The sequence below is a fragment of the Plectropomus leopardus genome, chromosome 6 (assembly GCF_026936395.1).
Source record: "Plectropomus leopardus strain MGB_pleo_1.0 chromosome 6, ASM2693639v1, whole genome shotgun sequence".
Classification (NCBI taxonomy): domain Eukaryota; kingdom Metazoa; phylum Chordata; class Actinopteri; order Perciformes; family Serranidae; genus Plectropomus; species Plectropomus leopardus.
Window position 1 is genome coordinate 9,707,415 of NC_142181.1, and position 125,369 is coordinate 9,832,783.

The following is a 125,369-nucleotide window of genomic DNA, read 5'->3' on the forward strand; positions in this document are numbered from 1 at the left end:
TGGGGGGCTGCTTAAGAGCCCTTTGACCCCATTGAAGAAAACACTTCCAGATGTTTTTGCTCTTTTTTTTTGTCCATCTCCTGAAGCGTCAGCATGTTGACACCGAAGGCACCAAACATCCATCAGAGACATTCAGTAGCACTGAGAAAACTGCTCACTACAACACTGTGAAATTGCCAAGACATTCAGGGAATGCAACAGCACAACAAATCAGCAGATCAAGAGTGGGGGATTTTTCTTTGCCTTTGGTCCCTCTATTGTAGCTCATTATGTCTGGACATAAAGTCTGGTTTGAATTGTGAAATTTCATTGGACAAGAGCTTGATCAGGTCACAAGTTTATTTACATCTCAGTTTGCTCCTAACAATGTCCCTTTGTTGAGTCTGGGTCGTGCACAGATGTGCTGAGCAGCAGCGCAAATGTGTCGACATGCAAACTGCATTATACATCACAGACCAGCTGGCTGACAAAAAAGACGTTCTGTACATGTGTCTACTTTTCTTCAGAGAAAACAGCACAACACAAGTTGACAAAACACAAGTTGTAGAAGCACCTTTAATGAAATTTCAAAGCTAGCAGAGGTGAAGAGACTTTTCTCAGAGCTGGAATCAATAGAGATCTTGATAGAAATGTTGACATTTCTGTTTGACACTGAAAAACAAACCCTGCAATGCCGTTTAATTGCAATATGCTGTTGACACTACGCTGACAGAAAGTTAATTTCCCATGAAAGTAAAGAAACAGACGCATTCAAATGCATCCACAGTGCACTGACAATGTGGACGCTTTGTGTTTGATCTCCTTGTGACATCTTGCTTTGGTGGAACTAATGCACAACACAGTCACAAGAGCGCAAGAGACCTTTTCAGGTGGATAAAGCCCAACAGACACTGGATCAATAGAGACCTTCAGTCATCTGACAACTACAAATAAAAAAAAAACTTTTTGGATGTTCATCATATCTGCACGTGCCTATGGTGTAATCACTACCAAAGAAACAGCAGTTCACATTTATACAAGTTTGAACAAGATAGATTTCTTGCCTCACCCGTTACTGAATAAAAGTGGCATCATTTACCTGTTTTTCTTGTTCCTCTTTTGTTTTCCAACAACAAAAAGAGAATTTTCAACAAAATTACTTTAATTTCACCAAAACTACTTAATTTGGGCTTGCTGCTTGTATTATGGCGGTGTGGAACATGTGAGCAAAGAAATCAAAAGGTAATCACTTGCGTCTCTGCAGTGGTCTGGCTCTGAGACGTAATTACTTCAAAGCAGGGGGAAGCTTTGAACTGTGTATAATTAATTCAGGCAAGCAGAACTAGGGTGTCTTTATTAAGTGCTCTATTCTTGCTTGAACAACTATCAAACAAATGTAATTTGACCTTCCCCGGATAGATCCTCTGGAGGATCAAGCTATCCAAGCAGCTATAATTCACTTTGCTTCAACAATGAGCCCATACTGCTCCGAACACTGCAAGGTTTTGCTTTTCACTCCCACAGGACGCTCAAACCAAAGAATGTGTTTTTACGAGCAAGTTTCTAAAGCATTTCTTTTGAATATAAAAGTATATAATTGTTTTTTTTTTTAACTTGAAAATAACCTGTTTATGGATTTCCAGAGGTGCTGAAGCAGATTTTTCACCTTACAACAGTAATACTGACATATTGATGCTCCGAATGCCCTCTGACTTGTCATGCTGCTATAGACACCAAGGCACTGTGTCAGCGTACTGCAGCTCAGCACAAAGGTTTTGTTTTTCAGACAAACAAAAGATCAGCTGAACTTGTCACAGGCCACAAAGATTTGCTTGTTTTTCTCAAGAGCCACTAAAGCTGTTGAAGTTTGTACCACTGTACTGTGCATTTGGTAAAATAACAATTACATTTAATAAAAATGCAACATATTAATTTAGGTTTTGCATAATTTTTTAAAAGTTTGATTCTGGATATTTGCAAAGGTCCACATATATGACTGAATGTATGAAGGAAAAAAGTTTCACGTAGTTTTCTTTGATAACTTGTGTCTAATTATCAGATATTCAGTTTAAGTGTCATTTGCTGCAAAACGTGGAATTCCATGCTCTTAATAGCCAAACACACGATTGAATTGCAACCTTTAATTTAAATTGATTTTTATTGAGATTATTTTGTAATGTGCCTACACAGAATAGCCAAAATTGTGAAAAAGTGAAAAAAGAAAACCCAATTTTTTAAAAATTCTGAGGAAAAAAAACAAAAACTACTGAGAAGTGATGTGTGCACATATGTACTCAATCCCTTTGCTGTGACATTCTTAAATACGACCCGGTGCTACCCAATATCTTTAGAAGTCAGGAAATTTCTTAAAAGATTTCCACCTGTGTGCACTCAAATAGTCACATGATCTAATATGCTCTTGACCCCCGGAGTCTGCAGAACCACCAAGCCGAGTCGCACCATGAGGACCAATGAGCTCTCCAAACATCAGGGATAAAGTTTTGAAGAAGTACAGATCGGGATTGGGTTCTAAAAAAAAATATCTGAAACTTTTAACATCCCACTGAGCACAACTATATCCGTTACTACAAACTAGGAAAAAATGTGGCACCACAAAGAGCCGCCCACAAAAACTCAAGGACGAAGGGAGGAGAGCATTAATCACAGAGACAACAAAGAGACCAAAGATAACCCAGACGGAGCTGGAGAGCTCCACAGCAGAGACTGGAGTATCTGTACATCGGACCACTTTGAACCATATACTCCACCGAGCTGGGCTTAATGGAGGAGTGGCCAGAAAGTTCATATGACCGGAGTACCATCCTCCATATGTTTGGGGAGTCCACCACAGGCCTTTTGGCAAACACCAAATGTGTTGTTATGTCTTTTGTGAGCAATGGCTTTTTTTCTGGCCATCAGTCCATAAAGCCCAGCTGAATTTAAAAAAAAATAATAATAATTTTTAATAAGTTTTGACTTTTTGTAGGCCCGGTACAAAAATGTCTACATAAATATCAATTTCAATTACAGGTTTGGGGAAAAAAATAGGGGGGAAAAGGCAAGGGGGGCAAATACTTTTCCAAACAAAGACAAGCAGGAAAAAAATCTGTTACACTATATATGTTTCACTATAGACTATATATATATATAAACATATTCATACTTTACTCTGCTTTTCAGATTAAATGATGATAGGTAAAAAAAAAAAAAGTCACAATCTGAAGGCAATGTTTGAATTGTTTCATTTAAACAAAAAACTTACTTATAAAAATGCAAAACCTCAAATCAGTCAAAACATAAAAAAGCTCACGGAGAGTCGATCTCTCTTTAGATTGGCCCATACATTTGAAAACAAAACTGTACCATGACTCAGCATGTGGAGGACCAGCTCATGTTCAGTAGTGCTACTCAGTGGGAGTTTTATAATGCTGATTCTGTGCAAACGGAGGTCTTTGTAAAGCCGAAGTTAGAACAGTTCCATCAGCTGTTTACACGTCTACCATCGACATCTGTTCCCCCGTTAGAAATTGAGGCCATGTTTTGTTTGGAAAGGACAATTGCTTGCTGCTGTATTCATATTGCAAAAATACCCCGACTTCCATCTTGAGCCAAAGTCGAGTTCAGATAGTTTTCATATGTTCATTTGTTTAACAGATGGTGGCGAATTCACCCATAATCTGACTGATGTGGGCTACACATCAAAATGCCCACGTGAATCTTACTCAGCCAGACTGTTGAAAATTATTTTTTATTTTTACACATCGATCTTAAATATGAGAGACAGCATGACTCGTCCACAGCATTTTTTATCTGATGTTTTCATGATTCTTGTAACTGTTTTTTTTTTAATTCCTTGTTTATTGTGTAGTTGTGTTGTCCCTGAGTTGTTTATGTCTCGTAGATGTTTTTTGTTCTCAGGTCTGTCTTGAAAAAAGAGATCTCAATCTCAATGAGACTGCCTGAATGAATTACGTTACAATTAAATAAATACATTTGTAAATGTCAGAAGATAATGGAACAGGATTCTGTTGCAAATGAAAGCAGAGCATTATTTACCATCATATCGCTGTTTTTATACTGTCATGTGATACAAACTATACCTTGTTTCTTTAAGGAGGTCTTGGAACAGCTTGAGGTTATCTGATTTGTATCTAAGGCATGTGACATAAGGAAGGTGACACAAAAGCACAACTGTGATTGACAGATAACAAATCCTGGCTCATGTTTCTCTCACTGACAACTGGCTTGTTTCTGCTTTGGTGCAGACTGATTCCTTACATAGAGTAAAAAAAAGAAGCATATTCATACAAAATGATAGTTGGACACGGTAACACCACGTGGGTTACTAATTTGCAGTTTGTTTTTTTGATATCTTCAATGACAAAATTGAATTTTTATGAGCATTCCTGATTCAATTTTTAAAAAACTAATATCTTGTACTGTGCTTATGAATAAACCACAATGAAAAGTACAAAAAATTACACTGGAATTCTGGCCCAATCCTTTGGGATATGTAAAATGTTATACTTTTTTTTTGTTTTAATTTTAAATAAATCTGGAAATATTTACCATGAGGTCTGTTAACCCACTTATTCTATTAAAAATTCTGTATAAAAACTCTGCCTGCACTTCTCCACAAAATGCCAATATTGCTACTCTTGTGTAATAAATGACTCAAACTGCAGCAAAACAATATCAAAAAACATAAGAAAAACTAATCCTGAAAGCCTGCTGCAGGCTCTGCTGTGCACCAAACGGATGATCTCTTTTAAATTATTGGTCACTTTTACGACACAGCTGTATCTGCCCCTGGGTGTCTCGTCTGGTCAGATTTACCTACTTATGGGGTCAACACAGAGCAGAGCCTGACTTTTCTGCACATTCCAGTATCTATGTAGGAGGAAAAAAAACACAGACTGCGCCTTTGCAGTGAAGCACTGGCTGCTTTACAAACCTTAGGGCTTCATTTTTTTCTATTCTATTCAGGGAAAGAGGAAGAATAACAGCAGGCAGACGACGGGACAAGAAGGCCGACAGTACACAGAAGGCATCAGAAAATAAACATACACCCAGAAGGACAATATTTGCCAAAATCAGCCCTAAGAACACTATAACCGCCACATTCATCAGCACTGCTCAGATTACAACACTATCCTGCACTCTGACATGTATGGAGCCTGCATGTCAGTTAATCAATTCTAGTTTTAAAAGATATGAATAAAAGTTGTTTTTAACAAATATTTTTTCCTTCATAAGTCCTGACGCACAATAATCAGTGTAGGAGTAGCAGGAGTCTTGCATCACCCTTCTCATATTGGTGGTCTGAGGAGGGAGTTCCCCAGAGGAAAAGGGATATATCCTGAGACTGCTGCCCTCTCCGTCATTCTCCACCATCTGGTTTCCATCAAGAGCTGCTGGGCTGGACTGTGTAAAGGTTTTCTCAAAGGATATCACCTTTTTTTTTTTTAACTTTCACTGCCTTTTTTTGTTGACCTCATTGAACTGTCCTCATCCTTGCTCTACTTTTTTTATCAACTCCAAAGTGCTACAGTGGTTAAACAGAAGCAGGAATAAGTAATATCAATGAATCCCCTAAAATTAAATAAATGTTTGGATAAATAAGAAATGGATGAAAACATTTTAGCCCCAGGGAGCTCATTCCAGTCTGATGACTGAACCGCACCCGCCTTGACTTTGCTGCAGGATGTTCAGAGGGACTGCAGGATCTTAATCTTCCGCTCAAAGGGCAGTGAACGCTCGACGTGGCTGTACTTTTAACATCAGTGAAGCCAGCACCGCTTCACCACCTAACTTGTAACCAATGGAGAGACATTAAAATTCAGGGTTTATGATCTTTTCATTTGGCTCCAGTTCAAATCCTCAGCGCTGCATTCTGAACGAGTTGAAAGAGTCGGATATGGTAATGACTTTTGACTGGGGCAGAAACAGGCAGAGGTGCCCGGCTGTGACTGGAATGAGATGGAGAAAAAGCGGGAGACCAACATGACCTCTAAAATCCACATGGGGCTGAAAGTGACTTAATATTTCATGTTTCTCACTTGCACTGCTCTATAAAAGCCAAAAGTTAAGTCAACACCAAAAGTTGCTCAATTTCTGCAAGCCACCAAAGAGCGAGAGCATTTCAGTAATGAATATCTAGAGACAAGAGACCGTCTTGTTCACTTCCCCAGAGAAGTGAAAACATATCCATGTGTAGGAGGCAAAGTGATCCTCTCACTGAAGTAAACATATGTAAGTGAAAGCTATAAATGTTACATCTGCTGTATTTTACTTTGAATGCTTCTTCTATCTTCGCAAACTGAATTTGCTTTTTCCCAGGCCACAAACTTGCATCTCTAAACATCATAAAAATCAAGGTAAAAGTTGCAGGAAAAGGATTGTCAACCATTTTCAGCACAGGACTGCAGACAGCCGAATCAGTGAAGCCTCCCTCAGTTTGTGCTGTCTGCCAAACACAATGAGCTCTGTTGTTGAAATGTTTCCTTTGTCATCTCCCTTCATTTTGCATTGCCCACTGCCAAACTTCAATTTCTATTCTAAGCACATGAACTCTAAAGTGGCAGACTGAAGTGAAAGTGTCATTTCCGACACATGCAAATGACATGATAATCCTAATTTGATTTTAAAAAAGGCTTGCGTAAAAGACATATTACTTTCAGATAAAGCATCACAGACTCTCAGAGCCAACACCGGTGATGAACACACAGGATTTGTGGAGCGGTGACGCAGCCCACACTAGGCAATACCTCGGAAATGAGCAAATGAGGTGACTGCTTCACTGCACTGTAATTACATCCACATGATTGGGCCTGTGGATTATGCTGCTTGGCTCAAGCTTCGCTGTTACCTAAACTTTAGAGAGAGATACTGACCATTCAAAACCTGATGGCTCACACAAATTCTTAACTTTCATAAACATCTCACCTGCACTTAATCATTTTGTCAGCGTAACTGGCTTCAGGTTGTAAAAGTATGCTGGAGGATGAAGATGCTGTGTGTAATGGCTCTTTATTAATGTAATTAATGCTTAGTTTGTTTGATGCAAGGTATGCTCAAGTCTAATATGGCCAGAGCTGAAAATTTTCCTCAGCATTTGCTGCACTAATGAATCAAACTCTGATCTTTTATTTATTTATTTATGTATTATCTAAACTCAGGGATTAATTGAAGCACTTGGTGGTGTAGAGACCTGCCATCTAGCAGTGGCATATTGTCATGATATTGCATATTTCTTGTGGATTACAATTTTTTTCTGCATCTCACTTTATTTGTCCCATAAGCGTCTCTTATTTTACAAGCCCTTCCCAGACTTAACATGTTGATAGGGGTGCTCTCTAGTGGTAAAGGTGGGGAACTACAGTTTCCTGGTAGGAAATGCCACACTAATACTGCAGTACACTGACTGTCACAGTGAGTAGATGTATATGTAACATTTCTTGGTATAGTTTTTGCAGAACTTTATATTGGAGTCTGGTGTGAAAGGGTTTATTGAATATTCCTGTGATTATATATAGTTTTGTTGGGTTGTATATAAACCTGGGAGAGTTGTTCATTTCCTACTTCTTTTTAAACATGTGATATTTAAGTTTACGTGGCTTTAGTATTTGTTATTGAGACTGATGTGTAGGCCACTTTTTGTTTGTTTTGTTTTTGTTCATTACAGATGCTGTAAGGCTTGTTTGCTTCTTATTGTGTTTTGTTTTTACATGTTCGAAATCAAGATTCATTCATCTACATCTCAAATTCTCATGCATTTTTCATACCTTTCCAAGTCAATAACCCCCTGCAATGTTACATAAGTGGACGGTTTGCAGGAAAGCTCCAAGAAATATTACAAATTATAAACCCCATGCCAAAATAGCCATCATCATCAGTCTGGCTGAAATGTGTAACACCTGGCTAATGCATTATATGTAACCACGCCAGCCTTTGAGTAGCAACAGTCCATCTGCTTTCAGGAGTAACTAAAGCCCCAAACCTTTGTTTTTCAGTTTAAAAGCAATACATTTCGGTATTTAGTAGTGTTGAGTGCAAAGAATTGCAATTCTAAATATTTGTAGTATTAGTACTTGTCATATTCGCAGTATCTGTATCAGGATCTTAAGGTATAAGTCGGCCACTCAGCTGGCTGTGGATGCCTCGGCTAATGATAGCTTGCCCGGTTTGTTTTTAGCCTGGCGGCTATGCTAGTCAGTCGCCAGCTTTTGACTTTTTCGTGAACGGTGGATTCTTACTGAGAAGTGATTGATAAAGTGATTGTGAATGAGTGACTGCAGAAATACCTTATTGCTCTGGACCTACTGTTGCGGCTGCTGGTTTGGCTGGGCTCGTCTAGCCGGTTCCTTTTACCACGGGTGAAGAGGAGGACGAGCTCTTCATGCGGCTCTCCACACTCGCCACTGCCCAGGCTAAACATATCTGCTGCTCCATATCCGCAGCGCTTGTTGCACCGGGCTCCGACACCACTCCGGTCCGAGTCGGTCCAAGCTGATGCCCCAGCGGCTCGGAGAGAGGGCGCATGGGTGACACTCGGAGCCACAGGTCCCGAGCCTGTTCTGCACCGGAGCCACGGACTATGGTGAAGGGCGGAAAGTTGCGCAGGAAACGCTCCCCTCGCCGCTCCGTGCCGGAGGCTGTTCACCTGGAGAACAAGTTCCATCCCCGGAGCACACCATCGATACCTTGGATGGGCCGGAACTGAGCGGCCCCAGTCCTCCGTGCCCTCAATTACACCGCGACCGGCTCCTTCAACGCCCAGGGAAACACGCCACCACTGCGGCTCGTTCCCACTCGAGAGTCAAGGGACCATCGGGACCTCCACGCTGCCCCTCTGACGGTGTGCGCCCTGGGTCGTTCGCCGAAGCAGCAGTTGAGGATAGTTTCAACAGCCCCGTGTTTGTTGTTAGGTCGTCCATGTTAAGATCAACAGGTGCCCAGTCAGCTGACACCCAGGTGCTCTCGTTAGGGACATAAACACATCCGCCCTACAGCTGCTACGTCATCACACGTCTGTCTCGACTGCCGTGATACACGTCGACTCCCGATGAAAGGAGAACTTAAGCTTAACATCACTTTCACATGATAACCTAGCCCTATAAATGAACTTGTTGACTGTATTAGTGACATCAGTCACTGGATGAACCAAAACTTTCTACAGCCTAGGAAAGATAAGACTGAGATCCTCGTGGTAGGGGCTAGAAATCAGAGACAGGAGATCTACTTCAAACTGATCTCACTGTCTCTGAAACCCAATGAGCAGGTTAGAAATTTAGACGTTATCTTGGATTCAGAACTAAATTTTACAAAGCACATAACAAGTGTAACCAGGACAAGATTTTACCACTTAAAAAACACAACAAAATAAAGTCAGATCCATCTTGTCTCAGTCAGATGAGGAAAAATTGGTTCATGCATCAATCTCCTCGAGGTTAGATTACTGTAATGCCCCTCTTGCTGGACTACCAAAATGCTGCAGCCATAGTGCTTACTTGAATAAGAAAAACCGAACACATTATGCCCATCCTCAGATAGCTTCAGCAGCTTCCCATAAAATCGACTTCAAAGTATTGGTCATTTTTTTCAAATTACTGAATGGCTTAGCTCATAAATACATCTGACCTGCTCACTGCTTAAACCCTCCAGAGCTCTCAGATCATCAGACACTGGCCTTCTAACTGTACCCATGATAACTAGTAAATCTGGTAAGGGTGCATTTAGTTATTATGGGCCTACTCTCTGGAAAAAACTCCTATATGACATAAAATGTAAAACTACTGTATTGTCTTTAAAAAGAAAACTTAGGACCCACCTGTTCTCTCAGGTCTATGGTTAGTTAGTGCCTTCATCTCTCTGTCTCTTATTCCTTCCATTTCTCTCTGTGTCTCTCTCTCTCTATATGTTTGGGTATACAATGTTGGCAGGTGGGTGGGAACTAAACAATCTGTATTCCTTTATTGATATTACTACTACTTTTTTCTTTTCTCTTTTTCTTTGTATCTGCATGTATATATGCATTTGCATCCTAATTAATTTTTTTTCATGCATATTTGTTGCAAATTGAGCCTACGTTGTATGAAATGTACTAGACAAATAAAGTTGACTTGTTAGAAATATGCATCGTGTATGAAGGTTGAAACCTGGCTATTGCTATTGGCTGATCCTGATGGCAAGAGACTGCTTTCATCAACAACTGACCCACCTGTCACCGCCCTGTTGCCAACTGACTACGCTGTGTGTGCGGGGGACAGGGAGGTGCTGTGGATCAAGAGGCAGCACGATTGACTGTGCGTCTCTTAGACCCCTGCCCACTTTTGAGACTCTTTTCACATTCCAAGGAGGAGGGAGTCAAAAACTGGGGGATTTAGTTACTTTTTATGATTATTTGCACAATCTGACTTTCCATAAAAACACATTCCTTGTGAGACAGTATAATTAGATTTTAGTTAAAATGTGTTCTATGTAAACAACCAAAGACCCCACTCATGCCTTTGTTGAAGTACTTTTTATTCAATACATCTAAAAGTTTTTGAAAATACTGACAAGAAAATTCACATATGTCACGTGTGTCAAAAATACATCAGTGCTATGATGACATTTGGTAAAAGCAGTATGTTTAAAAATCTGATTTGAGTTAGTGGATCTTTCAGACACAGTCCTGTTCCTGTCAAGTGTTAAACCTCCTGTTTGGCATACTCAAAATGCAAAAAAAGTCAGTGTGCAGTGAAAGTTTAACAACATTCAGAAGAACACCTTAAGTGCAATTTTGCATTATTGGAACTTTCTCAAAAGGTCACTAAATAGTAAACATTACGTTACCTTCAGCACTTGTACACCAACATCATGAATCTAGCTTTAAAATCTCTGCTTTTATATCAGTTACCAAAAATCTAAAGACAAAAACAGAAAATAATAAACTGCAAAGCTCTTTCTTGAAATGGTAATGTTAGTGAAACATTCTGTTGAATAATAAGCTCACAAATAGCCAAAATATTACTGACAAGAACCTTAACCTGCTAAGGATCCTGCTGTCAATAGTGGAACTTACAGTACAAATATAGAGATATAAATAAATAGCAAAAATCTAAGGAAATCATTTTCCAGCATTCTGTGTCTGACAGATTAGACTGCATGACCTACATGTGTCCAGCACTAATAAAAATAAACACTTTTCCTTAATTTTAACTTTAACAGGTTAAACCTACACATACCCATTTCCCTGTTCATACAATAAAGCCACATATATGTTCAAGCCATCGCTGACAGTTACAGATTTCTTCATCAGCAGTTGAGAATTGAGTTGGTCCTCATGATGCGAATGACCTTCCTTGAGGTGTAGCTGTACTCGTACTGCATATGTTCGTGGAAGAAATACAAGTATCCTGAAAGGCAACAGATAGAATAACAGTTAGGTAAAGCAGTGTAGTGGTAGTGCTTTAAACAAAATGTTAATTTTTTTGAAAATTAGATATTTGAGGCTTTATATTACCATAGTGATAACTAGCCGCGTCGATCTCGTCATCCATCCCAGGAAAATCCTCCTCAATGGATCGTGGGTATCCGCTATCCATGGTGCCTGTTGCCTCATCATAGCTGAAGGTGATACATAAAAGCAACATGTTAATCAAATACATGACAAAAATATTGTTTTCAGCTCCTGCGACCCTGCGTCCTCATATGAGGACATTACATTTTGGGGTTGCTGCACCGTATACTTGAACTTAAGGCTTACTTTAAGTTTAACTCAGACCTGTTGTCTTTGTTTGTGGACAATGCATGTGCCATTCAGCGCTAGCAAGAGCAGAATACACTAATCCATGTAGAAACAAGATGGCAGCTATCTCTACCATCAAATTTTATGGTTAAAACTTATGTAATTATGCTTAATAATGTTTGTATTTTTATTTGGCATATAAATTTGACCAATTTTAGTAATAGGGACAAGCAAGGACCCCATTAATCAGAAAGTACTTGTTGTCTTGCTTTTGCTTGGGGACATTGGGACTTTGTTTTTGTATTATCACAATATTTCATACAGGCCATTAAGCTGTGACAGACTCTGCCTACAGACAAAAGGGGCATTCCTTGCTTGAAAAAATGAGCAAGGAAACTTCATCAAGAGTTACAAAATGATGAAAACATAGGGCTTTTACATATGTAACATTATTTGCAATTTTGTCTTTGTTCAGGCATCGAAATGTACACTTTTGAACAGTTTTAGACTTGAACAGCAACCCCTAACCCCAAGAGGTACAAAACATTAAAGAAATGTTGCACTGTTTGTTATCTCATTTTTGCACAGTTTTCAGAATTAATGTGGAATGTTTTCAAATTAATAGGTACCAATAAAAGTAAACCCAAGTAAAATAAAAAACCCATATGCAGACAAATTAAAAATGCATACTAAACAAAAGCTCATGTCTTAGGAGGTTAAAGAATTTCAAACTTAATGGAGACGTGATACTCATCACATTACCTCCAATAGTCCTCATCAGTGAAAAGCAGAGTCTTCCCAGTGTCTCTGATGTACACAGCAGCATCTATTTTCCTTATCTTCTTAGGAAGTCCAAGTTTGTGTATGTACTTTGGATAACCATCCACAAGGTTATATCCATTCAAAGCCCACATTCGGATCCCTGTGGAAACAGAGCAGGATTTTGGTCAACAAATATTGTATCTATAGTGCTGAAGAAGCAAAAATTAATAAATAAATATCAGTATATCAGTAACTGAATATGTATAACCCACCGCTAAATATCATGACTACATCCTTCTCTGGGTTCTCATATGCTGCGTCCACCTTGTTAGGGATGGCCGGCCATGTTGACTTGATCAGTGTCTGCTCAGGCTCCGGCATTTGAGGATGCAGACGCCAGTAGAACCTGCGACAAAATACAGCTAATCAGCTCTTCCTCACACACACTTGTGGTTATGGTTTTATCAGACTGGTCAATGATGATCAAGATCTAGAGTTTATGAATTATTGATTTTGAATGCACCATCATTGTTCTCATGGTACCTGTCTTTGAAGATGATGGTTTCCCCTCTGAGCTCTGTGACGGCATCAAAACTTAACATGGGGTCACATTTGTTTGGTGCGTCAGGCTTTGGCTTCACTTTCCTTGGGTTTGGGTTTGGGCCTGTGATTGAACACCTGGTGTTAATGCATAGTTCACATAATATATCCGTACAAATATGCTACCATTTGAAAAAACAGCATTCAATTTTTGAATTTAAGTAGTTAGGTTTATGAGCACTTTTAAATCTAAAAACAGATCATGTATTTTCCCACCATAGAGAGCTTGAATGCCTTCAATGTCATCCTCAGCCAGCGGGTAGCCTGTAGTGTATGAGTAGACGGGGTACATGAGGGCACCCGGGTCTGCAGAATGGGACATGCCGAGGGCGTGGCCCAACTCATGGGCCGCCACTATAAACAGGTTGTAAGCTGTAAAGAAAAATGTCAGCATTAATCATTAGATACAGTTCAGTGAACTATACATGTATGTTGTACATCTGTGTATAACTCTTACCTGATGAGTCTTTGGTCCAGTGTTCATCCTCATCAAAGTGAGTGTCGCCTCCGATGCCTTGGCCGGGTGGGTAGGCATGAGCAAGCAATCCATTAGGCCCGTCAAAAGGATTGTAGTCTCCATGCTCTACAGAATAAAGGACACAGTCTTTAATATGTGGATCAGAAGGATTATAATTCTTTGCATATGATTACCCTTTCAGCAGTGGCAGTGCAACAACACTAACATCATGTATTTTTTTGTGTTTTTATATAGAGTATATCAGAATTACCTTTTGATCCAAAACTGATCATAATGTCAGCATTGCCCTGATGCAGCTTCTTAAAAGTCAGAGGGGTGACATCAGACCAAACATTGAGTGCGTTGCGGACAGCTCTGTCCACATCAGTCTTCTTTAGATCTGGTGTATAATTCAGTATCCTGAAACATTAGGGGATAGACGACAAGGAAAAAGAGTGAATAAACGTTACTGGTGTTCACTTTCTGAACTCATAGCAAAAATATAGTTTTTAATGCATACCTAAATGTGACCTCATTATTTTGCCATTTGAGGTTTCTAGGGAAGTGGTTGTACTCCCTGATGTCTGGGACGCCACATCTGGCCTGTTTCATCAGATCCAAAGTGTTGTCATCCAGATTTCCTGTCACCTTTAAGGGAGTGAGAAGAAAATTGCATTACATGAGTACGTGTTACCAAAGTAGACATTGTCAGTAACTTATTAGCAGAGTTAGTCCTCATCAAGGCTTTACCTCTTCTAAGTGGTTCAACAGAGGGCAATCCGTTCCTACTCTTAAATGGTAAACTTCGATTTTTCATGGTATATTTTGTTTTTATGTTATCTCTTATGCATTTGTGATATTTTTATTCATCAGCTCAGCAAGTCCCAAACAAAAGTTGTTGTAATGGCATTAAAGGTAAATCAGCTCAGACCTGTTCAACTTCTTTAACCGCCTTCCAAAAAATACAGTTTCAGTGTGAACCAAAATATTTTCTGCACGTCCAGCTTTGTGAGGAGTACCATTAAAACCAACAATGATTGTGTTTCAAAGTGAGTAACATGTTACACTAAAAATCTTAAACACACATCAGGGTCCATCACTTATGCCTTAAAGTTACATTTATGTTAAAGTTGAATTTCTCTTTCAGCTAAACTAAAAAATATCAATATACAAAAGCAAATGCCACTTTCCGAATCTGGTCACCTTGAGTTTGAAGAATTTTTGCATCTCCTTGATCTTGCTTTGAAAGGCAACTGACGACCTCTGTCGACCTTGGAGACCAGCTGGAAGGCCATAGAACCGACGGAGGTACTTCTGTTTGTTATAAGAGAAAAGAAGCTGAATGACAGTCATAATGGTATAAGAAAAAAGGTGTGGTTTACTCAACTCAAATAATATGTGGAGTCTTTTTTTTCACAGATTATGACAAAAAAGCCACAGCATACAAGACTAAACATTGTCTGAATTTTAGAGCTCAGATCTTACCTCTGCTAACAGCAAGTCGTCTTTGTCCTCTGAAGGCAGAGGCACAGCAAAGGAGTGAGCAGCCAGCGCCAGCAGCAACAGAGCTATCATTGTTGTTGTCTCTGCGATGTCCCAACCAGTCATTGGGGTCAAGATGCTCTGAAGGGTATTTATAGTGCTCTGGGTCCACTTTTTTTCAAAGGGCCCCAGTGATTCATGTAAAAGCACCTAGCCACTTCCTCCTTTGTAAGAATGTGCTTGTATCTGTAAAACTACACACACTGTGGTTTGACTGTACTCCTTTGAACTTACCTAAAATGCTTAGATAAAGCATTTCCCACATCCCAAACTGCCATGACTTAAAGAGTTTCTAATATATTAATTGAAAATGCCTGTGAGGCAAATGATGTGCTTCTAATTCCTTTGTTGAAAAAAAAAGGAAAAAAAAGGTATAACATGTCAGTCTTTTGATCTAGAAGACATGACCCTTTTGGTAAAACATACTCTGGGACTTAACATTAATAAGAATGTCACAATCTGGTATAATCTATAGGCCAATATTCTTTACAGTGCTCGCTATAATACAAAAAAAAGGGAAATTTGGGAAATATTTAATGCTGCTGCTGGTCTCATGATAGTCATTCCGTGTCTTGTTATTTTAGGTGAGGACGTTTTAGGACACGTGACTAAAAAAACGCCATCAAAATAGAAACAGAGATGATGAAAACATGACATTTAAATCTACATGTCCTTCATGACATTATGTTTTATACGACTAACGTGAGCTCTCTTGTTCTGACAAACTATGAAGTAAATGTTCTGCTTAGTGTTAGTTTGGTAATAATAAAAATCAGCTCTTCCTGATGTATGCGGTGTTTTCCAAAGCTGTCCATCAGTATGTGATTCAGAGTCACCATTACACAGAGCGTAAATGAGAAACTGATTATGCAAATGATCCTAGTTTTCTCAGAAATAGAGAACTGTAATCTGGAAGACATTTGATCACGGCATGAAAACCTTGGTGATTACAACAAACATGACCAACTGAATTCTGAATTATGACAACACACAGTTTACTTCTACAGAAGGTCAAAGATTGTGGTGCTCAAAGCGCAAAAGAACACTTCTCAAAAAATAAGCAGCAATGTCTCTTTTCAAAAGACACAACCTGGTTACTCAAGATAATCCACAGACCACAGACGTGAGCAGCAACCATATCAGGGTGCAGAGAGAAGTGTGCATCTACTCATGGACGAGAGGCTCCTGCTTATGACCGTGTGAGATGTAAACATTAATGGCGTCTTACTCAGGTGTTGGTGATGGTGATCTATGACAGACATCTCAAACACTGCAATTCCCACCAAAAATAATCTAGCTTGTTAAACAGTACCACAGGCAGGAGAAAAAGAAAATGCATTTTTGTTTTTAGGGTTAACTTTTCATTTAACGCTATCATCAGGTCCACTAATTTGGTTTATGACTAAATGCCTGCAAAACTAATAACACTATCATCAGCCTCTGCTGTACTTGGTGTCTTGAGCTTATTCAGAAATGTTAGCATGGTAACGTACTCATCTAAAATTGCGATATATATGAGCATAATACTTGCAAAACATCAGTATATGAGCAAAGCCATGAAAGCGTGTTAGCTTTCAGTAAGCATTTAGCCCAAAGTACTGCTGTGCCAACATGTACAGCGTGGCTGTAGACTTCGACTTGTAACACTGAAGGGTGAACACTGGGTTGGAAAAGAAAGGGAGGCGAACTTCACACTTAGATTAACTTCATCAGGAACAACAATGTTTCTTACAGAGATAAAAATACCGATTTAAAAGACAAGGTGTTGGTAAGTTTAGGTTGCACTTCAGTTTGGCATTGCTGATGTTCAAAATGATATTTGGCTATAAAAGACCTTGAGAAAAATGTTCCAGACACTGAGTATAGGGACCTGTAGGTCTCTTGAGTACAGGCAGGTAAAGACATGTTATATTTATTACTGTGTCTACACCATCTGTGTCTGTGTGACACAACTAGGGTATATAATTATTTGTTCCTGCCACAACAACGAAATACTTCAGCTTCTACATAGTTAAAAAATGTTGGTAAATAACCACTACAATTGTATACTTTAAAATAGTTAACACTTTCCTTAAGTAAATCGATCATATAATGTCGTTGCATTTTTTTTAGGTTCATATTTGGATACAAAGTCACTATAGTACTTCAAATTGTGCACTGACAACAATAAGGAGATGTTTTGACATTTTACAGAACAATTTGACGGTGTTGCAAATTGTAGTTATTATCAACATAGCCTACTTTTGGAAAATGTCTTGTAATGACAATGATGTGTTGGAGTAAAGTATAAAGCTGCTGCGCTGCCACAGAGAACCAAACCTCATGTATTGCATTAAGATGTACAAATTATAAACAGTTGGTGTCACTTGTCGTCATAAAGGAGCACGAAACAAACATCACGGAAAAAAGAATGCTCATCTGCACCTCATTAGCGATATCATGTGTAATGTGCAACTAACACTTAAGCATCCTGTGGAGACAAAAATTTTTTGGAATAACATCATTGTTTAGGCGGTGGTTAACGGAGTGCTCCTGACTCATGCCAGGGGAAGTTAGCAACTTGGGGGATTTTTGCTGTTATTTTAAAACGTCACAGACAAACACACACACACACACACACACAAAAATATGGAAACATACACACCACTGATCTGTCTTGTGGCCCACTGGCTGTACTCAAAGGATAAAAATTGTGTCCTATGACCCATATATTGTCCGGGCAGAAAGGGCAAAAAGTAGAGACTGTAAGTATATATATATAAATATACACACACACACACATATATATATATATATATATAAAGTGACAGGCTGTCTGTGATGGCCACTACTACAGTCTCCTCATGCCCAAATATGGTCACCTCTTGCTCCAAAACAACAAGATGGAGACAGCGAGGCTTTAAAATGGGAGTCCACAAACCAGAGGGAGACGTCACGGTGCTACATCTATTTTTTGTGCAGTCGTTGCTATATATATATATATATATATATATATATGTGTGTGTGTGTGTGTGTATAAATCACTCCTATTAAGTTATAATGCATGTTAAAAAAACATTTTTTGTACCAGGTTGTAAACCAACAGACTATGTAAAGATATTAATTTCTGCTGTAAAGTTTGCCATTTTAACATGCGGGTCCATGGGGATTTTATCTGTTTTGGAGCCAGCCTCAAGTGGCCATTGAAGGAACTGCAGTTTTTGGCACATCTGCATTGACTTCATTTTCCAGCTTTGGAGGTTGTCACTTTGTCTACGGCCATGCTGGCAGTCTGATAAGGCTGTAATGCTCTTTAGACAGCAGAAAATGAGATTGTCAGATATTGCATGAATAATTAAATGTTATAACTAGCAAGAAAAAACATTTCCAATACTATATGATATTTATTTTCTCTATGCAAAGCTTGAAATGCTCAGCTTTACTTTCCAGCCTTTCATCAACCTTTATTAGGTGCCTATACCTTCATCAAACTCTTCAGCACTTCACTGTTTGTCTCTCTCTTACTGTCTGCCAGACTGTAGTCTCTGCTACCTGTCAGTGGACTGTGCTTCAAGCCACTTCACCTGCATAATTATCTTGTTTGCTTGTTGTTACCTGCTTTCCCCTGACTGACCCTGTCTCCTGTTCCCTGCAGTTTGATCTGCTCACGTTTTGGTTCCTGTCTCCTGTCCTTCGTCTTGTCAGTCCCAGGCTCCAACTACCTGCCCAAGCAACCTCAGGTCTGCATTTCCTGTCAATGCACACCCTCACTCTATCATAAACAATATAGTATCATATTTAGTTGTTTATTGCTAACTCATATTGACATATAAAGTGTTACGGTAGCTGAAAACAGCTAATTTGATATGTTAGATGTTTATCGAAAGCTGCATGTTTTTGTCTTTATTTGCAGATATTGCAGAACTTGTTCCCTCGTCATGGTTGTTTGTATGTATTAACAACAGACAAACTGTTGTATGAAGAAAGCAGCCCATAACTCATGCCCATATCATAAGGTCAAGACTAGGCATTATAAAAATCCTCAATAGGGGCGCCCAGTGGCTCATCTGGTAGAGCGGGCGCCCCATGAACAGAGGCTGTGTCCTTGCTGCAGCGGCTGAAGTTTCAACTCCAGCCTGCAGCCCTTTGCTGCATGTCATCCCCTCTCGCTCCTTCCATCACACTAAAAATATCTTCAAAAAAGTCACTAATAAACATACCTGTGTATACACATACACACACCAGATGCACCAGATTAACTGCTATGTGACCTATAGTCATCTTTCTCCTCCCCTCTCATCTGGTACCTCATCATCCTACATCATCCCTTCTGTGACACAAAAGGAAGCCGTCAATGTCACAATATCTCATGCAATTCATGAGTTTTGGTCGCACAACTGTGTTACTTAGTGGTCATTGCCTTCATTCCCTTTTGAGACCCTCTGTGCTGCATCTCACGATAGATCAGCACTTTGGTAACATCCAACCCAAAGCCTTTTGGGTTTTATTGTTAACTACACTGCCTGGAACTGGTGTAAATAGACTGAACCACTACTTTTGCAACTTAGCGCTCATCATATGAGTAGAACCCACTGTGAATCATGAATTGATTCAATAAATCAACCACTTCCCTGTTGAGTCAGAGGAAAGATGATGTATGTGCTCCAATGGACGAGCATCACGAACAGTGATGACTTGTGTTCTCAAATGGAAATGGTTCTTTGACATAACATGTTGGTTGGTTTTAATTTCTGGTCTCATCAAGCAAATCAGTTATTAATTGTTTTATTTATTGTGAAGCGATCAGACCCTATTGACTTGCAGTATGTTAGTTACCTCTCACAATAGGGTGTACAACTACTGTCTCTTCATACATTCACACATTTTTCACACAGTTTTTACAGTATGTCCTTATCCATGCAAGGGTTAATGAATCAGTTGCCCCTCTCTAGAAAGTGAGTCATGAAATGGAAGTATCATTTACATTTTCCTGATGCTACAGTTGACCTTGAACAATATAAAGAAATGAAAAAAACAAACAAACCCTCATTTGTGGAGCCGTAATGGAGCGTGTCTCCTTTTGATCCACATACAAGATCACCATAAATGTGCAGTGTGCATTAAGTATGTATTTGGTGACTAACTGAATGTTTGTTGTGTGCCACTAGCTGGTGTTTCAAAAAATACCATAGTTTTTTCCAAGTGTGGAACGCTCCACCATAATGTCAGTTTTATTCAACTGTTTGTTGAGTCTGTCTGCAAAGACTGCCTGTTTTGTAACAATTAAATCCATGTCTCTCCTGAACCTATACGTAATGATGTTTGCTAACATGTTAGCCTTTATCATAACTGCAAATAGACTGTACAGTGTGACCCTCTGAGCATGTTCAGACCAGGTATTAAACTGCGTCCTATGTGATCTAATCACAAGTAGACTGGTGGTCTGTTCACACCTGGTGTCAGAAGACTACTCCACATGCATCAGCCTATATAAACACTTCAGTGCCAATTTATAAGTTTGCAGCCAGAGAGCGAATCCGCCCACTCTCACAGTAACAGGGCTGCATCAAATGGCAAATGATACCAAAAAATTGTTTATGTGTTTAACAACTGAGTAGAGCTTTTTCGGTGTTAGTGTGAGTTTTCCTCAACTACTTAACAGGTGCTGCTGCATTACCTTGCCCAGACTGGACAGATATTAAACTGACAGTAAGCTGGGAGGAGAGCAGCACCAGAGACCGTCATTAAGCACTTTGTCTGATGCAGGACACACTGCATACGTAAGCAGCGTGTGACAGCAACCTCGCAGAGCTGCTGTGTCTTGTTCGTTCTGGCAGCGTTGTTGCTGCAATATTGCTGCAGAGCTGTCTGCTGCTGTGAGTACTGTATTTCTTCCATTATAGGCACATATTCCACTCATTTACTTTGCTATCTGTGCATTAGCTCCTGCATTGACACCAACACAGTCCTGCAAATATTTCACAACAAAAAGCCCTGTGTCAATACCTGAAGGGAATCTGTCTACACAAACATTGTCAGGGGGCTTTTTATTTTGAAACGGAAACAAGAAAGGTTGAGTAAAACAGATATATTTTTATTTCCTCATGTTTGTGAAAAATTGAGACATTGAAACTGCAGTAAAAGGTGGTATAATGTCAATATAATTATCCAAACACCATTTTCACTGTCTATTACTGCTGACAACCGTGCATGTGACATGGAACAAAAATCTGTGAGCCTCTGTTTCTCTAGATGTGCCACAGCTGTGAAGCATCTGAGACATGCGCTGCTCACTCAGGCAGCGTGGCTGCTCTAATCTGTTAACATCAGTGCCGAAAAAACCCAACAGCTTCCGCGATGCTCATGCGCTGCTCACACAGTCAGTGTGTCCCGGGCATAACCTGTGCAACTACAGCAACAGAAAGTTTTGCATCAGGGAGTCAGCTAAGCAAAGAGGTCAGAGGTCCCTCAGTGTGGCTCAGGAGACATTTGCATACACACTACTGATAGATTGTAGCCAAATATGGCCCAGACCACCTCTGAATGTGGTCTGAGCGATAAAATCTCAAGAAGTATTGAGGACACAATATTTGCATTCACACCTTTACACACATGTAAACTTGTAGTGTGTGATGGGGTCGAATAAGTATCGAATAAGTATCGCCCACTCAAACCATAACAGCTTCACATTCTGTATTATCACACTTATTGGCCACAAACTGAGGAAACATGAGAGCCGTAATAACATTTTGGCAAGCAAAAGCATGGAAGACATCTTTAGGTCTCTTTGGACAAAAATGACATATAAATGAAATGCAGTATAATGGCAATGTGTCAGTGAGCCACAGTATGAATCAGCAACAGTTTACAGTAAATAGATGATTTAGATTACACAGATGCTAAAGACGTATCAGAAATGATACAGTACACTGTTGAAACTATAATTTAATCTTCACACATTGCAAGTCCAAAAATAAAACACCCCAAAAAGAGGCTTCAATCAAAATGCTGAGTAACTGTAATTGCTGAACAACCACTGAGATTCAAACCACAGTGACCACTACAGTGTAAGGTCAGACCACTCATCAAAATCAAGAAGCTACGTGCACTGAAGAGGTACCACAGGAGGGCACCAGAGACTCTAGCAGGGGGCCGTTATGGAATGGAAGGCCAGAGACCCATGCTCCTGCCCTGGATCCTGGTCTCCTGCATGTCTCTCATCACGTTTCAGTGTTACCACAACCTCATGCTGAAGTCAAATCATCATCAAAAGAGCCTGTAAAATATATATATTTTTATGTTTTCCCAAAACAAACCACAAATATCAGTATCATTACAACATAAATTGCTATCTAGCCGGTACAATGAGGTCCATGTACACTGACAAGTGTACTTATGTTACTGCTGTGAGTGTGAACAATTACATCCAACACGTTTTTAAAGAAACTATGAATATGATATTTAAAAACTGCAGATTGTTCCCTTGTCTATTCAAATTCACCATCAATATGATTTTTTTTAATTCAATTCATTTGCAGAGGCCTGTAGCAATGCTCTCATCCATTTACTTGAATATGACATTTTTTGGTACTTGTACTGAGGAGAGCCAAGGCGGTATATTTGGGCTTCAAAGGCACCATCATTTGTTTCAGTTATTAATCATTTCTTAGAGCGCCTTTATCCCATAGTGGACATGTCATTTTAAAGCAACTGTATATGTATATTTGCAATACGAATATTGCAGTGAAGTTTTAAATGACCACGATTAATAATAATAATAATAATATATTTTATCTATGGGCACCTTTCAGGACACTCAAGGTCATCTTGCTGATACAACAATAATAATACAGCAAAATATCAGGATATAAGTAAACAATATACAGTAAAAAGCTAAAAATGAGTAAAAGGTCAATAGCAATGGTCACACAGCATAGGCAAGTCTAAAGACCTGTGCTTAATCTACATTCAAGCTGTAGAAAGAAATCCCCAGTTTAGAAAACTAATATTTAACCTGTTATGTGCTCCGTCTTGATGTTCTCATCAAAGCCCTGGTGTCTCTGGTAGGCCTCAAAGTTGACTGAGGCATCGTCCTCTGATAGGCTGTGAGGAACCTGGCCATCACCAGGGCGACACACCTCAAAACGTATCCATCGGTAGCTAAATAAACAAAGTTAAAAAATACATTATGTGATTAGATTAAAAGATCATGTTATTACATTAAAATTTCAAAAAGCCATCACTTCATTGATAAATCTAAAACTATACTGAATGTAAGCTGGCTAAACCTCAGCAAGGAGAATATACGTATTAATGTGATTGAAATATATTAATTTGCACGCATTGTTTCATGTATAACAACATGTTACTTGCAGGGCGCTCTTTGATGTGGCGAGATTTTGCTGTTATTGAGCGCAGTGTATGATCTATAACAGCTATTCCTACAGCCTCTCTCGCAGATTTTGTCAGAGAATAGTTAGAATTCCTTCTTAGTGTAGAGCTAAAATGTGCATACTTTTCACAGTATCAGCCACCATGCTCATTAACAGCAAAATCTCAATATTTCTCAACTTCATCATGAAGCACAACTTCATCAAGTCCTGTAGATGAGACATAACATCATTCCTCATTTAGGAGTTTCACATTATAACATTAGGTTATGTTTAATGTTATTATGTGATACGAAATTATGTTATTACATGAAAAGTTACTTGTTATAGTACAAAAATATCTTGAAAAATGTGAAAAATGTCTTGTTATAACAAAAAATCCTCATTTTATTACATGATACTGATTTTTTTTCCTGGCCTGGCAAATCTATGCGTCCATAGAAAAGAAATCTCGAATCATATTTTTGAAGAATATTCTGCATGTAAAGTGCATGTAGTGTATTGACTTTACTTGCTACATTTGCGTGCTCCGGGACAACTCTGGATGAGATTCTGGATGGTGGGGTGTGAGAAGCCAAAGAAATCAGCTCCCGATGGCACAATTGGTGGCATGGACTTGGAACTAAGAAAAGGATTTTTGAAAGAGGTCATAATAATAATAATAATAATAATAATAATAATAATAATGATAATAATAATAATAATAATAACAATAATCATTAATATACTTGTGGTGACCTTTGTTACCTGACAGACGCGATGGCCTTCAGCAGATTTGAGTGGCATGTGAGTGCTGAGGAGGCCACGATGGCATTCTGAGGATCTTCTTCAGGCACAATCTCAAACTTGGGGGACAATATTGGATTGCATGTTTCAGTATGGTTTTTTGAAAACCATTTTCATTTTTACCATTTCAAATGAACACAACTTTAAAGTCCAGTGTGCAGGACTTGGCATCTAGAAGTGCGGCTGCAGAACTAAAACTGTTTCCTATGTAGAGCCAGAGTTTGGTTAGTCCTTTCTGGTCTACTGTGGAACAGCATGGCAGAATCTGTGGAAAAGGTCCTGTTCAGTATGTAGACATAAATGTCTCTAAGGTAACGCAAACACTATCCTTATTTTCAGAAGATTACAAATGAAAGAAAACATAGTGATGAATATTATATACAATTTCTGCCAATAGATGCCCCTAATCGTGGACACACTGGACCTTTAATCAAAAAGGTAGTAAACAGCAGTTTTATTAGGTTCCCGTTGGATCTACAGAGATAATTTTTTCCCTTTATTTAAATTCATTTTCTTTAAATTCATTTTGCCTATAAAAAAAGGGTCAAAAGAATGATGACGGACATTTGGCACACTCTACTTTAACTATTCTGTGTGTACCTGTGGACCTCCTCCTCCATCCTTGATTTGGCAGGTGTAGAGGCACTGCTGGTCGGGGTTTTTCATGCTGGCAAAGACTCGAGTGCTGCAGAAGCCCACCGGGTAGATGGCGCACTCATCATGGAACAACATCCTGTCTGTGATGATCTGGAGAGGAGTAAAAAGTTTGCATTTGGTCGTTAGTGCCAGCTTTTAAAAAGGCTTTCACTTTATCAACATTTTGTTGTGTAATAGACCTAATATTTATCTATTGAACAAGCATCTGATGGACAATTTAACTTGTCATAGCCAGAAAAGAGCATGTATGACTAGGTACTTAGGTTACTTTTTTGTATCCTACTGTACTATAAACAGGATTACTATACTATAAAGTGAGGCTGGAGTTGAGAGGCTTGCCGTGTTTTCACCATGGTGATAATGAAGTGAAAGAATATAAGTCAAATCAGTCACTTACCTCTCCCAGGCTGTAGACCGTTAAACCTCCCAGTACGATGGGAAAGACAGGACGACCAGATGAGTCCAGAGGGATGGGCTGAACCAGTTTGCGAGATCCATCTGCTAGTTTCCTCTTCTTAGATATCTTCTTTGGAACTGGAGAAACGTGAGACGATAAAACAACTGTCTTAAAAGTTGGATGTAAGCTTTTCAAATCACTTATATTTTCAATTTCATTTGCACTAATACGTCACCATGACACTCACGTTCCTCCTTCCCATTTTCCCTGCCTCGCTCTTTCCTTTCCTTCTTGGGTTTTTTAAGAGGTCCCTCTTCCCCTGCTGATACCACTGATGTCAGGTTATGGCCCCCAGACAGGCCTGAAGCTCCTGCAGGACCTGAGGTTAATGCTGCAGGCGGCACAGGAGGATGAGAGCTTGAGCTAGGTGTTGGCAGTATCTCCCCCTCTGACAAAGACTGGTACTGCAACAATGACTTCAGTAAAAACCTGAAAATGAATATGAATATAAATTGTTTATTTAATAATGGTGACATGACATGAATCCCATTTTTTTTCACAACAGCACATCTATTATGTACAAAAGTAAAAAAAAAAAAAAAAAACAGGATAAAGTGACATGAATAAGAAGGTCCGTTCTGAAAACAACATTCTTTTTAGATCATTATGGGAAGCATTTGGATAGCTGAAACACTCACCTCCGCTCCTCCTTTGCTCTTAAAAACTTCTCCTCTAAGTGAGCAACTTCATCACAGAGGGCTGCATTCTCCTTTGGGCAAAACACTGATAATTAAGAGCTGTGTATCCAAACTGGCTCTGAGAGTAACTTAAACTTGATAAAAAAATATCATTCCATACATGCATGACGTGACCGAAAACTTAAAATAGGACTAATCTTTGATTAAACATTTTACTCACAAATATCATGGAGCGGGCAGCTTTGCGTAGTCTAAGGTACTTGAGTCGGTACTTTTCGTTATGGTTTTTTCGTTGACCTCTCTTCATCTTGGTCCTATGCTCTGAGGAACTGGTTGGGGATGGGAAGGCAGGCGCTGAAGCACCTGAGCCAGAACTGGAGACGGTATTCTGCTGCGGAGACCCAAGGAAAGACTGTGCAGTGAAAGCCTGCAGGGCCTGCTGCCTCTCCTCATCAGTCTGTGAGGAAATAAAAGGGTGGAGGGAGACAGATCTATTAATGTGCACCACGAGTACCTGAGACTAATGCTTTAGCTGCTTTCAGGATGATGAATGAAAATACAGACTTCAATGCAAACAATAAAATAACACTGATGGAGCTCAGACATAAACTGCTATATGAAAAACATTAAAGTTACTGAAACAATCTGTGCACAAGATCTTCAAAAATAAAGAAACTTAAATGAAAAAAAATGTCTGCTGTACATTATCTCAGAACTCCTCCAGGAGGATTTCCATTTTAGATCAAATTTTACATTGAAACAGAGATCAAATTGTGCATTTGTCAAAACGAGTTGCCCAACATGGCTCCAAGATCCCGCTGCTGACTAATGTTTAACACAGGTCCGACACTGCTCAACTTCCAAGGTCAGCTTCTATGGTGCAACTACAGGTACTAAAGCAGCTGAAGTATTATAATGGCCGTAATGGTTCTGGGGAGTACTGTAACTAAAATTAGATATTAGGAGTTACTTTACTCTGTCTCTGCTTTAAAATTCTGCACTTACCTAAGAAAATAAATTATCCTGCATTGCACCAGATTATCAGACAGCATTGATTCCCCACTGCAAAGCACCGTATTTAGCCATACACTTTCAACATGAAAATATTTTGTCTATGTGATATAATTATGCTCGGCAGTGACATGTATCGAACCACAGTTCAGGACCAAGATCTTTTGTGAAAAGCAATGCCTCAGTATTTATCTATGACCAAGGTCAAATGCAATTTCAGTATCCCATAACATATTTGAGTTTTGTGTGAAATTGGCATTAGCGCCTACATAACTCACCAGCAGTGCAAAGACTCCGTTTCTGTTCTCAATCCTCTTGAATCTCCTGCTGCCTTTTTGTGTCTGAAACATAATGTGAGACTGAAGCCAATGCACTGGGCTGGAAAAGCCAAATTTGAATGCGAAAAGCCGGGGGTCAATTTAGATTCATTCCACCATTATTAGATACAGCAGGTTCAAGGCTTCTGCATCTAAGCACAGAGCATGTTTTGTTTTTAGTAACAGCGCAGAAATCTCTGCCTCTTCTAAAAGTTGTGAAATGAGGCCAACAAAGCAGGATGGAAAAACATGGAGAAGGAAAAAAACAGCAACAGAAATAGAGATGATGCATGTACTGTATCAGCTGAACTAACGCAAATGTTAAATGACGGTGCAAGTTATTATACTCAACAGCAGAGGCTGCTGTCAGACTGCATCATAAAAATCCCTCTTACCTCACGGTACATTACAGCCTCCAGGCTTGACTTTGCACTACCAAGGAGAGAACAACAAGATAAGCGTCGTCTAAATGTAGACTCTGAAACAAGTTTACTGTCTATTCAGTAAACTGAAGACTCATAGTTTGGCATGTAAACACATAAGTTGTGTAGTAAATTGAGAGGATTGCTGTACTTGGATTGAACAAGTCCCCTGTCGATGATTCTCTGTTTAATCTCCTTAATGTGCATAGGACGCCCAGCTTCTTCTAAGACAATCTACATGAGAGAAAGGGTAAAGAATAAACACTTAACACTTGACAAATGTCACTGATAACACCAAAATGAAATATGATAAATAAATGGCAGATACCTGTGCAGCATCAAGCCACGTGAGGTTTGGCTTCTCTGCGATTTCACTGGGTGGTTCGCTGCAAATAGAGAAAAAGGTTAAGTATCATGCAGTGTAACATTATTGGGAATACTGGTACTTTTGAAAATCATTAGTTATGAAATCTCATAATTCCAGAGCACGTATTTGTCCATATTGTAGTCAATAATTAGATGAGATTAGTTTTCACTTTAGTGTCAGGAATAATTCTGAAATTTGTCTTGAAAACCAGGATGTCAACAGCGTCACATAAATACTGACAGCATTTAACCAAACAACAAAATCATACAACAAACACTGAAACTTAACAGACATAAAAAAAAAGTGGAAGCAGAGGAACATATTACTCATTACTTATTACATTCGGTGTTCGACTCAGGCACACTGAGGCTACTCAGAAGCCATTTTCTGATTTAATAGGTTGATAGACTGAGGAACACAAGAAATTCTAAACCTGTTCAGTCGAGCCTGTGGGACTCTAAATCTCCTATGTGACGGCAAAAGCTGATACTCTGCACATAACGTGTAAAAGGGATCAGATTAATATTACCAGCCAGAGAAAACATTCTAGGAGTATAAGCAGTTTGGAAACTTGACTCAATGCTTCACCCACAATCTTCAAGCTGATCCGCAGCAGTCTAGCCAGTCTAGCTTTAAGCTGAACAGAGAGACAACAGTACCATGCACTGATCCATACTGTATAAAACCTTGAGTTATAGATTGGAAATTCAATAACAGAATCTATTTCTTGGCTCCAAATGACCTCAGTCTCCTAAAAAAATAAATACACTGTTGTACCTTACTACAAACAAGATCTATATATGCACTCCAGGACAAAGCAGCATCTACATAGAGGCCCAATTCAACAGCACCACTAGACTAATCATATCAGCAAAGGCAAATGCACTGTGAGAGATACTGGTGATATTAAATAAATATATCAAATATATAACTTAGATATTTGACTCAATATGTGTGATCGCTTCACAACAAATAATGTTAAGAAAGGAAAGGAAACTCTAATGAAATAGAACCGAAGTGTAAAGTAATGATGTTCTGTTGTGTGGGAGATAATACAGAATAAAATTATCATATCTGATTTGAATTATGATTGGGTTCCACTGTGAGCACTACCCACTGAGCAACAGACATCATTTTAACATTGTCTCTCAGTTTTATCCATGTTATAGACCAGACTTTAGCAGCTACATACAGCACAATTTTAGACCATATTTCAAAATAAACAATAAATACAAATAAAAGTCCTGCATAACCCCACGTATACATTATGAATATTTATTATTTTATCATCAGTAAAAAGGCAAAAAAGTGACATTTCAAACAAAAACTCTTTATCAGACAGTCTGGTGATGAGTGGTTGTGCTTAAAACATCACTTCGGTGCATTAAATAAATAAGTGATAAATGGAGCCCTGCAGTGTGCCAGCTTTTTTTTTTTGTTGTCTTTTTACTTTTCACTCTTGTTTGGTTGGTTTGGACTGGATGTGTGTGCATACTTTGCTTCTGTGTTTTTTGTCATATACACAGATTCAATTTACTTTTTTTTTATCTAGGCTAAGACAAGACATCTACTAAAGTTTCACTTTTCAACCATGAATATCGAACATGTCAACGTCTATAGAGAAATACACATATAACAGACATCTATGAAACACCTTTAAACGTTCAAATTGCTCAGTGGGTCACCTACACAGATAAGGTGCTCTTCTCTGCAGCAATCCCACGTTGCAATCTAAATGGGTGCATTACATTTTGCACGTTTTATTTGCCTAAATCTATTTGCAGTAAGTCTACACTTGCATGGCACGACAAACATGACGCCGTGTTTTAAAATCACATTATATTCAACAACCTCTCCAGTGTCTCGGCGGTCCCTGACAGACTTGCAATACTGTCCAGAGCAGGAAACAGAGAGTAGTTTCCCTGTCCATCAGCCTCCATCTCAGATTCAAAAGTGTTGAGTGACTCCATAGGAGACAGGGACCTGTAAAAAACAGAAACATGTATTTTCTCTTCACGTCGACATGTAACGCACCTAGTAGCATCAGCAACACTGCGGCTGTAAACAACGCAACACACACACAGAAATGTGCAAATTGTGTTATTGTGTAGCCAGGACAAGCCAATTATACACAGCTGCTAATAACATGATATATAAGAGTGACGGTGAGCAAACAAAAACACACCTCTGTGAAACCGCTGCGAGCCCACTTCTTGCAGTCGGTGCTACTGTTTGTTTGTTTCCGCGCGTCAACCGGAACCTTCAGTCGTCCCCGTCGCAATGTTTACATTCAGAGTGGCTGAATGTAAACAGTTAACCAGCAAGCACCAGCATCCGCTGTACTAAATTCATCTATGGAGCTATGTGCATGAGAAATAATTTGGTTCAACATGTGAAACGGGAAGAAATATTAAGGTAGATTGAGGAACTTAAAGTGCGTGATTCACATCGGACCTTATTCATTGTAGCATTTCTATCGGATATCCGGTGTCGTTTGTTTTGAAGCTTTTGGGAATTAAATAATGTAGTTAGGAAAGTGATAAAATGACCTTTTTATATGTACAATTAGGGACACAGTGGGACGTTAATGGTAGAGAATGTGTATAAATGCAAATTTAACATTTAATGTTTAAATAAGGTCAATAATATTCTACATATGTAAAGTGATATTCAGGTTAAATAAGCCTATTTTAAATCATGAAACCTTTTTTTTTTTTTTAAATATGAAAAACAGAGAAGTTTAAGTTTTTTGGTGTTGAAAAAAGACTAACATTGGCATGAAGTACACTTTACGTTAGTGTGTCAGTGTGTCTCTCCCTGCATGTCTCACACCACATAAAAACTTTGAGTGAGATCAGAAACTTTTCTGCTTCAATCTGAGCAAGCAGTTGTTGTTTTGAACACTTACTATCTCAATATATACAGTATATAATACATTTTACATTCAAATTCAACATTCAAATCTAAACTTGACCCTTTTTTTAGGATAGGAAATAACTCCTTGGACACTAAAAGGCATTAGGTAGGCATTATTTTATATGAGTGTGTGGCATTTTCTGAATAATATCTAACATAACGCAACAATCAAAGCAAAATCCACATCTATGAAAAAATGGCACAAGATGATGTAATCAGCGCAAGACTGAAATTGCACTTTAGAGAAGCAGTACTCTGTTACCCTTTAGTGTTTTTATTGAAGTAAAATGTAGCCTTCCTAATTTAACCAGCCATCCTAAATTGGCAATAGCTTATAATCTAACCTCCTCATAAGATACCTGGCATGGATCATGTTTCTCCATTTGGGTTTTGGTGGGGATTTTTTTAATGCCTAACTACTGCATGTAGGGCCCTGTTATAGCTGACCCCATATTCACATCAATAGAGCTCTCTTTATGGTCAAGATAATTCTTAAAAACACATTCTCCTTAACTTGATTTTTATTTTCCTCTTCTGGCACCTTAATTGTTTTAAAATAATATATTCCCCCATCCTTCATCGATGCCAAAACGCCTATGAGACACAGGCCTAAAATGCTTGTGTGGGTTTTTTATGCACAGAGAACAAAACACAAAATTACAGGGACATCTCACACAGCATAAAAAGCCACACCAACAACCAAGAAGGATTAAGACGTTTTTTAAATTCATGGGAGAAATGAAACTGAGCTCATACTGATAAATTAACATATCCAAACTTAATTACAGTAGAATTTCTATTCACTTCATTTCTATTCACCTTTACTGTATTGGGGTGGAAGCAGATCATTCATGACAGATATCTCAAAACCTGGGAAAATAATAGCAAAACAGTTGATTTGTTATGTGCTTATACCAGGACCCTAACATAATGTAATCCTTAATGTCTCCGTGTTCATGAAAACAGTAGTGACTCAGCTCTCTTTCTACACTGGATCTCCTGTCATGTGGCTAAAGTTGCACTTAACAAGCCCTGTGGTCCTAATTCTAAAATTGCAGCATCCAGGCAAAAGCCAGAAGCATTTCATAACATAACAATTTAGACATGATCGAAAACATCTAATGGCTTAAACTGTTTGCTAGGTTTTTTTTCGGTGTAACCCACGCTGATATATCCAAATACAAATACTCTAGTCCTGTCATAGCTAGAGCTCTTTATTTGTAACCCTGGGGTGTAATCAGAGGAAACTCTAAACCCCCAAATTGTGCAATTTCGCATTACTGAAGGAGTAAAAATCTCTGAGCAAATACATTCACTATCAGTACATTCCTTTGCAATTACGATGCAGAAAAAAAGAAACAGATATTTTTAAGCAAGTCACAGATTATCCACAGACATGATAGAATGATAATAACTCAGTGACCTTTCCTTCAGTTTGATCCTGGTACTTGCCATCCATCAACAGCCAAGCAATAGTTAGAAAGTTTCTGAGAACTGCTCTCAACATCATACAAATATATAATACTTTTATTCTTGTGAAATGTTTTCCTATGAAATGTTAACTTTCATCACATCTTGGATATAGACAGCTGAGATGTTGCCTGTGGGTTCTCAATAACAGTTGAGCCAGCCATAGTTGAGCAGAACACGTATCACTCTCCTGTACGGCAGGTAGTACTCAGTCTGTCTGGGGCCATCTGAGAAATATAGATATCCTGTGGGAGGAAAATATTCAGTTTATATGCACGTGACATCTAGCAGTGTGATTGCAGATTGCAACTGAACCCTTCCCTCACCCCTCCCTACAGGTAACATAAAAACGCAAAATGCCCTCGCTAGAGACAGTGTTTGGTTTGTCCATTCTGGGCTGCTGTGGAAACATGGCGGTGCAAAATGATGAAGTCATGGATGTATAAAGAGAACTGGATACAGCCTTGAATGTCGGGCCCCATTCATTCCTATGAGAGTTGCTCAGTGGCGTTTGACTTAAAGACAAGGGAACCGGTGGTGCTGAAATGCTAGCTCATTTCCTTGTTTCAGGACTCATTGCTGGGGTACTTTATATATTATTTACATTACTTGCATTTGTGTGATCAGTTGTGGTGGGCCAGTCTGGGCCAAAATACAAGGGCTAATATTTTCATCCCAGTCCAGCCTTGGCTACATTAACTTGAATGGGGACAAAATAATTGAATCTTGTGGCTCTTCTAGAGTTCCAAAATGTTATCTGACCGAATGAATCAGATCCTGAAAGTGAGACGAGCCATTTTGTGGAGGTTGTGTCTCTCAAAAAAATGTATCCGCTGATTAACAGAGTCAATGGGAAAAAGTCATTTGAGGCCACAGGACATCATGTGAGGGACCCACGTTTGGGCAGTAGCACAAATAGAGTACAATTATTTTTTTTCAGGTGATTATAAAGTAATGAAAACAACCATGCACATTATATTCCATTTCTGACAATAGATTCAGCAAATGCTACACACATGCAGATTATCTGGCCAATAAAACAAGTTGTAAACCCACAATTATGTTTACAGTTAATTACAGTCACCTTCACCAGTTAAAGTTAACTCAACTTCCTTATGACTTGGACAGAGTCAGGCAAGCTGTTTCCCCACTGAATCCAGTCTTTACACTGAACTAAGATAAGTTAACCATCTCCTGGTTGTAGTTTCGGGGGTTGCAACAATCTTCTCTTAAACTTGGCAAAAAAGTAAGTAAGCATAACAATCAAATTATTCTTTAAATATAAGAATACTGATAGAGATTTTCTGTCTTTCTAACCAAATGTGGCTCTTGACTCATATGAAATTGGTTTAAAGAGAAAGGTAAATGAAATTTCTGACCATAATTTTCAAAGGCTGCATCTACTTTGGAGCCAATGCCTGGGAAATCCTGAGTGATGAATCGTGGGTATCCGGGGTCCATTCGGTTTCTTGCCTCATTATAGCTGCAAGAGAAATAAGACAGTTTTGCTTCATGGATATGTAGACGTGTACCCAAAAAAGATCTCAGGGATCTGCGTTCATTCATTTGTAGGCACATGCAATGTTATGAATAAAGTGTCAATCATGACCAACACTCACCTCCAATACTGGTTGCCTACAAAAAAGAGGGTTTTTCGAGTACTTGAAACATAGACGGCTGCATCCACTTTACTGACTGTAGAGGGGAGGCCGAGGTTGACGAGGGGCCTTGGATAACCTGGAAGGATTGTCTTTGCATAAGACCTTATGCCCCAGTATTGACGACCTGTACAGAAACAGTCAGAGGTTGTTATATCATGTAGTTATCTGTGTAGCCTCAACGTACTCAGTGCACCATAATCAAATCTAACAAAATCTTGTGAACCTTACCTTCAAATAGATATGCCACACCCTCTCTTGGGACTTCAAAAGCAGCATCGACCTGGTTGATTCCTGACCATTTTGTGCTAACTTTAGTTAAACGGATTCCTCTGGCATTCTTCCTCCAATAGTATCTAGTAAGGATTTTAAATTGAAATGTAAAAAGATGTATTCACATATTCCCCCACATAAACATAGCAGTTATAATCATCTTCACCCATTTTTGAAGAAGTACAGTTCTCTCCTAATGGCGGTAGCAGCATCAAACACTAGATCCCGGCTACACTGCTCATCTCGGGGGTTGGTCACGGGGTCCTCTGTTGGTTCCTCTGGCTCTTCGGGGTCTGGGTTAGAGGTTGGTGCTGTTGTGGGCACTGGTGTACGGCTGCCTGAGAGATGAATTAGTAAAATCTATGACCTTCAGGCATCATGAAGAAAATTACTTTTAACACGAATAACTAAAAGATGCACTTGACAGTCAAACATAAAATCCATAAAGAACATAAAATTGTACCAATTTAATTTCCTTGCAGTTCATTGCATGGAAATGGAAGTTGAAAATGGCAAACTACAACACGAGGCAGTCAGTTTTATTATTGGTTGAATAGACAAAGTCATGTATTTCAGCTAGAGAAAAAGTTCAGACTTCAGCATGGCTGAATGGCTGAATATATCATTTTAAGGGGAGATTATCTCATTTTAGAGTGGTCTGATGTAAACCTCAACAGGAAAATTCAATCCAATGTTTTTGCTCACCATAAAGGGCTTGAACCCCACGCCTGTCATCGTCTGGCAGTTTGTATCCGTTTGTGTTTACATATTGATAAGTGGGGTACATCAGTGCACGTCTGTCCCTGGAGTGATCCAGGCCCAGAGCGTGGCCAAACTCATGGGCCGCCACCAGCAGCAGATTCACACCTAAACACAACAACAATTACAATGTAAGAAATATTTGATTTGATGTACAGTAATTATTTAAGAATGTCTGTTTTGTGAGGATGTAAAAATCCAGTTATTTGTAAAATTTTGCTAAATACATGGGTTTTTAGTTTTAGCTCACACACCAGACAGTTTTCAAATTTGACTTAATCTGATATAAAGGAAACTATATAAAGAAAGACTGTATACTTCTGCTGTACTGGAAACTACACAGATTATACACCTCGCCCTAGCAGTAAGGGCATCTTTAGGTTTTTAAAATCATAGAGTGTATTTACCTCTTTGGGTGAGAGTCCAGGTTTCATCATCATCAAAGTGTGTGTCCCCTCCCTGACCCCGTCCAGGAGAGTTAGCATGAGCCAAGACTCCACCAGCCCCATCAAAAGGGTAAAAGTCACCATGATCTGCAACAGAACAAATAATATAATTAAATCTATTTTAAGTTTGCAAGCAAAGAAAATGATACCCATAAAGAACAACTTGCTGTTTAAGAACTTCTTGTTAAATCCAGACTCACATCCACCCTTGAAGAGGATCATGATGTCAGCAGTACCGCTGTTGACCTGTTTAAAGTTCAGAGGGGTGATGTCGCTGTAGAGCTGGAAGGCCTGACCAATGGTTGCATCCACCTGACTCCGTGACAGATCTGGAGTGTACTGAGTGATCCTGTTCAAAACACATTATACATGTATGTTGTCATTTTCATCTTTTTTTTTTTTTTTACTATATATTCAACCACACAAAATTCAATTAAGTGACTTAACCCTTTGAAACCTGGAGCAACATCAGTTTTCTTGTGCTGCTTTCAGATGCCTTTTACAAATATTTAAATGTTTGAACGCTGCACAAGTTGGTGCAGTTTCTTTCAGAATCATGGGGGGACACAATGAGTAATTTTGTAAAAAATTGCAAGACATCAGTATGCGGAAAAATGCTGAGGGGAAAAAAAAGAAAAAAGCTAGGGGAAAACTATATTTATAGTTATCATAATTAATATCTTACACATTTTCAGGTAGTTTTCTTGTACTTTTTACTAATTTCTTGCTTTTTTTGGGGCAATTTCCTTTTTCATTGGGAATTGCCTTCTGCCCATGTTTTTGAAAGGTATCAAGCCAGATTTGCTGATAACAATAACATGTTCCTAAAGTGTGTAACTTCCTTTCTACCTGTATGTAATCAGCCTTTTCTCCCATTTAGGTCTCCCAGCAAAGTGTCCATATCGGCTGATGTCTGACACACCACACCTGGGGGCCTTCATCACCTCAGTGGTCTCATTATTCAAGACACCGGTCACCTTGAGGTCAGATGATCATATAGGGTAACAAAAGTGAGTGAAAAATGTAAACACTTTGCCATGTATGATTTCTAGCACAGGTGTAGATTATACTGAGTAAATGCACATTTGCATCCCCAATAAAACTTGAAACATTACTTTCATTTTGATAAGATTTAAGACATTTGTACCAAAGATGCACAAAAATGTACAAGAATACAGGAAATTACATGTTTGATGCTCAAATTTTCTTATGGAATCAGGGTCGATGTTACCACCAGTCATCATTACTTTGATTACAACATGGCAAACCTAAGTTGAATCATTTCATTCAATGTAATTACCTCCAGGCCAAAGAACGCCTGCATGGCCTGCAGATCCTGGCTGAAGGAGTTCTTAATGATTCTTCGCAGTGATGAGTTTGTCACCCCAACATCAGCATAGAAGCTAGAGAGGTATTCCTTGTAATCAGAAAAGGGAGGAAAATTTTATTGCAAGTTATTCACTTTTTATTTCATCTTACTGTGGTTATTTTTTGTCAGCACGGTCTAACTAACTTTTTGCAACCTTGCCTCTGATGTTATAAATGTTTCCATGTAAGCTGATTAGTCCAGACAGTTCCTAGTTGCTAATATTTATGTGTAATGTAAACTGTATTACCTCTGCTAGGTCTTGGTCTTCCGGTGAAGCTGTTGGAGCAATGGTAGGTGCTGCATGACACAAGGCTAAACAGCCAAGCAGCACTATCCAAAAACCAGCAAGAGACATATTGTTAAAATGTATTCTTCTCTCCATCCACTCTCCTTTCATAAAAGCAGCCTCGAGATGTGGCTTGCTCTAATATAAGCTGAAAAAGAGGACACACTGATCCTATGTACATTCCAGTCAATGTTAAAACCAGCCCCTGTGTCAGAGGGGGTTGAGGGTACACAGTGGCCCCTCTGATAACATGATGGGAGGAGATAATATGATCAGTTTAACTTCACTCATGAATCACCTGTGAAGCAATTTATTAGGAATACTTCAACCACAAAAAGACAATTTGTATATCAGCTATCAATATACTGCAGATGCATGTGTTTTATCAACCAAATCAAACAAAAATCAAACACACATCAACGCACAGCCAGTGTTTCACAACAAAGAATTTGCCAATATTTTGTTGTTTTCAATGTTCTCATGTACTCTCTGATAACCTCTGATGTGCAGTGACCACAGTCCAGTTTGGTCAGTAAATATGTGTACATTTAACTTACATCTCACAAGTTTTTTTTCCAAGGCTCTAAAGTCCACTGATTGAGTCTGAAACTACCTCCCAATGCCATTTGGGGACGCCAATGTTGCTACAGTTGCCTCTCACAGACTTCAACAATACAGGGCCATTTTAGCTGATGTTGCAACTGACTGAGTGGAGAGGAATGGCCTATATATATATATATATGTGTGTGTGTGTGTGTGTGTGTGTGTGTGTGTGTGTATATATATACATATATATATAAATACACATATACATATATATATATATATATATATATATATATATATATATATACATATATATATAAATACACATATACATATATATATATATATATATATATATTTATATATATATATATGTATACATATATATTACAAGCCTTCTGCTTGCAAAGAGAAAAAAAAGTACAACCCTGAAGGAGTTGTGCAAGATAGGTGGTTTTTCCTAAGTACTGTACTTGTTGTAATAAAATTCTAAGGTACTTGAGTATGTTCATATGTTCAAGTGAAATACAATATTTTACTCAACTACATTTGTGCGAAGTAATTACAGTCCACATCCCCATAATTTTCAGTTTAATAATAATCACACTTAAAAACAATCACTGGCATTTTTGTTAATACTGGCTCTAGTATTAGGCTGTACTGCACTGCTGTACTTGTGATTTGTGGTGTTGCTGCACACCACCAGAAGCCTTTGCTCGACTGCTGTGGGTAGGTAGATTCAATGTCAAACATTGCAACACCCCCCAAAAAAATTGTTTGGTCCCCCAATTTTATCTCCACGGCTACAGCCTTTCTGTTAAGGCAAGATTTCTACTTGAGTAACCCATTGTTCTAAAACTGGAGCAAATGGTGTTTTCCATATAAAAGTGTGTCCAGTGCGGTGAACCCCACCCGTCTACCTCCTAAACACGGTAAAAACAAGAAATTACAACTTCTATTTCAGTTGTGCTGTGTTTGTATCCTGCTGCTCTGGTCCACAGTATACAAAGTTCATGACCATAATGTGTAACAGTTTTTCTCTTTTTGTTTACCATCTAACTTGAAGGCAGCATCGACCCTTCTCGGGATTCCAGGCCAATCTGTTTGGATGAGTTTGGGGAGCCCGGTCCATCCTTCTGCTGCGCTCATCATACCTGAGGTTGGATCATTCAAGTACATAGATTTTTAGTGCCTTTTTCAATGTGGGAATGTCGGTATGTTCGTGTATAACATTATCTGTCCAGTTCAATACAATAAACGATGCCCAATAAATACTGTGTTTGCTGATCACAATTTCAGCTACAGCGCAAATTTATTTTGGTCAAATACATTAAAACTCATACAAAATTACTGCCTTTCAATGGGCATTATAGTTACAGTGTAGACTTTGATACTATATAAATCAATTGTTTTTAATGGATAGTTTTCCTGTTGACTTTTCAGGTAAAAATATATGCGCAAAACAGAAATAAAGTGAAACAAGTTAGTGTAAAAAGTTACCTGTAATAAACCTTTCCTACGAAGAAGACTGTTTTCCCATATTCGGTGACATGCACAGCAGCGTCAACCTGCCTGATTCTGGAGGAGAAGCCATACTCATGGATGGAGCCAGCATGACTTTTTGTCTTAAGCTGTTGAACCACCCAGTACTTATGACCTGGAAAAACACAGCCGTGTCACTGCATTTTGGGACACTATGAAAAACAGCAACATACCACAAGTGCTGCCAAACTCAATGAGCCTCTTGCATGAACTGCAACACTTAAATTGCACAAGGCTGTAATTTGGGTGCAACTTTGTGTTCCCCCCCACTGAAAATCCCGCCATGTCATGCTGACAAGGCCTAAGTGATGCTTTGCAGACTGCCCATTACTCTACCGGTGAATATGTACGCCACGCCTTTGGCAGGGATGTCATAAGCGGCATCCACGTGAGAACTCATGCTGGGTAAATATGTGCTGCTGTGGCTCTCTCTCAGGCGATTCCAATATGTTGTTTGTGTTGTTCTCATCCACATGTAGCTAGCTTGAAATGAAAATTGAGATTCAGCTACAGCTCAAACATAGTGAAGCTGTTTTGCAATTAAAATATAAAGCATATTTTACTCTTACCTGTTTTTAAAGAAAACTATCTCATTTGCTATCATGACTGCTGCATCAAAGGCAAAACTGGGGTCACACTTTTTTGGGGCTACTGTTTCCACTTTTCTTGTGGGTTTTCCTAAGAAACAATTGAAGAGAATGCATTAGATGACATTGCACATTATGGTCTACCGTTATCTGATCATTGTATTTTCAGTTTGCGCAAACAGTCACTCTTCATTCTTAATTTGCCTCTCACCATACAGTGTTTGGATCCCAAGCACATCATCTTTGGATAGAGTATACTGGGTAATGCTTTGAGACCTATAATTGGGGTACATGATTGCGGAGGGGTCTCTTGAGTGACTCAAACCCAGCGAGTGGCCGAGCTCATGAGCTGCAACACCAAACAGACTGTAACCTGAAATACAGCAATAGATATGTCTTGTTAGCCCATGTGGCAGGTACATTGACGCAGAATCACACTGAAAACTGTCTGTGGGTTTGAAACTTTCAGGTATGTTTTCCTTTTGGCTCCAACCCCAGTGATGATGTTACTGCGGCTGTTTTCCATCAGCTGTCAAAGGCACATGCACGCCTGCTGACACTGAAAGTGTTTAGCAGACGCAAGGTCTTGAGTTACATGACTTGGACTTGAGTCAAACTTAAGTCACAAATTTGATAACTCTAGACTGGGCTTTAAAAATCAAAAAAAGACTTGCAATGATTCCATCTAAAATGTGGTGGGGTAGAGGTATAATATAGCATAACATGGATATATCAGTGCCTTAAAAAGAAATGTGTTTTTTTTCTACATTGCAAGAAAATATTAATCTCAACAAGAAACATAAAGGAAAATGATTGCACTCTTTTTTCAATATGCAAAAAGTTTCTTATTCATGGATAATACTTTGTGTTTCCTTCTGACAAACTTTTGTTCCCAACCATCCATGTTTCATCCTCATCAAAATGCACGTTTCGTCCCATCCTCTCTCCTGGTTGAAAAGCATGAGCCAGCATGCCCTGGGGTCCATTGAAAGGAAAGAAATCCTCATGAGCTGCAACAGAAAAAACAAGATTATTTACACCATGAATCAGGTGGGACTTAAAAATTCATTGTGCTGTGTTTGCATGTCTCGGCTTTTTTCTTAGCATTATCGACCATAATTGTGAGCTCTGTTTTCAGTGTATCTTAACTGACATCATAACTTTTCAGAAGTGGTTTTTAGATTTACTTCTGTGGGCGAAGGAGAAGATGATATCAGCTTTGCCATGGTTGACTTTGATGAACCTCAGTGGTGCTGCATCACTCCACATCTGCAAGGCTGCATGAAAGGACTTCTCCACATCCTCTTTCCTCATGTCCGGAGTGTATTTGGCAATCCTGCATAATAAAGACAGACATGCAGACATGAGACAGTGTGAGCGACAACCTCCTTGGCTGCAGCAACAGTAACATCTGTTAAAAATGAAAATAAATAAATAAACCCAATTCACAAGAAAATGATACTTTTATACTGCCTCACATGTATGTTAGGGTTTGGTTGATCCATTTAGGCTTTCCAGGATGAAAGCTAAAGTTTTCCACATCTGGAACGCCACACCTTGGCTTCTTCATCGTGTCCAGGGCGCGAGGGTCCAGATGACCTGTCTCTTTCAAACCAAAGAACTTTTGCATTTCTCTGATCTTTTCTTTCATGGCAGACATGGACCTGATCCTTCTTCCCAAATTTCAGGTTGTAAAACCCTCTATGGTAGTCCTGTTGATGAAAGGGTTTGGGTCTGGAGGCTTAAGGTTCCTTGGAAAAGGTGTCTTGAATGTATCTACAAATGGTGTTTTATACTGGTATTTTGATGTACTGTTTATTGTTTTATTCTATTTATTTGTCCCTTATACCCTATATTACAACCACTTAAATGTGTTGCCATTAAATAAAATTTTCCAGCTATATATTTATATACATTCTATCTCTCTCTCTCTCTCTCTCTCTCTACACACACACACACACACACACGTATATATAATTTTTAGAATGATAATTATTACAGTGTTTTTTGTAGGACAGGATTACCCCTTACTGATGAGCTGTGTATCAATAGAAAGAGGGAGATAAGAAGCAGTAAAATTAAATACGGTTTTTGACATTGTCAAGAAGTGGACTGACAAAAGAAGCAGCCATTTAAAACCCTGTTTAGATGCTTCATATGTTATGGTAATGTGCCACAAAATTCGCTGACAGTGAGCCAGTAACCTCTTTGTCACTTTCACAAGGTAGCAGTGATGCCCCCACAATTTTTTTATAGGGGTGGTCAGATGGGGCCACTGAAAATTGTGGGGTGGCACATCCAAACTAAAAGTCATAACTTCCAGAAAATTCAGTTATGCTGTTGTATTATACAGGTTAGTAAACTAATACTGGTATAACAGTATGAGTTCTGCCGTTTTTTTCTGTTATTTATCTACATACTGTATGTTGTACAATTAATTTTTCTTCCAATAGGCCTGGTTGCCCCTTTCCTTAAAAAGACAATACAGCTTTAGTTGAAGGAGTACATTGACCATAAGGAACAAAACATTTACTGGGAACAAGCCTACTCAAGTTTAAAAACATCAGACAGAGGCCTCCAATTACATCCTAGTATTATTTTACCACCCCTTAGTGCCATGACCGCAAAGTGGTATGGCCTACTTTTTTTAATATAACCTTAACATTTCCAAAATAAGCACTTGTAAAGTGAAAAACACAGTGTTACCCTTGGTTTAGGTAAAAAAAAAAAAGAACCCATATAGATAGTACCTTAACATGGTAACGAAACATTGCTTGGTAACAGTTTGGAATAATTTACCTTAAAGTTTCTGCACAACAAAGGTCACATTCATAAGCATGTAAGTTAGTGTGCATAACCTCAACATTGAATTTTTCTATCTCTCTAATGTAAACTTAAAGGACAGTTGTCCACAGACCTCAGCCAGCTCCACATCCTCAAGCCCTGGTTTCTGATCCTGATCGATGGGTAGAGTCCATATGACTTCCACTAACATCCAAGATCCCAAAACAGGTATCCAGAGCCAGAACAACTCCATGATATAAATGCACATTTCCACCAGGCTTCACTTTTTTTATATGGGAGTATTCTCAGGGTTGTTGGACAATCACATGGCACAGAAACATAAAATCCAGTAGTTACAGCTGGGTCTATCTGCCCACAATTTTCTGGCGGTTTTGTGGTTAAAACTGCCCAAGTGAAATGTCTATATAACCTGTCTGGGCTTTCTGTCTCAAATGGGGAAAGATGTGTGTGTATGGTGTGTTTTGTAGTATGGGCACTCAATCATCCGCCTTTATATCAGTCTTTCACCACAGTGATGTGCACATTTGATAAAACAAATTTAAACCAGTTAAAACCATAACAGTTGATGCCGTGAGCATTTTACTTCAAGGTACACATAAAAAAAGCACACATATATTTTTAGGGTTTAAATGTTAATTATTTTATTTTGAAAAAATATTACTGATAAATAAATCTCCACTCAAAAGTGAAGAAGCACAGTGTTTTTCTCTCCTCGTTGTTTAACTTAATCAAGGTATTCAGATGTTTTCCTTGCTGAATGCTCATGGAGTACAGTATTTCAACATCCAAGCCAGGAATTTGCTTTCTCAACTCCGACAACTTGTTTCTGGGTGTAGTCAAATTTGTAGACTTGTGGTCCAAGAAAGAAGTAAATGAAACCTGAAATTAAGGGGAGGGGGTCAGATGTTTTAAAAGCATACAAAGTTATTTACATATTTAGCCTTTATAATTTTGAGTTTAATTTTTAGTAGTAAAGTAGGCAAATTTTACATCTGAAATCATGGAGGGGAACCACATACTGTGTAAAAACTTCTCTACATTCAGCTGATGTTGCATGAAAAAAAATTTAATTCCTTTGCTGCTAATAACAAAATAAAATTCGTCCAAAATCGTAGACAAGGTGAATGCGCTTTCCAGTCAGAACATCAACCAAGCTGCCAATGGTGAAATGTACATAATGTGTTTTGTTTTTGTTGTTATATTTTGTACTTAATAAGTTTGAACAAGATTTAAGGGAAGAAACAACTTTAACTCTGGCTTACCGTCTTTGCTAAAAGCTGCATTTATTGTTGTGTTGACTCCAGGAAAGTCCTCGCTGATGTACTTTGGGTAACCAAAGTCCATAACCCTTCGGTTTTCATTGTAACTGTAAAAGACACGATATAAACAGTGCCAAAAGTCATGAGTCATGATTCCTCTTTCAAAGCGGAGACAAAACATTCGCTCATGGCTGGTACTGCTATGGTCACATCATCAAAGTCCAAATTGAGCCCTTTGCTCTCTGTGTGAGGTCCGAACAACAAACAAAATCTTTTGATCAGATCTGAGTCAGGTTCTTTAATGTGCAAATCCCTACCTACCAGTGCTCTGTGATTTGTCACGGTTATGCCACCACATTTTAGTTTAATATTAAGCAATTAAAACTTATTTTAGGCTAAAAAAAGGTACTGTATCATTTTATTTAACTCAGTTTAATTCATGTATCAACAGATGTATGAATTTGTTATGTCACTTTTGCCAATGCAATATATTGGACTCTAAATTCCTGCCTAAATGGTTGAAGTCCCCCTCCAATGCATGCGTCAATATATAAATATATGAATATATAAATAAATAAAAACTCTGAAAAGGGACCAGAAGCAGATCTACTTTTCTCCCTCACTGAGAAATGCTGGATCTGGCCTCCACCCCGCCCACCGCTGCTTACAGTCAGTTTCACCTGCTGCTTTCTCCAGCTAGAGGTAGAGAAAACATTGGAGAGATTCATGTATAGATGTTTTAGCCTCAGTCAGACCAAGATGCAAAGTAAGACACAGAATCTCAGATTTTAGGGAACTGCACAGATATTGCCCCTTTCAGTAGAGGAATTTAAAAAAAAAAAAAGAACGCAAAAGAAAATAATTTAAAAGTGACAAACTTTGCAAACAAGTCAGTGTAGTCAAGGTCAAACATTTTAGGAGGCAAGCATGAGAAAAACACATTTTTGAGTGGAGGGGGATTTTGAAAATAACATAACTATCAAAATCAGCAAAGTGAAATACTATGTGGTTAAGTGCATGCACAGAAAATTGGGAATGGTCCTTTAACTGAGTGCAATCACTATCATGGCTGTTTCCTGTTTGAATCACAAGTCTATAATTGCCAAAGCTAATCTAGTAGTTGCATTCATGTTGGTGATTTTTTTTTCCTTACCTCCAGTAAATATCATGCATAAAGAAAAGGGTGCGTCCCGTTTTCACGATGTGCACTGCTGCATCAACATCCTGGACCCAGGCTGGAAATCCAAAATGGCTGAGCGCTCTGGGCTTTCCCTTCACAAGAGAGCCTTTCACTGTCCAGAACATGGATTCTGTTGAAACAAAGGGGAGTAAATCTGTGTTTTTGTTTTTTTTTAATGTCAAAGGGCTTTCACTAATTTTGTGAGTGTCAAAATTCTAAGATCTTTAAATCTGTTATGAATGTTGAATGTTTGTTAGTGTAGAGCTCTCAGGTGATCAGTGGTTGATCGTGTATAGAAACTGGGATATAATTCTAAGAAGCAGGTGAATTAAGGAAACCTTAGGACACCTGCAAATCACTTGCAACACTGAATTATAATGTTACATTACTATTTAAGTTACCGTGAATAAGGTACGCTGTGGATCTGCGAGGCACCCAGAAGGCCGCATCGATACTGGTTTCAATCTTAGGCATAAAGTTGGATATGGGGCCTTCTTTAATGTCATATTGCTCATTATGTTTAATCCAGAGATATCTGATGGGAGAAACATTGTGGGTTAGGTCAAAACATTAATGATGGTGGGTTTAAAAATGACATATCCATCCCTTGAAGGAATGCAAAACTCTGTAAATGCAATGATACTATTACATGACAAGATGTAGATAATGTTTAGGTTATATGAAATGGTGAAAGATATCAGTTTTACATTGCAAACCATTGGATATAAAGACCAATATAAAACTGAATAAAGATTACATTTGACATTTTTGCTTTTTCTGAGGAGAAGATAAATCTTCCCATGAATAAAAGCTGTAAATAAAAATAAGAAATAAAGATCATCAACATGCCTTTCTCTGAAAAAGAAGGTGGCATCTCCGAGAGTGGACACTGCGTCGAAGGTCAGGTCTGAAGCACATTTGTTCTGCATGAGTTGAGGGAACAGTGACCCTGATAGCCTGGGGTTATTCTGAGAGCTCCAACCAAACCTTGGAAAGTAATTTGGACGACCTCTGACTGGTCCTAACGCACATCAGCACACATGTCAACATCAGGTTCCACTTTGATTAAAACTCAGGAGTCAAACAGTTATGCACAGTGTTCCTGTACTTAGATTGCAAAACACTTATGATACTAAATAAATATAAAGTGTTTACTGTAAAGTGCGTTGACATTTGCTACATCCTCTCTGGATAACAGGTTGGCTGAACGGGAGGATGTGTAGGTTGGGTACATCAGTGACTCTGGGTTTCTGGAGTGCTTCAGGCCCAAAGCATGGCCAAATTCATGTGCAGCTACAACAAACAGGTTAAAACCTGCAACAGCACAAGAAATGCATTCCAATGAATGATATTATCTATTGAACTCATTCAGTGACATGCTGAATGCCAGAGTGATTCAGTTCAGCACCAGTGTCTCCTGCTGTCCAGTGCTCATCGTCATCAAAGTGCGTGTCCCCTCCAACGCCCCGCCCGGGACCGAAGGCATGAGCCAGTGTGCCTCTGGGTCCGTCAAATGGGTACAAGTCACCGTGTTCTTCAGAGTACAAACGAGGCCAAACATGAAATAGAAACCACAGAGAACACTTTTTTTTTTCATGCCAAAAGAAAAATTATAGGCTGCTGTTCACATTGTCTAACTGAGTCTGCGGAGTTCAGCAGCCACTGCATGACACGCTGCACTGGTTAGGATTACAACTGAGGCTCCCCATGTGAATATCAATGGCATTATGTTTTGTGTAACACATGAAAGGTGCATTTCTGTGAGCATGAGATAAGCTGTTGAATGCAATTCCAATCTTGGCTATACCTCTCCTGTGTGAGGCAAAAAGACCAACCCACCATGGGTCACAAACTCCACCATGATGTCAGCGTTGCGGGTGTGTGATCTGACAAACGTCAGGCTGCTGGCTCTGGCCCAAATGCTGAAAGCTGAGTCAACCAGTGAGTCCACAGTGTTGCGAGGCAAATCTCTGGTATACCTGCCAATGCTGCAACAACAATGAGCACATGTCAAGTCATTGATGAACACTCAAGAACTCTAAACACAGTATGCCCTAAATATAAGTGTCAAAAATTTGATAAAAAAAATGATTGATAACCCAACATTATACCAATTTGTGATCATTTCTGAAAAATAACAGTCACCAAAAGTCCATGTGCTGAAGGTTATAGAAGCTTTTGACAATAGCTGCTGTCTATCTTAGTTTCTCTTAAATTATGCATCTATTCTGTATGCAATCCAGCAGGCGTGCCTCTAGCACAGAAAAAAATAAGGACGTTCCAGACAGTGTTACATAAGTTCAAGTATGTTTGGTGAATTTGGCACTCTAAAAAGCCCATAATAACCTTCAGAGGCAGGAGTCCTAAACCCAAAAATCTGTTAACCATTAAGATTTGTGATAGTTTCAATTCCCATTTTCTGTCAGAAATTGCCTGCTGTCTCAAAATGCAAATGCATTTTAGGGACAACCCGACTGTTGTATATTTGGCAAGTTCAATCTGGGTCAGACATACCTATCTTTAATCTAGAAAATCTTTTAGGCTGCAATTCTGCTTTACAAGTAAAAAGCATTTTGGTCATTAAACATCATTAAGCACTACACAGATACCTGTAGGTGATGACATTCTTGTTCCATCGTGCCCCCTGGATGTGGCTGTACTCCTCCACATCTGGAACGCCACAGCGGGGGCTCCTCATCAGCTCCAGGGTGCCAGAGTCCAGCACACCTGTTGCATTGAGCCCAAAGAATATCTGCATGTCTTTCACCTTTGAGGTGAAGGAGGGCCCACTCCGCTTTATGCGCCCCATAGGCTCTTTTTCCAAGTTGTAGTATTGCTGGAGGTATTCCTACAAGTAGATTCGGAGTCCAAATCAAATATCATGTTGCACTGAAGAGCCAGGCAAATTTAATGGTCCAGTGCAACTCAATTAATGCCAATATGGAAAGTTGTATTTCCTTTGAGGATCAATTTTTTTGGTTGCAGCATGCATTAGTATAGTAGATTATCTAAATATTTTGCAGCATCCATCAAATTGCACATTATTTTATTTCACAACTTCTGTATAAGTGTATGAATCTACAGGGTGATCAGATTTACAACATCAACTGTAAATTACACCATCTCTACAACTAAAATCCTTCACAACAATAAACTGACTTTGCAAGAAATACTGGTAATCAGTTTCCATGCAGATTGTCTTTCACAACAATTCCTTCCACAGAAAAACGAGAATACATTGATGAAGGAAATCAGGGAAAGAGAAAAATGAGGATACTGAAGGAACCTGCAAAAGCATGCAGTAAAACATTGCTACAAGGACTCCGAGGGCAGTGCAGTTACTTACCTCCGCCCCCCACCCACACAAAAACAAAATAAATAAAAACATTTTCTCAGCATCCCACACACAGGCGTGAACAGATCTTTGCAATTTCCATCCTCCAATAGAAATACCCTCTAACTGGCATGTCTCTGGCATTGTACAAGCGATTAAGTCACATGCAGTCCAATCTCAAACTTTTGTAATGCGGCTCTTGCAATTATGCACTTACTGTGGCCAGCTTCAAGTCAACCTGTGGTTCTGTGGAAGGAGAGCTCTCTGTCTCCGGCATAAATGTGGGTGCCGTAAAACACGGACCAGGCATGAGCAAGACCAAGACACAGCACGAGAGAAGCATGACATGCATTTCACAGACTTTACGCTATATGAATTGTAGTGGCCTAGTTTAAACACATGGAGATGGAAGTTCTGGTTAATGAGAAAGCCTTTTAAATGGTTATTGTGACTCATGCCACTTGCAAATCCATGGGAAGCCTCACTATGGAATTGGGAGGGGTTTGCGGAGAGCCAAGGACAGCTTGACGAGAAAAGAAAGAAATGACATTTGGACAGTTTTGGTCATGTGACGTGTTTGGTCCAATGATGATCTGAATGGATTACGTATTCAGTGTGTGGTTTCAATTTCAACATCTTATTCAAATCCAATGCAAATTTAGGACTGAAACTGTATCACAGATGATTAAAATGATGCAAATAAGATGAACACACAAAATTTACACTGGGAGTTTTAGATAATCAGATAATCCCAAACAAGTGGTGAAACTGCAACATGGGGCAACACAGCAACGGATTCTTTCAGCAATAAGTGCTCATTAGTCTAACTATGAGTATGTTAGGCATAAACATGATATTTTCACCATCAACAGCTCTGATATTGAGTAAATGATTCCCTCAGCAGAGCTCCTGCAGGGGAACCTCAACTAAACTCCCTGCAGACTGATGCAACACAATTAGCTGGGTGGCACTGTTCAGTCCCACGCATTCTGCAAGCTCTCCCAAAATAACCCCATCAAAGCTCATTCTCGTCCCATTTTAGCAGCAAATGCATGGAAGACCTTTCAATGAGAGAGTTCGCAGAGAGGGAGCTTAAATTGCAGGGGTGGATTTAAGGCCTTCGAAAAAGAAAATGGCCGCCAGCCAGGCCGCCTAGACTGGCATGGGTGGTGCCGCAGTACATTCAGGCTACAATTACGGTTGATTGGTCATTGCGGAGCTTTATGCGACCAACAGCATTCCTCTGCAGGGAAACAGGAGCTGAGTTTTACATAATATGGTGCACTCTTTCGCAGAAAGACATGAAAAATGTGTTTCGCCCTGGTTTTATGGTCTGGGTACAGACGAGGTAATGAAGTCATTTTAACTCAGATTGTGGATTTCTTTCCACAGCTTGAATATAGTTTAGATTAACTCCTTTAGTTGTTGCAATTACGTTTACAGGACCTTGATTATCGCATGTACTGTGCAAACAGTACAGGCTACCCTAATTCTTATGTGTACATCAAACATATAAACTGGGATAGCCTTTAGCTTTTACAGCTGAGCTTGTGGCTTTGAGGTCACAGCTAAGAATCTCTTGGTGAGGACATAAATAAAAGCTGTGTCCTCTTTCTCGACAACCGCTGTCAAATATTCTGAGCAAAGCAGAAGTGTCTCAATTGTACTTTACCTCACTGGAGTGTGTAAAACCTTCTTTACTCCACCAACTGCTCCTCCTGCCCTCTGCTGGGGAAAAAAAAATAATACAATAAGAGAAGTATATATATATATATATATATATATATATATATATATATATATATATATAGATATATATATATTTATATATGGTGGGGTTAGCGCCCCTTTTTTTGCTGGGTGAGTAATTCAGGAAACAAAGGCTTACAGTAACTTAAACCTATGTTATTTATTGTACCTCATCTGGGAAGTTCCAAACAACATTACTGGGGATGTGTGTTAACATACTCATATGCTGGATGTGACTGGTGAGTTAGCTTCAAGCTAAATGTGCCATTAAAACCACAAACCCAACGCCTTAGTATTGACAGTTGCACTTTTGTACGTATTTAAACATTCATGCTGATTTTAAGAAATTGAGTCGCAGTTGACATTAAACTTTTTTATCAACTGGGAATTCACAGAAGAAAAACAAAAACAAAGAACACATTTAAAATGTTTTTGTTACCATACACTGTAGTTTTGGTACATGGCACACCTGCATTGGTATGAACTATTAGCACCCTACTTATAGTTTCAGTTGTAACATATTACAGTCAAGGTTTTGTTTTGTTACCTCCCAAATCAAACAGCAGACCGTGTTTGATTAATCAATGATTTTATTGCAATTTGAATGTAACAAGATGTATACAAATGAAGTAGGTTAGTTGATTTGTCATTTATTTGTGCAAATTCAAATGCAAAGTTTCATTTGTGTTGTAAACTTAAAAAAAGAATTCTGTAAAAAAAAAAAAGAACATTTGTCGAACTTTTCTTCATCATTTACATCATTTTTGGCAGTAGTTGTACCAGCATAGAGTTCATTCAGGATAAACATGAAATCAAAATAATATATACCCCTCTACCAACAGCGTGTCTTAGCTTTATTGAGCACTTTCAGTGTCTTACACACAGATTTATAATCTCTATAATCTATCTTTTTAAAAAAAAAAATGTATAGAAGGATGGTTAGTGTCTGCCCCGAAAAAATAGTAAAACTGCCAAACTTTACAACCTAAGAAATTACATAACAGCATTAATCTAACAGTATTCTCCATTCAGATAAGACACTGAACTGTGGATGGTATAGAAAACCTAACTACTCTGTGAAATAAAGATGGTAAAATAATTGTAAGATAAGCTTGATATCCTGATGCCATAACTTAAAGAAAGTTCTTTTTGCCAATTTGTGGGATCTGGCACTGCCCCAATCTGTCGCAATTTACTTATTACTCACCAAAACTGATTATAATGTGTCAAACCAATAGTAACAAAGAAAAAAATCCTTACAATAAAGTCAAAAAAGAAAGCATCCTTCTCTCTAAGATTGTCTATCTTAATGCTTTGTCAGTGCCTTAATATCTGTGAAAACAAACAAAAAATAGCTAAATGTAGCTTCCTCACGGTAACAATCCACTGTCTGAATCACTTTGTTCTATACTTATCATCTTGTGATCATTTATCTTGTTGATCTGACTTCGTAAATCTGGCTATATATATTTTCAATCACCTCATTTTCATCTAAAGAAACAAAGGCACATGTTCTTCATCACTTTGTTTTCTTACAATTTACTTTCCCCCCTTTCCTTTGGGTGGAGGGCGGTTGACAACAAAAGGAGGTGCAGGCAGAAGCTGATTGGCGCTGTAGATTGGACAGGCTTTAAAGTCACAGGGCCAGTCTCTCCACGCATATCGCAGGGAAACTACTTCATTAGGAGGCTGACACAAACTGGTGTTTAACTGGACAGAGTCCTGATCCCACTGCATGATGGGAGCTGGAAGCCACTGAGGTGTAGGCCCACATGAATCGGGATTCTCTGAGCAACAGATCTTGATTTAAAAAACAAAAAAAAAATACTTTTGAGCTTATTGACTTAGAAAGCAAACATCAAGTATATCTGGTCGTCATTAAAACTGATTTTATGTTAGCACTGTTAACAAAGCCAGCGGGTGAATGTGGGACTAAACACACACTAGGCCTGGGCGATAGAGAAAATAAAAAATAACAATATTTTTGATCAAATAACTAATCATATTGCAAGAGTATTGTAGAGCTGACTATTGGTGCTTTCACAAAATATTTACACGGGGAGATTTTTAAGAATAATCAGTAATGTGGATAAAGGTAAATATTGCAACTAGCTAGAACAGTCTAAGTTAATAAAAATACATTCTGCCTTCATATCTTTCTTATATTTCCTCCATGCTAGTCTGGTCCTCTGGAGCACATTAAACCCAGTCTAATGACTGGCTTACACCTCAAAATCCTAAAGTTCATTCTCATATGATCCGTTTCTTTGCACTTTCTGCTTGGAACTTTTGGTCATTTTAGATCTAGAACTGTTAACTTCTGATTGCACCTGTTTTGACTGATTTTGGGGAGTTAACATTACTGATTGTATGCCTATTTTAATTGATCACATTTTCTCTTATATATTTTAAATATTTTTATATATTGTTTTATTATTTGTTAATCTTGCATTTCAATATTTTTATCTGCTCGACTGATGTAAATGAGGGCTCGCCCTGAATGATTTTTGTGTCTGAATAAAGATAAATAAATATTACTGTAATGCAGCTGTCAAAACCAGGAGAACATAACACTTCAGATATCACGATATCCAAAATCTAGCCCTCACACTGACTGCGAGCCTTACCTCAAAGATGTTTTGTGACGGCGTGACAGAAATTTTCCGGTCGTAGGTAACATTGATGTACTCTTGATCGGACAGGACTTTTTTAGGGAACGGTCCATGGAAGACAACGCCCTTCTCATTATAAGCCACCGCCCTAGCTCCCAAAGTCAGTCTGTAGGCTACATCCTGCTTGTCTCGGGGATGGATCCTGAAACAAACAATCAAAAAAAACAACACTAATCATTTTAACAAACATAATGGGTGAACCACATGGTAGAACTGGATAGGGAGGTTGAAAGTCAATACAGCACTCCTCACTTCAAAATACAAAAGCATCATATCATCATTTGCACACCTTTAATACAGATGAACATCAGAGGGCAGTTTCGCTGTTGGTCTTTCAGTCTTTGGTGCATTAAGAAAGTCTGCTGTGATGTGTTGACGTGTCAGAGACACACTGGGTGAGTCCATGGAAAGTTTTATAGATGTTAATAAGAATCTTAAATCTATCCAAAGACTAACTGGAAGCCAGAGCAAAAGCAAACTCTCGCAGCAACATTTAAAATAAATAAATGAACTCTAAAAAATTTAAAATACAGTCTGTCCCAAATTTGGAGTTAGTTTTATGTGTAATTCTCAAATCTGAGAATATACATGAAGGTGTTACACAGTTCCTAGTCGGGATGTGAGTGATTAATAGGCCAGTCAATTAAGTGTTTCCACCATTGCTAATCTGCATAACAGTGTTCTAGTCACTTAAACTTAATAACAAACCATTTTTTTCAGGTCACATTTCAATAAAATAATATACATTATGAAAGTGCTTTTTTTTTTTTTTTTTTTACCGTAGGATAGTGTGTTTGCTATGCAATCGGTTCACCCAATGGAAATGCTGTTGTAATAATCAGGTGGGATTCCTAGAGATTCATTTTCCTAAAGAATATTGTTTTCAGTGAATATTATTTGTTTTATTTAGAGAGTTGTCATGTTTTGTAGGATAATGTGCAATTTTCATAATGTGTGGTGTAAAGTGGCTTGCATTTTATTAACATTTGTTTAAGTGTCACATAAATCAGTTATTAGGACCATCCCTTGTGGTACCACTTGTTCAAGACAATCTGTAAAGGCAAAGTGTAATGTTCCTCGATGTTGTCACATGATAGGAGTACATATATACACAATTCTTACGTGCCAAAGGGTGATGTTGGATCTGGTAAATCCAAAGCCACGGCCATGAAGGTTTTCTTCAACCGCTGATTTGGGACAAAGCCGATGTCTGCTGTCTGGTGCCAGCGGACATTTGGAAAGGATTCACTGGTGGAGTTTTTTACGTCGGTGGAAAGCTGCAAATACAAAAAAAATCCTAGGTCAGATCTAAAATATTGCAAATGATGTTTGCAAAAGCATTTATGTTTTTTTTTTGTTTTTTTTTATTTTACCTACTCAGTGGAAAAATAGCAGCATGTATTGTTTCTTCTTTAGTACAACCACAAGGGGGAGCCAAAGTTAGAAATTTTCTAATTCTATGTATAGCAGTGTTTTTAAGAAGTTAACTCTAAGACCTGCACTATTTTGACAGCAAAGTTTTCAAATGTCTTGTTATCTCTACTTGTTTTAATTGTGAAAAATAAAAATAAAAACCCCAATACTAACAAACCTGGACAAATCCGAAGGGGAAGTCGTCAGCTGTCTGTCCCCCTGAGCCCTTGTGAAATGCCTGCCTCCAGTCATCAATCATAGCAGGGAAGGAACAGTTGTAGTTGTCTTCGTGATAGTATGTATTAGCCTCACCTGCAAAAAAAGATACAATAATTATTGATGCATGATATACTGCTACATAGAAAAGGAGGGAAATTGGCACAAAGCCAACATGATTCAAGGCTGAGGCAATGTTAAGAAATTACATCCAAGCCCAAACTCGATGTGTTGGTCCCAACCAGGTACAGGTAGAGAATCAAAGCTAAACTATACATGGAAATATTGAAAATCTGATACCTGTGCAGGCAGTCTCACCTTGGTACCAGATGGCTCCTTTGATGGTCATATTGAGCAGCGGGTGGATCATTGCATTCCACAAGACAGAGTTTGCTTTAGGACTGAAAGATTTTGACGTGAGAAAAGTAGGAACAGTGCAGTCAATGCAAGCTAAAATTTCATAACTATTGAGAGCACGAGAACAAGTTACTACACTTGCATACATATTACATGGAAAATTAGTTCCTTTTTTTTGTTTTGGTGTCATATCTTTACCCGCTGTTCTCCAGTCCACATTGCTGCAGTGCTCTTGAAGATGACCAGACTTCGACAGGTGTGCCTCCCCAACAGGACTCCACCAATCCTATGGGGTACTTCAGCGTCTCATACAAGTAACGTCCATAGAGCCAGCACACTGCAGAGAAGGCTGCCACATCTGAAAACACATCTGCCTGTTAATCAGTGCATCATTTAGGTGGTAGTATGCACATAAACAAACAGCAAATGTTTGAGATTTTTTGTTATTGTTTGTTTTGTTTTTCAAATATGATTACAATTTAAGTACTACAGTGCCCTGTGCTGGAACCACAACAAAAACTAGCCTGGATTTAGGAACTTGTGCAGTATATGCATGTTTTCAAAACACATTAAGAACTGACTCAGTTTCAGTTCAATATTCCAACCAGGGTTGGAAATGAACTTCTTTGTCCACTTGCCACTGAGGCTGGGAGATTCCAAAATCTGCGAGACACTCAATAGATTTTGATTGTTTTTTTTTTTTTTTTAGCTGGTGAGTGAAGGAAATCCACCTTTAGCTGCAAACACATCAAAACAATATTATGAATGAATAAATAAATAAATCTTTGACTCACTTTTTGGGGCCACAGACCAAGGAATTTCTACTCCAATCAAATCATTCTGCTCACTTCCACTCAGCTTCAAGGCTGCCATAAAAAACCTCACCTGAGGATACTTTTCTGAGAGCTTGATCTCATCTGTTGCATTAAAAACCTGAAAATTCATAAAAGAGAGATCATTTCACAATAAAATATGACTAAATATCCACATACATACCAGATTGAAATTCAATTCTGTTGCACCAAACCATACATAAAGCAGATTTAATTTATTCTATCTTATGTGTGTAATATAAGTGAAAGGGTTTTCTTTTGAGATTTGGCCATTAAAACAGACTTCTACTGCACATCGCTGTCATAGTGAATGAGCCAATCAGGGAGACACATCTTCACCTGGCTTGGCGTACCTGAGATAATTTCAGCTGCATGTTGCTCTGCCCTCCACACAGCCAAATATCTCCAAACAGCACATCTGTCAGAATGGCTTTGCTGCTTTTAGTGGCTGCTGTCACATTGTAGGGACCACCAGCTTCAACAGGGTCGAGGGTGACTCGCCAGATTCCTGTAAATACAGCCACTAATACATGATGTCGAATAGTCAAAAGAATTTCCTTTCCTAACCAGTTTTCCTCGACCGCGATGAAAAAGGTCAATGAAAGGTGTTAAAGAGAATTCATACAGACTTGGTAAAACACAACCACTTTCACCAGAGAATCTGACTGCACTTATGCTCGGCTCTGTAATTATGTGACAGCAGACGTTATTGATGTTTGTCTGCTGTGGTGAAAGTACAACGTTCCAAAGATGGTCTACTACAAGCACATCCTAATTATATTGGTTTTTGTAAACTGTTTTTTCTTCAGTTGTCTTTTAAAGCCTGATTATTTTATAACCTGTCTGTTGTATTTTTCTGCCGTTGTGAAGCACTTTGTAACATGAATCTTGACAAGTTCTATATAATTAAATGTTATTAATATTACTGTTATTATTGTTATTTATTCTTATTTTTCTTCCTCTTCTTACTACTTTCATCATTATCATCTTAGATACTACGCACCTAGCGTTCTTACCATGTTGCTTCATGCACACAATAAAAACATGGAGGACCTGATGTATAATTGTACTTCTTTAACAGGGTTGGAATTAAAAAATTAAAAAAAAAGAAAATAGATTCCCATTCACCAAAGTGCAACCAAATTATTGTCACATTGACAATGTTTAGTTCATGCTCACCCTCCTTTCATTCATATTTATATGTATTAATTTATTTATAATTGTAATATCTATGCAAGATAAACACAGACTTCTGTATGAGTGTTAATATGCTAATATGATTTCAGTCAGGATTCATTTTCACTCTGGTTATACAAACCAGAGTGAACCAGAACCAGACATGACAAAGTGAAATGTTTTTGCTGATAGACTCTAAAACTCTAGATAGTAATGTAGAAATTCTTGAAATAAAATAGATTTATAGAATAGGCTTATAAAACATAATACAATTAAGATAAGATAAGATAAGATAAGCCTTTATTAGTCCCACAGTGGGGGAATTTGCAGTGTTACAGCAGCTATGAGGTACTGGATAAAAAGAGCAATATAATAGTAAAAGATAGTAAAAAAAATAATTACAAATATAAAAAAAAATGAATTAATAGAGTAATTGTTTAAGAAGCGATACAAATCTATGTTTTTGATAAATGTGTTCATTCAATGCATGGATGTGATAAAACTATGCATGTTATAAATTAAAGGCAACCACACAACTAAGTGGACACCTTTTATGTTGACTGATTGTGTTTTGAAGTTGTTATGGCTGAAACCTGCTGGGGAAAGATGGGATGGCGTTATCTCTTTTCCTTTTGTAAAGGATGATCCAAGGTGTTCTTTGCTAAAGGAGATAAGAGAGGAAGCACTGAGGCACCTTTCCAAGTATTTAGAAATTTCGGCAAGCTCTTGTCATGGCAGCTACTCTGATGCTTTCAGGTCATTTCACTCAGTCAGGATTCTTCGTAAGCAAAAAAGACAGTTAAACTGTAACTACGGTCTGTGAACAACATAAAGTACCTGTGACTGTCTAGCAGGATGTACTGGCCAACCTTAGTAATCACATCAGGTGACATTTGAGATTTGTCAGCTGATTTGGCACACCTGAGCCCTTCAGCTAGAAAATCTGGTCCTTCTGCATTCTGTCTCTCCCCTCCTACAGGTGACATCGCTTTTTTTTGCACCTCCAACAGCACACACGACACAAATCCATACACTGCTACTGTTGTTTATCTACCCACTGTTCTTGGTTTTGTGTTCACCTTAGTTTAATAACTTATGTTTGTTTGTCACTTGTGTGGACTCCCTCCTCGTCACGTTCACTAAGCCAGTTTTTGAAAGTGTCAAAATAATTAGTGATAGCTGTTTCCCTTTGACCTTTTGTTTTTCCAGGAAAGAGAGATGTAAGATTGTAACGCATCTTGTTGATAAAAATTGACCTGACTTGACTTTCATCACATATTAATTTTACTTTAAGGGCTATGCGTAGAAAACTGCTTCAAAAAACCTTTCCATCCTCTGGACACCTGAGACATACACTTAGGGCTGCTGGATTCAAGTCGGTATAAAGAAAGAAAAGCTGGTTATCAAATTAAAGATTCTGTGATGTTCACTGAATCCTGTGACCAAGAAACATGACATGTGACATCTATAACAACCGAAAGACATTCTGAAACTTCCACTTTTTTCAAGCCGCAGAAAATTTGTCCTCACAGTTGTTACACAATAAAAGCTCTGACTCAAAAATACCACAACACTATGTTTGTCCCTGTCAGGATCCGTGAGTTTGACCCATCTCTAGACTGTATTAAAATATACAGTTTGACATTTTCAGTAGTCTGTGCTTGTCAATATAACCTCCCCACCTGACAACAAGTTGCTGTACTCACCATTTGTCACATGGACCTGTAAGGTGTTATGTTTTGTTGGTCCTGACAAGTTGAGCGTCACCTGTGCGCCCTCAGGGCCATAGCCCCACAGCACAGCTCTCTCTGGAGACTGCTGCAGCACCATGTGGTCTCCATAGTAGGAGGCAAAGCGCAGGTCCTCCTCTAAACATACACACAATTTTATTTTCTTTAATTCAATATGAGGGAAATACTTAGAGAATGCAAAAGAATCAAAATCACGATGCATAAAAGGAGATTTATCAGAGGCAAAAACAGAAATGCAGCTGGCTTTGGTTTAAAAACGTGAAGGTAGTGCCATAGTAAGCGAAAATATTGAGCCAGTTTATTTTTTTGCGAGCGTCGATGTGGTCATTTAATTCGGCAGTTTATGCTGACAAACATTTGGGCAGACGGTAATGTTACTCACCCCAGCCGTGAACGGAGGCTACGAGAATCAGAACAACACACAGAGTTGTTGCCATGACAAGAAGGAAACCCACGTTAACTAAAAGCTGAGAAAACTCTGTCAGATAATATTATGCAAATTCCCTGACATACTAATTTGCAGACCGCGTATTTGCCGGAAAACTTTTTAAGCGACACTTCCGCAATTTCCAAGCGATCACATTGTTTCTGTGACGTCAGGCACCTAACTGCACACCTTCAAAATAAAAGCACGAACGCTGAAAATTATCAACCTGATATAAATCCTATTTTAAAATATTCACGTAATCAAATGATGTTGTATTTATGTATCTATCCCAATAATTGAAATCTTGTACCATGGGCGTTGAAACAAATTGTGGCCCCATGCAGAGGCAGTCCCCCAACTTCCCTGCACGTCCTCTCCTCATTCATGTCTTCTTTACTCACTTTTTATTCATTTTTTAAATTCTTCTACTTTTTTTACAATGTCAGTCAGTTTTTCTTTCTTTCTTTCTACTGTGAGGTGCATTCTCCTGAAGCAATTAACATATAGACTAAATCAACACCATGAAAAATGAAATGCAGGTGTAACATTACTTTTCCAACAGTCTACCAGCCAGGTGTTTATATACTGAGGTGTTTTACGTGTTTGCCTGTAGTAAAGACCAATGAACAGACTGTGTTTTGTTGGCATGCTATTTAACACAAAACCTCAACACTTGGCGATAAGTGATGAATACAGGCAGGGGAGTGGGAAAGCTGTTGGTCAGAGCATAAAGTAATGAGAGAACAGTAAAGTGAGAAATAATGTCTTCATGGAGTGTATTTATAATAAGATGTAAGGTAATGATGTACATGAGTGAGACATGAAATTACTTCCCTCTTACCCTGTAACTTTCCATGTGCACCTACTGTGTCATTTACAAACCCTTCAAAGGCTATTAATAACATATGAAGTGGTACATTTATCCTAATGTGAATCCAAGGCTCAGGGTGGTATGTTCAGCCTTAGTGTGTGCTGTTACTTATTTGACATACAATATATATATATGAGACATAGCACTCTATAGGAATCATCTCATTTTACTATACAACTTTTTGCTTTTATTTACATGTTAAGCTAAAATATGCCCTGATGTTTTAACATCTTGAGACTACAAACTTGCTTTTGAGTCTACATTTAATCTCTGCTTATCTTCTTGTTCTCTCCTTGTTAGTGCAACTGAAGCCTAAAGGCTATCATGTACCCTGAGGTAAGGAGGATGTTTAGGATGCAGTCTGACAGCAGCCTCTGCTGTTGAGTATAATAACTTGCACCCCCATTTAACAGTTGTTAGTTCAGTTGATACAGTACATACATCTCTGTTTCAGTGACTGTTTTTATTTTCTTTCTCCTGTTTTTTCATGCTGTTTTTTTGCCTTATTTCACAACTTCAAAAAGACATCAAATATGAACCAACTACAATGTTCTGCCATCTCTGAGGAGCCTCAGCCAATGGTACAGAGAAGACCCTATGTGCCCCCTCTGCCCAGCTCCAGATGACCTGAAACATATTCCAGTTGCCTGCAAGACGAGCCTGACTCAGGGTTCTTACACATGGCAGCACAATCTGGTGCTGTATCTAGTAGCTACCCTGAACACCAGATGGACATCCATTGATGCCCTACCTCCTCCATCCATTCTGCACTTATAAGAAAGTTTGTCCGCAAATGGCAGGAAGCAAATCAAGGCCTGCAGATGAATCAGACACCAGCCAACTGGGAGGGGCATGAGACTGGAGGTTACTGTCAGATCTAAATCAGCTGGCAGTCGATGCTGAACAGTGTGGTTGTGAAATGAAGGTTTGCCAAGGTGAAGTTGGCTGCAGAAGCTTTGTGGACAAGTCAACTACCAGGCTGGTTATGGATTCAAGGCCATGCCCAATGTTAGACCAACAATGCCCTCTCTAACGCTACTTTCCAAAATGATCTAAAAATTGGTTTAAGGACTTTCTTTTTCATGATATTTTATCCTATTTTATTTATGAATTATTTTTATACACAATGTTGTCATGATAAAGTGGGCTTCATGATTGTCAAGTGCCATATTTCAGTATTTATTTTTTCCCCACATTTTTCAATACTGTAGACCTTAACTGTAAAGCAGAAGTCTTGTGTGTTGTGATGTTTTCATTAGTAAAACAAGAACTTACTGTAAACAGTGTGGTAACTTTGCCACTGGAATGATTTTTTTTAGACTTAAATAATACTTTTAACCTGTTTTCCCAGATGAAAAGTATTAAGATGGCGATATTTCAAGGTGACACGTAAACCATGATATTAAATCATTTCAATCTTTCTTCAAGTGAACTGTCTAAATCAAGCTGAAATATATAAAGAAAATATTCTAATACATTAAACATTGCATGATGTATATTCATGATCACATTTCATTGATTTTGGCTTTATCACACTGGCAACCTGTTGCTCCAAGTTACCTTTACCCTTCTCATATCCTCTGATGTGTCACATGATCCATTAATAAATCATTAACAATTCTGGAATCACATTTTTAGGTCATAAAATTGGCTGACTTATTTATGCATGGTAAATTTATATTTATGTGGTATTTATTTAGCAAGAACTACACATTAAACATTCAAACCTAAGCTGAAAGATACAAATAAAATACATTAAACAATGTGTTCTAATTATTATTTCAGTTACATTAACATGTACAGTATATGCTAAATACAAAGGTTCAGCCAGCTTAAAGTCAGTATGATTTAAGAGTTCTTAATAAACAGATGTCTTTTTTAACTTGATTTATTTAGCTGCCAATGGATACGTTTTGAGGTGTGTCGTCCTGTTGTTGGCCAGGCTCCTCACCAAAAAACTGAAACAGAGGTTTATTTTTTCTCATATTCTGTAGTTTTGATACACGGCCCACTCTTGCACTAGTTTTAATTGTTGTCACCTAGTTGTATCACACTTGTGTTTTTTTTGTTTGTTTTTTTCCAAATCAAACAACACATTATTTTGATCAATCAATGATTTTATTGCAATTCAAAGTTCAAGGTACAAGGTTTATCTGGTTTACTTTTCAGTAAAAGCATCAGATTTGAATGTAACACCCACACAAACTAAGTGGTTGAATCCTCATTTAATTGGGCAAATTGTTAAGTCATAAAGATGCATGTTTGTTGTTAAATATAACCATATCCCACAGATAGATAGATAGATAGATAGATCGATAGATGGCAACTGCTCAGCCAGAATATAGTAAAACTGCCAAACTCTATATCCTTAGACATTACATAACAGCATTAGTCTAGTGATATTCTCCATTTAGATGACACACTAAAGTGTGGATGGTGTACAAAACTTAACTACTCTAGTTAAAAAAAAAGTTTAAGACAGACTGTTATGCAGATGTCATGAATTGTAGACTGTACTTTTTGCTTAGCAGTAAGTGGGATCTGGCAGTGCCCCACTCTGACTCTTTTTACTTATTACTCACCCAAACTGGTTGTAAAGTCTTAAACCAATTCAAACAAAGAAAAGAAAACCCCAGGCAATATAATTCATCCATGTTATGGCAAAGTCATCCTGCTTAATTATCTGTGAAATACAGAAAAGTATTTGTTTTAAGATTTAACTCAATAACAATCAACTGTCTGTGTCACTTTGTTCTGAGCTTATCACTGTGGATTGGACTTTGTATATCTGGCTACATGTATGTTTAATCAACTCATTTTGACGTAAATAAACAAAGGCACGTGTTCTTCATCACTTTGTCTTCTTGGAGTTCTTCCTTTCCTTTGACCTATGGGAGTGTGACAATAAAAGGAGGTGCAGGCAAAACCCGGTTGGCGCTGTAGATTGGACAGGCTTTAAAATTACAGGGCCAGTCTCTCCATGCATATCGCAGGGCGACAACTTCACTCGGAGGCTGACACAAATTGGTTTTTAACTGGACAGAGTTTTGATTCCACTGCCAGATGGGAGCTGGAAGCCAGCCAGACTTAGTAGGACTCCCTGAGCACGAAATCTGGATTAAAGAAAAAAAAAGTGCTTATTTATTTACTTAGAGAATTAGGCTTGTTGAATGAATTATTAGAGCAAACATCAAGTATATATGATTGTCGTTAAAACAAAGCAGAGAAAATAAAAAACTACAATATTTTTGACCAAACAGATATTGTTATTGTGGGAATATTGTAGGGCTGACTATTGGTGCTTTCACAAAATATTTAAAATATTTTAAGAATGATCAGTTATGTGGATATAATGACTTAGTGGGTAAAAGCAAACAATGACATCATATTACTGTAGGAGAAGGTAACACTTCAGATATCACGATATCCAAAATCTAGCCCTCACACTGACTGCGAGCCTTACCTCAAAGATGTTTTGTGACGGCGTGACAGAAATTTTCCGTAGGTAACATTGATGTACTCTTGATCGGACAGGACTTTTTTAGGGAACGGTCCATGGAAGACAACGCCCTTCTCATTATAAGCCACCGCCCTAGCTCCCAAAGTCAGTCTGTAGGCTACATCCTGCTTGTCTCGGGGATGGATCCTGAAACAAACAAACAAAAAAAACAACACTAATCATTTTAACAAACATAATGGGTGAACCACATGGTAGAACTGGATAGGGAGGTTGAAAGTCAATACAGCACTCATCAATTCAAAATTCAATAGCAGGTCATATCATTTTATGCATAATTTTAATAATATCTTTGGTACATTAAAAAAAGTCTGCTGTGATGTGTTGACGTGTCAGAGACTTATTGGGTCTTGATAACATATCAGGGGTAGGTCCATTACAATTTTTATTGATGCTATTAAGGATTTTAAATCGATCCAAAGAATAATTGGGAGCCACATCCTCTGCCAGCGCTCTGGTCAGGAGCACTGACAGGTGTTTTAACATAACGTCCATGCTTTGATGGTGGTGGGGGAAACTTGAGTGCCGGAGGAAACCCACATAAACATGGGGAGAACATGCTAAATCCACACAGAAAGGTCTGGGTGGGCTGCGGCTCAAACCTAGGACCTTCTTGCTGTGAGGCAACAGTGCTAACCACTGAGCTGAAACTGAAATTTGGAGTTAGTTTTACATGGATTCTGAAATTTGAGAAGCTACATGAAGGAGTTGCTCAGTTGTTGATGAGGATGTGCGTGATTAATCAGCTGGTCAATTAAGTCTTGCCACCTTTGCTAGTGGGCACAAATTTCTAACTTTATTTAAACAATTATTATTTTTCTTTGGTCACATTTACTTTCATAATACCTATTCTGATGACTGATTTTTTAAACCATATAGTCTGTTTGCGATGCAATCATTCCCTAGATCAGGCATGTCAAACTGGTCCACAGGGGGGCCGATGTGGCTGCAGGTTTTTGTGCCAACCAACCAAGAGCACACAGTTTGACCAATCAACTGTCTGAAGACGGAGATCAGTTGATTAAATGAGTCAAGTCTGGTGTGCTGCTACTTGGTTGGAAACAAAACCTGCAGCCACACCGGCCCCCCAGTGGACCAGTTTGACATGCCTGCCCTAGATTTATTTTCCTAAAGAATATAATTTTCAGTAAATGATATTTGTTAACTTTTATTTCGTGAGTTGTCATGTTTTTGTAGGATAATGTGCAATTTTCATAATGCAAGGTGCAAAGTTACTCACATTTGTGCAGAATCTAAAGTACAATTTGATTGATAATAACTGGCTCTTATATTGTACACAATATTTTTTCACGTTAATGCTTAACGCTATTGATACAATTTTCAATTCTGACTGTTTTCTACTTTTAGACGAGTCCAACAGTCTGAGTTTGAATGTTAGCTTAAAAGTCACAGAAATTAGTCTTCAAGAACATGGTACCATATTTTAAACACACTAGCACACATTTATAACCAAGTGTAATGCGCCTGGGTGTGGTGCGGATGTTATATGCTATGAGTACAAATAAACATTGTCTTTACGGAAAAAAAGGTGATGATGGATCTGGTAAATCCAAAGCCACAGCCATAAAGGTTTTTGGCATTTGGGGATTCGGGACATAGCCGATGTCTGCTGTCTGGTGCCAGCGGAGAAATGGGAAGTTTTCTGCAGTCGAGTGTGGTTGGAATGTGGACAGCTGCAAATACAAAAAAAAATCCTTGAATAAATCACTAGAAATGAAGTTTGCAAAAGCAATTCTGCTTTTTTCCTACTCAGTGGCAGAATAGCAGCACATATTCTATTCTTTGATCCAATCACAAGGGGGCACCAAAGTCAGAAATTTCTACTTACTGCATAGCAGTGTTTACAAAAAAAGTTAAGTCTAAGACCTACACAATATTTATAGTAAAATTTTTAAATGTCTTTTATTTATTCTTGTTTCATAATGAAAATTAAAAGTTAAACACCAATGCATACCTGGACAAAACCAAATGGGAAGTCGTCAGCTGTCTGTCCCCCTGAACCCTCATGAAATGCCCTCCTCCAGTCATCAATCAAAGCAGGGAAGGAACAGCTGTACTTGCGGGGTTGACGACTAAATGCATTTGCCTCACCTGAAAAAGACATGAGGCTTTCAGAGGCATGATTTTACATGTTCCAGCTATCATCATCATCATCCCCTAAGCAAAGCCCGATACAAGTGCATAATTTGGGGGCTGAGTCAAATTAAAAACCCAACTTTTCCATAGTAAAATATCAAAATCAAGATAAAGTCGACTAGCATCTTTTCAGTACAGTAACAGACATTTGTTACATGGGGTGCATTCATAAATGATCACCCTCAGAGCTAAAATGCAAAAACGGGACTGTTGGTACATTTGGTGAGCTATAGGAATATACCGTTTGTCAGAGCACAAAACTCGCAGGAGCAGCAGAACATAGGCAACTCTGAGGAGATGGAGCAATGCAATGCTAAGTGCTGTGAAACCTAACAGTTTGTTAACTTAAGATTCAAGATCCAAAAAACGTTATTGTCTATCATATAGTGCCAGAAAATTGCCTTCGGTGGGGGCCTACAACATGAGAAAGCATTCACACCCATGACACCCACAGAAAAATACATAAACTCAAATAACATTTCAATAGATCAATAAAAATGTGTGCAGCTACATTAAAAGAGCAATGACTATCTTGCCTTGTTTAAAACATGCATTGTGGTAAGTTTTCCCTTTGGCCTGGGGTGCTCTGAAACATTTGCCTGAAGGAAGTAACTGAAACACGTGATGAGGGGGTTGTGTAGATTCCTGAGTGATTCAGGTTGCTTTTCTTTTCACTGTAAGAGCTGGGTTTGAGTGGTGGTGGTGGTGATCTTAGCTGCATTTCTGATGATTCTGATGAGGTTTTTTTTCCTTCTTTTTCAGGGAGGAAGTTGTACATACTCATATAGAACTACTGAAATTGCTGTGAACCTGACCTGATTTAAGGCTGGGGGAATGTTGATAAGTTACAGCCCAGCACAAACTGGACGTTGGGGCTGGTTGGGTTTGGGCAAAGAACAAAAGCTTCACTACTCGTGGCGCTGATGAACATCTGATAACTGTTCAGGTAGTCTCACCTTGGTACCAGATGGCTCCTTTGATGGTCATATTGAGCAGTGGGCGGATCATTGCATTCCACAAGACAGAGTTCCTTTTATAATCAGGAAATGTTAATCTGAAAAAAGTAGCAACAGTGCAGTTAATGCATGCTAACTTTTCTTGATTCTTCCACAGAACGTTTGGGAGCACGAGAACAAGTTAAGACACTTGCATGGAAGCAGTGTGTCATGGTAAAATTCCCAAATCAGTTACCATAAATATCAGTTGACAGGTTCAGTGAATTGTGAATTTTGTTTTTTTTTGGTGTCATATCTTTACCCGCTGTTCTCAAGTCCACATTGCTGCAGTACTCTTGAAGATGACCAGGCTTCGATAGGTGTGGTTCCAAAACAGGACTCCACCAATCCTATGGGGTACTTCAGCGTCTCATACAAGTAACGTCCATAGAGCCAGCACAGCGCAGAGAAGGCTGTCACATCTGAAAACACATCTGCCTGTTAATCAGTGCATCAGCAGTATGCATTTAGGTGGTAGTATGCACATAAACAAACAGCAAATGTTTGAGATTTTTTATTTATTTTGTTATTGTTTGTTTTGTTTTTCAAATATGATTACAATATAAGTACTACAGTGCCCTGTGCTGGAACCACAACAAAAACTAGCCTGGATTTAGGAACTTATGCAATATATGCATGTTTTCAAAACACATTAAGAACTGACTCAGTTTCAGTTCAATATTCCAACCAGGGTTGGAAATGAACTTCTTTGTCCACTTGCCACTGAGGCTGGGAGATTCCAAAATCTGCGAGACACTCAATAGATTTTGATCGTTTTTTTTTTTTTTTAGCTGGTGAGTGAAGGAAATCCACCTTTAGCTGCAAACACATCAAAACAATATTATGAATGAATAAATAAATAAATCTTTGACTCACTTTTTGGGGCCACAGACCAAGGAATTTCTACTCCAATCAAATCATTCTGCTCACTTTCACTCAGCTTCAAGGCTGCCATAAAAAACCTCACCTGAGGATACTTTTTTGAGAGCTTGATCTCATTTGTTGCGTTAAAAACCTGAAAATTCATAAAAGAGAGATCATTTCACAATAAAATATGACTAAATATCCACATACATACCAGATTGAAATTCAATTCTGTTGCACCAAACCATAAATAAAGCAGATTTAATTTATTCTATCTTATGTGTGTAATATAAGTGAAAGGGTTTTCTTTTGAGATTTGGCCATTAAAACAGACTTCTACTGCACATCGTTGTGATAGTGAATGAGCCAATCAGAGAGACACATCTTCACCTGGCTTGGCGTACCTGAGATAATTTCAGCTGCATGTTGCTCTGCCCTCCACACAGCCAAATATCTCCAAACAGCACATCTGTCAGAATGGCTTTGCTGCTTTTAGTGGCTGCTGTCACATTGTAGGGACCACCAGCTTCAACAGGGTCGAGGGTGACTCGCCAGATTCCTGTAAATACAGCCATTAAAACATGATGTCGAATAGTCAAAAGAATTTCCTTTCCTAACCAGTTTTCCTCGACCGCAATGAAAAACAAAATGAGGTAAATGAAAGGTGTTAAAGAGAATTCATGCAGACTTACACAAGATGAACAAAAACTGTAAGGTATACAAACTGACTGCTGTACATATCTCATATATGTTGAATTAAAAACATCATCATGCTAAAACATCCCTTGTTCTTGAAAGGAAGACTTCTGTAGTAATGTTAATAAGCTGATTGTGATCTTGTTGATTCAGGATGTTTATTTCACGAACTATTTTGTTAAATATTTTTGCTGAGAACCTTCATAAACAGTTAAAGGTATACATAAACTGGCATATACAATAGAATTGAACAGAATAAGCATATAAGAGGAAATATAAAAATATAATGTTTTTGAAGAATATATAAATTCAAGGCATATATGTGATTATAAGACTATGGATGTAATAGCGTAAAGACCACAACACAACTCAGTAAACACCTTTTAAGCTGACTGATTGTGCTTTGTAGTTGTTATGGGTGACACCTGCTGGGGAATTATGGGACAGCATTATCTCCTTTCCTTTTGTAAAGGATGGTCCAATGTAGCCATATGCTTAGCATTAAGACATTTTGACCAGCCGTTATCATGGCTGCCACTAAGATGCTTTTGGGTTATTTCACTCAGTCAGGATCCTTCGTAAGCAAAAGAGACAGTTAGATTGCAAAATGCACTGTAAACAACAGGATGTCCTGGCTAACCATAGTAATCACATCAGGGGACATCCGAGATTTGTCAGCTAATTTCAGGGCTCATCTGAGCCCTTCAGCTAGAAAATCTGGTCCTTCTGCATTCTGTCTCTCCCCTCCTACAGGTGACATCCACACTGCATCACTTTTTTGCACCTTCAAAAGCACACAACACACATCCATATACTGGTTATGCTGTTTATCTACCCCCTTCCTCCTTCTACCCTCCTCCTCACATTCCCTAAACCAGTTTGTGACGGTGTCCAAATAATTAGTGATAGCTGTTTCCCTTTGACCTTTTTTTTTCCAGGAAAGAGAGATGAAAGATTGTAACGCATCTTGTTGATAAAAACTGACCTAACTTTTATCACATATTAATTGTACTTATGGAGCTATACTTAGAAAACAGCTTAAAGAAAGTGTCCATTCTCTGGACACCTGAGACATACACTTGGGATGCCGGATTAAAGTCGCTACAAAGAGAGTAATGGTGTTTATCAAATTAAAGACTCTGTGATTTTTACTGAAATATGTAATCAGGACACAAGACATTTATAAGAACCTCCAATACCTCCAAAGCATGCCATAGTTCCACTTCTTTCAGGTCCACACCCTGACTGTCTTCACAAAGCTCTGATTCAAAAATACCATCTCTCCCATATCTGTTCCTGTCGGTCAGTTTGACCCATCTCTAGACTGTATTAAAATATACAGTTTGGCATTTTCAGCAGTCTGTGCTTGTCAATATAACCTCCCCACCTGACAACAAGTTGCTGTACTCACCATTTGTCACATGGACCTGTAAGGTGTTATGTTTCGTTGGTCCTAACAAGTTGAGCGTCACCTGTGCGCCCTCAGGGCCATAGCCCCACAGCACAGCTCTCTCTGGAGACTGCTGCAGCACCATGTGGTCTCCATAGTAGGAGGCAAAGCGCAGGTCCCCCTCTAAACATACACACAATTTTATTTCCCTTAGTACTTATATTAAATGCATCGAGAGGAAGAGAATATAGCGGAATTTAAATCACAATATATATCAAGAGATTCGTCACAAAAAAGGAAAAGAAACAGCTGGCTTTTTGGTTTCAAAATATCAAGGCAGTGCCATAACAGAAGAAAATCTTAATTCTAGTAAACAGCAGTTTATACTGACAAACATTTTAGCAGATTGTACTCACCACAGCTGTGAAAAGAGAGTGCGAATATCACAACAACACACAGAGTTATTGCCATGACAAGAAGACAAACCTCAACAAAGCAAAAAGCTGAAAACCTCTGTTGGACAATTTAACGCCAGATCGCTCTAACGTAAGTGGCAAATCATGTAACAGAAAGGATGGTTTTCACCAGTTTTTTTTCTAACCCTTATAAATAACCAACCACTAGCGTAGCCAGAAAAAAAGTGGGTGTGAATCAAATCAGAACAAGGTGTGCCATGTGTCATCTTCAGCCAAAGGTTTCAGTTGTCTCCATTGTAACTCTGGCTATATTGTACGGCCCTTATTAAATTTGTTAATGACCTCAGGCTTAGTACTGATTCCATTAACGTCTCTGTCCCTGTCCTTTTGGACATTAGTGCTGCTTTTGATACCTCTGATCATGGTATTCTCATCGACTGCCTAAAGAGCTGGGTTGGGCTGTCTGGGACTGTTTTGAGATGGTTTAAATCTTACTTTGCAGGAAAGATTTTTTTCTTATCTGTTGGAGACTCACACATCAGAAAAAGAGACTTGCTAATCCTTCAGGAGCTCTCTACTGCTGGGTTTTAAAATACACACAATCATACGCACAAGAAAATACGCAGCACAGCTTTTGTTAACTACACTCCAATACTAAGGAATACCCTTCCAAAAGCCAGAAGAGCAGCAGGCTCTGTAAACATTTTTTACTATTTTATTTTATTTATTTTATTATTTATTTATTTTATTTATTTAGTCTGACTTTTAATTAAAAAAAACTCTTGTATTTTTTATTTCGCAATTCTGCTATATGGACTGTTTTAACTGGTATCTGTTTTGCTTTGACTTTTATTTCTTGTTTTTCACGACATGTCATCGGATTGTTTATTCTTATTCTTATTGTTTATGTTTATTCTGTTGCACTTCTTTTACTGTGAGGCACTTCGAGCTGCATTCCTTAAATGAGAAGTGCTCTATAAATAAAGCTTATTATTATGATTATTATTATTCTTTTTTAAGGACTTTTACTCACAAATTTGTCTCACCCTCCTAACAGTACTGACTCTTGAGGGTATGGAGAAGTGGACAGGTAAAAGCTAGCCTATCAGTCTGTGAACATTTATAATGGTTAATCTTTAGAGTTACAGATGTCCCACTCCTGCACTGTACTGTGTTCGGAAAACCAAATGACTTGTGCAAATTTTGCAGAAGTTATTTAGAAGCATATGAGCTGTGCTCTTAGGTGAAACAGAGAAGTAACAAAACAAGTTTCCCCGCTCACTCTCAGACGTCACACGTAGAGACACATTGAATGCAGACTGTGTGCATTTTTCTGTGGACTGAGTATTTTGATAATTTCAAAGTATTTATATAGCCTCTATCCTGCTTTATTTTAAAAAAAGACACTGAAATATGACTTTTCACAATACGAGCCATTTAAAGCATACTGTCTATTCACATTCAACAATAGCCACATTCCCATGTGTAAATTTTAGAGTTATTAATCCCTCTAATTATTCGTCTTGTCCAAACTAGCAATGAAGATACTGAAACAAAATTCACAGGCTTCCCTCTGTGAAAAAAATACATGTAAAAGTTAAAACTGAAGCTATGGGCGCTGGCAATGTAATGCTGGCTTCACACTAGATGCGGAAGAGCACCGCTATGTTAACTGTCGCACAGCAGCCCGTCCACAGTCGAATGGCCGTTCACAAGAGGAGCACATTTTTCTGCACCGGTCAGGAGCAATTCTCCTTCTCTGCTCTTTTCTAATCACACGGAAAGCTCTGTTTTTGTCTCTCTGTTCTTGCTTGTTTGTGTGTCTCTGGCTTTGTGTCTTCAAGTGTGTGCGTTGCTGTCTGCCTGTCTATCTTTGTGTGTCTGCACGTCTCTCTCCTCCCTGTGGACACAAATGACAAGCACTGTGAAAGCACTGGATGCATATTTTATCATAAAATCAAATCATTCATATCATATCTAATATAGCTTTATATAATTCATAATAGAGTATTTAGCGTGTTTTCCTGCTAGATTCGGGAAATTGGCATGCTTCACGGCCGTTCTGCCTCCAGTGCAAATCCAACGGAAATTTAAAAAATCACTTGGGTATCTTCCAATGTTACAGTCATTTTGTACATGATATCCCTCTTTGTTTTACTAATTCAATTTTAATATAAAAACAGAATTAAGCAGTTTTGCGTCAAAAATCAGTGTCTCTGTGATGCTGTTCAGCTCGCCACAGACAGGCAACCAGGCCCGGCACCTGCTGCTGTGTGCTCACCTTTTTTCTCTGATAATTAAAGATCAAGACGATGAGACTGTTTATACCAGGAGCTGAGTTATCCGCAGAGGTCTGTGGTCTTAAATAAATGGACCCGGTGATTTAAATTTCCTAAAATTATTAGTGTGCCTGCTACCCTCTATGGGCCTAAGTACACTAAGTACACTAAATCCGAAGATGTTTCAGATCTGTCCTGCTGGTTGTTGTGGCAACGGCAATTCAGGAGTTGACATCATCTATTGTTTACCAATGTGGGCTCTTTTTTATTTTGTCTTTCGTTTTGTGTCTATCTGTTCATTTGTTTGAGTCAGTCATCTTCTCTGACATAGACAACTCGAGATATTTACACATTTTCTGAAATGTTTTTGAATAAATACGTTAAAATCATATTGGACAAACTTTCCAAACATAGAAACCAGATCACGTCTCAGCCTGCATCATACTTTCAGTTACACAATGACTAAAACTTGGGGAACACCAACAGTAACAGAAATAAAATAAAATACAATACAGTTTTACTTACATAAACCAAAATGATAAATCCCAAATGATCCTTTCTAGGGTTTTTCAATCTATACAGCATACCACCACACCTTCTATCCTTACAACCTCACTTAACTACAGTGAGCACTTGTGAAACTTTAAAACTAACATAATCACATAGTTTCTCAAATCTGCCCCTCAGACAACCAACACAGCACACTACTGTGAGGTGCATCCCCATGAAGGCCAAAGTAATTAACATCTATAGGCTAAAATAACAGCATGAAAAATGAAAAGCAGGTGTAACATTCATTTTCCAACAGTTTACCAGCCAGGTGTTTACTAACTGGGATGTTCTACGCGTTAGCTTGTAGTAAAGACAAATGAACAGACCGCGTTTTGTTGGCACGCAATTTAACACAAAACCTCAACACTTAGTGATAAGTGATGGATACAGGCAGGAAAGTGGGAAAGCTGTTGGTTGGAGCATAAAGTAATGAGAGAACAGTAAAGTGAGGAATAGAAATACGTTCATGGAGTGTATTTATAATAAGATGTAAGGTAATAAAAAACATGAGTGAGATATGAAATTACTTCCCCCTTACTTTCCCCTAATATGAACCCAAAGATCAGGGTGGTATGTTCAGCCTCCATGTGTGAGGCATAATAGTCTATGGTGAATGCTTTGTTCTTTTCTTTAATAATTTGTTTCAAAGTCTTGCCCATTTCCCTTCAGATCGATTGCTAATTGACACAGCCATCAAATCCTACCACAGCCTTGTTACAGCATCAATGAAACAGCCTCTAACACAGAGGCAGTTGAACATATGCTACTTAAAGGCATAACAAAATGAAAAAATGTGTCATCATCAGCACCTTAAGATCTGTAATTTACTTATCGTGTTTCTGTACATGCAGACTAAGACAGTATCTGACTGACAGTGCATTTCCGTATGAGTAATGCTCCAATATCACCACTCCACTTCAGAGTCCAAGCCAGTGCTCAAATTAGATTGCAGAAATTGGGTTGAAAATGGCTATCCCTCCTCTAGTGATCCGTGGAATGGGCCCTGGTCTGTTCCATCACATTTTACAGCTAATTTCATGCGGTGAAATGAGAGATGCAAATATGTTTGTGGTTTCATGCATGAACCAAGATTTATGACTGCTGTCTAGGTCCCTCATAGGTCTCTTAACACATCAGCTCCCATCCATCATGTGATAAATCCCCCGAATTAGCGCCTCCCTTTAAGTCACTCGGCAGCTATTAGGTGCATGAGAGGAGCCTGAGCATCATCTCCTGTAGCCTACATAGCATCACGCTTTTACACTTTCACACTCGCGACCACCTAAATCAGTTTACACTTGAGACTTCCCTGCCCCATTTATGCCAAAACAAGCTGCTGAAGAATAGATGCTCAGGTTACTGCAAATTCACTCCCAGTCAATTCAGTAAAAAGGCAGGAATTCAAGAAGCCCTCATGGTTAATAACAAGTAATTTGAAATCAAATTCCCAGGAAATAAGCTTATTTGTTCTCTAAAAGAGAGTTAAATTTGGAAATTGATACCACTGTCATATTTGCAACATAATAATGAATCTACCACCAGCAGAAAGGCTGGTAACAATGGGAGACAGCTAGCCTGGCACTGTCCAAAGCAACAAAATTTACCTGCCAGTACCTCTTACGCTCAACATTTATCACTTATATATTGTTTGTTTATCCATTCAAAGTGTAAAAACATGTTGTAGTTTTACAGGGCTGGGCGCAGTAACTTCTAAGTAGTAAATTCTAAGAATTTTCTTAGATTTTTGGACCCAACAGGGGCTTGAGTTAATAACGAGGGAAACTAACATGCAAATTTAGAAGAAAAAAAAAGGAAGTCAATATTCTGTAATTTGTGGTTTTTAATCTGGTTGAAGGATTTTCCTGTCAAAAGTGAAACAACAAAGAAATGACGGGTTATCGTGTGATTTGCCGTGCCCGCCCTATCCACTAAAATAGAGATGGCATCAAAATCTGGCTCCAATGTACAATTTTAATGCATCATGAACATAATGACTCCTCCTCCTTTTATATATTTTTCAAAGTCTTTTCATCACATGACGGCATGTTACATGGACACGAATAACACATTTACCAGGCGTATCGTGCTTATGTTCATATTCGGGGTATGGTGTTTACACAGAGAAATCAGGTTATTCACATCCTGCGTAAACATCCCAGTTTCTCAAGACAGCATATTCATGTTTCAGAATAACAGAACAGAATAAGCTGTTTACATGCTCACAGACTACGGATTACCCCAAAAACCCCGTCATAAATGTGATATTTATGTCAATGTAAACGCACGTTAGTGAGGTTGCTGATGGTGGGGAAAAGTAAATGTGCACCGGTGACCAATAGCAAGCCGTCTTGACCTTTTGACAGTACTGACTCTTTAAAGAAAAAAGCTAAAGGTAAAGAGAACTGGACTGCTGTTAGGCTGTGAACCTGTATTATGGTTAATTTTAAGAGTCTTAGATGTCTAAGTCCTGCACTGCACTATATCTAGAAAAAGAAATGGTTATTCATAAGCATATGAGTTGCATCAGGTGGAAAAAAAGTAACAAAACAGTCACACCCAGCATCATACTGTCCAAGCTCTCAGCCTCCTGCACATACCTAAACTGGTTCCTGGCGCCATTATGGAGTCAGGCTTTGCAGCGTTCCTAACCATTATATAGGACAACTGTTGAAAGAGGTAATGTTAGTGAATGCTAGTGAATAACCAGAGGGGCAAAATGAAAATCACAGCAAAGCAAAATGCAAATACTACAACATTATTAATGACCTTTTCTGTTTCAGTGGCAAGTCATTAGATCATAAACTGAGCCCACATTGATACAAGCCTGGAAGGAACAATCCTGACAGAGTGTCACTTTAATAAATGGGAGTCTCTGGGTTCATCAGCTGTTGTGATTTTTGCTCTAAAGCTATAATAGCATAAGTCAATATACCATTACTCATTTTTCAAGTAGCAGTGAAAGGTGCAATTTGACAGTATTGTCATATATACATGTTTATTATGGTCATACATGTTCATGCTGATATCAAATAAGCAGTAAAGCAGAATTTGATTGCAACAATTAAAAGTTTACTATTATTATCATTATTATTATCATTCATAATATTATTAACAACAACTATAATAATAATGTTTTTTTCATTATAAGTTTGTTTTGTTTGTTAACTTTCCAGGCATGCTGTGTTGCCAAGCAACGGGCCTTTGTCTCCCTATGAAAATAAAAGTCTAAAGCTCTTTTGTATTACCAGCAAGATTAGACAATAGCAGGCACAGGGACAGACGGTATACACAACTGCAATTATTTAATCATACCCAATGCAATTCGCTGCACATTGACACTCACTATAGATGATAGATGATTATTTATATACAGATCATTATTTTATCATAAAAACCTGCTGTCTCATGCTCTGGTGAGGAAAATGAGGATGGGTACAGAGCTATAGCCTACATTTAAAGAGGTACATCATAAAAACACACATAAAAGAAGGATACAAACATTAAGGAAGTTTATTATTTTAATCGAGATGAACAAGATTATCAAAGCATCCTGGGGTTTGTTTCTTTTTCCTATCTTTGTTGTGTAATATGTCCTTAAACCTTGAAAAGAAACAATTGTGACAAATCCTTTATTGCTACTTAAAAAGCTATGATTTAAGTGTGAGCATGCATGTGGGAAGAAAAAAAAAAGCCATTTCCTTCCAGTGGCCTTTTTCCTGAGTTTATTCACGGTTGCTGCTAACCCTACATTCATATTTTTCTGTTCACCTTTTCCTTACAAAAATGGAACATCTCCTCCATCATTAACAGGCTGCATGAAAGACACTTGCAATTACACACTAGGTGGATTTCACCTCTAACATCACAGTTTCTCTTCCCCAGATGATTAAAGAGATTTAAAATAAACTGGGAGCATTTGCATAATAAACTGTTTTAAAACAAGCTAAAGCTGCCGTTTACCTATTTAAAATAATGGCTTTGTTTTCATTTTGACACAGGGGCCATTTTAGCTTCGAGAGATGTCGGGTGGATGCTGGACATGCTTCGGATCAGCAGATGGCACTCTCATGTCAGTAAAACAGGCACGGCATTTCACGTTTTCACCGGACATGAGATTAATTTAGCTGGAGGAAGTGTGCTACACTGAGGGAGATGATGTGTTTGCCTTTTAGTTTATCTTAAGCCTTTCAGAGAAGACAACTCCAGTCATCTGGATTATGATAACCGGGTTTCAAAGATAAGCCACGTCAGACCAGCACAGAGGGATTACTTTTTTTTTTGCATTTTATGGACAAAGGACACTTGAGTATTGTTTAATACTTGAAAAATAAGTAACAATGGTGCATTATATATGTATATATATATATATATATATATATATATATATATAGAGAGAGAGAGAGAGAGAGAGAGAGAGAGAAAGACAGACAGACAGACAGATGGATGCACAACCATTACCAGTATTAAAACCTGTATTGTATATTATTAAATGGTGAAGTCATTACACATTCTGGTTAATGAGATTGCCTTGCAATTAAGTTGATATTTACTACAAAATTATATCTGCAGTCTTGACAGTTACTTTTCTCTGCCTTTCCATTAATATTGAGGATGACAGAATCAGCTATGGCACACCTGCATGCATCACAAAATCACGGCCCGGCTCATAGCTGAATGACAGTTACAAATTTTCATCTCTCAGTGTAGCACAGGTGAAGTCAGGAAGCTGTTGCAGCTTATCATGTGTCTATTCGGGCTTATTGACCTGTTAAGTGCACAGTGCTTGCAGTTTCCAATGAAAATAAAACCCCAACATGCTGCTGCATGCCAGCAGAGATCTCAGATCAGCAGGAATAATGGCCTCCAATTCATACCCTTGATAAATTAAAGCAATAAAGTCCCAGAATGGCAGAGGTCATGCACTGGATGAAATTAGCTAGGAATTTCCAATTTTACCTTGGACCTAAACACCCGGTATCAAGAGCTGGGGTCATATATACTCCCGCCCTCTTGACAGTGTCCTGTTGGTTGACTGCTCAAGAGACTAGTGCAGCAATTTCCTTCACATCCAATCAGTTGTGACTGAGGTGTTAACAGTGGAGCAGAAAAGGAAAACACACTCTGACTGTCTTGCCCAGACTCCTCTCAAGATTAATAGTCTGTGAACATGTAGTTCTTTTACAAATAAAATGCACTTCTTAAAATCTGGTCAAACTCTGTCAACCTTTGCATGCTCTCAGTGTGACAAAGTGCAAAAATACATCTAGGAATAAATACTTTCTAAAGTCATTCAAATTTAATACTATGCAGCGTGGAGAGATGCACATTTTTAAAGTGGCGTAGTGAAAGCCTGTCTCCTTTAATTTACAAAGTGAAAGATTCACTCCCTGCACACACAAATTTCTTACTGCATACCCATTTCTGGTGAGATGAGATGGGAGTACGATGCAGAGCAAGATAAGAAGCAGGGATGCTAATAGCTTTATCCATGAGACTGACTTTGAACTGCATCTCCTGTGAAAAGGCATCTTACCGCTCACATACTGCAAGGTTTTTTGATTTTAATCAGCTCCCAGCAAGCCTCAATTTAACTGAAAGTGTCAGAGGAGAGAGGACACCAACATTTATAGATAAAACTCGACATTTACGGATGGATGGCCACCATGGCTGTTTACACGTGGGCTAATTATCTATTTGGCTGATGGAACGTGCAGCTTGTGGTAATTAGTTGATTAGTGTGTATTTAGACGTTCAGTAGTGCAGCTTAAAAAGCACACAGGAGTACATTTTTAAAAAAAATCTTATGCTAATATGTGAGCAGAACCTCAATTTTAACATCCTTTAGTGTTTAGTAAATATTGAAAAGAAAAAGCAGCAAAGTGTGTTACTTAAATTCAGATTCCTAAATAAGGTCCTTGCCTTATGATTGCTCATTTTGATATACGGTAGGAAGACCAAGTAAATCTCGTGATGTACAGCTCACTATGTTTAACCACATTTGACATTTGCATTTAACATATCCTACTCTATCTGACCTTAGTGGTAGGTGACAGAGAAATGGTCTCTGGTTCTGGTTTACTTAGTTTGGTATTCTGAAACCCTGCTGCTCACCTTTGAGACATCAGGTTCCCTGGTGTTTAACATTTGAACGCCTTATGTAAATTTAGAGAGCAAAATGGAGCATATAGTTAACAATTTTCAACATGTATTTTGCAATATTTTTTCACATGCATGCTTGCCAGTATTCCAGTTTTCTCCAATGCCTGTCTCGTTACTCAGTCCAAAAAAAGGGGGAAAACCTGAGCTTTCAGCCATGGGACCGTAGCTCCTGAACTCCAAAGAGCAGCTGATGATGAATTGAATGGCACCATAATTTGAGGAAGGCCATATCAATTCAACCGGCCACATCCAACTCACAAGCAACCTCCAAGTGGCCCAGCATTCAAAATACTGGATATGACAAAGTGTGTAAACTACATATAGTACCTGGAAATAGCCAAAGAATTCGCTATCTCACTTTATTCTCATCTCTGTTGAGTTAAACATATACAGTATCAATAGGTCTGGATCAATTATGACTAACTACACTACACTACTAAATAACATTTTCTCATGTAAAGAAGTTCTGACCATGCTTAGCAGCCTTTCAGAACATCTGGGCTGTGGTCGAATAATCAAAAAAATATGTTATTTGTGTTTTCCTACAGCTTTTTTCTTGACCTTGATAGAAAACATTACGAGATGAGATGTGTGATGTTCTTTTTTTATTCTGTTGATGGACTTTGTGATGTCCATAAACATCTTTAACTCCAAAAGTTTAAAGATTTTTATGATTTTAATATGTTCATTTGCATGTGTTTAAAATCTGTCATTACCAAAAGTGACAAAATAAAGTTTTTGAATAGGCTGCTGTAAATGTTTTGCCAATCTACATTTACAGGTTATAAAATCTGGCCCAATTAAATTCGTAATTTAATAGCCCTGCTTTAAGGGATGCAGCTTCGATGATGACCTGAACTTTTTTTTTTAGCACCCAAACTTGCATAGAGGGAAATTCAAATTATTACCGTGGGATATTATTACACATTACATATTAGAAGTCATAAATAACTATGTGCCCTTTTAGATCAGGATACTGAAATGAACACATGGCTTGAAGAAAAAAACACACACACAGACACACACACAGACTCAAACTCACAGAGTCCAAAATACTGATGTGACACTCCATTTAAGACAACCTCCTGTTACTCTAATGAAAGTGTCACTCTTTCTATTAATACAACTTGCCAGTTAATACCTAGCCTCCATCACTCCTGTCAGTGCTTCAGTTTTCTTTTTGAAAGTAACCAGTTAATAAAAACTCAAGAAGAAGAATTACAACATATATGATGAGACATTATTTGTTGAGTCTCCACAGGACTTATGTTCTTACTAGTCAATCGTGCATAGTGTATAATAAGTATTGCAGGAAGTGCTCTGATGTTGATATAATGCAGCTGAGAGAAAAGTTGTGGAGGTCAGGGTGGTGGACTGACATGCCACATTTTCACCCCTGATGTTTCAGGCTCACATTTATGTCCCATTCCATGACAAGAACCAGTCTGCGTTTCCAAAATATTTAAACATGACAACAATCTCAGCACTAAGTCGCCTAATTATCAGCCCAATGGAAACGTGTGAGCAGAAGCTTCATCTTGATGGTCAGCAGTATACATATTGATAGGGATTGGAGAAGAGTATGTTATTTTAAATCAAGTTTATACTCCTATGCAGCATCATTGCTAATAGTATTAACTAGGAATGGCAGCTAAACCTTGTAGTATATTGTTTGCATTTTTAATTGCATTAACATAAAACTACTGTAGTCTAAAAACTGTGAGTGTTCAAAGATTTCATCATTTAATGCGATGCGGGGTTTTGCAGAACCAATATCGATGCTCCACTGTAAACCAGACAGAAATGCAGACAGGGAGCAAATATGTTGACCCAACACCAAACCCAAATCTATGAAAACCCTGATATCTACTGCTGACACTAGCTAGAGGGCCCCATCTGTTGGCTGATCTTTGGTGCTGAGTGATGTTACCACAGATTTGTGTTTGCAGGGTTACAAATGACATATGTTTATGGTCAACTGTCAAAACCCTCCAGCAGCCATAAATGACAAAGATCACAGAGGAAGGAGATGGATGGATGGTTGGGTAAACAAAACAAAACTCTAAATTTGGAGACAGCTGTTTGTTTCCTATTTCCTACTTCTCATTTCTTTGAATCATGATCACAATTGATCCCTACCCTTATCCACATGCTTATTATTGTAAACATGCTGACAAATGCCCCCTAAAATACGAGTCATTTTAATCATAACCACCAATTCTATCAAACCAGCTCTATAAAAGATATACAGCCCATTTATTCCCTGACACTCACAGTCAGCCCTAACCTAACCACAATGTTTCACTAACTTTAACAAAGCACTTATTTAACCCCAAATTATTTTTGAACTTAATGCTGACCTAAACCGGTTGTTTTTGAGTCAGATCTTAAAGGTGTACTATGCAGGATTTTCCAAAGTCAATTTAGCCTAAAGTCTGATAGAAAAGTACTTCCTCTTGATCATCACGTATGTCCCATTAGAAGTTTGTGGTGGTGCATTTATCTGCAGAGACCTGACTCTGCTTGTATCTTCCTGTTTTCTTCTGATTTTACTTTGTTCATGATGTTCCTGGCTGTGTTGCTATAGCAGGTTAGGTTAGGACACAAGGTAGCGACCATGGGGCCAGACCATAAGCAGCACACATACAGTAGGAAGCTACAAGAATGGTGGACACAGCCCCAAAAAAGTGCAAATAGAGCGGGACAAAACCCCAAGTGGACAAAGCTTGATCCAAAACTAAAGTGAATCTGAAGTTGGCTTTCACTTTGTAGGTGAGCATGAAAGGAGCGAAACGGGAATGTAGAGCAACAGAGAGTTGGCCTGTTGGACAGGTGGGTGCTTGTGGTCAGTTTAGTTAGCTCACTAAAGTATCTGCTTTTCAATTACAGCAAATGAAATGCTCCAATAAGAACACCTTGCAGTTTATGCACAAGTGTAGGGAGAAGAGGCAACTTTGAGAGTTGTGTTTAAAAATAGCAACCACAATGTATGCATTGCATACATCTAACTATAGCATTGTCACTTCATTAGATGGATTTGTCCTTCAACAATGCTTTGTGAAAGTTTGGCATCAGATCGAAAAAACTTCTGCATGCCACTGCAAAGGACATGAACAAATGAGGAATTTTGTCATTTCATTTGGAGGACTTACGGTATGGGCATTTCCTATACCATAGATATGTTATGGTGGTGACTGAATGATGATATTGTTTCCTCACTGAAGAGAAATACAATGCTTGGGATATTAAGAGATTTTACCATACATATAAATGCCTCACAATAGCAAACAGTAAAAAGAAAAAAACAGTCACAGAGATTGCAGAGGAATTGGAGTCACTATAGGCTTGAATAAATGATTCATGTGTTCTAGCTTTTCTCATATCTCTCATTAGTTCCTCATCCAATCCAAATTCTGTTATGTACCCAGAGAGAGGAGATACAGGGTGATAAAAACCAATGGCTGGGTACATAAGAAAACAAGGTTTAGTCATAATGACACAGAGGGAATCCCTATAGATACGCCCGACACAGCACCGACACTTTATCTTGGTTATATCTGACAGCGCTATCATGTAGGCAAATTCCACAAACAGAGATAGGCCATCGTAAATCAAATGAAGGGGAATAAGCTGGTTGATCCTCTAACGAATGTTATCCAACTCAGAAGTCAGACTGTGACACCGGAGGAATTTATAATATTTCTTTTACAAGTAGCAAAATAACAGTGGCTCTGTATTCTTATAGCTTTTCATGCATCCTTTACACTTATGAATGCATCATGATGACATATTAGACCAGACTCTACTATATACATACATATACATACATACATATATACATATGCATACATACACACACACACACACACACACACACACACACACAGATATATATATAGATATAGATATGGATATACAGATTAGTGCATGTCATAAGCTAGTCATTATGACTAAAATTTCAGCAGGTTAGCAACAAAATATCAAAGGCTGCCACATTATGACATCAATACCAGTAACTTTAGAGTACCTTATTTGATACCTTTCTTTTCCACATGTGAATACAAGCATTTAGCATTTAGTTGCCACCAGACGTTGCATGTGTGTGGTATAGCCATGTCTTTTGAAGGTTTTGATGGCATCTAGGGATTTTCAAAAGTGGACTAATGCAATGAAAATCATGAAAATAAACAGTGCCCAGGTTCATCATAATGTAGAAATATGTCATTCAGAGCAAGAGCGTGCCTCACTGATGTGTTTTAAATAGTTTTTGGATGACAGTTGAGCTCTATGGCACAGAGGAATATAAGACTTGGGAAAAGCAGAAAATTCTTTTTCTTAGAATTTATTCTAGGTTTCAGTCTTTTCAAAGAATTTAATGACATGAAAAAAATACAGAATAAAACTTCATATCTTTGGCATTTACAGATTATGTTGTCTAAATTATATTTTAGCAAAATGCACATACAGCAGGCTGTCTCATGAATTAGTGCTCAACAAATGATGTTACGTACTTAATGTACACACCTTACATACAGTCATGTAGGTTAGATTTAGGTAGGTAAATCTTCTTTGGTTAGGTTTAGTAAAAGTACCATGGTTGGGCATCTTTAGGTTCAGGCAAATAAAGTCGCATTATGTGAGATTTAGGAAAAGACGCATAATGACGATGTACCTTAAAATAACGCAAAGTTAACTTCACGCAGTTCCAAACACAAGTCTCCTCAGGGAAAGTCCTGTTTTTCTGAGTTGGTCATGTGATGTCACACATTGGGGTGCATTGCCACTTCTAGATAAACACAGAGTGACAGTAAAAGTTCATGAAAACAACCTGTGTCTGAGCAGCATTTATATTTAAGGAATCTTCAAGTAGACAAGACTCTCTGTCTGCTTGGTTAAAATTTAACACTTACTGATTGTTTGCTTGTAACTGGCTGCTGGATTGTGATTGCTTGGCATATGGTGTACTCTGTGTTTAGATGGAAGCATAAACATTTTATTATTTGCTCAATTACAATTAGAGACATGACACTGGCAATTTACTACCACACATAGAAAGATTTGTGGCCTCACTAGAAAGCATTTAATCTGAGGAACATTTTATGGATATGAATTTATCAGATCTTACACATCTTCCATAAGTAGCCTTTACAATTCTTAAATCACCACATTGTCACAGAACACTGCTGTCGTACTATAGTGTGTCTAACTTGATTATTCTAATCAGCATAGTGAGAGGGGTCTTTTTTGGGCTGTGATCTTCATGTAATATTCCTGGCTGCTGGTTCTGTATCAGTAAGAAGCAGACAGACACAAAGAAGAGTGACAACCCACATATTGATATTTGCCATTCTGTGCTTTTGCCTCCCACGGATCAAATAAAATTCACTGTGCACCAAATAAAGGGGAAGGGTTTATTACTCTGGCCCAATACTGACAACACAGTCTTTTTATTTATTTATTTTTATCACATATTAAAATCTAAAGCCCTTGATATCAATGAAAATTAATGAATTTTGAGAACCTCAATCCATGAGGCAGGTGCATTTACAGCATATGCATCATTTAAAGCAATATATTTCGAAATGTTACTGTTCAGAAAAGACCATTATTTGAGTAGCTGGCATTAGTGGAGCCCATTCAAGCCCATGCTATCAGTGGCTGATAAGCAGATTAGTGGACGGGTGGGGGAGACATTAAGAGTGGGCTCTTAGATAATGTGCCAGCGTCTCCTAACAGTGTGAACTGCCGAGGCTGATAATGAAAAGCAGTGACTAACGAAAAGGTTTCAAATCAATTTACAGATTTGGGGCACATTTAGAAGAGGGCAGGGAGAAGGCAAATGGGACGATTACCGTGACTATCTGAGCAGATGACAATGAAAGGTGAGTGCGGACTAACTGACAGTTTTCTGACATTCAGGAAGAAATGTCTCCACTTAGTCTTTTAAAACATAAACATTTTCTCATTAACATGTTCTAAAACTGTATTAAATGTGTTTTCTACAGGCAGAATGCTATTGTGGATTTTAAACAGGTTTTATATTTGATGATACTGAGATCTATTCACTCAGCCAGCTCGTGGTTTTGTTACTTTGCACATGCTTGACACTGACGAGTAATTTCATGCATGGAGCGCTTCGGTTGGATAGTCACCAAGGACCACTGTTTTTCTTTGACCTGATGTTTACCTGCTTAATATTTGCTGATCACGCACACTGAGCTATCCGTCAAACAGACAGTAAATAAAAAGGCACAGTCAATCACACAACCCGTGTCCTCTAGTTTTCCGTCACTATGACATACAGGGTTACTATAGTTTTTGTTCAGTTCCCAGTTTTGTGTTCTTATAGATCCCACGGAAACAATAGTCCAGAGAACAACAATTCTCGCACAATATTACACATTACAGTGTGACATTACAATCATGAATGGCTATTGTATTGCACTGATGTTTTAATTGAGAGACCTGTCAGGATGCTAAAGATCTCTAATGACCAAGTGGAGCAAGAAGAAGACACGCTGATTGGATATCACATCAAAACACAATAAGGAGACAGGAAGAGCATTTGGTCCTATTCCAGTCATCTGGATTCACCTTGAATGGGGTGGATGACAAAAACTAACACACACACACGCACACACAACACAGTCAAAAGATCGATAGATCGATAGGAAACCTGGAAATACAATAAATCTAATAATAATAAAATTAATTTCACTCACACATCTTTAGCTTAATTGTTTAAAACCAAATGGAAATGAATCGATAATTCAGCTCTCTCCAGCGTAATTTTGTATTTTCCAAATATTGCCCTTGAAGTGGGTTAGAATTTAAAAAAGATGTTACAGCCTCAGTGCTTTTCACAAAATCTACAAAGTCCAACATTTAAAATGTTATGACACATGAATAAGAATTACAATAAATAAAATTAACTCCAGTTTTTCATAAGCCTGACAGGGAGAAATCTTGTGGGTGCATTTGCATTTCCCACTGTGCCATCTGAATCTCTAAGAAATGCCTTTTCTCCAAGGGCTTAAAACAACATCACAGACCAGCTAGTGTCAGGCTGAGCTATTTTGTGAGCTGCAGTTTGTCTTGTAGCTTTGTGAACAGCCAGATTTCAGACAAAGATGAAGAACAAACATTCTTGTACACTAAGATCTCCAAGTCTCTGTCCTGCATCTGCAAAAGCTGCATTTCTTTCATGAAATACTGAAATCTGGTAGCACACCTTCTTTCACCTGTTATACTAGAAAGCCATTCTGTCACTGCAGTTTTTGCCAAATCTGAGTAATAGTTCTGCTCCATACTGCCACTCACTTGCATAGTCTGCATATTAAGCATGACCTACTACTGCAACACATGTGTGCCCTTTGTGACCGCCCCATGTTAATAACACAAAGAAAACTGAAATCCCCTTATCTACATTTGTATAGATCTCTGTTGTATTATCAGTATCAACAGGCTCTTGGACACAGAGCATGACCAGGCCAAGGCTCATCTGGATTACTTTCATTCAGCATCTTATCTGCTTAACTTGTGTTGCTAACAGCAATTATGAGCTTTGACAGTGACCTTTTTAAAGTTCACCAACCAATACGTGTAATTTCTCATGCAGTGTGGTGGAAATATTGATTCGTCTCACAATAATCCATCCTATTGTTTACCAACTGATGTTTCTTTATCACAAATTAAACCCATCACACCACTGAGCTTTAAACTAATAGCCAATGATGATACAGTTGAGTGTTCTGTAATCTCCTCTTGCCAGTCTAATTTTGTATTTTTCCTCTGAAGGTTATATTTGACATTTTGACATTTTGACAGTTTGACGTATGCAGCTGTCTGCCATGTTGAAAATTTAAATTACACCATGCAGAGGGAGGCGTGCATTGCACATTTAATCATTTGGAAAATAAAAGTCAGATAAATTATTTGCTTGTCCATTGAGGATTTGTAAAAATGCATTTCCTGCTCTAAACATTTTTGTATGGAAATAGGAAAAGGCCTCGAGAGGAGAGATTTCTATGCGCTGGTGTTAATACAACATGATAAATGATTGTAGAGGTAACTTTGAGCACATTTTTAAACATTTTACCATAATGACAAAATTCTGGAAGCTGGTGAGCCTAACTGAGAGATCAGTTTTGTTGATGTGTGGAAGCTCTTTTAGGGTCAATAATGTGTCAAAGCACCACTTATTGTTGTGTTGTTAAATTTTGGCGGTGCAAGCAGATTCATATGCACTTGGTGAGGGATCTTCTTTGAGAACTGTGCCAAACATGGTAAAACTAATGTTGGCTTTAAGAATAATTGCAGTGCCCCAGGATTGTATGTTTCTCTATTAAAGAACAAAAATGTAGAAAATCACACAGAAAAATATGTGAAAATTACAAAGGACTGCCTGTGGTTCACTATTAATCAGATGCTATATGAACTGTCCTGATGCTATAAATCCCATAACACTAAGACTTATTTGTCTCATATTTTCAGAATATTGCTTTTGCCCTTGAGAAAACTGAAGAATGTCGACCACACCAAGTGCCAATGTTTTGTTAAAGGGCAGTCTTAAATGAAAGAAAGATTTGAAATATGCTCTTCAGTTGTGAAGCCACAGGCTTCAGACCACTGAGGCTTCAGCCAGAGCCTGTTGAAGCCTAAAGAGGCAAGCTAGTCCTCCTCCTTTTGCTGAAATAACCAGCTGTTGTTGATTGAACCACAATGCCTGGAGGAGTGCGCAGGCAGATGCTCTGGTGACACGGAGAATGATGAACACCTTCTGTCAGCATCTGTATCACCACAAATGTATGCATTGAAACACAGCTTCATACGCACGCTCATGCGTGCACGCACACACACACGCACGCACGCACGCACGCACACACACACACACACACACACACACACACACACACACACACACACACACACACACACACACACACACACACACACACACACACACACACAGAGCTCTCAGCTGGGGCAGTAATTGTCCACCACATCAAATGAATGTGGACAATCACCACAGAGGCTCATCAATATTACCTCTAGTCTTCTGCGATGGGGTACAAGGACCCAGGCTGTTGTGATCCCCTGAATGACACGGTAATGAGTGAGTGATCTGGAGAGGTTTGTTTTTGATTGTAAGCTACTTAATGTGACTGAGCGGAGCACCTGCATTTTAAAGTAGTTAAATGTTTTTAAACCTGACTGTGAAACCAAACTTGAAATTAGCTGAGTAATAATGTTGAATCATACAATTGTGAATAAGTTTACTAACAACAACAGTCCTCACTTTCTAAATAAGGTTTTGCAGTCAAAGCTTGTATCTCATGCTCTACACATCATATGCTAATCTGATAAAGACAAGAGGAACTACTTTACATGTGAACAGGGTCAGACTGGGAACAAAATTTGGCCCTGGCATTTTTCCTGTGGACCGGCCCACCGCCAACATCTAAACAGCACTTACATAACTCAAAGCCTAGAGCACAGTAGGCACAGTTAAATTCACTAATATCTCATCAACACAGGTTTTACAACACAGAACCCACTTACACTAAATTAACGTCAACACAGCAAACATTCACCTGCAAGCCAATAGAACAATAAGCACAAAAAAACACCTGTAGGCCTATATCACCTGTACCTCATTGACACATGGTATACAACACAGGACCCAGGTACACTAAATTAATGCCAACACAGCACAGACATACAGCATATTCACCTGCGTCTCAACAGGATTTACAGGAACACTCAGAACTAACAGCAAAATGGATCATGTATTGCGAAATGAACCCTGAGAGGATGATTTGCAGAGAGGTTCAGTATAACCCCGGGGTTCCATATTAACTTAGGGGGACCTTTTATCCTTTTGGGGTTTTTCCTTTTTGGAGGGATCCCTCTTCCAGGACAGACAGACGTGCAATAGATGTTGTAAATAACAAATGAAATACAATCATGGCAAAAAGGACAGAGAAAGAGAGAGGGGAGGAGAGGGGGAGAGAAGAGGAGAGAGGCACAGCAATAATAGAAACAGATGCATGTCATATTACAATAACGACAGATGTGAAATTATTAATTGCACTCTATGATGATGTTGAGGGTGATGATAAGAGTCTCATGCATATATTGATAGGGATCAGAACTGAATCCATAGCAATGTCTACTATTCTAAAATAACAGATCATAGAATTTATTGAAAACAGAATTTGGCTATCTGGCTATCTCCATAAACTGTCACAGTAGTGCTTGCTTAGCACTAGTGGTCTCACCTGTTGAGAAGTTGTCATGTCGCTCGTCGTCCTCCTCTTGTCCCTGGCCCTGTAACGTTACTCGCTGGTATCAGCCCGGTCCTGTCCATTCTGTCCAGACTCTTTCCTTGTCATTGTTTGACATTAGCTTTGCCCGCTCTGTTAGCACTGTCACAACCTGTATCACCTGCTGAGAAATGTATACAAAGGTAAGGTGAGTACTATCCTGGTAAGGCTGCTGTCCAAAAGACAGTTAACACTCACCAAAGCTTTGATCATAAGTGAATCCCACAGGTCAGGCCATGATCAGATGAAACCTGGAGCATCACAGTGGGGGATTGTGAGCTGAGCTGCATGGCAAATATCAAGTACATATGTTTCTTTTGAACAAGACCAGCAGTTAATACTTAGCATTTGGGATCGCTAGCTGATGACTCTGTGGAATGATGCTGTAAAGTCTGTTTGATATAACAGTAATCCTTTTGGACTGTAAGATCAAAGATCAGTAAACATAGACAGCATTGTAATTGCTGCTGCACACTGATATCATACCAGGGGGTTACTTCAATGTCTGTTAAATTAGACCCCCGTGCAACAATGGTGTAATAGTATAATAGTCTTTTTAAGGTACTAAGTTTCCACAGTGTACCAGTTTATCACCATTGGATTGTGCATTTAAAGACACAGTCACAAATGAGCGAATGCAAGTGAATGACCATCGCCTGCCAAGGCAGTAAATGAATAGGAGCTAAATTAAGTTATGTTTGATGCCTGCCAGTCTTGTAGTGTCTGTCACGTGGGTCTCTTAGCAGTTTTTCTAATGGCTAAAATATTATAATTGGCCTGTTAGACATGGCAACAATACCCTCCACTAAAAAAACTACAACCAATAACAGCCAAGTGCCATACAGCCATATTTCTTTGCTATTATTTGAGACTGTAACTTTAAGAGTCAAAGTTCACCAAAGTTGAGTTCCACGTGATGTGAAGATGCAAATTGGCTTTGACACCATGAACTAATGTTTTATTCACCTCTGAACGAGAGACAAATATTCACCAATGTCAATCTGGGAACTTAACCTATAAGCCTCTGGGCAAGCGCCAATTGCCCAGGCTGATCCAGTTTACCCTGCAAATTTTCAGAGCCAAGACATCTTGTTCTGTGTGCCGGTCATTTCATCTCATATCTATAAACAGATATCTGCATATGAATGCGGATAGAGCTGCTCCAGTTTGTTTTCTTTTTTATATCCAAATGAACTTTATTCTATTGAAATGTTCTCAGTTCAGAAAAAAAGTACCCTATAATCAGAACATCCTCCTGAGTGCTTTCAGTACATCTGTAACATCTTTCCCAACTCATTGTGAATGAAGCAGCTCCAGACTGTATACCCTAAGACTCGACAAATATTAGTTTCAGCAGTCCAGTTTTTGGATTTGGGAGAGAGTTGTTCATGTGTCTTAATATTTTTGGATTGCCTCAGACCCTAGGAATAATTAATGAATTTTAACATTTCTGTTCTCTCCTCTTAATGGCTGGTTTTAAAGGTGAAAAGAAGGTCTTTCAAGTAAACTGTCGCGAAATTCACTTTACAATGCAATGGATAAAGACACAGCGATATCATCCGACTTCAAATGACAAGTCTGATATAAAGTAACTTTAATAAACCAAAGATCATGTCCTGAGTGATAGCACAGTCGAGTTAGTCAATATGTTGATTGCATGTAAGAAAGTAATTAGATCCCATTCCACTGTTCGTTGTGCAGTCTGATTAATAATGTTTAACATAATGAGATTAAAGGATTGAATATCTACTTTCTGACTGTCTGGTGATGAGAAATCTTTACTCTATGTGGCCTACATTGTTTCTCTGCAACAAATTTAAGAGGATATATACAAATATTAGATTGTTTAATACTGAAAACTCTAATCTTAATCCTCTGGTGCACTTTATCCATGTCACCTATGTTTTAACTTGTTTGACATGCATTATCTCATGTAGTTGTTTCCATGTGTAAAAGCATATAGTCCCCTCTGTTGTTGTCAGCAGGGCTTAAAGGTACACAAACTCTTTGAATTTTATCTTTAACCAGGTCTTAGTATCACAAGAGCTATCAAATTATGATTGGAACTAGGTTTAAAATTTAGGACTGTTATAATATTAATCCCTCATATCTAAACCACCAACTGCACAACTCTGCACAACTTTTGACAGTGTTACAAGAAACCTTGAAGGGCCAGGAGAGCAAAACAACCTCAGAATTAGTTTAATGTGTAAAAATTGATGCAAAGCCATAAAGAAATGCCAAAACATCTGATGCCCTGTTTAGTGGCATTTTGCTTGTCTGTCTGACTGAAACAATGAGGTGGAAATACTTAAATAGAACCTTCTTAGTGCATTGAAAGTGGATAGGTTTAAAAACACCATGAGAAAAAGTTGCCATAAGATCCTATATTACAAGTACTTGGTGCTAAATAGAACATAATAAAATATGATAAATGATCAAATAAATGAATGTTTGAATCAGGAACGCTTTTGCTAGTGGACCAGTGCCAATTCATTAGTGTTCAAATGTGTGTAATTAACCCTAAAAGTTATCATCAGAGATTTTGCTAATGATCTGTGAACCACAGCCTAATCATTTTTAATTCATTGTTATTAAAATATTCATGAATGTTAAATTGTTTCACTGGACTGCACCCCAGTTTGTTTAACTAACATATGATAAATTATTTGTTTTTGAATTTGTTAAACATCTGTTAAACAGTTGTACAAGCTTTTGCAGCTTTTAATCACAATGTTGAAATACTTCTTTGTATCTCGTATGAACTTCTGAGCTTTTGTTCAACTAAACTTTTAACCTTCATGGATGAACTCTTAGTGTTTTTATGTAATTTTTATAATTATTACTAAAACACTTTGCAGCACCCTAGTCCAAATCATCGAAGCTTCACTTTTTCACCATTAACAAAAATTCTGTCTAGGCTTCACAAACCACTTTGAAGTTTTACCTCGAATTTGATGTACAGTTTTCTCAAATCACCTACTTTATTATGGTGCCCTCAGGATGTGAATGAGTTTAGTGGATTCATTTATCAAATTCACATAGGCTCATGTGTTCTACCAGTTAAACATATTGTGTGGCATTACATCGTTGTCTGCTTTGTATGTGATCTTGATGGTCCACAGAGGTCTGAGCTTCCCTTTGTGCCCATGGATTAAACTCATTATCCTTTCACTCTGGCAGGTTCAAAGTATCAGATGCTGCCATCTAACAGTCTTTAAGCCCTGCCAGGAAACATCTCACAATTAAATTTCCCATTTGATTTATTTACTCAAAGTAACCATCCTGGCAGTATTTTGACTTCATACCCCATATAGTCATGAGCCTGTAATAACTGCATAACCAGCATAAGCAAGAAGGCTGCTACTGTGAGACCACAGTGTTGAATAAAGGAATAAGGAATAAATAAGGAAGTCATCTGCATAATGGGGCAGGTTGGGGTGGTGGATGGGTAACAAAACACAGGACTTTAAATACACGACTTTCCCCAGGAGCCCAGTTTTAAGAACCATCTGAAAAAGAGTGAATTTTTAGGAATTTTAATGTACGTCATCACCATGTTTCTTTTTCAAATGTAGCCCCCCTAAGTCTATTTGCCTAAACCTAAAAACGCCCAACCATGTTTCTTTTTTTCTAAACCTAACTAGGTACTTCAGTGGGTGACATCCATTAATCAGGGTTGCCAAATCTCAGGCATGTGGTGTGTGTCTCACTCTCTCACGCCACTGAGGCAAATCTCACGCCAAAACACTGCAACATCAAAAGTGTTGAACGATCCTGTAATGCAGTGTATTTCTTTGACTCTAGAATACAGCTGAGAATTTGACAACCGAGTCGTATGTGTATTCACAGCGTTTCATTATCGAAGATGATGGTCTGATGGTCAGAGACAGATGGACAGAGCGGAGCTTCTCCTCACAGCACCAAAGTGTCTGAATGAACAATCAGCCAAATATTCAGCGTTGGAAAGTGACTTCTTTAGATTTCTACAGACTACTGTGTTTTAGTTTCAGGTTTCGCCAGACCTTGGATGAAGTTATATGGAAACACCAGAACGCATCGCTCCATGTCTCAGCCAGCTGCATGGCCTGAGCTCTTATTGTGCTTAGTGATCTGGGGGCCTTGGGCCACAGGCACATTGCCTTTTTTCAATCTTTCTAACTGGGAATGTTGGCAGCTATAGAAAAAGTAGGCCTACTCAAAACCTTTTTTCCCCCAAGTAAAATTCAGTCAGAATCCTGCAGTGAGTACTTACATTTATCTGAAGTTTGTTTAAGATAGGGCTTTTCAATCTTATATAATGCTGGATATTTTAATAAATAATGATGCATCATATGTTTATTACAGTGCAACATACTATGGTCAAATGAAACTGTAAATGTCATAATTTTTTATTTCATAGATAATAACATTAGTTAATTTACTGATATATTGACCGCAGAACTGGAAATTCTCACAGTTTTCATTTCCAAGATCTGGTCACCTTATACTTAAGTACAGTACTTTACATTTAAAGGTTTGTAAATGTAGTTCAAGTTCATCTTAACTTGCCATAGTCAACTACCATCATATAAAACGCAATTTCTCAAGGACAAAATTGTGACTAGTGAAACTGCTGAGTGGCTAGTAATTTTGGAAAACCGCTAGCCACAGTGGCTGGTGAGCAAAAAAGATTATGTCAAAACCTGAACCTACCTAAATGACTTTGTAACATTAAGTACATAACATGAGGATGCTATTTGTGGGGTGCTAATTTGTTTGATATTATACAAACCGTTGTATGATGATACGTAGATTTTTTTGACCCCAAGTCTCATCACATTTCTATGAATGTGTCTGAAAGTGTCTTTCATATTTCAATAGACTTCAATGAAGGATGGGGAAATTAAGACCATTGTCAGATCCAGTTCAAGAAATTGAGCACTATAGCAAAGTAACACCATCCATTTCATTCTGAGCAGAGATGTTTTTGCTTTTACTTTGATCATACTACTGCATTTGGTGACAAACGCCAGAATACACATTTTCAGGGATTAAGATTCTACTCATCCTCCAGTGCAGTCCCTCCAGAAAAACCTTTGCCAAATCCAGGACAGTTTCACCTAGATGAGCAGTCACAGCAGTATGTTAAGCTGTAGGTACTTTACCGGGAGGACTGGGAATATGATGCAGCAGATTCTATTTTCAGCCTTGGCACATGAGTTGGGAGGGGGGTGAGGAAGCACAGAGCTGGCTGAAGGTGGTACAGCCTGGTTACACACTTGGCCAGTATCCATTGACTCAGTATAACTGATCAGTGTACTGGTTAATGAGGACAGATGACAGTGTCGTCCCTTAACACAACATTACAGTTCAAATCCTTTTACCCGACCGTAATGGAAAAACTATAACCGACAGCTATGGGAGTTTGTGTCAGCACACTGAGAAAGTGAATAACCGCAGGAACAGGAGTGACCTGGGAAGAGGAGAGGAGTGGTCAAGAGATGACAGAGCAGTCTAAGAATAGGAGACGACAGGACAAGGTGATAAAGGACAGGACGGTGGAAGGAGAGGCAGAAGAGGAGGGGAGGAGAGGAGAGGGCATGAAAGCAGAGGACTGAGATAGGATTGGACAGGACGGGGTGGTAGAGAACACAACTGAGTCATCATTATGGAAATGGAGAGTGGTAGTGAGCGCGGAGCAGCCGAACTGCGCTGACTCACTCAAATGCACTTTCAGTGAAACATGGAATGTCATAGTGTACCCCAGGGAGAGGATTATCAGTCCAAGGTTAGAAAATACACACAGCACTTCATTTGTCTGTGCGTCAGCTTCAGGCCATTCCCCTTGTTAGACTCCAGAAAGAGATCCTGTCTACAGTCACGTGATGAAACTCTGGTGTTGATTTTCAATGGCATACAATTTTTACTCATAACTGATAGTTTGGCAGGGAGTGTAAAACAGAAAACAAGTTTGTCTGGGTTTTCTTGAATGTCAACCAATAAAAAGCAAGACAGAAAACAAAAACATTTGATGATGACCAAATTAGAAAATGTATTTTTTAACCGAATAACTAGAAAAAATGCTGGAATTGTACATTTTTGCAAACCACAAATACATCACATTTGTATTGTTATTGTTTGTTGTGGAAATCTTAAAACCTTATGTTTTTTCATGTTCTAGCAATACTTAGGTTGTGTAGGTTTAGGCTCAAAAGCCACTTGGTTAAATTCAGATCACGTTTTGGCTAAAAATACCTGCCTTTGGTGGCATACTCCGAACTGAAATCAATGTCTCATTAAAATATAACCACTTTTCATGGCACTATCTACGGTAGAAAAATAGTGATGGATCCAAAAACACCAACATTTGATGGCTGAAAAGCCACTAGAAATACAGCAATGGATTCCTAAAAAAGCAACCAGTGTTGTATTTTCTTGGTTTCAGACAATGGTCTGCAGCTAGGCGGGCATCTTGCCCAGCCATCCATCTCTTGATAACAAAGTCAGCTCATATGCACCATTTTAGAAATGTTGACATATGTGTGAATTTATTGTAACATATCTGTGGTTTTCAAAAAAAATTTACATTTTCTTGTGGTGACTGGGCTGATATTTCTAGTTCCACACCATATACTATAATAGCACATTTTTTGTTTTATTATAAAAGCTGCAATTTGATTTGTGAAGTTTCATCAGTCACTGTAATAAAACTGAGTGGAGAGAGCTGGTATGTAGTCTCACTTTTAGCAAATAAAAAGATTAATATAAAAACTTTGATTTGAAAGCCTTGATCCTGACGCACAAGGAGGATATTTTCACATCCGATATTTCTGTAAGCTCAGCTGAACCATCACCACTCTCCTAATGAGCTGCTAATGAGTGTGAAACAGAGTGTGGAGTGCCAGATGCCGTGCCCCTTTAACCTAATAACTCATAATTGTTGCTCAAACTGTAAATTACTGCATCAAACAAACTGATGATAAGTATCAATATGATGCCTTGAAGGACTTTTATACCCCACTTTGTCAATTAGCATACCTGATTTCACAACTACATCCTCTTTGAAGCAATTACATTGGGATCAGTATGCTGTTTTCTAGAGAATAGTGTAAAATTTAAGACTCCAGAGACAACATTTTTGACATTTATCAGGCTGAATGGAAATTCAGTGTCCATGCTGTGTCCACACGGCATAAAACAGAACTGCTCAAAGCACTAATTTAGTACATATGAACTATTCATATCATAAATCAATCTGTTCAGCCATGTTTAGATTGGCACTAATTGCCTCGAGAAATGCAAGGGGCTGTGCTGGTGTCTATAGCAACACACCCACAGCAGCACAGCCCCCAGTTGCTTCATTGAAATAAATGAGAGGAAAATGATTGTGTTTGTCAATGCAGTTATCCAGCAGCTACAAAAACCATTCAATGGATTTCTGTGAATTGTTGTCTATGCTTTCATGGTCCCCAGAGGGTGAAGTCTACTGACTTTGGTGGTCTTTTGGCTTTTCCTCAAGTGACACCACAACAATGTTCACATTTGTGGTTTTTCATGAAATGTAAACAACTAGATTGCCATGAAATTCAGTTCAGACAGTCATGCAAATGCTAACATGCTAAAGTACAGTTGTGAACATGGTAGAAATTATGCTAAAGAAACATCGGCATCTTAGCATTGTCATGTGAGCTGTTACGTCAGATGTGAGAATTTGGCTCAAAGTACCATCCTGCCTATGCACAGCATCCCAAAGCTGTCAGCACGACTGTGGATGTGTTTAAAGACTGTGTGACAAAAAACTGCAACCCAATATTTTTGTCTGGTAACTGGACTGACAACTGAGACCATTTAAAAGTCAGCATACAACTAAAAGAGCATCACCAGCTGAAAATCATGATGTTGCTCATCTCCAGTAGGATAACATAAGTGCTGAAGTGATGTCGAAGTGTACAACAGACATTTTTTGCATTCACTATGACATCACTGTTGGGTGTGGTTACAGGTGCAACAACACTGATTGTTGTCAGCAGTGAAACAGACTTTCAACCAGAGAAGGCAGTGAAACACTACATTTCAGTCTCCTGGTGTTAAATGACTCTTTAGCCGAGACCATATATGTGGATTATTCCTCATGTCTGAGTGCCACCCATTTGATCCCAACAGTACAGCTAGATAAAAAAAACACAAGGGATTACTCTCAGGTCCAGTGTGACTGAGGCCATGCTGATGGTCATTACAGCTGTTGGGTCTAGTGGCTGTCAACCTTTTCAGATACAACTTCTATTAAATCCTTCTGTTTGTCATTTCAGGACATTTAGAGGGATTTAACTCTGCTCATGCTGTCATTTGCAAACTGAGCCCTCCTTGTTGAGAGAGTTAAGCTGTTGTGAGGGGAGCATCTGCACGCACAAGCAGGGGAGTGGGAATAGGGGCTGCTTACATGTATGCGTTGCAGGAATTTAATGGGGGTCATGTCCTCACCTTATTGTCTCTGACCCGGGGGCTTATCTAGAATCTGCTGTGATGCGGGATCACCATGGGGATGTCATCTTGATGCTAACACCAACGGGAAGGCTGCCTCTTTATGTTTCATTCAGCTGGCTTTCTCCTCACAGCACTAAAGAGCACATTTGTCTTTAGACTTGCCTCCCATTATCCTGGGGAGAAAAGCAGACGCCCGGTTAGCCATTTAAGCAGATGCTATTAATGCCACAAAAACATATTCATCTGTTTTTGAGCAGCTCTGGCCAAGCCACTGCAAACCTCTGATAAACCTTTAATGGCCTTCGCATTGGTGTGCCTGCAATCGCTGGGGAGCACCTACACATGCATCCGCATTAAGGAGCATTTTATGTGTTTACTTTGGCTGATAGACCGCAAACTGTCTGAATAGTTGATGCCTTTCACACAAGTATCTCCTTTTTTGCCTTTCTCTCCCACTGTCACCCTGCTGTTCCCCTCTTATTTCACCTCTGATTGAGATAAACACTTCAAGGCCATTAATGACACAGCATAATAACAGAGGGAGGAGATTGAGAGTAAAGGTCAGGAGACAAATACGGATGCAAACGAGGACAACAGGCAGAACAGACAACATCTGACATTGTAATACCTGCACTCCATGGAAAGGTAGACACTCTTATGTATTTGAAACTATACACTAAAAACTGTGATGCGCTATACACCAATCAGTCACAACATGAAAAACACTGACAGCTAAATTTAATAACTTTGGTCATCTCTTTACGATGCAGTGTTCTGCAGGTAGTATGGGCCCTGGCATTCATCAAGCATCTGTGGGATGTGCCAGTACTCCAGAGGTAACACAATCCATGGTGGTTCCTCCTTGGATTAGACCTGGCTCTAACCTGTTGAGGCATAGACACAGGACCTCTGGACTACCGGCTCATGACACAGTTGCTTAATCAGATTGGGATCTGGGGAACTGAAGGCTAGGCCAACACCTTAAGCGCTTCATTACATTTCTACATGCCAGGACCCAAGGTTTCCAAGCAGAACACTGCATTGTAAAAATATGACCAATGTCATTTAATTCAACTGTCAACGTAGGGCTGGACAATTAATTGATTTTGTTGATTAATTCAAATTGTTCAGGACGATTTTTTAAAATGCAAATCTCGATTTTCTCCTCCGCTGCTCCCTTTGGGCTTCCGTAGTCACATTGGGCTGCACACTCCACCCATGCTTTCCTCCCAGTGATACACACACATGACAACAAGACAGCAAGAGTGATGACAATGAAGAGTACTTTCCAAAAAAGGCACAATTTCGTCAGTCGTTTGGAACTGGTTTGGTTTTGCGGCGTCAGATCTCGAACAAACCACAGTCCACTGCAAAGTTGGTTTTAAAGGCTGTTGCAACAAAAGGCAGCAGCACGACCACTTTATTTCAACATCTCAAACAGAAGCAGGCAGTCAAGTGGGAGAAATGTGTCTCACTCCGAGATGCAGCCCACAAACACCTGGTATAAAGCAGCCGACATCAGCAGAATCATTTTCCCAACATGTCCCATATGACAGGAAAGCAACCTGCTGCAAGGCTTTACTGACGCAGTTGCGCTGCATATTGCTAATGATATGATATAAATGAATTCATTTAAATGTGTCTTGTGAAATTACTGCAGCCTTCAGTGCAAATGTAAACATCTCCCACTCTCCTGAAACTATGTAATGCATTTTTTAAAGACAAGTTTGAAGCTTGCACTTTAACCCCAAGAGGGAATTAGAAGTTTATTAAATTACCAGAATGGAAATTCAGTTTGCCTTTAATTTTTATTGTTAAAATAAAAGCAAAATTTGTTTTGAGTAATTTCTTTGTCATTTGTAGAATGTTTTAAAGAGGGGAAAAAAACAATTAAAATCATAAATTGGGTTTGGAGTGAAAAAATCAGAGATTTTATTTTTAAGCCATATCGTCCAGCCCTCTGTCAGTAGTTTTAATACTGTGGCTGATCGGTGTATAATTACCCATGAAAAGAAAATAATAGATGCTATATGCAATGTACAATACGCTGTATGTATATGCCAGTGCTTCCTGTCATTGTTATCGTGTTCTGAATTTGTCTGACAGATGGTGATTCCTGCATTGACATGAGCAGCATTTCCTCTACATCTCAGCCTGACACATTTTTCATTTTTCTCTGTGTTACAGCCCCACAGCCGTCAAACACCCAACTGAGGCATTTTCAATATCAGCTGTAACAAGAAGAGGTTCTTTTGCCTCGAGTTTGATGTAGGCATGTTCTCTAACTAGGCTTTTGTTCTCTCGAGTTTGCTCCCATGGACACATACATTTACACTTCCTGGTATGGATAATAGGAGCGTCTTCACCTTAAGACTCTGACTAATATGCCAATTGTATTATTTTTATGTTATATTATTTTTGTATGATGATTCAAGTGTTTCTTTTCAGTTGGAGGTGCTATGGGACAGGAAAAAAATCTTTTACACTGATAAAGTTATTGTAATTCAGTGCATCATTGCATAATTCTGTTGATTATTTTTAACACTGCATTTAGCAAGTGTGTAATGATTATTTCATTGGTTATGACTCCACAGTTTTCCATCATACATTACTTGATTGTGGTGCATACCAATCAACTGTACAACTGATGTGTTGACATGCATGCCAGTCAGTGAGTTAAAGTTAGCTGTCTGCAGTAAGCTGATTGCTCAATTCTAATTGGGACAGGTGATAAGAGAGGATCTCTTCAGAACAAAGACAGTTTTATTGGCCGTGTATGAGCATAATCAGGTTTCTAATTAGCTTTTGTGTGTAAGCATGTGCTTGGGGAAAGCCTCCAGAAAGGGAAATAAAAAGGGCAAAAGTAGAGACAATGTATTTAAAATATTTCCAACCTGAAAAAAATCAGACTCACACAAAATATCCTCGTGAAATCTAGATAAGTCAGTTTCAACTGCTGAATATTTGACCATTTAGCCTATAAAAAATCAGACAAATTTGTTCTGTAAGGCACTATGTCTCACAGTTGAAAAATGAGGACCCAAATGCAGACCACCAGGCAGGCAGGATGATAGAGCAAAATGCGGGCCTTGTGTCAAAGCTGGTAACAGTAGGTAGGCAACTAAACAAAAAGCTAAGTAAAATTTGATCTAAACAAAAACAAAAAAACTGTGTTGGGACTAGGAGCAGGAGAAATAGGAAACATTAGCACCAAACAGAGAATCTGACACTGAAACATCGAAAACAAACACAAGGGAAGGAGGGTGTTCATGAGGGACAGGTGAGATATATCAGTGTGAATCATACAATCACAAAATCAGGAAAACACACGAAGGAAGACACAACACACGCACACACACGCACACACACACACACACACACACACACACACACACACACGCACACGCACACGCACACGCACACACACACAGAAACGGTCGTGCCTCCACAATATATTGTTAGGGTAATGGGAAAAGTCTCATGAGTGACCTGCTCCATGTAAACATGGATTTACATTAACCAGGTTACACAGTGCATGCATACACACACTCCCATTACCTGTGTAACCTGGTTTCTCAAGTGTGTGAGCTCACGTTTATTAGGTTACCAAAAACCAAACATTTTTAAGTGAGCTTTATTGCAATGTTGCACCAAGCTCTGTTTTTGATAAACTTAAGAAACCACCAAAGATTGTGTCCCCAAAGCGCTCCTAAAAGCAAATCCATTAAGCATGAAAGAAAAGAGAAAGTGCCCATCACCTTCAAGAAAGGCAGCCGTGACAAGAGGTGATCAATACAAGACAAACGGCATCGGGGCCGGGCCCTCAGATCACGCTCTTTTTGACAAATGAGCCTGGCTTTGTGAAACAGACAGTGAAAACAAATACTCTACCCTCTGCTTCAGGCAGCGCAATTTTGGAGGTAAGTGACATTCTTTGGAATGAGCGGAGACAAAACAAAAGAACAAAAGACAAATGTGTTATTGCATGGAAGAGAGAGCATGGCATGCTCGCAGCTAAATGTAGTTCCAGACAGGAGGTGGTAATGTAGGAGAGAAGTGGGGGGTATTTTAGATGCAAGATCTACGGTATAAAATTATACCACATTTGTGTTTGTTTTTTAGGTATGACAGTTATTCACCATAGAAAACCAAAGAAGAATCCACAGCATTTAATTGTTTTTGAATTTCGAATTTTCAGACAACTTTCAGACAAAGTGTAAGCATAGACTGTATAAAATACTGGACGTGGCTGACGTGATGTCACCCATTTGTTTGTGGATTTCCACTTTGTAGCCTTGAGTTTGGCATTTCAGCTGTTGCCTTTGTGGTTTTTGGAGCTATAAGTGACCATATTTGAGGGTGGAGCTGTGGAGGAGCAAGGGGTGGATCTGACTGAAAATCAGAGGACACAAACAGCTAACAGTCTGTCACTCAAAGCAGCCTGCCCTTAATTGTGTGTACCTTTAACTTTTAATAAAGACTAAACAGGTGAGTAGTAAAAAATTCAACTTGAGCACAGTTGTTGAGAATGGAGCCAGCCTCAAGTGGCCATTAAAGGAACTGCAGTTTTGCACTTCCACGGTGGCTTTATTTTTCAGCCTCTGTGGTTGCTGCTTGAGTGTAACATACCTCTTAATTCCTGCTTCAGTTGAGTAGATCCTTGAGGCGTTGTCCAGCATATTGAGCACTGTCCTTGCTGCCTCCTTCTGTAAAAGACAAATTAAAAATAAACCAAAACAGCTCGTCAGTGGGATGACAATACTATAAATTGCCTAATTTCCTTCCTCCAGTCCAATCTCTTTGGGCATTCTGCGGCAATTGCTCAGCGATCCCTCATGCGGAGAGCAATATAATCTGTGCTGTCAGTCAGGCAGTGTGACACTCAAGGGAGAGCCACAGTCAGGTGATTGACTCAGAACAAACTGCATTACGAGGGAACTAAACAGCGTGTTGTCAAACAGCGCATGCTTTCAGGTGGTGGAGACACAGACATAAACCTAATCTCATCATCAACCAGTCCCTTGGCTTGTCCGTGATAAAATTAGTACAGGGACATTGAATGTAATGTGTTGATAGGCTTATTTGTCACTTTAATGAGGTTGGACGTAGGGAAACTGTGAACAGCTTTTGTTGCCCGCGAGCCCTGTTGTTGACGCTTGTGTCCTTTTTTTCTCTCTTGAGTCTCTTTGCAGATATTCAAGATGTATGCGACTGACAGGTGTTGTTGTTTCAATCCATTGCTATTTTTAAAGAGGCTAAGGTCAGGGATTCAGTCATGCTACTGGTCAGCATATCCTCTTCATCCTGAGGGAACCAAACAGAAGACAGATTGGCCATCTTAAGCAATAAATTATAAATCACTTACTAATTTGATTTATATCAAATAAAATCTATTTAACATGTTAAAGTCCTCTAATTGTCTGCCTCTTAAGCATCTGTGACTGATACCCAGAGGGCCGGCAAACACCTCCTATCTTCCAACAACACCATCTCATAATGGACTTTTAATGGTAGCATAATAGGTTTTATGGAGTAATGAATTTACTGTAATTGTTGCCTTGGGTGGCAAGAGAACAGCAGCACAGTACAGGAAACCACTTCAACCAGTCCCTGATCACTGTCACATTCATATTCTGACTTTTGCAAAAGACATACAGCAGTTTTTACACAAACCATATCTGGATACTGCAAGTACTGCAGATGCAGTATATGGACACACACAAAAAGTAAATGTACTAATAGTGTACAGGTAGTCTTTTCCAAATATCATCCATGATCAATGTCGTTCAATAAACTGGTGAAATGCTGCTCTGGGTATATTTGGAAGAGAAACCTGAAAGTAAAATTAAGTTAATTTTCTCCTTTAATGGCACAGTAATGGCCCCACAGAGTTACATTAGCAGCAAATGATGTGTTGATCTTTTTAATTTTCTGTAAATTATAAATGAGTTTATAATTTTGCCCATCATTTTAATCAGGAACACTTAAGATGCTCTTACGACACTAAATTTGTTTTCACATTTAATATGTAATGTGAACGGCATCAGGCACCCGTGCATGAGCATGCACGCACACACACACACACACACACATGCACACGAACTTGATAAGCAATAAGCAGCAGATCAAGCTGAGATGCTTTGATCATTTTTCAAATTGTGTTTCGGATACAAAAGCTATAACAACTAACAAGCCGTTCTGTTAATCAAACTAATTGTAACTTGTCACCCCAGTTAGCTCATATAAGTTATATATTACATAACTTATGTTACCATATTGTCAACTAAATTCCAGAATAGCACTCAAGCTGAAAACATCCGCCTCTTTGCAGTGTTTGCAGAGCACCATGGTGCCACATATTAGTGTCTCCTACTAGGTTGGCTGGTCCTGATTAGAGTGCCGCTGGTTTCCACACTGACTCTGTTAATCCATGTGGTGAGACAGATGCTGTGAGAGCTGATTATGTTTCCCCAGTGGCAACATAATATAGTCAGCTGAGCCTAAAGGGGTTGAAGTGGTCACCTGCTTTGGCTTCAGTAGCAGGATTTGGATACAGATAATTTTGAAAGAGATTAAACCCGTTTTTGGATTAGCCTGCTAAAATGCACAAACTGATTTTTTTTTCATTAAGTACTGCAGATGTATTTTGGTTAGTGTGTTGCATCACTTGAAAGAAGTTACTTTTTAGGGATTTGTGCACATTAAGCATAAAGTAGAACAAGCAACTAAATGTTAAATAACATCCTGATATTTTGTGTTTATGAGTCAATTCAGACTTTAAAGTTAAGTGCATAAAATTTGGGGTTTTCTAATATAACCTTGCTGTTTAGTTGTTTCCTTCACTGGGAACATATTGCATTGATCAGAACATAATGCAGCATGTACGGTGAACAAGAGAATACCTCTAGGAGGATTATACGTATGCTGCGTGACGAAGCTGCACTGCTGTTTTATAAATTTGAGTGGAAAAAAAGGTAGGTAAGGAGGCTGAAGTGGGTGTGCTCTGAAATACAATTGAAAATTTAGGGTTTAATTTAGAGCTTCGACAACTGGCTGTGCACCCATCTGGTTAATAGGGAAGAGGGTTTTATTTTCTAGCTGGCTGCTTCGTTTTCACAAAACACATAAATGGAAGCAGAAAGCCTTACCAAGGGTGAAGTATTCTGTTGCATAGGGAGGTCCATACTGCAAGTATACATTCACAAAATATAATACAGTAAATTAGCAGCAATACTAGCTGAAACTGGCCTATTGGGTATCCACCAGTCAGTGATATGCATACATATTCATACATTTCAACTGAATGAATAATTAATGGATGTTACACAGTCTAGCAGTATCCCCTAAATTTAATAGATTTCTATATGATATTCTGATGGGACATTTCCAAGAGTATGCACCAATATTCTCATATATGTAAATGTCAGAAAATAGCTCAAAAACAATTGTGCAAAGCAAGAAATGATAACTTACAGTATAATCTAAAATGTAGACCATGGCAGGTGGAGTATAATACATGAATATAAACATACTTAATGACCAACAGCAGGGACATAAAGGGAAACAACACCTAAATTAGGCCGTGGAAGTAAAATACTTCCACGGCCTAGGAAAGCTTAAACAATATTTGTGAACATGAGCTACTCTCTCTCACAGCCAGAAACCAGAGAAGTAGTTCTCGAACTTGTGATGTCATTAAGTATTAAGTCTGGAGCTGCTCTATAAACAATGTTTTCCACAGAATGTTTGTCTTCTTTTGAGCTTTGTACTGATGTGTCCACCATCCTAAGACAGAACATGTACAAATATACTCAGTTATATCAGTTCAGTTACTCAGTTTTATCTAGAACATCGTTCCCAATTCATTGTCTTTGGAGCAGTTCCAGATGTTATTCCCCATGACATCACAATTTTAAGCTTTAGCACTCTAGCTTTTAGATTTGAGATAGAGTTGTTCAGTTTTTATTAATGCGTTTAGGGTGTTTTAGCTCAAAGGAATAAAATGATTATGAATTTTGAAAATGGGTGAAGTTCCCCCTTTAAATTGTGAGTGGGGTGAATGAGGGTTGAGTTTTGCAACAATGAATGATCTTTAAAAAGCTATCTTTGAACTGAAATAACAATACATAAATTTGTTAATACATTTATAAGAGGATTATATATCAAATGCAGTTTCTAGTCGTACAGATTTGGCAATTGCAACAATGCAATATCTTATTATATGTCGATTTTCATTGTTCATACATATTTTACCCACATAGGCCTTCACATTTACATCACTTAGACATACCATTTACAGACATGCATACTCTGATTTAATTTTACTCAAAATACCCAATTTAATATTTTATGTTGATTTCTTATTATATTAAAGCTGTCTACATGACCCATAAAAGCTCATTATTCCACTGACACTTTTCATTTCCAGTTGGAGATTCAAGCAGATTGTCAGTAATTAATTTCATGTCAGCACCAACGCTGAACCTAAAAAAAATTCTCAGGGTGAAGTGTAACCTAAATATAGATCCTTTAATGAAGAGCAGAACCATAAATTATTATATTTGTTAAATGACTTATTCATATTTTACAATAAGGCTTGGCCTAAAAAGGGAAACGCATGCTTTGAAGTTGTAGACTGCAGCTTATCTAAATTAATACTCTCGGTAAGACAGAAGCTCTTGCCCCAGAAGATGAGATTTTTTTGTAATATTTGAGTGTGGCTTTTTGGGAAATAGTGAAGAGAATGACTGATATTTAATTAGTTATCTGATTTATTAATTAGTGTAAGTACAAGGTGTGGAAAAACAGCAACCATTTCACAAAGATGTAGATGTCAAGGCCATATCACTTGCACATGTAAATTGTCCTTCAAACAAAATGTCATAACTTTTGCACAGAATTGTCTTTCAACGACTGACAATAGCGGGCATAATATCCCAGCAACATCCACAAAATGAAGATATGGGCCGCCCTTTGTGCCTCCTTCAATAACTCCAGTGACAGCATCTCATACTAATCAACTTTTCACCAAGTAATTAGAAAATTAAGTCAGGATGAAAAATGTTATTATACATGCTCCACTTCTCAGGCTTCAGTTGTCAGGACAACAAACTTTTATGTGTACAGCACTTTAACATGTGTATGCTTTGTGTGACAAATGTTAACTGTCACGTAAAAACATCACAAACAAAGTATATGTGTTTTTATGTGTTATTAGAGGTGAAATGTTACTAAATGTATGTCAATATTTTGTCAATATGGACATGCTACACATCATTAGCTCGTTTGACTTCCACAATAAAGCCATTAAGTTCAATGTACAGAAACCACGAGCACCAAAGTATATTTCATTCAGATTTACCAGCATGGTTAACAAGACAGAACTGAAGTGCTGACTCTCTGTTTGGAAGGTGAATTGTTGGTGTCATGTATCTTTGCAGCCACCATCTCAAGATCCAGGCTGTTCTCACGCACTGTTCAAACGATTTCCAACAAAAATTCTTATATATCTCACGTGATGATGAGCCAGTAGTTGGTGCATAACCCACGTATTTTGGAAGGATGAGATCACATGACCAATGCACTGATGGTAATAAAGAAGAATTTGTTTTGAGCAATCCATTTAGGAGGTAGTTTGGGCCACAAAACAGGATTTTCCCAAAGAAAATCCTGTTTGAAACCGGTGTTTGAAACCGAGTCAACTTTGCGTGAACTTTGAATAACTTTAAATTAAGGTTCTTCTGCATCGGTTTCATTTTCCAGATCTGGAAGTTGCTGCTTGCTTTGGCGTATCTAACACTATTTAGGATGATAACCACGAAGGCATCGACCTCCAAACTCCAACTCCAACTCTTATCACTATTCCGATAGCTCTATGCGTGCCACTTCTACATGTGGAGAGATCCATATCGTGGTTACAGTTGCTAAGCTTTGATTGGACAATGGCTGCTCGAGGGAGGGGTTTAAATTTTCATTCTGAATAAGGAAATGAAAATCGCTATTAATTAAATCATTCATAATAACTTAGGACCAAGTAAGAAGCAGTAATTACATGTATCTAAGATGGAGTGAGTTTATTTTTTGTACAGATACCTTCTGCTCATAAATAAACATATAAATAACAGTAATAATAATAATAATAATAATAATAATAATAATAATAATAAAAGTTAACGACACCATACCTATAATGGCATGTACCATTACTTAAGTTAATGATTATATGTGATATCTTAAATAGATGAAGTGTGTTTTCTATAAGAGCCAATTCTAATCTAGACAAAGCCAGCTCTGTCTCTCTCTCTGTCTTCATATAAGCAGAACACTCATACACAGCACGGAAACCATCTCTAATTTATACTCATTTCACAGTATTCACTGAAGCATTGCTGTGTGTGTCAACAAAATTTAAGCAGTGCATATTTTTAGGACTAGAGCTGGATTTTTGGTATAATCCTCCTTTAATGTTATTATTATTATTATAAAAGTTGGCACAGACTGACAGCAGCTTTTTAAGAAATTGCTGCGCTGGAGTAGAGCTTGTTGATATTGATTTGATTGGATATTGACTGGCTTACCAATTTCCTGTGGTCCTTCTTTTAAAAACTTGATTACTACACAGGCAATCATCATCTGGTCTGATTGGATCAGCTCCTTCCACTCACCGAGTCTCTCTTCCCCCGTCCCTCCTCTCCGCTCTCTATCAGGCCAATTGATTTCTTTGTCTCCGCATCCTCTGCACCCGTCCGTGTGCCTCGGACCAGAAAGCAATGTATTAAGTGCTTGTTTGGATCAATCTAATGTGCAGTGATAGCACATTCACAAACTGCTGACTGGCCAGTAAAACTCATTAATTTACTATACACTGTTTTCGAAAGATCCCCGCACTTAATTTTGTTCATGTTACATCAACAAACTGGACACCTGCAAAGCCTATAAATACTGTTTCAGTGGTGGAAGAAAATATTAATGCAATTAAGTGGCTGGAATAGAATTTCCATTTTTCAAACATAGAACTATGTTCATAAAAATAGAAAAAGTGCAGCGCTCTCGTGCGAGCGCTGCTTCTGCTTTGCAAAGGAGATAATCTGACAACATGAGGTGAAGGTTTAAAAGTAAGGCATGGTTTGAACTTCTCTCAAGCTTTCGTCTTCATTCTCCACACATCTCGTATGCAAAAGACAAACTTCTTGGAGAGAGAATGAGAGAGCAGTGAGATGCCTCCAGGAGGAAGCTTTCGAGTGCAGCCATTCAGAACGGGTGTTAACAAATTTGGATTTAGACATGTTTGGACAACGCACTGCAAGCTATCTGAACCCCTTAACATGTGGGAGGTTCACTCTACCATCCACAATCCCATTTTCACTACCCAAGTCACTATAGTGCAGTGACAAGGAAAATAACTTCCACTAGCTTCCTGAAAATGTGCAGCACTACCATATTTATGCAAGCCATTTCAAATGTCACTTTAAAATATTTACCTGGCAACTTTTGTTTTTGCTTGGTTATGTTTACAACTTGCAGTCTACTCAACAATATAAGGATTAATTTATCATACATATACATTTTTCTATAGCTACTCAACAGTGACTTTTTGATGTTTTTTTTTATCTCATATGAAGTTAACATTATATATGATAATGACTGTTATGCATCAGGTCCACAGTCTCTCCAGATGGCGGGGAAGAGATTGTCACTCACAAGTCAGCAGCAGCCAAAGCTGAGCAGAGGAGGCAGAATATTCATGAAACACCCACATCAGGATCACCACACCCAGCTCGGTGTTGCTCGCCTCTAGTACTAGTTTAATGCCAAGAAACAAGAGACCATGCAAAGCAATAATCTACAAAGTAATCTGCCAAATGGCAGCAACATCAATATCACTTTATTACTAAATCACTAGCCGAGAAAGAACATCCTGATGACATGAGCTCAACATCTGTTTTGCCCTCTGTTTCAGTCTGGACTCGCTGCTGCAACAAAAACACTTTCAAGAACTTAAATCCAATCTGGGCCAATCAGGGATCCGCACTGTAGTTGACAACGTAAGCAGCCAATCAGAGACTGCATCATAGTTGATGACATACATGCAGGCAGAACAGTAACATCAGCTCTCACGTTAGTAATGTCGTTTCATAGGGAGCACACTTGTGTATGTACACATTGTGATACTGTAGGTGATATGGTATCATTTAGTTTGTTTGCAATCTGCCAATACACAAAAAAAAAAAGAAAAAGCAACCACTTGGGCATTAACTTGGCACATTTACACATGCCATGTAGGAAATGGGCCCAGTGCTGCATGGATATGAGGAGACAGGAGACGCTGAGGAATGTCTGTACATTCTACTCGCTGACTGCAACTTTTGGTCATCTGTAAGGTTTGAAACAGACCAGTTGTTGACTAAAATATTCTCTTGATGTCCACAGTGAGTTTTAAAAAAGTGGAAAAGCTACCTAACCAGTGACAGAAATAATTTTATTAAATTGCGATAGAGGTGAGTTATGTTAATATAATGGTAGTAACCTTAGCACAGACATAGATGTTTGCTTTCACACCTCCTGTGGCTCGTATTCGAGTACACATGAATCGTGCCCCAGAGCACATTTTCAGGCGGATCCTCATTTGAGTTCACAAAGCAATCAAATGAACGTGACTTTGGGGAACAGTGTTCTCACATGCGGGCTGGGGGCCCTAATGTGAAACTAACCATCCTAAATGTATTACTCCACAATCATCTGTGTAGATTTCAGTGGTAACACCGAATACAGAATATGTCCCTAAATATTCACAATTATGTGCCAATTAATTAGGGTATTTTTTATCTAATAGTCAGTTTCAAGGTTTCTGTGGGTTTTTTTGTCCACACAGCAGACACCCGCTATATTACAGATGACTTCAGGGCAGCGACAACATAAGTCAGTTCAGGTTGTGCTTCAGAGTTGGAGCCAGCTGTGCGAGCATCTGCCACAATTTGACATCATTAATATCACAAGTATAAGTGGAATTTGAATATAAGTATATATTCAAATTCCAATGATTTCTAGCTATTAATCCTAACTGAGACACGTTGCTTTGAAGGTTGAAAGTTTTTTTTAACCTTGTGTTTTGAAGCATATCCAAAATAATGCAATTTTATAAAAAGCTTTATAAATCGATTAAGTCAATCCACAGTTGTCAAACACGTTTCAATGCTGCTTGTAGAAGCTCTTGAAAATAATTAATTTAAGCTTTTTTAAAGGCTTAGAATGGTTTTTAAAACCAGTCTAGACTTTCCATTTGAAGATGTGAAGAGCTCTGCTGAAGCAGTGAGAGCAGTGACCTCTGTGCTCTTCGATCAGCTGAAAGCATGTTGTGCTGTATATACAAGCTCACAGATGGCACCCTTTGAGGCTGTGTAATAAAAGCTTTTCTGTGACCCAATGTTGCTTATGCTCAATTAAATACTTTGGTGAGTAATACAAGGAAAAGCTTTATCTTTACCATGGAAACCAAAGCAGCACGTACAGTATTACCCGAGAGACCTCCCATTAAATAGCTAGCTGGCCCTGAATAAAGAATATATGAATATGTAAAAATAGCTCTGTACGTTACCATCTTTCCTGTGCTTCATCTCTCCTGAAAGATGGATATTGTATCTCACCTTGTCTTCACAATAAGAACACCAACTAGGTTTTAAGTTTAAAAAAAAGCTTGTTGAAAGCTTTATAATGTAAAGCTCAGTTCATGCTACTATGCCTGTCAAGCCTTCCCACAAGGCACATGTTTAATTTAAAATAATAATGGTGGTAGATTTACAAATCAAAATTATTAGTAAGTTATGAAAGGATGGGTCAGAAATAGACAAAAATGTTTTGAGTCATTGTGAGTCACTGAGGTCTCATGGCAGTAATGTGAGAGTCATCAGTCACATGAATAAAGGTTGTGAGTTGGTGTTATAAAACCTAGGAGGAGATGTCAGAATGGCATTGCAAATAGCTGATTAACCGTTTTTAGAGTGCTTTCAAATCATGTATCCTTTCTGTTCTCTTCCTTTTTTCACTTTAGATAGAGGTAGAGTGATTTTTCTTCTTTTTTTCTTTTTTACATTCTTTGTTGTTGTGCATTTCTTAGCACATTCAGTACAGTGTGTCCACTTTGGGCTCAAGGCTGTCCTCTCTGTCCCCTCCTGTAGTGGTGGGCCACAATGGTAAACACTGGTGGACACCATTATTACACAATGGTTCTCACATTGTTAGACCTGAGGTACTGCGGGCAAAGGCAAAGGTCAAGTTGGATATGTACCTTAACTGAGATGAAACTTGTTCCTCTACTCAGGGGTTTATACTGATGAGGGTGAGCGTCTTAGTCGTAAGCTGTATAAATAATGGATGTAGCTATCGCTACGTCACCCATTGGATTGTGGACTGCTGTTTTGAACCCTTGAGTTTGGCATTTTGGCCGTGGCCACCTTGGATTTTTTAGAGCCATAAGTGATCAGATTTGGATTATAGGGTGGCGCTGTGGAGGGGCAATGGGTGGATCTGATTCACAGACACATGGGGGTCTATGGGGATTGACTTGCCTCAGCAATAGGCCTTCAGAGGCCAATAGAGGAACTGCAGGTTTGTTTTTGTTTTTTGGGGAATTTTTGCACTTCAGCATTGGCTTTGTTTTTCAGCCCTAGAGATTGCCACTTGGTTTTAATATCTGAGGCCTCAGTTACATTATAGTTGTACTTGATGGCACTGGGTGCTCATATTGTTACTATTTGAAGTAACAAGATATGGAAATGGAAAATGGATATGGAAATTATGCAAAACACAATTCCAGCTCACTCCAGCTGAAACTATGGATTTTAGCAGCTATAATAGACTTAAAAATCTGTCATACCAGACTATGCAGAGATGCAGACTATGCAGAGTACCCATCAATATAATGGCGCAAGCAATTTCCTGCCAGTCACATCAGTCCAAACATAAAATGACTTTCAGAGAGCACTGAAGTGATCGGGCTAATCGTATTCATACTGATACAGACTGACCATCACTCCCTGATGCGGGGAAAATAGGCTGCACCCTCTGCCTTTTCTGACCGGTGCCAATCAAAAGAAATTACAGGCGAGGTAAGCCTGCAAGACTGGAAATTGAATTGAAGTGTGTTTTGATTGAATATGCCCATCCCAATTACGTTGTACCTCTCAGGCATCCGAGTTCTCATTATTTCACCTTCCCATCAGAGTGTGTTTCTTCATCAAGGAAGGCATGTCAAGTGCTGCAGTGAACCCTTGAATTTCATTAGGGGGCTTATTTTTTTGCTCATCCAATTTTCAAGCCTGTTGTGTAGTTTCCAAAATGGAAATGTAGTAGTCAGGTGGAAGGAGGTTTAGTTTACCGGGCTCATTGATCCTTTTCAGTTTGTTCCCAGCTGTGAATCCAGTCATGCAAAATCAGCTTGTTGTCAGTGTTCTTAAATAATATGAGAGTACTGAACAGCAAATTCTAAAAGAGACTGCTTAGAATTGTGAAATTACTGTGGTCCTTATGATGCATCTGAAGTCCTGCCGTCGTTGACAATGTATCAATGCACAAACATCATTTTTAAACTGTTTATATTTCCCACAAGGTCTCCTAGGAGGTCCAGAAGTCGCCAGAAGAAAATGTTGCTCTGTGGGCAATTCTGCAAACCATGGATATGTTGCATTTGTTAATTTCACAGGTATCATGACTGCCAACATACAGACCACTGTTCAAGACCAACAAACAATAAAACTGGTTGGTCTTTAGCAAGACATTTGCAGCACTTTCAGTGGCAACTGTGCCACCAAAACTGGTGAGTGTCTTTTAGCAAGACACTCAGTGGCATTTCTAACTGTGTTTCTGGCACCTTAACCTGGTATTTCAAGCCAAATTGTGTAATTTTCCTACAAGTTGTTTTGTGCCTAGACATAACCACGCAACCACAGCATTGCTCAAACAAAAGGACACAAAGTTTCAACATACCCCCTACATAATAATGTACACATATACGTGGTGTGCAGAAACCTACAATGCCAAAATTTATTCTGGAAATTGGGTCCAAAGGTCCTAAAAGCTCAGAGACCTGGCAGTACAACACTCTTTAACATTGGTGGGGTGGTTTAACAGATGCACAGGTTAGTCCTCTTTGCTCAAGTCTTTTCTTTTGTAAAAGTATCAACACCTCCATTAAAGCAAAAATCTTGCCTTTGTGTTGCTTGTCAAGTGTAAAAAGGGCTCTCTTTTTGCCCTTTGGCCAATAAGACAAAACTCTACAAGTACTTTAAGAGTTAAAATGAGTATGTTAGTTGAGTACATTGGAACATCACGTTACATGAGTGTGAGCCAATGAAGAGCCAACAGTAGTATATAACCCCTACTTTTGCGCGTGCACGTGAAAATGCACATGTGTGCATGCCAGTCACAGTGCAACTTCTGGCCCCACCACTGCTTTGATCCTTGATCTCACTGTATTCCAAAGTTGTGATCTACCTGTCTACTGCGTCCGTGCACGTGCACATCCATGCACGTGCTAAAATGGGGGTTATATACTACTGCCAGCTGTCGAGGACACTGGCTTCATACGCAAAGCTAATAACAATGATTCTCTAATTGTATTTCACATTACATGTACACAAATGCGTGAAATGACAACAACAGTGATTCAATTACACAGTGTGTTGATGCAAGAGTGGGTTTTCCAGTATGGGTGATAGAACTAATGGAATAGAACCAGTATATGCAGTACAGCTTGTACTTACTGGCCAAATTGGTCGGGTATTTTCACATTTGCACATGATTTGTGACTACAGCTGACATGCTGTGTGGGGAGTGTTAGAATAAAACATGTGCATACACACACACACACACACACACACACACACACACACACACATTAACGTACATTTTCAGCATGTGAAGGGTTTTGGCATAAGTATCAGACATACTGTGGAAACAAGCTGGCTTGTCCTTTCTGTTTTCAATGGCACATCCTGACAGCCTTACCCTAAAAAACTGGCTTTGAATCTTGCTGGAAATGATCCCATCTCATTAATTATTTTTATTATACTGAAAATTATCCAATGATCCTAAAAGACAAGAAATTTGATAATAATATGCACAATATATACAGCACACCACAGTGCAACTATTTAAAACAGAACATACAAGACCCTTAACTAAATAGACTATGGTCCATTAGGAGCCAGCCTGTTCTCATTACGAAGTTGTCAAATCGGACGTTCAGGACCAAACAACAACATCAGTAAAGCCTTTTGTACCACTCAAAGCCGGGTGTTTTGTAACAACATCTGCAATCATTTCCTGCCCTTAATCAAGTAGTTATGTTGCCGACCCCTGACCACCAACCGCTTCTTCAAGAAACGATGCAAAAGGCTGCCTCCCTGAGTCATTTTAGTCACAGGGTTCTGCTCAAGTGGTGAAACATGACAAGTAGGGATGAGCTCAAGTTTATAATTGCCATGTGCAGAAATTGTAAAAAGTATTTGTAAAACCTTTTAAAAAAGTAAATTAACATAATATAGGGTATTGCAGAATCATCCCATGTATATGATCTTGTTTTGTTAGATAACCATGAGCATTAGAATTTTCTGTCAATGTTACAGTGACCCAAAGCACACCTCAAATGGTTTTCAGTTAGAAATATAAAATAATGAATAGAAATAAAACTTTTTCTCCATTTGCCCATTATTTGATAGATCTGAAGAGAATGTCACCTAATAGTCAGCATGATCTCTATTATTTATGTTGTTTCACAAGCACAGCAAGAAAAAAGCAGAAGTGTGAAAGTAATAGAAACAATTGGATTTTTGTGTTTATTTTACTGTTATTGGCTTTGTCTCATGTTTATTGTAACATCCAGGGCCATTTTTACCGAATCAACAGCCTCAGCTTAAACACCCCGCTAATTCTGATTGTGGTTCAGCATGTGCCCAAATTACTGCTCATCTAAATTTAGACTTGCTAAAGAAGACAACATGCTACGGTACTTGGATATCTCCTCGCTAAGCTTATTGACAATGGACAGTGAATAGTCATCCATTTTGCAATGGCAATGCAGGCAAATTTATTTATTGTACAGATGCACATAAAATGATCATGTCCAGAGAGGTAGACAGGCAGACTGATGATCCTGATCCTGAGGGCGAGAATAATTGATGCCTCACAGAGAGACAGACGCCATTGTGTTTGTTTTTAAAGCTGTATTTGATTTTTGCCATGCTCTTCCCCAGCTGGAGTTACTGTTCTGTCTTTTTTTGTTTGTTTGTTTATCCTTGATTCATTTTTTGTTAAGCTTATGTTAATGTAGTCATAGGTGTAAATTTATTTACAAAGAGCATTACGTTAAAATGTATTATAAGATAAAAATAAAGCACATTTACATTAATTTTTTTCCACAAATACATGCTTCTGTTGAAGTCAAATGGGGTATTTGAGGCTCAAAGGCTTTTCCAGTACATAATTAAATGTCATAAGACTTACTAAAGAATATATTGTAGTGTCATTTTCAGTGAGTCATTGCTTCAAAGGTCCAGTATGTAGAATCTATGGCGGTATTTTTGCAGAAATGGAATGCTTTTTTTGTTTATGTCAGTGTGAGAATATAAATCTTCTATTTACTTTCATGAAATGGTCAAAAACAAAGCATACAGTGTAGCCAAACAGTCTTTTTGAAACATTTTATTCATGACAAACTGCACCCCAAGTGAGTTGACATTGCTTTGCAATCCATCTATTGCACTTTTTACCCACTGAGGACAAAAATGGAGGCTAATCTCAAATTGCTTATTGACTCATGTAGCATGAATTTAAACCATGACGCATTTCAGTCCACTGTGCTGGTTTTCTGTTGTTTAGGAGGGGGGTGGGGCTCATCGATTTGCAAGGTTGAAGTCTCATTTAAATGAAGAAAACCAAAGAGCACCTTCCTCCCACCAGAGGACAGGACATTAGTATGGAGGTTGGTCTCTCATGGCCAAAACCAAACAAGTGTGGGCCCGTCTGGTTACTTTGTTTCAAAGTTGCAGTTTCATGATATCTAATTAATGGAGTGAGCGAGCCACCTTGGTCTCCCATTAATTCCAATAACACAAAGCAGTCAAGTGAGAAAAGACACACAGCTGGTTTCATAAACATGCTGAGGAAAGAGTTTCAGCCTCTTGCCCTGAGGGCTGTCAGTGTTTACCAAACACAGCAGTGGATTACATGTACAATAATGGATTGACAATGTTCTGATTATAAAACATTATGAGGGTAATATGTCAAATTACAGATCAAATCAGATTAAAATTACACTGATAAATAAAGAAATATTTTGACAGGTATGCAACATTACTTAATTGTGGTGGATAATAAATTGTCAATTACTGTGATTGTTGTCAGTATTGAGCTTACCTATTGCAGCAAAGACACCATGCACATGCTACTCTCATAGATTACATATAGAGGCCTTTTGTTACTGAGCACAATTTTCCCCTGAATAAAACTACCAATATTACATATTTTTTTTAATAGAAAGATGTAAAATTTTGTTCACGATATCAGCTATATCATAATGATCATCAACATCATGCTCATCATCACCATCATTACCTTTGGATAAACATAAAAAAAAAGAAATGTGGTAATTTTTCAGACTGATAGCTTCAGTCAATGTAAAGGCTATTACTGAAATAACTGATGCCAACTGGCACAGGGGGGTGTACAGACTTTTAGAGATATAATTGTGCGATGCACTGTCAGACTTCTCCTCCTGCAGCTATGATGAACAGACAGCCAGAACCTCTGTGTGCTTCACCGCAGGCAGCTGGTGGTGTTTTGGGAACATGCAGGCTGACAACTAATGTTTCATATAGTAGCCTTTAATGAGGAAAATGTTTTATCCACTGGGAGCTGTTGTCATCATTTTATTTTCAGTTCTAAACAATGTTTAAGTTGAGTTGAATAATTGGAGTGGAAAATCTGAACCTACATTAATTGCCGCAGATTTTGAGAGGACATGCACATTTAAGTCAAAAAGCAGTGTCTGAGATGTCCTGCTGACTCAGATGGACCCAATGTCAGGAAGTGAAACCTGTGTTCCTGTATCTGGTAACCTGTTTCTAACTGGAAACTGTTAAATTAAACAAATGTGAAATTACGTTTTAAAGGGGCACTGCCATACTAGCCTGGTAAGACAATTCTGATGATGGGAGCTCGACATTCAGTTTCTCTCTCTGTATCAGTCTGGACTCTCTGCCGCCCCGAACACTTTCAGCACAACTTGAAAGACACACTCCTTCAGTCAAACCTAATTTTGGAAATGGCCTCTCTGGCACATATATGTTGTCAGTTAGATAGTACCATTCAATCTGTTTATATGTACCATTGCGAATGTGACGTGTTCCTTGTCGACAACAATCCCTGTGAGGTTTTTGCGATACATTGGTGTTGCTAGCATATTTCGCCATTTCTCATTCAGCAAACCAGCTGCCTGCTGCAGAGCGTAAACAGAATGTCGAGATCACGCCATCAGGATGGTCTTACCAGGCTACTTTCATACTGCTCCCCAGAGAGAAATCTTAAGAAAGGTTATCATGTAATAACGTCTATTTCTAACCAAAAAAATAAAATAAAAAATGATAATTTCTTTTTGTTTTGCCTCTACATCAAACAAAAAAAGCAATCAGAAAGTATTCTGATCAGTAACTAAATCCAAAGGGATGCTGGCCCGCACTAAGAAATGTAGCACACTGGAGCAAAAACCCAGCACTCTTACTATATGTGAACTTTTTATCTCCTTTATTACACTATCCTCTCATCCCCTAATGTGCAATTACTGGAGCACAAGCCCAGAGCTTTTATATATAGGCTACTTTCTCCTTGTCATTTATTGCACTATACAAGTTGTTTTATATGTTTGTATTTATTAATTCGATCAATGTTTTCAATTTATGTTTATCTGCCCTTTTTTCCCCTACCAATCCAACTAGCATGCTGAATGATGTGAAATCTAAGTCTGACTTCAACATGAAGTTTGTCATATTGTTTCTGTGTTTCTTCCATAAGCCGGAGCCTCTGACATGTCATTTGCTCACAATGGGCATGGGAAGAGTGCAACATGTTGCATTACATTATTGAAAACCTAATTTGGCCTTGTTTTTCTATTTTGACCATTTTGATCTGGGTCTACTGAAAAAAGGCCCTACTTTTTGGGTTTATTTCTTCTGTTTTAGGGAACAAAAGAAAAAAAAAAAAAACTTGCATAGTTTGCTAAACATAATAACCCAAATGACATTCGCTTTCACATGGGAAACAAACAGCGGTCTCCCTGGGTGAAAGTCCAGAGTCTGTTTGACCCTCACAGCCCATGCTGACTTTCTTGCTCTTTACACTAAGGCAGATGTTCCAACCACCGAGAAAAAGTCAACGTCCAGTGTGTCTTATAACACAGCTAAAGGGTGCCTCCGTATGTATTTGATGAGTTTAGAGTGACAGAGGATTTGTTTAACAGTTGCAAGGCCATTCTACAAACCTAGTTTATGTGTTTTGGTCAGGAAGCTGGGACCAAAATGCAAAGGCAATGACAAGCCTGTACTCTTTACCCTATGTGATTCAGACTGAAATTATAAAATTGGTCCTGGAGCATTGTTAAAATCTACATAAAACTTGTAAGTTACAAATATTATTTTCTTCATAATGGAATTGTGACTTCCCACAACAATTGGTATACAACAGCAACGCAACAGCTTTTGAAAGTGCACAGTTATGTGTGGTAAAATCAGAAAGGTTCAATGGGTCAGTTTATAGTGAAGCTTAAAGAAAGAAAATTTTCCTCAATTTTTTTTTACTCTCTAATTTATGTTCTTATCATTCCACATCGCCCTTTCGGTCACAGCCACTCAATCACAGCCACAAGGCTTGACTGAGTGGTTGATGCCCTTGGGAAGGGCAACAATATTTTTTTTTAAATTTAAATTGAGTGCTACAGGCCTGGAATTGGTCAGAGAAACTGTCTGTCTGTCTGCCTGTCTTTCTGTCTGTCTGTCTGTCTGTCTGTCTGTCTGCCTGCATTCTTATTCAAGCTCCTTAGTTTCAGTCAGTAGTTTAGTCCTTGTATGTCTGCTGCTGCTACAGTTATCATTATTTTGTCCTGCAGATCTGTATCTGCTTTCATTATGACACCTCATAAGAATATGATTTTGTGTACGAAAGCACTGTGGATTTAAGTGCAGTGTGGGCCAAACTGGAATATACAGTCTTAAAAATATGCAAAAATAACCGACTAATATAATACATTTTTATCCATACAGTGAAGAATTCAAGACGCTGTGCCAAGATGATATAATATGGGAATGATAAAAGCAGTGTTCCTGCATTCGCATGACAAGATCATCAAAAACATATTCAGAGACTCTTCCAGGAAATTTGTTTGTTGTCTATATTGCATTTTCTAACATTAAAAATAGGGGTATATTGAAGCCTTGAGCTATCTACAGTGTATTATTTCAGCACTGGTATTCATTATCTTCACTCTGCTTGACAACATAACAAAGATGCTTCTCACAGATGTAATGTGTTTCTTGAAAAACAGCGTGAGAAGAAATCAAGCACATGATCCCCCTGTACCACGAGTGCCCCTTTAAACAATTGCAAATTGATCGTTTTATTAGCAGCATGAAAAGCAGTGAAGTGTATATTGATGGTTTGCCAACACAGAGTTGTGAGGTCAATAGCTGCATGGCAAGATGCTCAATCAGCAAAAAAATTACCAAGTGAGATGTGAGTATTGCCCGATTCCGAGGTTTAGCAAGTTTGAGGAATATTGCTTGGTTGTAGATTTCATTCAATATGGCGGGCGGGCACATGTTAAACAGGTGGGCCTTTAGAGATTCACCCACAGAAAATTTTGACTACATATTCTTGCGTTTTAGAGAGTTTTTATGCACACATTTATGATGGAATTGATACAAAAATAATACATCAGCCTTCTTATTTAGTGTTATCCCTGCTGTGTCAGCACGCATGTAGGCATGATTTACTCTTCTGTCCTCTTGTTTGTGGAAGTAACCTCTTTAAATGTGCACATGGCACCTATTTACATCGATGACAAATTAATTAGTTTTCATTCATTCATAAAATAATCCTGGACTTTATTAGCTTGTGTGTTTCAGCAGGATTTCTGCTCATGTTCCAGACTTTCTGCAGATTCAGATGATATCCCTCATCAGTGCTCTCTGAGAAGTCAACAATGAAGTCAATTTTGAAAAAAATGTAAGCAGCCAGCTATCTTCACTATCTGTCAAAGCAATGTGTTCTCCTACAACTTGTCAAATAACGCTGCCTTATCAGTGCATGTACACGTCAAAATATGATGTGTCGGTATCCTCCTGTGTGAACTATGGACATTTAAGGATGGCATGTAAATTCACACTTGTTATATGCATATTGATAGACCTCCATTTTTACAAGAAATGAAAAGTTTTTGTTCATCACATACATACAGTCTTTCAAAACAAACTTACAAAGTAGGTAAAACACTTTGTTCTTAGGTTTATTTCCTTAAGTTTCGGCGTTAAAAGTCAGTGGTTAGTTTTAGAAAAAAAAAGTCATGGTTTGGCTTAAAATAAGTACAGTTGTTACTATTGTCACGTGACATAGTTCATAGTAGCATGTTACACATACTAGCACACTGTTGATATTTTAAAATAACTCCATTGACTTTTGGTTTTACATGGGAAATGAACAGCAGGCTCCCGGGTGAAAGTCCAGAGTAAGTTTGACCCACACGACACCTCTCCTGCCTGCCTATACAGACTTTCTCACTTTCTTTACTATGGTAGTTCCTGGCGGTCTTGCAAACAGCTACCTGCAGGTGCATTTCATAAAACCACAAAGGGTGACTCTGCGTCAGTATCTGATACTGACGTTCAATGACAAAGCCGTGGTATCTGGTGAATTGGGTTGTTGCCCACTGTGTTAACAACTACTGTTGCCCAGTGCATATCATGCTGCGAAAGATGCTTCTATGCGTCAGTAACTGACACCAGGATGACAAAGCCGCCACATCTGACAAGTTGAGAATGAAAAAGCATTGCTTCTTCTTCTCGTGTTTATGCAGATTGCAACCATGGCTTTGGAGGTTGCATACTAGGGCTGGGTGATTTGGCCTACTACGAAAGCCCAAAGGGAAAATCGTCCGAAACCACAAATACGAATTAATCAATAAAATTGATTTATCGCCCAGCCCTATTGCATACTGCCCCCTACTTTACTGGAGGTTTTTGTGACTATGAGTTGCATTGTAGCAGAGTGGGGTGCATCCCTTGCATCCCCCCCTCACTGCATCTATGATAATTTGCATAGAAATGCAGCAGTCGATCATGAAGGAGAGAGGGAGATCTGCAGCATGCCCATGCTTTTCTCTTGTTCCAAATGATCTAAAAACTTTCCTTTTAGCGATGTTCATCGGTGCATAATAAAAACCATCTTCACCACACGGAACAAGAAGTTCAGTGGAGTGAATATACAGCTTGTAATGCCAGTGCACAAATGCAGCATATGAAATATGAATCAAGAAAGGACACATCTACATGGGTTTTGTCTACTTTGATAGATTTGAGTCCTCATAAATACCTACGGAGCATGTACGGGCTTTTCCTCTGCCTCGCCCATTGTTGTGTCTTAATAAATGGAAGTAATCTTGTTGAAGCAGTAGAAAGCTTTAGACATTCTAGCACAACACTGAATATTTCATTAAGGTTTCCAGTGTTAGCATGCAGCAACTAATGATGAACCAAGCCTCCTCTAAGCCTCTTCCATCCCCAAAAAGTACTTCCACTTCAGTTTCTCTGGGCGTCCAGGGAATAATAGGAGAGCATCATTACGACCCAGTAGCTACAGCACCAAAATCCTTTGCTGCTTGCTTATCAGTGAAATGCATGTGAACATGTTTGGATGTTGGTGCATCATTAGGGTTGCATGTTGTTAACATAAAAAAATACATTCATCCTGAAACACTAGAATAAGCTAAACTCACAAAAGATCATTAAAAAACTGACAAAGCCTGAGAGAGGGTTCAATAACTTGAGAGATAAAAGCAGGAAACTAAAAAAATTCTGAATTGGTCAAGAATATGCATAAAATGTATTCATTCTGGGTAAATAAATAGCTCCAAGTTTCTTATTCTGCATGTTTTCTCAAGGTTGAAGATACAGACAAAGAGATAAAGGAGAACAATCTACAAATAACAGCTACCATCTGTCAAGTTTCCCAGCCTTGGGCCGTTTTTCTACAAGGAGTGATGGGACCATAGTTTGTCCTCACACACTTGGGTCTTGTCTTGTATGACTGTTTTCTCCGGAGGCTCTTGAGCATTCATATATTCTCGGAGTTTCTACATTTCTCATTTGTCCTTCTGTTATTTTTCTCTCTGCAACCCTCAGGACTGTAACAATATTGAGGCCCTCGTGGTCTTTGTCGGAAACAATAATCTTTCAAACTCCACTCCCACAACAGAGTTCCTACACTTTCTCCAGCAGTCATATGATAAGGGGCCTGGTGCCACACTGACAAGTCTTGACCCCTCGCCTACAAGTCACAGCATGTAGGCGAGGGGATCTGAGCAGAGCAGGCAGTTCAGGGCCACGCAAGCCACATTTCCATTTTGTGTCAGAAAGATTACCATCATTGAAGATGATGTTGGCGCGAACCCTTTTTGTGGCAGACTTAGCATATAAATGGAAAAAAGATTTAATCGCCAACAACTAAGTAGTTCATTGTAACTGCCTGATAGGTTATGCTACACAGCATGCACAAGAGGAAAAATGTCTTTTGTTAGTGAAACAGAAAATATTGCTCTGTTAGACAATTAAAACAGATTCCTTCTCAAGTTTGTTGATGGTGAATCAGACATCTGAGAGACTGCTGCCAGTGTTTCCTCTGTCGACCTTTCTATTTGTTGTATGCTGCCAATTTGCAGTCTTTAAAAGCAAAGTTACTCTTGAAAGTAAAGTGCCTTACAGTCAAGTGGGAAATTTTAGACCTCAGGAAGCACACAGAGAGCACATATGTTCAACAAAGCTGCACAATCCTCTGAATAATGAATAAATCGGCGCCTGAATGAGGATTTGCATCAAATATGCGTAGCAATAGGTCTGTCCTGGGAACTTTACCGCACAGTTTCAAAGTGAGTCATGACCACTGTGTTAGGGCTGAGTCATAGTTTGCAAGTTCACTCAGAACAGACATCTGCACCTGCCATCTAAATGTGGTTGCAACAACTCACAACATTTTAGAGCAAGGTCAGTTTATGAAAACATTGGGTACACCAAGAGGAATTCAAATAATTAAAAACATTTTAAAAAGACCTATTCAGACCTACCCATATATTATGTACCAAAATCAGGGAAAAAAAATAAATGAATAAAATGGTGGATGGTCCATTTTTGTGAAATGGGCAGGCATAGTGGAAAATGAACAAGCTCAAACCAAATAATCTAGAGCCACATGGTTCAGAATTTATGAGCCGTTTGATATAAACATATTTCAGGCAACATCACAAATCCTACTTCCTGATGCAAATTTGCAAAGTAGTACAAAATCATCATTTTTAGGAGATGGTGCAAAAAGAGGCAGCAAAGTTGACCTGAACTGTCAGATTATTACCACTACCCAAATAGCAGTGGGACATTTGACTCACAGCACCCTGATGCGGTTACACTGATCAGAAACTGTCGGCACCTTTTTTGTCACTATCAACATATATACATTTTTAGCCCCGCATATATATCTGCAGATGCACTGCTGGCAAGTGGTTAAAAGCTTTTCAGTCTGTAAATGGTTGGGGATATCATTACTGTAAACCCTACAGCAAAGTACATGGCTGTCTGGGCTGTGAAATGTTGTAACAGGTATTGCTAAATTATGGGGTATGTAGGTGCGGTGCTGTCTATAATACTGAGCGAGCTGCAAAACAGCATCAAAGGTTGTTGTTATATGCACGCCCCCCTGCTAATTTTGAGTGATACTGTAAATGCTCAGTGTTACTCAATGTAAATAAATATTAGTGCTGTCAAACCACTGATTTTTAAATTGCAATTAATTGCATAATTTCAATAGTTAATTGCAGTTAAGAGCATTTTTAATCACATTTTTAATGCCATTATTTTGCATTACAAAAGAGGTTTGAGGTCCATGTTGACAGGGTAAAGCGATTCTTACCAGACTGTCTTGAAAAGGAATTAAATGAGAGCAAAAAACGGCATAAACTGCAGCATAAAGGGGGCATGTCTGTAAAGGGGAAAGTTCTGGGTAGCCACAGAACCCATTTTCATTTAGATATCTTAAGGTCAGAGGTCAAGGGACCCCTGTGGGATGACCATGTCATTTTTCCATTGCCAAAATTTAGCTTAACTTTGGTGTGTATTTAGTCCCCTTCCTGAAAAGCTAGCATGACCTGGTTGGTACCACTGGGTTTCTCAGGTCTTCTAATTTGACTTCTGGTTTATTACTGGTATATGATACCTGTATCATCACTCTAGCTCAAAATTCAGTCTGGTACAGCATTT

The 125,369-nt window shown here is 38.6% G+C and overlaps 6 protein-coding genes and 1 pseudogene across 9 annotated transcripts; all 7 read right to left on the reverse strand.

Annotated features, from left to right (window-relative positions):
- Window positions 1-10,486: 10,486 nt before the first annotated feature.
- On the reverse strand, window positions 10,487-17,774 carry mmp13b (matrix metallopeptidase 13b). The gene is made up of 11 exons (XM_042486865.2): window positions 15,015-17,774; window positions 14,733-14,843; window positions 14,050-14,177; window positions 13,801-13,949; window positions 13,530-13,655; window positions 13,289-13,444; window positions 13,016-13,136; window positions 12,745-12,878; window positions 12,473-12,632; window positions 11,486-11,589; window positions 10,487-11,378 (listed from the first exon to the last, which is right to left on the reverse strand). Exons 1-11 carry the CDS (start codon window positions 15,135-15,137, stop codon window positions 11,278-11,280), a joined length of 1,413 nt encoding a protein of 470 aa, XP_042342799.2. The 5' UTR covers window positions 15,138-17,774; the 3' UTR covers window positions 10,487-11,277.
- Window positions 17,775-21,123: 3,349 nt separating this feature from the next.
- Window positions 21,124-30,421, reverse strand: tbrg1 (transforming growth factor beta regulator 1). 2 transcript variants are annotated; one of them, XM_042486741.2, is made up of 15 exons: window positions 30,281-30,421; window positions 29,947-30,078; window positions 28,057-28,114; window positions 27,880-27,962; window positions 27,702-27,738; window positions 27,268-27,330; window positions 26,199-26,435; window positions 25,979-26,049; window positions 25,528-25,769; window positions 25,281-25,417; window positions 24,827-24,973; window positions 24,188-24,285; window positions 23,952-24,062; window positions 23,065-23,210; window positions 21,124-22,326 (listed from the first exon to the last, which is right to left on the reverse strand). In XM_042486741.2, the coding sequence occupies exons 2-15, from the start codon at window positions 30,063-30,065 to the stop codon at window positions 22,295-22,297; spliced, it is 1,581 nt and encodes a 526-aa protein (XP_042342675.1). In that variant the 5' UTR covers window positions 30,066-30,078; window positions 30,281-30,421; the 3' UTR covers window positions 21,124-22,294. The 2 variants fall into 2 exon arrangements, with proteins under 2 accessions (XP_042342675.1, XP_087934787.1); XM_088078661.1 differs by lacking the exon at window positions 27,268-27,330.
- A 1,294-nt stretch (window positions 30,422-31,715) lies between these two features.
- mmp30 (matrix metallopeptidase 30) lies at window positions 31,716-37,936 on the reverse strand. The gene is made up of 11 exons (XM_042487294.2): window positions 37,234-37,936; window positions 36,918-37,034; window positions 36,467-36,594; window positions 35,818-35,966; window positions 35,579-35,704; window positions 35,118-35,279; window positions 34,579-34,750; window positions 34,371-34,495; window positions 34,101-34,266; window positions 33,861-33,964; window positions 31,716-32,726 (listed from the first exon to the last, which is right to left on the reverse strand). Exons 1-11 carry the CDS (start codon window positions 37,381-37,383, stop codon window positions 32,623-32,625), a joined length of 1,503 nt encoding a protein of 500 aa, XP_042343228.2. The 5' UTR covers window positions 37,384-37,936; the 3' UTR covers window positions 31,716-32,622.
- Window positions 37,937-38,696: 760 nt separating this feature from the next.
- On the reverse strand, window positions 38,697-42,984 carry LOC148189317 (matrix metalloproteinase-20-like; annotated as a pseudogene).
- Window positions 42,985-43,373: 389 nt separating this feature from the next.
- On the reverse strand, window positions 43,374-50,247 carry mmp20b (matrix metallopeptidase 20b (enamelysin)). Of its 3 annotated transcripts, none has more exons than XM_042487296.2 (10): window positions 50,198-50,247; window positions 47,801-48,039; window positions 47,031-47,179; window positions 46,600-46,725; window positions 46,347-46,505; window positions 46,041-46,212; window positions 45,593-45,726; window positions 45,165-45,321; window positions 44,015-44,118; window positions 43,374-43,631 (listed from the first exon to the last, which is right to left on the reverse strand). In XM_042487296.2, the coding sequence occupies exons 2-10, from the start codon at window positions 47,998-48,000 to the stop codon at window positions 43,531-43,533; spliced, it is 1,302 nt and encodes a 433-aa protein (XP_042343230.2). In that variant the 5' UTR covers window positions 48,001-48,039; window positions 50,198-50,247; the 3' UTR covers window positions 43,374-43,530. The 3 variants fall into 3 exon arrangements, with proteins under 3 accessions (XP_042343230.2, XP_042343229.2, XP_087934788.1); XM_042487295.2 differs by lacking the exon at window positions 50,198-50,247 and adding an exon at window positions 48,743-50,174; XM_088078662.1 differs by lacking the exon at window positions 50,198-50,247 and adding an exon at window positions 48,538-48,734.
- Window positions 50,248-50,846: 599 nt separating this feature from the next.
- On the reverse strand, window positions 50,847-59,283 carry LOC121939538 (sialate O-acetylesterase-like). The gene is made up of 10 exons (XM_088078663.1): window positions 59,075-59,283; window positions 58,648-58,809; window positions 56,119-56,273; window positions 55,727-55,865; window positions 55,131-55,290; window positions 54,894-54,976; window positions 54,538-54,671; window positions 54,069-54,223; window positions 52,902-53,088; window positions 50,847-52,074 (listed from the first exon to the last, which is right to left on the reverse strand). The coding sequence occupies exons 1-10, from the start codon at window positions 59,127-59,129 to the stop codon at window positions 51,814-51,816; spliced, it is 1,491 nt and encodes a 496-aa protein (XP_087934789.1). The 5' UTR covers window positions 59,130-59,283; the 3' UTR covers window positions 50,847-51,813.
- A 2,803-nt stretch (window positions 59,284-62,086) lies between these two features.
- On the reverse strand, window positions 62,087-70,184 carry LOC121938199 (sialate O-acetylesterase-like). The gene is given in 11 exon segments (XM_088078664.1): window positions 62,087-63,103; window positions 63,454-63,491; window positions 63,494-63,636; window positions 65,047-65,201; window positions 65,483-65,619; window positions 66,621-66,718; window positions 66,922-67,081; window positions 67,536-67,674; window positions 67,928-68,082; window positions 69,631-69,792; window positions 70,026-70,184. Coding segments are annotated over 11 exon segments (1,467 nt in total). The 5' UTR covers window positions 70,081-70,184; the 3' UTR covers window positions 62,087-62,878.
- Between the last annotated feature and the right edge of the window lie 55,185 nt (window positions 70,185-125,369).

Coding starts and splice junctions, on each gene's coding strand:
- LOC121939538 (XM_088078663.1), bottom strand. CDS start 59,129: ATGGCAACAACTCTGTGTGTTGTTCTGATTCTCGTAGCCTCCGTTCAC. Junction 55,866..56,118: donor TGCAGCTGAAATTATCTCAG/GTACGCCAAGCC, acceptor ATGAATTTTCAG/GTTTTTAATGCAACAGATGA. Junction 54,672..54,893: donor AGGAGCCATCTGGTACCAAG/GTGAGACTGCCT, acceptor CTTTTTTTGCAG/GTGAGGCTAATACATACTAT.
- tbrg1 (XM_042486741.2), bottom strand. CDS start 30,065: ATGGAGTCACTCAACACTTTTGAATCTGAGATGGAGGCTGATGGACAG. Junction 27,331..27,701: donor AGGCTGTAATGTACCGTGAG/GTAAGAGGGATT, acceptor ATTATGTTTCAG/ACACAAAAAGGCAGCAGGAG. Junction 24,974..25,280: donor CGGTCTACAGCCTGGGAGAG/GTAAGTGACTGA, acceptor ACTCCTCTCCAG/ATCATCACAGACAGGATGTT.
- mmp30 (XM_042487294.2), bottom strand. CDS start 37,383: ATGAAAGGAGAGTGGATGGAGAGAAGAATACATTTTAACAATATGTCT. Junction 37,035..37,233: donor AAGACCAAGACCTAGCAGAG/GTAATACAGTTT, acceptor TCTGATTACAAG/GAATACCTCTCTAGCTTCTA. Junction 34,496..34,578: donor CTGTACTTCTTCAAAAATGG/GTGAAGATGATT, acceptor AATCCTTACTAG/ATACTATTGGAGGAAGAATG.
- mmp20b (XM_042487295.2), bottom strand. CDS start 48,877: ATGCATGTCATGCTTCTCTCGTGCTGTGTCTTGGTCTTGCTCATGCCT. Junction 47,180..47,800: donor AAGAATGTCATCACCTACAG/GTATCTGTGTAG, acceptor TTGTTGTTGCAG/CATTGGCAGGTATACCAGAG. Junction 43,632..44,014: donor TGCAGCTTTTAGCAAAGACG/GTAAGCCAGAGT, acceptor CCTTAATTTCAG/GTTTCATTTACTTCTTTCTT.
- mmp13b (XM_042486865.2), bottom strand. CDS start 15,137: ATGACTGGTTGGGACATCGCAGAGACAACAACAATGATAGCTCTGTTG. Junction 11,590..12,472: donor ACTGATGAGGACTATTGGAG/GTAATGTGATGA, acceptor TATCACCTTCAG/CTATGATGAGGCAACAGGCA. Junction 11,379..11,485: donor CGCGGCTAGTTATCACTATG/GTAATATAAAGC, acceptor GTTGCCTTTCAG/GATACTTGTATTTCTTCCAC.